We start from the raw sequence: 144,179 nt of genomic DNA, 5'->3' as shown, positions 1-144,179 counted from the left end.
TTCACAAACAGCTCTGATACTTTCCTTCTTAGAGCTGTTAGCACTTTCAGAGTCCAGGACCATCACCTCTTCTTCCTCCAACGTTGTCTTCCTGTTCTCAGGAGCAGAGTCTAATGACGCCTCTGTTTCCGAGAAATGGATGTCAGGTCAGTGTCTTCCTCCTGTTTCCTCTTTCTGTTTGTTCTTGGAGAGTTCAGGCTCAGGTTCCTCGTCCTGATGTGGCTGTTGAAGGAGTCCGTGATGATGATCAGGTCTGGAGACTCTTCACAAACAGCTCTAATACTTTCCTTCTTAGAGCTGTTAGCACTTTCAAAGTCCAGGACCATCACCTCTTCTTCCTCCAACGTTGTCTTCCTGTTCTCAGGAGCAGAGTCTAATGACGCCTCTGTTTCCGAGAAATGGATGTCAGGTCAGTGTCTTCCTCCTGTTTCCTCTTTCTGTTTGTTCTTGGAGAGTTCAGGCTCAGGTTCCTCGTCCTGATGTGGCTGTTGAAGGAGTCCGTGATGATGATCAGGTCTGGAGACTCTTCACAAACAGCTCTGATACTTTCCTTCTTAGAGCTGTTAGCACTTTCAGAGTCCAGGACCATCACCTCTTCTTCCTCCAACGTTGTCTTCCTGTTCTCAGGAGCAGAGTCTAATGACGCCTCTGTTTCCGAGAAATGGATGTCAGGTCAGTGTCTTCCTCCTGTTTCCTCTTTCTGTTTGTTCTTGGAGAGTTCAGGCTCAGGTTCCTCGTCCTGATGTGGCTGTTGAAGGAGTCCGTGATGATGATCAGGTCTGGAGACTCTTCACAAACAGCTCTAATACTTTCCTTCTTAGAGCTGTTAGCACTTTCAAAGTCCAGGACCATCACCTCTTCTTCCTCCAACGTTGTCTTCCTGTTCTCAGGAGCAGAGTCTAATGACGCCTCTGTTTCCGAGAAATGGATGTCAGGTCAGTGTCTTCCTCCTGTTTCCTCTTTCTGTTTGTTCTTGGAGAGTTCAGGCTCAGGTTCCTCGTCCTGATGTGGCTGTTGAAGGAGTCCGTGATGATGATCAGGTCTGGAGACTCTTCACAAACAGCTCTGATACTTTCCTTCTTAGAGCTGTTAGCACTTTCAGAGTCCAGGACCATCACCTCTTCTTCCTCCAACGTTGTCTTCCTGTTCTCAGGAGCAGAGTCTAATGACGCCTCTGTTTCCGAGAAATGGATGTCAGGTCAGTGTCTTCCTCCTGTTTCCTCTTTCTTTTTGTTCTTGGAGAGTTCAGGCTCAGGTTCCTCATTCTGATGTGGCTGTTGAAGGAGTCCGTGATGATGATCAGGTCTGGAGACTCTTCACAAACAGCTCTAATACTTTCCTTCTTAGAGCTGTTAGCGCTTTCAGAGTCCAGGACGATCACCTCTTCTTCCACCAACGTTGTTTCCTCCTGTTTCCTCTTTCTTTTTGTTCTTGGAGAGTTCAGGCTCAGGTTCCTCGTTCTGATGTGGCTGTTGAAGGAGTCCGTGATGATGATCAGGTCTGGAGACTCTTCACAAACAGCTCTAATACTTTCCTTCTTAGAGCTGTTAGCGCTTTCAGAGTCCAGGACGATCACCTCTTCTTCCACCAACGTTGTCTTCCTGTTCTCAGGAGCAGAGTCCAGGTCATCTTCCTTTCTCTGCCTTTTCTTGTTTTCAGAGTCCAGGATGATTACTTCCACATCCTCCCACTTCCTCTTCCTGTTAGTGCTGAGAGGAATGATGACTTTCTCTTCATCCCTCTGTGCATCCCTCTCATCTTCGTTCCTCTTCCTCTTTGCAGTGCATGAGATGACCTCCTCCTGCTTTCTCTTTCTAGCAGAATTCAGGTTGATCACCTTGTCTTCCTCCGTCTTTCTGTTTGCACTGACAGTCTCTAGGGTGGTCACATCTGAAGACTCTTCACTGACCGATTTTTGCGCTGAGCTGTAAGTGAGACAAATGTGGTTCATTTAAAATGATATTTCAAATAGTTTTTAGATGCAGTGTGTTTCAGTTCAATCACTGTTGCATGTAATTTTTATATAAACTGCTCTGGTAGTAGCTCAATTCAACATATTTTAAGGTGAGAATGGGTATTGCAAACCATTAGTGAGTTTACTTTTGGCTCTTGACCCATCTGCACTGGAAAAACTATCCATATGAGTTTATACTACTTTTAATCAAAAGTAGAAGGGTACCAGAGATGGCAGGGGGCCCCAGGACTTGTCTGGTCTGAGGGTCAGGTTATAAAAAACATGATTGAAAACTGGGTATAGAAAATTAAAACTTGAAAATTTGTACTTGTACACTTACAAATAAATACTTGAACAATTTCTTAATTTTTAAACCCAATGCTATGATTATTTTCTATTCTATTTCCTTAAAACTACTGATGAACTGGGGCAGACTGAGAGAGATGTGGAAGTCATACCACACACAGTCACAAGGTCACAGACAGGGTGGTGATGTGTATTGCCTAAGGACACAAAGACACGAGCTGTACTTACTTGGCAACATGAACGGAAACGTCACTTCGCTTCTGTTTTTTCCGAGGAGAATCTTCCTCCTGTCTCGTCCTCTTTAGGCCACGTCTTTGTGCCTGTACGCCCTCAGGAGTCTGAGGGGATGAGGAGGTGTTGGAGGAGGTGGGCAGCTGCTCTTCCTGGTAAAGATCCAGGGCCTTAAGCTGGATCTTTTTAGACTGCAAACTGCAGGACAGTTAAAATTAAAGTATGTATTAGTAGCAGCAGTAGTATAGACAATAATAATATAGAAAATATATATTACAGGTAAGAAGTATTATTGTTTTAGTGGTTCTCAATGAATGATGATGATTTTTTCAGAATTACCAAAGTCCACATGACACTACAGCCTAAATAACTCTGAAAATTATATTATATTGTATTAAAAAAGTGTTGTGGTATCTTTTTTTTTTTAGCTTTTACTTAACTCAGCTTTTCACTTTAACTCATGTATTTGTATATGATACTTCTACTTGAGTACATTTTTGCCCCAATATCTATACTATTACTTGACAAAATTCAGTACTCTATCCATCGCTTGTAATAAATAATGTGTAGAAGAAATAGTACATAACATACATAACAGGTAGTAATGCTAGAAGTTAAAGCAGCTCATTGGTCAAATACTTACCCATATTCACGATGGTTTTGGGCCAGGTGGGTCAGAGTAATAAAGGGGTGATGAAGGACCTCTTCTGGACTGATCCGAGTTTTTGGATCTAAGTCTAGCATACGTTTAATGAGGTCTACGAAGACAACTCGATCGGCATCCTCTGCTTTATCAGGCTCTCTCGTGAGTATGCAAGGATCCCTCTGAGGAGACAATAATATATTTAGTATACATGCTGAGTATTGAGTATTAAAAGGAGTTGGAATACACAAAAAAATAAATCATATTAATGTTAAGATACATATTTATGTGTGTGTGTGTATATATATATATATATATATATATATATATATATATATATATATATATATATATATATATATATATATATATATATAGCCATCCATTTTTATTCATATGTTTATGCTGATATGAATTCAACTTATGAGCAATATCATAACTTCCAATTATTTGAAACTAACAGTCAATGATAAAGTAGTAGTGACAGTAAAACAGTAAACATTAAAGTAGCATAATACACAGCAGTTAAAGGTGCACTTTGTAACATTTCTGCCAGCATTAAACATATCGGTATTCATGGATACCAGCAGGTGATGCTACCAGACCTAGTTAAAGGCCAAAAGTTTTTGCAATACTGGGGAAAATTCCAAAAAAGTGGTAGACACCCAGTCAGAAAAGTTACATAGTGCATCTTTAAGGGCTGTTTGCAAACTCAGAAAGGTCTAGTATTAAATAGGATTTCCTCTTACCCAGTAGATGTCTTCCAGCGAAGGAACAATGCATAAAATTTGTCTCTTCTTCTTTTTACCCTAAGAAGACAAAATAGTAGGTTAGAAAGTGTATATGTTTTGAATTGTGCCTTAAACATTTCATAATACATTTTGTTTGTATGTTCTAAGATATCCAAAAATGCTCCAAGTATAAAAAAGAAATAGATCTTTATCCACAGCTGGAAAGGCAAAAACATCTCATTTGCTTTGCTTGTGAAATATAGTCTATTCATTTTTGACATAGCATTTTCTGTCTGACACTATGACCTGTGGGGCAGTATCACAGAGGTACAAAGGACAGTGTGAATGTGGATCTTACCGTGTATATCCAGTCACATCCTTCAGGACATACAAAGTAATTGTATGTGTAAAGGCCCGTATCCAGGACATGTTTAGGAGGAAGTCCTAGAGTCTGGACAATCACTTGCATCTGTGGAAACAACACAGGACAATCAGTTAGAAAAGTCTTTAAGGTGTCTCTATGGAGATATTTCACAGTATGGAATTAAACTTGTCTATTTCCATGTAGACAATGAGACAAGTTAGATCTGTAGAGTGGCAAGCCTGGTCACAGTAAGTGTTTTTGAAGGTATTTTTGAGCAATAAAACAACTTTAATTCAATAAATGCTAGATTCCAGGCAAGCAAAAACATCTCCATGGAGACAACCAGAAAAGTTGCATAAATATATAAAGTAGTAGTAGTAGTAGTAGTAGTAGTAGTAGTAGTAGTAGTAGTAGTTGTAGTAGTGCAAGTAGAAGTAACATAATTAGTAGTAGTAGTAGTAATAGTAATAGTGCAAAGGTGTTGAAGGCAGTAACACTCACTAAATCATCATCGTTGTGGGCCCTAAAGAGAAGTCTGCCGAGAAACATCTCAACCACGGTACAGCCCAGAGACCACATATCTGTGGTCTCATTGAAAAACGATCCGACTACAATCTCTGGAGCTCTGAGCACAAAAACAACATCAACAAATTATACTTTTGTTATGATTTTGTCCAGGCTTTGTTCAGATTGAATCCCACTTTTCTGAATGCATTCCTGAATGCATTTTATGATTTGGTACAACTTTTTGAGTAATACTTGATGTAATCTTACTTATCACAGCACAAAAACCTGTCTGTTTTTGTACTGTGCTCCCTGAAATAAATTTGAACTAGTAAAAACTACTGAAATTAGGATTTATGTTCACAATTCAAGTAATTTAAATTAAGTTTTTGCTGTCTACTTGCTGACTTTCACTATTCTATGTCTGATTCTGTGTCCCTGTCCCTTTGGTCACATACCTGTAGTAGACGGTCTGCAGCTTTTGACCTTGTCTAGCGTCTCTCACTGAACAGGCCAGGCCGAAGTCTATCAGTTTGATTTTCAGAGGCTGTCCCACGTGGTCGATCATCATGACATTTTCAGGCTTCAGGTCGCCGTGTATGACCCCTTCACTCTTTAGGAACAACAATGCTTCTGCCATCTGTAAGCAGTCAAATCACATGTGGTGTTAAACATGAGGATACTGAAAGATTTTAGTCAGATTGTGAGGGACTTCGTAATTCCCATGCCTAATTGATATAAATATTTTGAAATCTATGTCATGGCCCAATCAACTGTAATAAAGTTCACCAAATAACATTTCACTTTTGTAAAAAAAATAATGCTCAAAATATTACATAATGCCTTTTTTCTGAGCCCATATAAGATCTGTATTCAGTTTTGGGGTTTTTTCAACGCTATTTTTCTATGTCTAAAATCTATCTGTGCCTATCCATAGTAGCACCAATATATCGTCCATTCATGTAAATATAGCATATTAAGTGGTATAAAGTAAAATTGCTAATCTAAAGAACACATTATTAGTAAGTCCAGTGCTCTTACCTGAGTGAGAATGGGCCTTATCTTTTTGAGTGGCAAACTTTCAAGTGGAGACTTGTCTAGATATTCCAACAGACTTATGTCCAGCTTCTCGAACTCATGGCAGTAATGGTCTCCATACTTAAAAGAGTCTATCCACTGGACAATGTGGTGGGATCCAGAGCCTCTCTCCGTCAGTTTGCGCAGGATTATGGCCTGTAGAGGGAACACAAGGACAGATACAACTTTAGAAATCAGGTCAATTAAATTACTATTTTTTATTATTATAATTTATCTTATTCTATTATTGATACAACTAATGAAATAACAATTTTGTAATTCATTTTTTTGCACATGTATCTTACCTCCTTTTGTCCATAATCATTGTGGCGCTTGTTTTTGAGCACTTTGAGCGCCACCGTCTGGCTGCTGTTGTTTTTGCTGCAGAGGGTGACCACTCCAAAGCCGCCTTCTCCCAAGATCTCCTGCACCTGATAGGACGAGGTGCTGGAGGTGATGGAGGCTCCAACTTCTATACAGTAGGAGCTCATCCTCACAAGACGTTTGAGACGGCTAAAGCAAGAAAGGTAGTAGCTGATGGACAAGGCCGGCAAATTCAGACACCTAGAATCATGAGAGCTTGCATTAGATTGTATTCAGTATTATTTTACACAGCAAATCACTTCTACTCCTGGTCTAGTCCTGGTTTAGCCGTGCTTTGGTTTTGGTTTAGTCCTGGTCTAGTCCATGTCTAGTCATGTTTTAGTTTATGTTTAGTCCTGGTTTAGTCCTGGGCATGTACTGGTTCAGTTCTAATCTAGTCCTGGTTTAGTCATGGTTTAGTCTTGGTTCAGTCCTGGTTTAGCCCTGAATTAGTCCTGAACTAGTCCTGATCATAAAATCTTAAATAAACAGTTAAAATTTTTTTGGACTATGTTGATCCAGGATAATTTTGGAAAATTTTTACTTCACAATATGGTCTCACCTGGTCTCACTGGTTAAGAGGATGCTACTGAGAAGATTTGGACAAGTTTGGAACCAAACGTTAAGCAAGGAAACCAACAATTTCATAAACAAGCGTGGAGCTGTGTATTGCGATGCGCACTCGATGGCTGACTTGTGTGAAATGAGAAAGTTGACCGCGAGAACTTCCCTCTACAACTTTGCACGTGTCATAACGTCGCCATGGGGACGGCCGTGATGCCAGAATGATGCATCGATCGCCTAATTCCGGAATTAAGTAGAATGTTTCTGGTGTTAAATAATGGGAAAAACTAATAATAACTTTCTACAATTAAAAATCCAAAACAAAAATAAAATACAAAGGCATTACTTCCATACATTTGTTTTTTGTCAGTTTACCAATTTTAAGACAACTGCTCATTTTTACGCCAGCTTTTATTTTGTTTCGGCTTCCTGTTATATGTGACATTTTGAGGGATTTTAACTATTCAAAAGAAGTTGGGATTCACTTTAAGACAGAGCTGTTCAAACTTATTTTATCAAGAGATATACATATACATATAAAGCTTGGGATGAAACGTCTAAAATGGTTGTTATGATGGAAACCCCCGCCATGTTTCTCACAGTGTTCCAGAGATATGCTAGCTAAAACAGTGCTAAAAAGTAAATGAAAGCGCAGAACAAAGTGATAAAGTGCTGGGTCACTACATTTATTTCATTATAGTGTCAGAATGCTCTAAATTAATGCTTACTTTAGTAATTAGCAGCTTCAATCCCCACTGGTTTCAGACATGAGATACGACAATACCATCCCGATCTCTATTGGAAACTTAAATGAAGCGGAGGGCCGATAGGGGGTCCTGATTGTCAATACAGAGTAGAATTCATGTGGGTGCATTTAACACAGCTTAGACTGAGCCACCTGACCTTTAATTAGATGGAGAACCTCAAATGAGACACTCTAAAATGTGTGATATTAGAGCAACTAGGAAGCCTAAGGGCCAAGAAAAATTGGTCTGAGGGCCATAGTTTGGACATGTCTGCTTTAAAGAACACATATGATGCTTTTTGTGGTCTGTATTCCCTTTTAAACATACTTTGGTCACCTAGGGATAAGTATTTTTTTCTAACTTCAAATAGTCTCTGCATTTGGAATATACACTTTATAAACTACACTTCTGTTTTCAGTGAGGTATTCAGGCTTTGGCGCTCCCTCTGTTGTAAGAAATATTTAGCAGCATTTAAAAAGTAAACAGTTGAAGTCCTTACCCTCTGTAAATGCTGTGTTAATAGATCCATGCCTTTATTATGAAGACAATTTGATGGAAAAATGAGTCTGGTGATGGTTTATGGGCTTAAATACTCTGTAGAAGAAGTCTGGAGTTTTACCTATGATGCAACTAAATGAACTAAACATGAACAGAACAGTTTTGAAAGCTCAGTGAAGATGACTTTGGATTCATGAATTCATAAAACAAACATAAATGAAACAAAAATATAACTTCAGGTATGTTTTGATGAGGGAACAACAATGTAACATGTTTAAAAGCTCAAAAACTTTTTTTTTTATATACCAGTATTTGTTCTTTAAGATGTTCTTGTGCATGATTGCATATATTTACTGTTTGCCTTATGTATTACTATTGCATTCTAGCATTGTTTTGTCAATCACATATCAAACAGCCTGTGCCACCATACTGTAGGCCTGTCTGGTTGCAAATATAAACACCTAAACTGTTAAATATCACAAATATTCCAGTCTACAAATTGAGCCATGGTCCTTACAAACTAACACACGTAACTGAATAAATGCAAAATAGTTTATTAATAAAATATAAGTTTAAGCAATTGCAACTGCATGTCCCTGGAGAGAAGCAGGGGACAACAGGGAAGTCACTTAAAGACCAAAAATAAAATGATATGATCTAAATATTATTTGTTAACTTTTTACATTTAGTTAGTGTTTGATGACGTTGGAGTCCGTTGTCAGACTGGTATGATGTATTAAACACAGGAGTGATTCACTGGTGTGCTGCAGGGTTTCTTTAATTTCCCAGAGGCCCCTGCAAAACAAATGGAATGCATTTCACTTATTCATTTGTTGTGAAGGGCTTTTAGGAGCACTGCCAAGTCTGTCCAAGCAACACTGAAGTTTAAGGAAGAGTGCATGAAATTATTCTTTAATTTTTAAAATGACTGTTTATTATTAAAGGATAAATAAGGATAAATAAGGTAATAAGGTATACAGTTAAAACTGTAGGATAAAGGTAAAAGAGGAATAAGGATAAAACTGTGGGACAAATGTGTTGATATGGGCAGTTGAGTATGACAGAGGTAAAGAAACAAGTGCTGTGAATGATCTTTTAAAAGCCATTTGTTAATGACCTACTGTAGTGGTTTGTTTGTCCTCACACTTCCCCTGTCCCATCCTGCTCTAGCTTCAAAGGAAATGAACGGAGTTGGTCACTCAATTCACTTATGGCTCTGCTGGTGTGAGCACGCTGCAAGCACGTCTGCAACACACTGTCGTATAAAAAAGTAACTTTAGGGTTTAGTCCAACTTTACTCATTGATAATAACCACAGCAAAGACTTAGATTTATATACTCTAAACATAATTGTGTTTAAAATAACTTAATTGAGGTTAAATTGTTAAATTAATTAAAGTGAAACTTTAGTGTCAGTTTCTGGAGGGAGTGTGTCACCTGCATGATTCCATGGAAATATAAAGTTAAAGCCGTACTTCAGAAAATTCTCCATAAATATAGGTAGGTTTGTGCCATAATGTGGACTATAATAGCCTAAGGAACAACATTTTGATGGAAGTAAGCCAAGGAGGAGGCAACGAGAATCAGGTTTGTGGAGATGCATTTTCACTCACACCTTATAATTTTACTTTTTACTGTATTGTAAGCTAAATATTTTTAATTGAGTATATTTTTAGCCAAGTAACGTTATTCTTTAGTACACATGTTCAGTATACTCTCCACTCCTGATATTTAAATAACACTTCAGTTCAGTGTGGTGGTGAGTGGGTCATGTGGACCCACTGTGCTCTGCTGGCATCAGGAAAATGGCTGACCCGAGTCACTGTGGCTGTTAAAAATACTCTTCCACCCTTTAGCTTATCACAGTGGAGCCCCACAATCTGCTCCTGTGCAGGGCTCGTGAGCACAGGAAGCACTCCAGCGGCCCCCGGACACAACCAGTCCCACCCCATGAAAACCACTACTTACTACTGTAAGTATAGGCCAACATAAAGCTTGTTAAATAAAAACTGTTGATTTGATTTTTAACCACCTGTAAAACAGAAAGTCAAGTCACAACAAGAAAATGACTAGTCACTGTCCACCTCTGAATGTGAGAAAGCAAATGGTGGAATGAGCCACTTAATTGGATCTAATAATATTTTTTTGCATCTAAACTGTGTATATGGTGTTTGAGTAATAAACTACTGTAATATCTACTGTTATTAGACATTTTTGGGTAAATTTGTACAAAACCTGTTAGATGATTCACACTTTTCCTTACAACTTCAGACCATGCCCTCCTCCCCCCCTTACTCTCTCCTTTAGTCCTCCAGACCCCTCCCTCCTTCCCTTCATTCTCCTCTTTAGTCCTCCAGACTAAAGAGAGAGTGCGAAGAGAGGAGGGGTGGCCTCCTCTCTTCGCACTCTCCCCTTTAGTCCTCCAGGCACAGTCCAGATTACCAGCTCTGTCTGAAATGTAGTTGTGTGCAGAGTTTGGGTGTTTTAGTCCCTCTAAGACTTTCCAGAAAGGTAGTACCAGAGAATACAAGGTCACTCAATCCGCTGTTAAACACAGACAGATTCCAGTACATTTCTGGATATTAAACAACAGCATAGAACTTGCATTATATAGTCCCTCTCTGATAGCTCTCACCATCTGTAGTGCTATAGCCTAATTTGGAAGATTTCACGCTCCATGGTGACAAGTGTCTGGAGCAGATGCACATTTCCACTGCATTACTCCAACAGCAGGTCCGCTCCTCTTCCTTGGAGGCCAGTGGGGGGCAGCAAAGGGGGTGTTCAAGGAGGAAGTCCCTGTAATAGAGAGTCAACATTTCAGCAGTGTAGTCCAGATCTAAGTCAGAGGGTAGTTTGGATTTTGGGGAGTATTCAAATAATTCCACTTCACTCATCGTTTTACTGTAGTCTTTTCATTCTTTTATAACTTAAACTTATTCTCTGTAATTATACAAACGAGATGGGTGAAGGGATATTGACTGCAAAACACAGAGGAGCACTTCCCGGCAGAACCAAAGGTGAAGTTCCTTAATGAACCAAAACAAACATGGTGACACTGCTGGATGTACTTCAATCTATTTTAACAGAAATACAGACTATGCTGATCTTGAAAAATGTGCAGAGGGAAGCGTGTTATGCATTTGTGGATGGAGATTATGACTTACTCACTTTTCTCTCAACTGGACTCTTTCTCTCTCGCTCAGTTTAAGTTTGATTTCTTATAGTTGTGACGCTTTGCCCAATCAGCATAAAGTATTCATCTGAATGCTCCTAATCATTTTCTGACCGAGTGGCCCAAGATTCAGAACTTGAATCAAGAGTGTTGTACATATCAGTCTGGCTTTTGTCATGTTAGCAGCTTTTGTTGTGCTGTTAGGAGTACCTAGCAGGAGGATTCTTTGAGATCCTAGTCCAAAGATCTGGAGAAGGTTCCCCAGGTGCTCCACTGCACCTAGGGACGAGCTGTAGACACACATTCCGTCTTCATTTTCACGAACAGCAAACATTAACTTCTCATCCTCTGTTGGATCAGTGATGTATTAACGCAGCTTAAATAAGACTAAAAACAACAGCTGCAAACTGAAATGCAAGTTGAAGGTCATTTGAGTAATGATGTGATTTAGTGTACTGAAGGTTTGTGGGCTTTAAAAACACAGAGGAGAGTTTCTGGAGTAACACCCAATGACATCCCAAGATGAAATAAAATATTTTGAGCAATATGGAACGACATGTTTTGTTTTTTTGTTTGTTTGTTGTTGTTTTGTTTTTTTTATAAGGCAATCTAAACATAATTACTTCATTATAGATTTTAAAGTCCAAAACATTGATTCAGCACAACCTTCAAATAACATATGCAGTGTGGTGTTGTGCTTTGAAGCAGTTAGTCTCAAACCTCTCAAATAAACATGATGCATCAATATATTGTCAGTGTTGAGTTTGTGCTCCTCCAGGCTGCAGTCTGCCTGCTCCAGACACAGACACAACCGTCTCTATCAATCATTTAGAGCAAACTGTCAGGGAAGAAAAGAAAACGCAACAATGTGTGGAGTTCCATTGTATTTGTTCTGATAAGTGTGTATTTGTTATTTACAAAAACTGACTAAATCAAACCTATTTCTTTAATATGGCTTGGTCACATCAACAAAGGCTCATTTAGAATTGAAAGTAGAATGGGAATGTAACTCGTAGGAAGGTACTGGGTGTAGTTTGTGCTCCTACAATTACACTGAGTTATCAATCAATGTGGCCTTCATGTGCTATAGGAAAAAAATCAAATTTTTTTCTGCCCCAAACTTATAAAATCCCAACTAGTTTTGTGGTTGCAGCAAATGGAATAGGGTGGACACACACTTTATCTTGACAAATATGCATAAATATGATTAAATGTGCATTAATACTATGAATATAAGTACACATTGACAGTACCTAATAACAATACACTTGTAATGCGCTTTACAGTCATGTTGAAGCCTCTAAAAGCGCTACACTGCAGTCATTATTCATTCACTCCACACTTGGTGGTGGTAAACTATTGTAGGCACAATTGCCCTGTGGTAGATTGATGGAAGCGAGGCCTGTGGCATCAGCCCCTTCTACAACCTCACAGGAATCGATTCTTCACATTTACTTTCTATTGAAAAACTGTCACCTCTCTTTTTGTAACTGCTGCTGTCAGGATTGTCATTTTGCTCTTAAAATGATTGTTTTAACCCGCTCTACATGATCCTAGTGTTATTATTTTGCAAGTTTGTCTATAAATAAAGATATGTAGATTAATAACAGACCAGTCAAATTCTTTCCCAGAGGTTGATTTCCACTAGCGTTAGCAACAGGTTTGTTTGACAGCATTGCTATGCACCCACCTCCTGCCAAACCAACGGTGTGGACAGAAGGGGGTGTGACCTTTAACAACCTCACTCCTTATTGGTTCTTTGGTTGCTTTAATACTATAACTGCTAGTCTTGATTGGTTTAATTTGGCTGGAGTCGAATGCTACGAGTGACGTCACACGACCTCAGTCCACTTCTGAAATATCCTTCCCAAATAATGAGAAGAAACATTAACTTGTTGCAACCCTATGTTATGTAATACAATGAAATTCAATGTGAAAGTATATTATATATATTCTAGGTATTCAGAACATGGTACTCTGATTGGATCATGCACTCAATACTTTACATGATACATTTAATAGTTTACAATATTCAGTATTCTGTAACTTAATACATTTTCATAGTATTCTTCCTACCCCTGCCTACAATTTAAAACAAAATTAAACATCTTTCATCTAATAGATTCAACAAGAGAGGTTGTATTAGAGTCTCTCTAACCCCCCAAAGGAAACAGTATATCACCCTCCGTAGCCTACTGCACTTTTTCCCAATCACTCAAGATGAATGAGCTGCATCCAAGTGTGATCCATGAGGTGTAACTTACTCTATTACAAATGTGGGTGGGTCTATTACTCCTGTTGCAAATTCCCACTCTTCACCAGTTCCTGAAAGCAGCATTCAGCAGCATTTCCAATAGTCCACTCACAGATTCTACTGGTTCATAGCTGTTCCACATGGACAGTTAGACAAACGGTATGTAGCAGAAACATACACCTTAATTGTAATGCACAGAGTGCTACAGTGGTAACAAATAAGGTAATAATGAAAGGAGTTAAAGGCTATTATGGAGCTCACTTCATCAAGTAATCAATCCCATGTAAAATTCATCACATTCCCTAATGGCCCTGAATCCAGTTTCTATTTAATTCCTTCTGATTTCATGGAGGCTCCTACAAGTGCTTTTTTCAGAATCTCCCAGAAGCCTGTGTTTAGCAGCTTTTTTGCCGTAGACTGAGGAGCTCCAACGATGTTGGAACTCATTTACTCATTTCACACAGGACCGCAAACCTTGAGTGCTATGCAGGACGCAACAAGGTATGGATCAGATCGTGTGCCTTCTGTTGAGGGCACTATTGCGGGCCTCAGCCCAGAAGTGCTATGGCCTTTCATCCCCCAGCCAGAGCCTCATCTGGACGAGCTTCTGATGGCCAAGCACAGATCAGTCAACCCTCTCTTCAGGCCTCTTTTTGTTCACTGAGAAGAAAAGCTCCCAGAAACGACTAGGTTTGCCAGGGACATAAGGAGGTCAAAACAGTCAAAACTAACTCTCAACAGCAGTTTTTCTCTAAGACAATCTCAACGTTGTTCAAGGGTTACAACATTCAGTTCAGCCATTGCTCCCCAAAGTTCAATGGGGTGAAAATCACCTTTGTTTCTGACCTAGTGAGGTAAATGGTCTTCGGGCAAGAGACAGAAGTTCAAAGCAGTTAAAGGAGTTCTATTCAATTTATTTTCTTATTCCAAGAAAAGACTGCCGTTTTGGTCCTATCCTCAATCTCAGGTACTAAATTGTTAGCTCAGTATGCTACATTTTCAGATGCTACATAGTACAGATGTTCTTCAGTCTGTCTTAGAAGGGTATTGGTTCACAAGTGACAACTTTAAGGACGCTCACTTCCACATAATCGTGGCACGACCCCACAGACAGGTCTTTTGCTTTGCCTTTGAAGGCTGTGCATACCAGTTCAAGGTTCTCCTCTTTGGTCTCTTCCTTGCCCCTCAGATATTTACCAGATGTGTGCACTTGCACCGCTGCAAGCCAAAGGACTACGAATTCTACCGTACTTGGGCAACTGGCTTGAGTGTGCTCGAATTGAGAGAATCAAGATCAAGCACTCAGAGGCACTTCCATTCTACAGGACCATGTATCACAATTAGGATTTGTAGAGAACTAAGGTTCTATAAATTTCAAACGACCGCCAGAGTTTCCTTTCACTCTGAGTTACTGCGAGTTCATTTTGTGCGACATTATTAAGGAATACACTTGATACTAAATACCAGCTCCAATACCACCTAAGAAAACTTTTTCTTTTCAACATTAAATAGTAGCATTTTCTTTTTTATTACCATGTGGTGTTATATCTGTGTAATTCCTTCATCATCCAAGTATATGTAATCTTATATTAGTTCTCAAAATCATTCTAAAGCTGTTCAGAAAAGGTTCATTTCTGTCCTGTTCATGTGTTTTAGTATGAATACTTGTTGAAATTAGTCTGTTTTTGATATTAGTTTTAGAATCGATTAGCATCTGATTTGCAATACTTTTGATGACTCTAGATTGTAGTACCTTATTTAAAAGTTCAAGTACATACAGTTAATTTTATTCACTTTGACCTAAGTTCTAAGGACACAGCTATTGTCCAATGTGCCTCATAAACCTAATCATTTGACAGCCGTCTATACTAAACTGATTCTGGTCAATGCTGCACTATTACATCATCGGAGTGTACGCTGGCCTCTGTTTGGTCATGTGACTGTCCTGTCTACTGAGTCATGTGACCGCGGGTGAGCTATCAACCCCCCCACCTCTTCGCCCCTCTCTCTCCCCTCTCTTCCCTCCCCCCTCAGGCAGAGGTCAGGGCGAGGGTGCACTTCATTCGTCTCCGAGCGCCGCACTGACAGTCCCAGCCTTGGGCACTGCTCCTCCAATGCACCACCATCATTCTGAGACCGCAAGAGACTTTAGAGCAGGGGACAGGAAGGGGAAAGCTGATGTGATGGTTTTAATGACACACTATTTATTTAAATGTATTATTAATATAGTCAGGCTGATTGGAAAAAATATACCAATCATTTGATTAGAAACCTTAGGGGTTTTGACAAGGAACAGTGCAGACTGCAGTGCATTTATTTCCAACACCAAAAGAATATTTACAAAAATAATAGCACAATTTCAAATCAACATGGCAGTAACAGCCTATGCACACAGCACCCTCCTTTGAGCAGACTGAGGTTGGCTCCTTTTATAGAGCCCCTTGCTTAATTGGATGTTCCTACACTGCAGCACAGGTAAGTTTCAGCAAATAATCCAATAATATTGTTAAAAATTATCTTTAGCAAAACAGCGTTAATCTTTATTCAGTCAAATCTGTTATTAAAATACAGCTCTATATTCATTTATCAGTGTTAACTGTAGAAAACAAAGTAGATACAAAAAGCTAAAATGTTTTGACACCCCTCCTCCTTCGCACAAAATTGTCTGTCCCGGAATCGTCTTAAGGTGCTCCGGCTCCCGGGGGACTCATTTGGCCAAAACACCTAAGATGGCAGACAACATGAGTAAGTAGAAATTCAATCAATTCAATTGCAATCATATAGCCAATATACTTACTCATGTCTTTTGTTACAGTTCAACTTTAGCTGCACAACCATTTCATTCCATCAATAAACATTTTAAACTTTGAGTATTGTCATTTTTACCTGTTAGCTTTAAGTTTAGGCCTATGTAATGGACTAGCTACATTACACATGTATTTGAGCAAAATTTGTGTTGCCTCAGTACAGATATATTGTATAAGCAGCTCTTGAGGTCAGCATTAGTGTGTGCTGTCTGCGTTTAATTAGAAAGTGTTTTGTTATAAGTTGGCCTGTGAAGTCAAAACTCGGCTCTGACCTCTGAAAGTTGTGAAAAGCACTTATAAACTCATCATGGTGAATAATTAATATGCTCAGAATGGATAGTGTGTCAGGGATAACGTTGGACCATTGCAAACTGTTGAGCTTTTGTTTATGTTTTGGTACTGTCACACCTGCAGGGGCTGGGCTGTATTATGTTAGAGGAGGATTTTGGAATTGGTTAAATAGCTAATTATATTGCTTTAAATATAGTTTGATTATACTTCTGATTGATTTAATGAATGTTAATTAGTTGTTTTGATGTATAATTTTTGGGGTATTGAACACCCACTGGTCCTCCTTCCTTCCCTGGTGGCTTTGGTGCTCCAAATTCAAACTCCTGCCTAAAGGAGAAACTGAAGAAGTCAGTTTGGATTGAGGCTGCACTAGTTCATTTTTGTTTGTTTCTTGAGTTATTTTAGTTAAGACTTGGGCATTTTGGAATTTTTTTTTTCAACTTCTTAAATCAGAGTTAATAATGTTGTTTCCTCATCACAAACATACCTGGAGTTGTGTTTCATTCACACATTTAACACACAAACCCTGCGTATTTGGTCTGAGTCCTTCTTTCAAATTGAAAACACTCAGTTCCACCTTCTGATGTCATGGAGAAATATACAGACTAATACTAAAGCATAACTCAAATATATGTGAATGAAACAAAACACAACTCCAGGTACGTTTTTGATGAAATAATATTATAACATGACTTAAAGCTCACAAGTATCCATTTTGCATAATACATGACCTTTAATAACACAATACTTATCAAATGGACCACAAAATGTATTATTAATGTCAGTCTGATTGGAAAAACATATCCCTATATAATGATGAAAACAGTCTTTTGAACTATAAAACGAGCATATTTCATTATAAATAGGCTATTTTTACCCCTCGCATCCTCAGCACAGATCATGTAATCCCTCTCAGGTAATGACGATACAATAGTTCTGTTTGATACTTCATCATCGTGTCTCATTAGGAGTCTGTCTCTGTGCGCTCGTTTGTTGCTACAGTAGACTGGATCACTGTTCACGTCTTTTGGCAGATGCAGCGTTCATTTGAATTCTATATTGCTGCGGGGTGTCTCTCCCTCTGTTTCTCTCTCTCTCTCCTGTCTCTTTCTCGCTTCATCATTTCATTTTGAATATCATTTCCTTTTCTCACAATCAGTCATTCTTGCCTGCCCTCTTTCTCTTTGTTCTATCCATCCTTTCTCTCTTTCTCTTTCTGTCTTGTTTGTCACCCCTCCACCCTCGCTATTATTACTCCATTACCCCACTTTTGTATCTCTCATCTACCTTTCTTACTCTTCTTTCTTCCACAATCATCCCCCCCCCCCCCCTTCTTTCTCTCTCATCTCCTTTTCTAACTTTTCTTTCTGTACCTCCTCTTTTCCTCTTTCTCGCTGCAGGCCTTCTTTCCCTTTAGCCTCTCTTTTCCTCCTTTTCTCTCTCTCACCCTTTCCCTTGTTTGTCATGTCTCCTCTTTCTCTCTCTCTCTCTTTTTGTCTCTCACCCTTCCTCTCAGTCCCAGAATCATTCATCCCTCCTCTCCCCCCCTTTCTCTTCTCACTCTCATTCTATCTCTCTGTCTCTTTCTCTCTATCTCCCTTTCTCTCCTCTTTCTCTTCATTTTGTCTATCCTCTCTCTCAGTATCTTCCTTGTTTGGCATCTCTTCACGCTCTTTCTCACTAACCTATCATTAACCCCACTCTCTCCCTTTTCTCTCTCCATTTCTTCAGACTCTCCTGTCTTTGACTTCACAATCATTCATCCATCCTCACTCCCTCTTTGTCACTCCCGCTCTCTTCTCTTTCATCTCTCATCCTTCTTCTTAGTCAGTCCTACAATCATTTATCCATTCCCTTCCCCTTCCCTTTCTCTCTCACACATTTTTCTTCTCTCCATCCTCTCTCGCTCCAGGCTCACAATCCTTCTTGCTCTTTTTTTCCCACTCTCTCATCTCCAATGTTCATCCTTCACTTCCCTCTCTTTCTCTTTATCATTCAGTTAACAATGATTCAGGCCAAATGTCCCATCTCTCACTCTCCCTCTCTCACTTCTCTCTCTGTCTCTCCAGGCTCACAGTCATTCTGCTCTCTCCCCCGAATCCTTTCCTCTCTATCATTTCCTTTTCTCACAACCAGTCATTATCCCCCTTTCTCTCCTCTTTTTGTTTCTGTTACTTACATTCTTTATCTCCATCTTTATCCCTTTTTTGTTTCTCATCCCTCCACGCTGTTTACTGCTAACCCTCTTCTTTCTTATAGACCCGCAATCATTCATCCCTACTCTTCCTCTCTACCATTTCTTTTCTCGCATCTCACAATCAGTCTTTCTCTTTCCCATTCTCTGCTACTTTTTTCTCTGTTATGTCATTCATTGGCCTTCTCTCTTTCCATTGTTTGTCATCCCTCTTGTTCCCTTTCTCAGGCTCACAACCATTTTGTCTTATCTCTTTCTCTTTTTCTCTCTCATCCTTCCTCTTAGTCTGTCCCTTTCTCTTTTGGACACATGCAGCTTGTAGATGAATGTGTTTGTAATTACATTTTGTAAATTGTCAGCTGCTCATCTCATCGTCCCATGGTGATAGGGTGCACTCACATTTTTACACATTGGCTCACAGAACCTCTCACGCTCAAATGGCCCAAAATAGCAATTTTTAGATACAACAAAATAATCTTCATATGGTGAGCAAATACACATACTCATTTATGTCTCAGTTATCTTGGCTACAATAGTATAAAAAGTCGTTTAAAGGACCTTGTTTACCTTGTATTGGGGACACAGATATGAGGTAAACGTGGTTAAATCAAATACAACTTTTTTGATGGAAATTTATTCTTACAAAATTACAAAAACATTAGACATGATGACAAACTTGTTTATGTTATAATTTAGTTCCCAAGATGTAACCTGATTCGTGCCAGACTGATATGTGCAGCAACAGTCAGAATTGAGTTCCACACATGTATTAATCTGGAAGGGCTCTTTGGACTCAGCTCCCTCTTCACTACAACAGTCCAGTGCAGCGACGGCATCATTGCACACAGATCTGCCTGTCGATCCATCCTTCCCTCACTAGTGAACAAGACTCCGAGACACTTCAACTGCTGCAGGGCCACACATGGTGAGTGTAGGAACACATATACTTTTTTGAGGCGCTTATGCATTTTAATCCAACTGCTTTGGCAACAGGAAATAAAGTGCTGCATTCCTAAATAAGGATATGAGACCGCTCTACGGCAGGGGTCACCAACCTTTTTGAAGCTGAGAGCTACTTCATGGGTACTGAGGCGTACGAAGGGCTACCAGTTTGATACGCTCTTCTGACATAATACATTTGCTCAGTTTGCCTTTAGTTATACATTATTAATAATGATTAATGATAATCATCTATTTGAAGACACTGATCACATTAATGATTTTTCACAATAATTATCAATGACAGCAAGGTGGGGAACAGATATCAATATTCAGCATTTTAACTTTATTAATCTTAGTAAATGTTAAATTAACAGATGACACTTACATCACTACATCTCATAGGAAAAGTGTCCCATTTTCAACAGTCACTGACAAACTTTTTTCACAAAACAAACTATGTTGGACTATGTTTCAAAAACGTATCAATTATGTAACGTTAAAAAAAAAAAAAAAAAAAAAAAAAAAAAATTACATATTTTAAAATAAATCTCGGTTGCTTTTTGTGACTTTTTAGCTGGTCTCATGAAAGACTGTTACTTACCCAAAGCTGCCTTCAGCTCGGGGCTTTTTCTGCCCGTACTGCGCGTCCCCGTGGAGGTACTGCGCGTCCCCGTGGGGGTACTGTGCGTCCCCGTGGGTTGTTGGCCTGGAGGTTGTGAGGCGCAGTGTATTGTCCCTCCACATTGTGCCGCTTTGCCGTCGCAGATGAGACACACGCAGGTTTCTTTTACAGTCGTAAAATTCGTTGTGAAAGTGGTACATTTTTTCTCCTTCCACGTTTTTGGGGTAAGAAACTTCACAGCGCTCGCGAGCGGAGCACTGGTTTTGTCACGCGCACAATATTGACCTTTGAACTGAGTAAGTCAGAGTTTACCTTAACTTATCCAAACTTCACGTATAATTACCATATTTTTTAAGGTATTGTCATTTTTAAAGCTGTATAAATGCAAGGGTGATTAAAAAAAAAAAACAGAATAAAATTAAATTTAAGATTCAGCTCATTAGTGTGTTATGCAATTTTTAGAACCGGCCTGCGGGTTGTTGCAGTCCTTGGGGGCGACATGGTGCCCTGTGCACTGTGCTGGTGACCCCTGCTCTACAGGAAGTCAGCCATAGTTGATGGAACCCACTAATGACAAAACTGCACCCCACTGTACTTTTGACATCTCCAACAGAAAACACTTCAAACTTTGCCAAACTTTTAGAAATTTTTCACAAAAATTGTTGGATTTTTATGGACCCACTGAAAACTAATAAGAAATAGAAAAATTTGAAAGCTTATTCTGGGCTAATGAGCCATGTGGTAACTAATGACCACGAGACCTATAATTTTATTTCAAATATTTTAAATTAAATCTTATTAAATGTGTTTTTGGACTGAAAACGACAGTGTTAAGGACATTTGTTACCACATAGGTGGTTGAAGCCTCCATTATGTCTTTAAAATATTTGAATTTTATGAAAAATGTATGGAAAGTTTTCTATAGGAACCAGAGCGGACTTCAAAGTGGGCAAGACTTTTGAGATCATTATGTTACTGCCCCATTTATGTTCCTACTCCCCACAGTTACACCTCAGCCCCTAAATACACTAAAATGAAACTTACTAAAGATAGCAATTGTAAGAAGTTGCAGTGTGAACAGAACAGAGTGGGGTCACAAAGTCTCATCTAATAGAAATGCCACGCTCCAGTTTGTATTGATCCAGTAACATTTGAAAAGAGCACTCTTCAGGACAAACACACATTTTACTCTCAATCAGGGCAGGTGGATGCTGTCTTTTTTTGTGCTCCAGTGGGTGACCTAAAAATTATATATAGAAGAGTTATACTTTTCAATCAAGACGTTTTTGGTGATTCACAAGGAGGACACTTTGCTTTGGCTAAGGTGATAATAACAGCGTTCTTTCATCATTAATTTACTTTTTGAGTTGTCTTTCAATTGCTTTATTCATGTTTGAGTAATCCTGTAAATAAAGTCACTCCCCCTTCAGAGCACTATCACATTACAATCAGTGTGCATGAAACCACTATACATCACATTATGTTTGTCAAGTTTTATGTATGCTTTTGTATATTTATGGAGAATTGCCACGTGGAAGCAAGGGTGACATAAGCTGAGCATTGAATAGTGCCTGGGAGAGATCTCTAAATTACTCAAACATGCATGGATGACATCTAAAACCTCTTCAGGCATGCTTTCTTGAGGGAACAACATTATAACACAGTAGAAAACTAATACCCCCTCTTTAAAGTCAAAGTAAAGGTCACATTTACAACAACCAATCATGCCAAAAGTGCTTCACACAAGAGCGACATAGAAATCAATTAAAATGCAATGCAATGCCCCAGTACAAACTATTAAAATATAAACAACAAGAGCAACATTTATTACAGAAAGTGCATCTCTGCTTGTAGCTTTTGAACGCCAGTGCAAAAGAGCGTCTTTAATTGACATTTAAAAATGTTAAGAGACTGGATCTAATGTTTAATGTTTATTGCATAACTTTGGACCAGCCACAGAAAATGCTCAGCCCTCACGAGTTTTCACATGAATTCTTGGACCTCGTCTCTCTAGTTGGAGCGTAAAGGGGTATTGTCCTGCATTCGTTGCTGGAGTGTACAGAAAATCACTGTTTTCACCCCTTATTCCAGCCCACTGCTCTGTTCTTACTTGAGATTATTGGAAAAAATTTGCATACGGGGTTAGAAAATGTCACAGGGATTTTTCAACAATAAACAAGCACCAAAATGAAAATCTGCTGGTACTATGAAGAGGCAGGCCGTTCAATTCAGCTGTTTTGAAGAAGTAAATGAAGCCAATTTGATTTTTAAGCGGTTTTAGATCAATGTAATAATAATACAATAGACTTACACAGTGTTTTTTTTGGACACTCAAAGACGCTTTACAAATAAGAAAACAGGAATGCCAGATTGAACAGGTAAGTTTTTAGTAGTGCTGCAATGAGTCCCACAAGGTTCAGTGCTTTGTCCCGATGAGGAGAGCGAGGAGGCTGGTGTCGGCTGATCTGAGACGGCGCGTGGCACAGTGCTGAGGGAGGAGGTCGGTGAGATCGGGAGGGGCCAGGTTATGGAGGGACTCATAGGTGATGAAGAGGAGCTTGTATTGGATGTAGAATCGTACAAGGAGCTAGTGGAGTTGTTTGAGGACAGGGGTGATCTCTGGAGTGGGTATGAGCTACACACTATGAGCTCCTATGTTTTCTGTGTTTGGATCTGGTTTGAGACGCAATAGATGGCATGGGGACCTGACTGATATCCCTCTGTATGAAAAATATAGAGAGATATGTGCTCCCTCAATGGTAGTCAAGACCATCTCAGGGTTGGGGAAGTCTTCCATCATGAGTTCAACTGAGTACAGGTCCATGCTGCTGCAGACTGACAGAAAATCTTACAGTTGCTGCAGTTACAACATGCTCTGTATTACCATGATCCTATTTAATATGAAGTGTCTGCAGGGAATCAGAATATGTTTTTTTTACCGTTGTTAGTGGACATACAGTAATTGATAAAGTAGGAACTTGCCTCAGTGTTATGGTGCAACAAAAAACAAAGAATAATAACAGTATTTTATTATAGTATTAAAATAACGGTAAGCATTAAAACTAAGACAAACAAAAATAGAAAACAGACTTTGAATATATAGAAAATATACAACATGGGCAGAATAACAGTGATGAGACATTATGTTTTAACTGTTAAACATAATTTAAAAAGCACACAGGATTGTGCTGCTCAGTGCTTTAGTGTTTTAGAGCTCATTTGTCAAGATTCAAGATTAACTTGCCATGAGTGGGAGATTTGTCTTGGTCTTTCCATGCTGCCATCAGCGCTGTGTAATATATAAAAATACAGTCCATAAATACAGAATACATTAAAAACAGAAGTTAATTACAATTCAACAATCCTGGGAAAATTCAAGCTACATATTTTGTGACAGCTCAGGGGGAGAGCACTTACTGCACAAGATTCATCAAACCAACGTGAAATAAGCTAAATATAACTTCAGGTATGATTTTGATGTTAGACCATGGTTAAAAATTTTAAAAAGTCAATATTGCATAACATGTGCCCATTACAACCATAGGACAGGCAGGATGATGGTCTGTGGAGATGTGTTGGTTTGTCCAGTGTCTGAGTGGCTCCTCCACCAGGACGGACCATTTATCACTCAGGACTCCCTTCACAGTTGATCGGCTCCACTTGTACGAAAGTAACCTTAAGATCACTTCAGGCTTGGCTTCTCCACTATTTCTGTAATCATGACTCACCACATCAGTATTGGTGCATTCATGCGACCCTTTGGAGTCCAGACTGATTCTGTCTGACAAAACGCCTTTGTGGAGTCCTCATCAGTGGGAACAGTTTTGTGTGAGAGATTTTGACAGCCCTTGACAGGGTATTTGTAATCATCTATGATTGATGATGACAGCTCTTAGAATTTTAGATTTTGACATGAAGAAAACTTGTACCTGTAAGAAAACACAGTTCTTCTGCAGATAAGATGTGACAAGCTCAACAAGCTTTGTGTTGCTTCATTTCCCACATGAAGCACAAATTTTAACATTGATATTATTCTGCAAAAAATAAATAAATAAACACTCCATCTAGTAGAGTAGAATCCTAACCATGTCATTTGCTCAAAATTTGGCAAAAGTTTCTCTTGCTCCAGAACTATGGATCAAATACAGACAATATGGCACCTTCACCTTTTTTTCACCTAAACATGCTAAAATGTCCCTGCATGTCAAACAAATTGGTCTTATACAACTGAATGAAAAAAAATCCCCCAGAAAACTTTCCACTGTCTAGAAATTGAACTCCAGGTACAGAAAAAGCTCTAAGAACTGTGTCATGCCATGCTCTGTGCTGCAGTGGTGTACATACTGTGACAGTTTGGGTGGGTGATCAGGGGGCTGTAAGTCATCACTGTCTCCTTGGTACTCCCCAAGGCACGCTGCACCATCACACAAAGCAACATCAGCCCTCTGCAGCTCACCTAAGTACTCTCTGCCCAGCCCCACTGTGGAGAAAAAAACAGGAAGTTAATTGAGAAAGACGTCAAATAATAAATTGTTAAAAAAAACAAAAAAAACTTAGGCAATTAAAAAAAAGACTTAGAGGTCCACTGCTAAACTCAATGGAGAATGTACTGCCTTACCTGGAATATTCCACAGTATGGCATTGAAGTTATCTTACTGCAATGTATGATTTTAAAAATGAACAATTAAAACAGTCATAAATGCAACATAGACAACTTTAATGATATACACAATCCAGATTTATTCATATAGCACCTTTAAAACATGGATTGTGGTGATAAGGAACACAGAGCACCCAACTGAAGTACTGTAAAGGAAATCCCATGTAAGCATTGTTTAGCACATACATTGTACACACAGCAGCGTTTGTTAATACCATGTGTGTACATTTTATATGCTGCACTGGGGCCTAACCTTAGTAAGTTTCCACTTTAACTCTTTAACATAATCCTTTTGATATAATTCCAATATTTGTTAGTTTCACTTCCTGGCATTTATCAAAGAATGTTTGGTTTCATTGACTCAATTATCTGTGCACTCTTTTCTATAATCTCCTCCTCACTGAATGTCAGACAAACACTGACCAGACTATGGCACAGTTCGACTGTCTCCTGCCATTCAATGGAAAGCACGACACGTCTCTTGCGGCGCACAGACACCAAACAGCCATCTTTTACTGTGTTCCTTAATAGAATCTCTAAAATGAAAACCATGTAATGCGCTCGTTTTGCAGCCTTGTAACCTTGCAATTTGTCCATTCAGTCCACAGGCACTTGATCAAACCAGACTACCTCCAGTTATCCACGACGTGAGTAGAAGTAGCACTAAGCACTTTATGATGCAAGCTCTGTAAGCACTTCTACTCCAACTGTGTTTATTTAAAATACTAATTTTTTCTATTATTATTTTAGTTGTTGGCGTTAACCCAAAGAAGAGAAGTACAAACATTTGGAACTCAACCTTCAACAAAAGTTTTGTTAGACTAATTGATTATATCCAACTCATATGGGTCTATACTAATGAAGTGTGTGTTTTAAAGTAACTTGACATGGTTTTATATCTGTCATTTAGTTTCATTTCGTTAATAAATGTGCCTCTTAACATTCAAATAGCCCTGGACATTTTATCTACATTTACCAAAGAGCCCATTGCCTATTAAATATTTTAGTGCTGCAATTAAACAAATGAGCTTAGTTAAATAAATGAGCTAAACTTATCTCTAGCCTCAGTCAAGTTTATTCTGGCACCTGCATGTACTAAATACTAAATTCAAATTTCATTTAAACAGCTAACATATTTGTTTGGTACTTTTTGTTTTATTATTTCATTATAGTTATAAAATAGCATGGTCAGGTTACTTTAAGAACTTTAAGACAGACACACAAGGACTGTAGTTGTTCATTTCAGGAGTGCAACAACAGTAAAACACTTTATAATTACATGCAGACAATACACAGCTGACTAGTTTTGACCTCAAGAGCCGCTTTTACAATATACATAAACAAGTCACACAGTCTTTAGAGTTCACCTTGACTCTGTGGTCACGTGCTCCAAAAGATCCATTTAGGATTAACAGTATGCATAAAATCCTATCGTGGTTCCTGGTGGGTAGAAGGCTTTTGAAGAATCCATTTTTCTTTTTCATAACATTTGTAATAACAAGAAGCCTAAAGTATTGCATTCTAAAATTGTTTCACTAGCAAGGATCACAACCTCAAACTCAGATGCAGAAATAAATATATTGCAACAAAGTGAAGTAAAATAAAAGCAAATTATGGGGTTGAATGGCCATTTTGGGGCTTGTTATGGGGACCACAGGCTCCCAGGCCTCGTAACCTACGTCTGAAAGATAAAATAGAGCAGATTAGAAAAGGGTTGGAAGGAGGGGCACAGACACACAAACAGCTAAGTGTGTGACCCATAGACTGTATATATAAATGGACATAGATAACCTTCTTGCTGCCATGTTGCAAATAGGAAATGAGTATGGGTACGCTTCCTTCTCCATCTACTCTAGCTCCAATTCGCTCCTCTCTCTGTAAATGCTGTTAAATGTTCATATTAATCTACGCTACATGATCTTGGTGCTTTTATTTGAGTGTTTTGTCTGTGAATCGAGACATGAACATTAATAACAGACCATTTAGGCACCTTCTTTCCCTGGGGTCGCTCCCACTAGCATTAGCAACAGGTTTGATTGACAGCGTTGCTAAGTGCCCGCCCCTGCTAAACAAACAGTGTGAACGAGGAGGGACTTTACCTTCAACAGCCCTGCCCCATTTTAGCTCCTTGGTTGCCATGATACTCTCTGTTGGAATTCCAAATATGGATCTAGGCTCCAAATTCCCCCGTATACCTGCTCCAGCCTCGATGAGCTTCATTTGACTGGAGCCGAAAGCAGTGGGTGACGACACACTCACTTAATCCACTTCTTTATACAGTCTATGGGTCCTGCACCCAAACAAACTTATCTTCATTTCTGTCAGTGATAGACATGATCGCTCCACTAGACAGAAAACAATGAATGACATGATTGTTTATGACCAGAACCTGTGCAATGCAGAGAACAGTGTTGTACAGGGCTGTGCATTGAATAGGTTACTCTCTGCTGTTAAAACTCACAATATCAGAGGTTTTAAAATTTGTCTTAAGAAAGATCTAAGGCTTTATCCTTGCTCATAGGACTTTTTGTCTTTTAAAGTTCTTATTTCTGTTTTGTACTTTTTTATAATTTGATAGTATATTTAAGTTATAGATCCCAGGAAAACAACAATGGGATCTATACAAATGAATAAACAAACACCAGTACACAAATATTTGCACTGACACAAAACACATTTTGCTCAAATACATGCGTCCAATGTGCCTGAAGGTTTTTTTTCTTATTTTTTTTATTTAAATCACTAAATCACTTAATGGGTCCACTCCAGTGCCTCAGTCTCTAAACCAGTACACTGAGTAAGCAAGAACAACTGCACCCCTGAGAGTGAGTAGTCTAACTGAAGAGGCTGTAAACTGTATGGGGGATATTGTATGTGATAAAGTAACAGCTGCCAGCATCAGTCCATTTAGCTGAGTGTTTTCCCCCTGGGGTGGACGCCCACACCTCCCCTCCTCCTCCCGCCCTGGTTTATTATTGATCCATATTTCTGATGATTTAGCGTCTTGTGAGGTCCACTGTTCTATCAGCAAAAATATTACTAAAGGTGAACTATGTAACTTTTCCAGTGGAGGATCAGTCACTTTCAGTGACCATTTTCTCCAATGTTTTTGCTTTTCTTAAAATGCTCCACTGTATGGCATTAAAATTTCACATTAAAATATCATGATCAGCTTTTTCTTATCATCTTATCATAAAGACACTACCTGATTTTTACTGTCTTAAAAACATGAAAAAAGAGGTAGTAATTTTAAATGGTTTGCAGTGGTCCGAATTCTTTCCTTAACTTATGCATTTTGAGTATCCTACTTATTCACCAGGATGAGTTTATAAGGACTTTTCACAAGATGAATGCTAAAAACATGCTTTCTGATTCTGATCAGACAAAATGCTTTATAATTAAATGCATACAGAACACAGTGGTCTTAGTTCTACCTCAAGAGCTGTACAGTCACTTTAATTATCAAATGCCATTCAGAAGTGGAGTTTTCAGCTCAGTCCTATAATCATTCATTCATATTTCATTTCATTCACAGCTTTAGTATATTAATATGTGCCACTGGCTCTGTGCATGTCAGGGACATTCATCTGTCTCTATTAGAATGTGAGAGAACAGCTCAATACCCTGCACTCGGCCGGTTCATTTCCTCTCAGCTCCTCGCACTAATATTAATGTCCCTGTGACGTGACAAAGGATTTTCACACTGTCACAAGTGCTCAGAAACACGTGCATACTGATACTGGCCAATGCAGCTTCTAAATATGATCAACATTTATAAGAGACTGACAAAGGTCTTAAAATTGTGAAAAACAGAACAAGTTGATTTTAAAGTTTGCAGTGGTTAAAAGTGTGTCCTCACTTACTTTTGCACTGTGAACATCCTACTCCTGTACCTCGTGAAAATCGGAGGATAGGAATGCTTTATAATTAGATGCAGACTGTACACAGCAGACACATTTTGCTCAGATACATGGGGAAAAAAATTTACTGGGCTAATATGTCTGCTCCTAGATTAAATCTGAATTGTATTAAAGGTATACTATGCAACTTTTCTGGGAAAGTGTGTGCTTAGTATGGCATTAAATAAAATTTACATGTGAGTGTTTACCTCAAAAAACATGTATTCTTATTGAAAGCAAGGTCCCTTCTTCATAGATCTGATCTGTAACTTGACCTGGTGGCACTACCTGCTTGTGTCCAAGGAGATATTATATATTACTATATTATATTATATTACTAATGTATTTTTTAAATTGATATATGCTTAAAATAAATACATGATTCTTTCTTCATGAACCCTCATTTTCTCTACTCAATGAATTTTCAATGAATTACTTTACCTAAAATGTATTTACTTAATCATTTATTAATTAAAAAATAATGTCTACATTTTAGAAAGAACTGAGACAGACGTTATTCCATTGTCTACAATAGCTTTTATTCTGTGCATGGTGCTTTGTACACGATGTGATGCAAACAGAAGATGCAACCTGAAAATAGTTTATGATAAAACAAAGACATAATTCATAACCATAACTCATAGAAACAGTAGGATTTTACAGAAGAGACACAACATAACCTACATGTGTCATTAACCGGAGAGCAGAGAGGACGGAGGGACAGAGGGGATCGGCCGAGGGGGACAGAGTGGACTGGACAGTGAAACAGAGTGGATTGGCTTAAGGGACACAGTGGACTGTCCTGAGGGGACAGAGTGACTGGCCAAAGGGACAGAGTGGACCAGCTAAGGGGGCAAAGTGGACTGAATGGACCGGCCTGGCCTTAAGGGACAGAGTGGACTGACCGGAGGGGACAGAGTGACCAGCCAATGGGGCAGAGTAGATCGGCTCAATGACAGAATGAATCGACCAAGGGGAGAGGGTGGACTGGAACAGAGTGGACTGGTTTGAGGGGATCAAGTGACTGGACAATGGGACAGAGTGAACCGGGCGAGGGGACAGAGTGGACTGAGACAGAGTGAACCAACTAAGGGGATGGAGTGGACTGGGACAGAGTGAACCAGGAGACAGAATGGGCCGGCACAGGAGAAAGAGTGGATTGGTTGAGGGGACAGAGTGGACTGGCCTGTGGCTTGGGGGGGACCGAGTGACTGGCCAGTGGGACAGAGTGGACTGGGATAGAGCTGATCAGCCGAAGGGACAGTGTGTGCTGACACCAAAGACCAGGCTAAACAACTGACAACATTATGCACTAGATCGTTACATTCATTTTACATTCATTTACTGACATCTTAATTTGAGGTGCAAGAGGCATTGATGGCTTGGCGTCATTCATAATATTCAAATTTGAAGAAATATAAAGTTTACTTATAAAAAATGATTGGAAAGAATGGGTTTGTGGTCCACTGCTCAAAAAATTCAAACAAACACATGAATCAATTATACAATTAGTGAAACAACTATTTATACTATTTGAAGTTTCGATTATGAATATTTATCAAAAAGGACAAAGAAATATAACTTACTCTTTAGTAGTCTGCAAATTTAGACAGCACTTAAATTAGCCAGTTTAATTTTATTTTTAACATAAACCGTTTCGGCACTTGGAAATAGGGTGACCACCTAACCCCCTTGTTGTTGTTCTACACAGTCATTTTGACCCTTGTCCCACAACCCACTTTTTCTTTGATTCCATATGAATGAGTATAAAAAGTTTGATTTACAAAGAAAATTTAAGACTTTTTGGAGGTACTGACATTCAGGGTTGTACTATGTTGGTACCTATTAGAGATACGCAGGTTAAGCTTTTTTTCATCCCGCAGGTCCCACATTTCTGATTATGTATGACCCACCTGAGCCCGCCCCGCACATTAGAATCTATTTACGTACAACCAGTCCTGACCCACGCCCGCAATCATTAAATACACCGTAAAAATTAATGAATGCTGCTTTATTTTAGCGAAAACATGCTTGGAAACAGACATAATGCGAGTGAATCTGTCAATATGATGAACCAGCTGCAGTTTTCTTTCAAAACAAAATAATACCTCATCCATCTCCAAATCGCTTTTTGGTTCCAGTTACTGTGACAAATGGTTGTAACTGGTTAATGTGCATCAGGTTATAGGTTAATTATGCCAGTTAGGTGCTTATGTAAAATTTATTATCAAACATAATCAAATATAGGCCAGTGTTGATGGATAATTAGTTTATTTTAAATGACCTGCTCCAACCCGCCCTGCAATAAATAGATTTTTTTCCAGTCCGCCCAAACTCAGAAATCAACCGGCGCGTCTCTAGTACCTATTGCTTTTCCAATCATGTTCTGAAATGTCATTCTTATATTAGTTTGTCAGTTCAAATGGCATATTTTTGTGTTCAGCCCTAGTTGCAATTGATAAAAACTGAAAATCTTTAGCCATTACTGAACGTATTATCTATAAGTTGGAATTTCCAAACATTCAACAACTTTTCAATCTTTTTCCACAATTTGTAGTAGTCACCCTACTTGAAAATCTGTTTTTAAAGAGGCGCTATTATACTTCTATGATGTATTAACTGATAACACTCGTATTTAGATCTATCACGTTGCCTTTTGGTGTTTTTTAAATTGTATATTCACCGAAACAAGTCACTCCTCTTCAGAGCACGATCACATTGCAATCTGCGTGTATACTGTTAATGAAACTACTGCACATGACATCGGGTTTGTGAAGTTGTAGTGTATTGTTTTGTATCCTGCTTTTGTATATTTATGGAAAATTGCTGTGTGTGACCATGGGATTGCTAGATTGCTCATACATGCATGGATGATATTAATTTTGCAAAATACCCTCTCTTTTAAGTGTTTATTTAAATCTTTTGAGCAGTGCAATTACCTTTTCAACCTAATCATAATACATTTTCAACCAATAAACTTCTTCGGCTCAATACACACTGTCCGCCAGTAAAAACATTAAAAGAGAGAGAGAGAACTGGGCATGCTCTGTACACCTCAGTCGGGATCGCTTTTCATAAAAAGTCATGAGTCTACACACAAGATGCACAACAGAACGCAAAGTTGGAATAAATAAATAAATAAGTAGCACTACGACAAAAATAACATGGGAGAATCACTCGGTAATACATAATCGTAAATACGGTGAGATAAGAAGAGCGCCCCCTGGTTCGATAAAATTCTTTTGTACACATACATTGAAAAAATACTTTTCACATTGAGAGGGAGAAAAATAAAAGACTTACTGTACAAGAAATGGGCTTGGAGAGGGACCTCAAGAAATAGCACCCACCACCCCGTCAAAAAACTGCTCAGTGTATTTTTTTTTCTTTTTTGCGACAACCAATCGTGACCGTACGAAAAGTTTGTAGAAAAATAAAGTTGCCATAGTAATATCAAGATTAAAAGACCAAATGTCGGTGTAAATGTAGCTAAAATCTCCACGCAAAACGGGAGGATTTCAACAAATGAAAACGCTACTCTCATTTTCACCTTAAAAAAGTTTGGAATTGGTCGTCAGTCCAGCAGTTGGCAGCAGGTGGAGCCTCTGGATATTGTGGGTGGAGCTTCCAGAGATGTGAGTGGAGATTCCGGAGATGTAGGTGAAGCCTCATGTGGATTGTAGGAGGGCATTGGCAAGTCTTGCAGAGTTAGGGGTCAGGTGTTGCTTAGTCCATACCGGCAGGATCCAGTTGAGTCCAGAGCTGGTCCCTCAGGGGTGGGACTGGTGGTGGTGGGGGTCAGGTGGTGAGATAGGTGGTGGGAGAGGGCAGCTGGAACCACACGAAGTTCATTTCAGGAGAATGAAAGAAGAGAAAGAGAAAAAACTAAAATTAGCAATGTACAAAAAGTACAATTATTATGTGTAACATGGTAACTTTGGTGAATACTGTGGTATGTATGTGAGGGGTGGATGATATAAAAAATATGAAAAACTTGATATTATGTTTGGATTCAGAAATGTGATCAGATGCCTGTAAAATCTTCTTGTCTTTTTGTTTGAAAAGTGAACACATAAAAGTGAATTGATTGCAAAATGATTTATTCTTATGGCCTTTATTCCGTTTTAAACATGCTTTGGGTTTACTTAGGATAAGTATTTAAAATTTTAAATATTGTCTGCATTTGAAAAACACAATTTATGAACTACATTTCCATTTCTAATGAGGTATTTAGGTATTAGAACGTCCTCTGTTGTCAGCAATGAGAATGAACAAAAGCAAATGAAGCCATTAGACAACGTGACTGCTATGGTAATTGAACTGAGCAGACTGAAGTATGGAGATGATTTTTGAAACTTTATGGACTTAAACTGCACAGGAGAAATTAGAATTTTTACCTATGATGCAACAATCCAGAAAAAAAGCAAACAGAGCATTTCTGAGCGCTCAGAGAAGATGACTTTGGTATGTTTTTGTGAGGAGACAACAAGAGCTCAAAAAAGGTCATTTTGTGCTTTTCATTTAAATGTGTACTGTGTTATGTTTTTGGTGGAGGGTCCTCCACTTGATTGTTTCTATTGTGATGTTATTACTTTGCCTGGAATGTTCCACATTATGGAATTGAACAAATCTATCTCAGTGAAAAAAGCTGTAGCTAAAGTTACAGGTCAGGTCTGTAAAGAGGAGACCCTGCTCACAGTAAGAACATCTTTGCATGTTTTACAAGGTATTTTAGCAACAAAAACATCTGTAATTTAAGGAATGCCTGATAAACCCCTTTTATTGCAATAGTGTAGAACATTCAAGACAAAACAGTAACACCCCCACAGAGACAAGCAGAAGACGATAAAATAACAATAAAAGTTACATAATGCACCTTTAGAGATTTGAGAATATAGTCCAGCTCCCCATAGTCAGGCAGTCAGACCCATCTCAAAGCTTTCACCTTGATGTGAGATTTTGACAGATTTAGAAATGTTCTATTGTAGTTTAGAATTGAAGCCTTCACACCACATTTTTCATAAGGCCCATATAAAGTCCCTAACAGCCCTGCAGAAAGCTACTTCCACAAACACAATCACATTAAGAGTATCATTAGTCATGGACATATTCACTGCTGCAACTCCCAGGCTGAACATATGGCTCTGCTGCTGACTCCAGCTACTCTATACTCAGAGCTGTCAAGTCCACACAAGGCAGGCAAAGTTTAACTGCAGTTACTTTCCTTAGAAGGTTTCAATAATCCTCCACATCTTCTGATCATGCTCTTTGTGTATTTAAAACCATTACATTTCACTTAACTGTGAAGCTATTATTTAAAGTGCCTATGAGAGGGTTCTGTGTTTATCTCCTTTAAGTTTAATGCCCATAACATTTGGTGAGATGGTACCTGTAGTAAATGTTTATCACAGTTAGTCAAGTGGCAGTTTGGGAAGAAAAGCTGCTAAAAAGTTGAAAATTACAGGAAATAGCACGGACTTCTTAAAAGCAATACATCTATTTATATCATCAATACACACAATGACATTTATTTATTGACCTTTATTTAACCAGCAAAGTGCCGCTGAGATGAACAATTTCTTTTTCAGGGGTGTCCCAAAGGAGAGCCTATTGTACATGTTCCATCCACAATGCAGTGACAATTGACGCACTAGGAACAAGTGCAAAATCAAGGAGTCATATATTTTTATTTGTCAAATAATAACTATTGTTATTATTATATTTGGCTAATTATCTTGTAAAATTATAAACTTCAACTTCAAAATTGTCCACAAAAATTTTAAACTAAGGGGATCTTTAAATAGCTTTGAATTTCACATTTTATAAAACAATTTCATTATTCTGATATTATTCACATCAATGAGCTGTAAACACACTCATTACATTTTGGCTTTGTCAGTGTCATAAACGCATGTTGTATGTTTTCAGTTATTTCGGGGGTTTAGTAACTGTTGAATTAAGTTTTATTCCCTAAAGACATGCCAAAAGTTCACTCATATAACAATAAGTAAAAAGAGTGCTTTTAGTTAAAGCCCCACTTTGTCACATTTGAAAATGCTCACAGTGAGAATGTATGTACTTCACTGTATTTTTTGTAATATGTAAAATAATGTTAAAAAAAAAAAAAATAATCGTTAATACATGCTTTTATTTTAATAACTGGCTGAAATGAAAAGACATATTATGCTTTTGTTACATAGTTATAATCTATGATCTTGGACATTTGAAATAGAATATTGGTGTAAAACAGCTTAATAAAAAAACAAGTCTGCTGACTTCCATGTTGGAAAACTACGGTGCCCAGTGGGAGGTGTAAACATAAACGTCATCACAACTGACAGCACGTCCTATGGACAGCTGCACATTATGCTGGCGAGTAGCACATTTTTTTTCATATGCTGCAAAATGGCTACGCGATGTTACCAAATCTTATTCTGACCAGGGAAGATATTTAGCCATCCCACGTAAACCTACCCATTATCAAATATGTGTTGAAAATCACTAGTTGACATAAATACTATTTCTAACCACCGTGACAATATGCAGAGCTGGATATAGAAGCTCAAACACGGTCCACAAACATGGCGTGTACTGCAGTGGAGTGGTGCTGAGTGCATGCTGTTTACATACCAGGCTGTCAGCCCCGGAGCAGCCCCAGACCTGATCTCCACGCCGGACATAAACAGGCAGATTAAAGCCACATGGCACAAGAGTTTGGAGAGCCCATATGGAGAGAAGGTAAGCAGTACAGTGCGTTCCCTCTGCCCCCCTCCATCACCACAATGCTTCTCAGTATCTATGTAAATATAACTAATCTAAACATTCTGGGGGCACTGTAATTTGATTTGTCTTGAAGTGTTGAAAGTTTTATTATTATGGCTATTATTAAAGGGCCTCTATATTGTAAAACTTTAGGCATGTTTATTTGATTTGGGGTTGCATATATTTCAGTAATCCTCACTCTCCAGAGCTCAAAACTCTTGCTTATGAGTGGTCTAAGTCAAGACTAATCCATGAAGCTCCTCTGCGTTTGTAAAGTCCATACATCTTCACCAAACATCTTTTTTTCAGCGCTCAAATTGTCTATTTAATATGATTATCTATTCCACTGCATGCAGACACCATTTAGACCCTACCTACCCGCAGTAATTCTACTCAGACCTGCCCAAACCTGTGGGACATGAGCAGCTAAAGTCTATCAGTCCAATGAGGTTCAAATGGTCTGTTAATTTATTTCAATAGATTATTTTTTCACACCAAGGTTTAGGTTGTTTTTATGCCTGACAGTTTCGACTGCTCAAATGTGGTCTTCCTCAGAGTGGTCATGTGATGTTGCTGTGACGTGTCCAGTCAGCTGATTCAAACAGGTTTTCTCTGGAAGCAGGACAACAGCGACATCTACAGTCCGACTTCTTCAGGACAGTATCCCAGGTGTGTGAGAGTAAAAAAGCCCCTTCATCCCAGTTTAATGTCCTGTGGGCACGTTTACGTATTTTGTGACTGTCTCCTTAATACAGCGATGATGTTTGTTGTCTTCTGTCCCTATGATGTTTGCTGTCCCAGTCCATAATGTGGTCTTCTCTTTTAGAATGGTCAGAAATGGCTATTGTAAGAAGAAGTCGGACTGCAGATGGTGATGTTCTCCTGTCTCCTCCAATAGGAAGAAAGCACCAAAACCTGTTTAAATCAGCTGACGAGAAATGTCACGTGTCACAGTTATTCCTCACTGCTAGAGAGCAGTCGAAAAATAATCTATTAAAACAGCTAAGGTCTATTTTTTTCAATGTGCATAAACTATTATTATTAATACAAGAAATATCAAGAATAAGATGTCCAATAAAGATTAAAATTCAAATCTCACCCAAAGGATTTAAAATGTTTGTCCCCATTTGAGGTGCATTAATTGATGACGTATTAGAGAGGTATTATTTTGACAAACTGTAATTGCATTGCTACTGTAGGTTTTTTTCCGTGTTCCTACAGTACAGATGTATTTATTATATAGTGCTATAAATACAGTGGCTGCCCTAACACACACGTCCCCTAATGGAAGTTATCAGACGTTTCTGGATGTCTGTCTCATATTTAAAATTCTAAATTGCTTTGCCCCTTCACCCTCAATGGTTTTTATACGTAAAAAATTACATTGGAATAAGCACCAGAGCATTAACTAGAGGAGACAGCAATGTACGAAGGCGCAGGGGTAAGTTTAGCCAAATGATGGTGTCTATCAGAGGCACAAAATTATGCAATATGCTGCCAAAGCACATCAGAAACTGTGACAACTTTTCAACCTTCAAAAACGTTCTTAAAAATTGGTTGAAAACGAGCCAGTCATTCACTCATTCATGATCTTATGCTTTTTTTGTAAGGCTCTTTTAACTTCAGACTGCTGTTTTTTTCTTCTGTATGCTCTGTACTTTCTTTATAATGTTATGGATGTGTTCTGTGTCTGTGTCTATAAGACTTAATGTTTAATGTCTTTTTTTTTTTTTTTTACCAGCTCAAGGGCAACGGATGAAATGTAGCTATGGTGCTAACTCCGACACATTTATGTTGAAGCTGCTTGCTGACACACTCATTAATATGTATTGTCCTAATTCAAATGAAAAATAAATAAGGGGTGGGCTGGGAACACTTTGCCGGCTAAAAACAAGCCTAGTTCCCATTGTTGTCAATGGAAATATGTTGGGTTTGATGTAGAAATAGTGTAGTGAAAGTGAAAGCCCTCCCCTCCTCCTCACCTTCCCAGGCCCACACTTCACTCCGGGGTGATCTCCGTCTCCTGGTGCACAACCACTTTAGTCACGGACATGTCAGGGTGCTGCTCTTTAGCCTCTTTGATGGCTTGAGCCAGAGCCTGTGGAAGAATCCAATAATTAAAACATAAATCGCAAATCTAATCACAAATGCAATGCTTGTCAGAAAGATTGCAATTAGATTAGGGCTGCAAGATTAATCACGATCAAATCAAAATTGCAATTTGAATGGATGCAAATAGCAAATCACAATTCTTGTGAAGCACCATAAAAAACAACAAACAACAAAATTTCCTGTCTTATTCTGCATAAAAACTGTTAACTCTGTAGTTTAGATCTGTACAAAAATGTTCTGAAATGTGACTCTTGTATTGGTTTATCGGTTCCTATTTCATTATTTTTGTCAATTCTTCTGGGCACGTTTAAAATGTGAATGTTTAACAGAGGATACGCTGGAGGCGTCTCTTGGCTGGCATGGGAACGCCTTGGGGCCAGTCGGAAAAGCTGGAGGATGTGTCTGGGGTGAGGGAAGTTTGAAAGCCCCTGCTTAGACTGCTGCCCCTGCGACCTGGTCCCAGATAAGCAGACGAAAATGGATGGATGGCCGTGGAACAGAATCAGATTATTAAAACACAAATCATAAATTTAATTGCATGCTTGTCAGAAAAATCACAATGAGATTTTCTTCCCATATCGCTCAGCCCTACCAAGTACAGCCTAAACCAGCCGCGATGGATGGATCTCATTTGACAATGCTGCTTTAGCTGATATACGAGCACCATTCACCGGGAGGGAAATTACATGAATAAAACTGAACACACACATTCAGGGTGGCAACATAAAACATAAGCCCGCCCTGCTTCTATTTCTGTACTAGGTCATATTTGAGGTAGGGCTCGGCAATAAGTGCAATTTTAAATGAGATTCAGTCCTGTATAATGGTCAGTGATCAGCTTGAATGCAGAGATCTACACCCAATCCTCTGTCAGTAAAAACATGTGGTTTGGAGCAGACGGAAGACTTAGATTGTGACATCACATTGCCATGCTTTATAGGATACAATCTTAGACAAACAAATGCTAAAATGCTGTCCTCCTTCATCAAAACAAATTCCTCATTTTCATTTCCAACATGTTGTAACATTAACTTGTTTTTCACACACAATTTTAGTTTTTTCAGTGTTTAAATGTAAAAGGTGTACCATGCGCTGTTTTGTTTGTCTAAGGTGGTCATTAGAGGTACACCATCTGTAAAGTGAGCGATTCTTATGTGTTAAATGGCACTGATTAAAAGTTTGTACTGCTTAAATTTGTGAAATCAATATTGAAAGTCATTTTTTAATTTTGATTTAAAAAGAAAAAAACTAACAAACTGAAAACAGAGATCAATTAAAAGATTTTTTTTGTTTGCCATATCAGCCAGCGTTAATTTAGAGCAGGGGTGTCAAACTTAATTTCACCAAGGGCCACATCAGGAAAATGGTTGCACTGAAATTTGCATAGATGTAAAAAATATGACATGTGTAACTGCGTATCTCCTGATAAACTGACATTTTAAGACAGTCATACGTTTTAATTTACCTTGTCACGGGCCACATAAAATGACGTGGTGGGCCGCATTTGGCCCCCAGGCCTTGAGTTTGACACATGTGATTTAGAGGCACTAAATAGTTGATTAGTAATGCTTTATGCCCAAGGTCAAGGTGCACTGTGTAACTATCCTGGTTTTCCTGGCAGCACATTACAGGCGTTCTTTTTTAAAACACCCAGAAAACAAGCATTCTTATAGTAAATGGGGTTGCCTCTCCACAGATCTGACCTGTGTAACATTCCTGGCCGAGCAATAACATCTCCATGGAGACAAGCAGATGGTGTACTCTCCACAAAAGATTTAGAAGAGGCTAAACTGTGGCGTCCCCAAAAGGTTTTGTGGGACTAAACGTAATCTGCTAAAAGGCCCTGAGCGTGAATGATGCAGCCAGACACCCAATCACCATCACGTCCTTTCCCTCCTCACCTTGTCATGGTCAATCTCTGTGTCTCCGGTGATGACGATTCTTTTCTCGATGCGTGTCTCGGAAATGCCCCCTTTCACTGTCTGTGAAAAACAGCAACAATACACAACATCAACATTTGTCAAATTTAGGATCAAGCGTTGGACATAAATGAGACGTGACAAAAGAGCAGACCAGATGTTCATTGTTCACTGGATGGATAGAATTAGGAAGCCTGGTCTGTAATGTTTCATCGTAATGGAGTGATAAATTCAAGGAGAGAAGTGCAGTTGCCATCTCATTGAGTACAAGCTAGTTCACTGTTTAACAACCTGTAATTGCTGGGTTTCAGATGCCAACGCAATATACTATAAGCCAGTATTTTTTAAAAAGCCTGTACCCAATTTCTTTCCATGTACTTGAGCAAAATTCATCTTGCCCCAGTACAGACATATTGCATAAGCAGCTCTTAAGGGACTGTCCGCATCTCTAGAAAGTGTTTAATTGTACGATAATCAGGAAGTACGTGGTTAGCCTGCTCTGGTCTCTGAAGGTTGTGAAAAGCACTTCCAAACTCACGATCTCTGTGAATAATAAGAATACTCAGAATGCATAAAGTAACTGAGGAATAACTTTGGACAACTGCAAACTGTTTAACATAAACTATTTCTCTTTTTCATGTTTTCAAGATGGATATAGCACCTCGGGGCAGCTACAATTAATATAGTTAAAATGTAGATTTTTATTGTAATACAGTGAGTTGAGTAATAGAAATTAAAAGGTTCAACATTTGTGCATTTACCTTTTGGATATTTCATGACAAAGTTCAGTGTAAAAACTGGCTTTTGACCTCTGAGATTGTGACATAGTAACGTGGATGGCAGTGGCTCAGTTTTTGCTCATCAACCCCAAAAATCAGTGGTGCAAACCCAGCCCCAACTAGTGTATACTGTTGTGTATTTGTGTAGTTGTGTATTATGAAATCTTTTAAAATGAATTATATTTTTGCCATTACCTAGCTTGCAAAGACTACACAATTCCAATTCTTTACAAAGACATATAATCTGGAACTGAGTGTTATCTCCCTGAGCTCCAATGACTGTGATTGACAGGCAGATTATCAAACATGGCATTTTATGAGTAAATAGAAAAAAATAATAACACACAGTGCGGACATCTGCAGAATCAGTGTGTGAAGAACTAAATTCTGTTCAATTGAGGGAAGCTGTTATATTTTATTCTGAATAATCCAAGAATATTTAAGAGGACATTCGATAGGACATGTATTCCGCAACTGAGACATGTCCAACAATTACGGCCATGTTTACATGCACTCCAATAATCTGATCATTATCTGATTTCTGTTGTCACAGTTGGTCAAGTGATGTGATAAATTTTGATGTGGATGTAAACAGATCTCCAGTTATCAGATTTGATTGGCCACATAGGAAAAGTCAAAAGTTTGGACACACTTTTTAATTTATACTTTTTCTTTATTTCCGTTTTGTTTAGATTCTCACTGAAGGCATCAAAATTATGAATGTGGAATATAGCAAACAAAAATAAAGTCAAAATACGTCAAAACTTAGATTAGATTAAAAGAAATTAAAAATAGCCACCCTTTGCTTTGATCACTGGTTTGCTCTTTTGATATTTCTTGACTCTGACGAGGCACAGCTGTGAAGTGAAAATTATTTCAGGAGACTTCATCATGAAGCTCAAAAGAGAAGTGGCTACTTTGAGGATTTGAATATAAAAGAAATAAAAATACTAAAATACTAAATAAAAAAAAATACTTGAGTTATTTCACTTTTTTCTTTGCTACATAATTCTATATATAATTGATGTCTTCACCGTGTATCTACCATGTAGAAAGTAGCAAACATAAAGACAAAAACACTGAATGAGGGGTGTGTCCAAACTTTTGACTGGTAGAGTAAATGTAGCCTATGTATCTCTAATTGGATCAGCAAAAAACTTTTCAAGATGAAAAGCAACATTTGGAAATGCTGTATGCCTATACTGCACTTTTGAACATAATTACATGCCATATAATTGATCATGACCACTGCTTGTTTGACATTTTCCAGTCTTCTGCAACAATAAAAAGTTCCACAAGAGGAACAATCATTTGGATTCTTCTGTTGCCATAGTGATGCAGACAGTAGGCCTAACTGTCCCAAGGTCTTCTCCTAAGTATAATTTATCTGACTTAATCACGGCTGAGTGAGTTTGAATGAACAATGTCCTTATAATTATTCCCCTCTAGTTAAATGTGCAGAGGAAATTAGGTCCGAAAAGCAGCTCCAATTCTTTTCTAACTTTGGTTTCTGGAATGAAGTGTCTCTTAGTTACTTTTAAACCCTAAATGTGTCCACTGTTCAGTTAAGACGCATACAGAGGGACACATATTATTCATTCTTGTGCTTTAATTCCCCTTGAAACATCCTTTTGTTCACCTTGGGTCACCTTCACATTTTCTAACTAATTATGTCTGCATTTGGAAAATACTTTATAAACTTCACCATGTTCGCCATTAAGTATTTAGATAATGGAGCTCCCTCTGCTGTCAGCCATGGGAATTAACCTTATCCCCTATGCATGCTATGCTAACAGAGCCATGTGTTCGTTGTCAACACAATTTGACCACAGAATGAGTCCGGTGATGGTTTATGGACTCAAAACCTATGCAGAAGAAGTCTGGATTTCTACTTGTGACATAACAATCCGGGCAAAATTAGAATGAACCATTTTTGAGTGCTCAGAGGAAGCAACTTTGGTTTAATAGATTGATGAAACAAGTGTGAATGAAACAGAATAGAACTCCAGGCATGTTTTTGATGATGAGACAAGAATATAACATTTTGCATGTGTCCTTTAATGCTTACAGCAGCAGTAAACACTTTTTGGGAGTGTTTGTGTAATCCCTCAGCCCTCCAGGTATGATTCATAGTATAAGAAAAAATCAATTCTGTCAACTGGGAAAAAGTTTTAGAGTGAAGACGTTTCGCTGCTCATCCAAGCGGTTTCTTATATTCCAGTTGAAAGAAGAAAGAATAGAATTTTTCTTTTGCTACTTTTTGGGAATGTTTCTGTCCATTCATGACAACTGTGTAACCAAACACTGAAGTTTTCTGTTGAACAATCGAAATAGATACATGAAAAGACTTTATGTAAGAAAACAGTGCAGGTAATTACTGTTACTGAAACCAGTTCAAAACATCACAATTTTAAATCGGTTGTGATAATAAACCCATATTACCACAGAATTCGTACCACTACATTATGCCATAACAGAGTAAAATATTCAAATTCAAGCATTTATTTATATGTCAGTGATAAACACAGCCCTCTCCTTGATTAGAGCGAGCAGTGCTGAATATAGTTTATGTCCCTCCTCTCCAGTGGGACCCTGCCCTCCTCTCACTGGCTAATGTATGTATCGATCAACTGACAGAGGGAGGAGGGAGGGGGCAGTTAGAGGACAGACCGCCCTGATCTACTCTGACGAGAGCGGGCTAAGACCTCAGTCATCTGGGTTTTAAGATATTTTAACTGACCTTAAAGCTATGTTCTTGGCCATTAATGGGGATTGAGCCAACCTAGCTGCCCCCAAGCTTATGATTGGCAGGACAGACACATTGTTTCAGCTTGAGAGCAAACTTGAGATGCAGACACTCAGAGTAATGTCAGGGTACAATGTATATAGGAGTGGACTGAGTGAGTGTGACCCATAGCGTTTTGCTCGAGCCAACTGAAACCATACAAGGCTAACAGTTAAAGTGGTTAATTTGCAATAAAGTCAACTTACCTTCGTGATCTGGGTGGTGGTGGTGGTACTGATGGTCTCTGATGTGATGGTCTGAGCGCTCAGTAGAACTCCAGTGTCTTTCTCAGGCATGTTGTCCCCCGGCTAAAAGATTTGAAACAAGACATGTCAATTCATTAATTATCAGTAATATTTAATAACAAAAAGTCCCCAAATAGTCTGAGAATCAAACCTGCAACCCTCTAACTGTGAGGTAGAGATGCTAACACTATGCCACTATGCAATGAGAAAAGGCACATTAATAGCAGTATTAGCCAAACCACATCACAAAAAAATGACAGATTATTGATTTTGCCCATGCGGTTCGTTATCTTTTCAAATTGCATGTCATCTGATTAGTGGCATCATTTTCTAGATGTTACTATATTACGCAGCTTTTATGTAGCAAAGAACAAGTACAAGAAACCAAAACCAAAAGTGAGAGATGAAAATAATATCCAATTTTGAGTTTCAAGTGAGTCTTGCTGCTCGGAGAGTGTCCTGTCAGCACAATGTAAAACAGCAAGGGATGGGCTAGATAGCGTCTGAATTGGCACATGAACTCTCACTCACTCTCCCTCAGTATTGATGCAGGGATCACATCTATTAAACCTTCACAAGATTAATTTAGGCAGTAATTACTTACACCAGACACTGTACTTGGCTGGGAATCGTTTCAATATGCAAAACTTGTCTTAGAAAATTTAAAGCACTGTCATGATAATAAGGAATATACTTTTTAGGCTCCAAGTCCATACAGATTAATCCAGGGCAATATTGGATTCCTCAAACATGCTTGAATCCATCAAAGTCCAACTATGAAATAATATTGAGGTAACACCACAGCGACATGGTTAAAAGCTAAACCTAAATGTTAATTTAGTCTTCTTTTAACTTTCCTAACTTGGTCCTGGTTTTGGCTGCAAGTGAGTCCTGGAGATGGCTTGCAGCTAGCAGTCAAAACATGTCAACAAGGTAAATACATCTCCTAACTTATTGTCTTTAAAGAAGGGGTATTTTCAACCAGTATTACTGGTATTATTATTGGGGTATTACTTGCTAACATGTAACATCAAGATGTTACTTTTTATTGTTTTGAAAATGCTGTATTCACTAAATACAATGTATTAACATGCTTTATAAGTTTCACTTTCTTTTTTGACGCTCTGTGTCTGCCCTCTATTTGCACTCTCCCTTCAGAGTGCTATCAGAACTCAATCAGCGTGCATCCCGTTAATGAAATTACTGCACATTGCATCAGGTAGATGCAATGTTGACTTGTGGGCTTAGCATTGGACAGAATCTTACAGCTAGTGGTAAGAGACCCGGGAATTGTGTTTGGTTAAAAGCTCATAAAGTTTGTCTTGTACAGCCAGGATTAAACCAAGACTAAAGCAGGATTAGAACTGCACTAACTCAGGACTAGCCCATGTTTGATCCCACCTGAGCGGATTCGTAGGTGATGGTCTTGGTCTCCGTGTGGACCAGGGGCATCTCCTTGTAGGCCACAGTTCCTCTCAGAGAGTTGGTGACGTCGGAGATGGTGATTGTCTGGGTCTTCAGCACTGGAGACTGAAACAACAGAGACACACAAAGCAGAAATGTTAGCAAAGCAGTCATCTTAGTAATGCATCCATGTTAGCAAAGCAGCCATGTCTAAACGATGGGAAGGTAAACCGGGACTAAACCAATGCCAAACTAGGTCTAAACCAGAAGTGAGTAAACCAGGACTAAACTAGGACTAAACTGTATCTAAATCAGAGCTGAACTAGGGTTCAACTAATACTAATTCAGGGGTAAAATAGGACTAACCTAATTTAGACCAGGACTAGACCGGGACTAGACCAGGACCACGCCAGAACTGAATTAGGAAACCCAGAAACCAGAAACCAGTCTGGGACTGTAGGATTACCAAAACCATGATTATAACTGGTCCAAACAAGGACAAAAAATGGTTTAGATCTGGGTATAATACAGGTCTAAACTAGCAATAAATCAAGAATAAAGCATGACTGAACTAAAAATGAACAAAAATACAAACCAGAACTAAATCAGGTCTGTGAGAGATATAAACTATCAATCTAAACTACACCCAAACTAACGCTAAGACAGGACTAAACCAGAACTAATCTTGGTGTACCCGACTTCCCACTGGTTGAGAACCACAGACTGCATAGACCATTGCTGTCACCATTTGTTTATGATATTATATTTTATTATGTGCATATTTTACGACAGAGAAAGAGCCTGTTTTAATGATGCTCTCGGTTCACATGCAATTAGTCAAGTGCGTGTTTGAGATCGATCAGAGTGAAGCGGGTGATATAGGGAAAGCTAATGTGAGATTCAGAATTAGACAGCACAAAGTCAGATTTACAGCCAAGACACAGGAGCCATAAAGCAGCATGGATAAAAACATAACTTCAAATCAATATGAACCGACAAACCATACACTATCTGTTATTAATATGCAGCAGTAATCACTACATGCTCTGTTGCTGTCAGCCAATCACAGCCAGCCACCTTTGCCTCTCAGCCAATCACCAATATAAAGATGCATTATGTAACTTTTCTGATGGTGGGTTCGGCCATAGATATTCACAGACACAACTTCTGTATTCTTGCCTGTTTACTCGATTACTTGGTGCTGATGTTACTTCAATTCGAAAACTCATTCACATACAAAGGAATGGTGAAGCCAATCCCCAAGTTTATTTCATATTTATGTCACTTATCTTCTCTCCTCACCATTAACATGTAGGTTTAGTGTCACTATATGTTTACCAGATGCACACAAGCTCAACAAATTCAACTGAAATCAGTTAGATTTCAGTTGAATTATCATCTAAAATTAAAACAAGCACAAGTTTCACACACTCTACAATTACTTTAAACAAGGCTTGTCTCCATGAAGATGTTATTGCATTGCCTCAGGTGTTTCACACTATGCCATTAAACGTATTTATCTTGCACAGGTGTTTTCACTGCTAAAAAATAATTGCCACCTACTTGTTTCCATGGAGATAATATTCTGCCATACTGAGTATTTTGCCATATTTCAGACAAAGCAATAACAGCTCCAGCAGAAAAGTGACATAGTGCAAATTAAATATTAAAACCAAAAACATTGGATGAAATGCAGGTCGTCACAAAACATTCTCTTAATTCAACAATATAAGCTGCCATGCTAATGTGTAGCCATCTCATTTTTAATACAGCTCTATGCTCAAACACAGACACATGCCATCTTCTTTTCCCCACCCGCTCCTCCTATTGGTCATCCTCTGTCATGCTCTGAATGACAACCAAATTTAATCCATCACTGTGAAGTGTGACCATTCAGAAGAAACAGCACAATGAAGTAACTTCTATTGGCAATATAAAACAACCGAACATTCAACCACTCCCTGTAGAATGAGTAAAATTGCATGCGTCACCAAAACATGCCAGGAGATTATCATATCACATTAAAACACAAATCAAATAACATGAAAATTTATTCAAGAGTTCATATCGCACTGAATATTTTTTTTGTAAATCAGCTTGATAGAGAAAAACACACTGAATCAAATTGATCAATAAACGTGCACCTTGTCATCATAGAATACAGACTGGCATGCATAAAGTTATGCAGCTATTTTGTTATCACACTTTGAAACTTCTTTTCAGAAGGCAATGAAGAAAATTATGTAAAACGTAAAGAGCCTACACAGAGAAATGCGTTAAGTGAATTTATGAGTGCAGCGCAGTGCATTAGGCTAAGTGTGCTTTCAATGCTTTCAAATGGAGTCGAATAAATCAACAACAAATGAAAATGCTATAAGGTCCCATATACTGGCTTTAAGGAGGACATAGTCAGCTAAAAATAATGACAGTAAAAAAATGTAAAAAATACTTTTCTGCTGAAAGGTCTGCTTCTTTCTAGCCTCCATGGAAGACTAGGTTGTCAATCAATAATGAAACCAGTATTGATACTAAAAAAGTCAAACTCACAGGACAGAAACTAACTTTTCCTGAATAGTTTTAGAAATATCTTGAGCTGTATCAGAACAAGTATAAGACACATACACTGTATATATATAAATGAACATAGCTAACTGGCTGCCACGTTTCAAATAGGAAGTGAGCGTGGGCGAGCTTCCGGCTCCATCAACTCTGGCTCCAATTCACTTCTATTGAAAACTGTCCCCTCTCCGTAACTGCTGCTGTCAGGCTCATTATTTTGATCTTAAAACGTTTATGTTAATCTGCTCTACATGATCCTAACTGCTAGTCTCGATGAGCTTCATTTGATTGTAGCCGAACGCTATGGGTGGAGTCACACTCCCTTGGTCCACTTCTTTATACAGTCTATGATAAGACCACATGGACTAGTACATGCCCATGGACCATATAGGACCTACCTGGTAAAGTACTATTATTTAATGTTGAAAACTGCATTCTATTGTCTAAATATAGAGTGATTTTTAGTATCATTGTGGTATTGGTATTGAGTGTCAAGTCTACACCTTAGTATTAAAAGTGTTAATATTGTGACAACACTATTGCTTAGAATGTTCTACAGCATTTCAATGTAAATTGATGAAGTGGCTAAGTTACAAGTAAGATCTGTGAAGTGGTGATCCCACCCACAGCACGAATGCACATTGTTCAAGGTATGTTGTTTAGCAAGAAAAATATTGGATGTATGCAAGGGAGATAAGTTACTTTGAAACATTCCAGACAAAACATCTCCATGGAGACAAGCAAGCAGACCCTCCAGAAAAGTTACAAAGTGCACCTTTAGGTAATTATCTTCTTGTTCAGAGAGAAACCATTTCTAGAATCAAATGACACTGTATAGCCTAAGTATGTAAGGTTACTCAACCTTACATAAATGAGACAAAGCACAGGGTACATTTTTGACAACGGAACAACATAAGATGAATTGAAGCTAAAATGTTGACAAAAATAGCTCTCAGAGAAAAAAGCAACATTAGCATATAGCTAATCTGCAGTCACAATAGAAAAGGAACACAAAATAAATAAAATCTTTTTATTTAAAGAGGGGGTATTACATTTCTATGGGGTATTAATTGTTTAAAACATATTTCAATCACCATGTTACTTTTTATTGTTCTGAAAATGTTATATTTGCCAAACACAACCTTAAATTTAGGTTTTTAGTTTTGCCTTTTAAGTTTCCCCTTCCCTTGCTCCTCATGTTAAGTCACTCTCAGTTCAAAGTGCTATCATATTACAATCAGTGTGGATGTGGCTAATGAAACTAGTGCATTTCGCATCAGGTTCTCCCCCTTCTAAAGGGGTCTGAAATGCTTGGAACCTGGGACTGGGGCTCACGGAGGGTGGTGCCCCCGTGCAGTCATTGGAGGGAGGACCAGCAGAAACTCCAGCCACGGCTAATATATATATATATATATATATATATATACTACATACAGATTTTTTTGCATTTATTTCATTTATTTGTGTCTCTACACTGTGTTTTGACCCTTCTTTATTTAATGCATTGGGGTTTGCTGGTGCTAGTTGCATTATACACTGCAAATGTATTTTTTTTTTATCTTGATGGGAGTGGCGTGCATCGATAAACAGGAAACAGCAGGCTAGGTCAGTTTTGAGAGGCATATAAACTCAATATATAAGCTGCCCTCATTGGAAATGATGGTGGATATTACATCATTAAATCAGAGTCTAATGAGAAACTATTATTTTACGTTTATATCTGTGTTTGCCGTCTTAATGATGATCATTCTGAGAATCTGAGAAATGTCACGCTACTGGTGTAATGCTGGTCCTCCATTGACTGCGTAGATGCGTATCTAGTCTCAACTCTCACAAGCTCATCTGTATTGATGTTCCTGTAGCACCGGTGGTTTTATAGATGTCCTGTGCCTTGTGGCAGTGCAGGTCTATGTTACACCTTTGGGTGTGTCTTGCTAGACCTGTGTCACACGCAAAAGCGACCTGGGTTGTTTATAATCAAAACGCTCCCTGGCTGGTTGTGCCCCCCACCCCAACTGTTCCATCCCAAGCAAACCCTGCCAGTGAAAATGAGGCTGTAGTGTTTTGTATCTGGCTTTTGTATATTTATGAAAAATGGCCGTGCTGGAGCATGGGTGGGCTTGTGCGCTGAATCTTGTACAAGAAGTGTGGCCTCGTACTGCTAACCATAAGAAGGGCTTGAACAGGGCCTGGGAGAGATCGCTAGATGGATGACATATAAAACCTCTTCAGGTATGTTTTGGATGAGGGATTAATGTTATGACATGGTAGAAAGCTCTATTTTGAATAATACCCCCTTTTTAACTGTGACACTTGGTTAGTCATGATTATTACATACATTCACCAATATGACCCATTTTCAAAGGACCTTTTTGGAAAATATAAAAGTCTGTTGTCTATTGGATGAAATATTTGACTGATAGTACAAACCTGCAGATGAGCCATAACTCATATTCAGCAGTACACCAGGCTGTGCTTTTAGTTTAAATTTAGCCTGTTCTCTCACAGTGGGCACCATATGGCAGCGGACACTGGTTGTTGCCAAACTAAAAGACACTACATCCGTGAAGCTCTGCCAAGACAGAAGCACCAAGCCTGGGGAGCCTGTGCAGGGACCACATGGCTTCACAACTCTGCTTTAAAGTGTGAAACAGATTTTTACAGATACGGTTTGAATTTCAGATGAGTGCTCTGGGATTGGTCACGTCACTATGGCAGGGCTAAGTTTAGGTTTGTGGTTGTTTTTTAATCTCTTTATGGTAGGCAAATATCAGTGATCCTGGATGGTTTATACACCACAAGTCCCCATCCTATTCCCACCAGAAAGCTACTACTAAACAAAAAAAGGAGCCTTAGACCGCTCATTGGGTGCATTTAGTTGCACATTAACATTATACTAAAAGAAAAAAATGTGTTAATATACGGTAAAGAGCAGGCAGCAAAATTTGCCTGTACAAAGCCATATATTTACGGGAAGCGTGCAGTGAATGAAAGAACTGCTTACCATTAACAGGTGTACAGTATCTTACCACAAAATTCCCCTTTTTCGGGCAGTATTTATTTAACCTAATGTCTCAGACCAGTATCATCAAATTGAAAATTGCTTCTGGATGGGAGTCAATAAAGTCGTGATGAATCCAGATGATCACCTCTGAAACATTCTTTACAAATTATGGTGTATTCCTACAGCTTTTGGAGACGAAGGAGGAAGTAATTACTAAACATGCTGGCAAAAGTGATGCTCTGTGTCCACTCCAAATATTTCACTGCCCTCTAATTGCCAGCAGAGGGCGTCAGACACCTCATCCAATTTGTTAAATGTAAAAGCCAGGTTTTAAAACAGAGCTCATTTGGCATGTCAAATATCAATACAATGTTCCCAAAAGCCTTTCAAACTTCAGAATATATACACCCCTTAAATGATTCAGGTTTTTGTGGCAGGTATTTTACAACACAAGTGTTATACATGCAAAACACTCTATCTGTAATGATATACTCATTCTCACTAGTGACCACAGTACATGACAGAGGAGGGTACAAAGTGGCAGTTCTGAGGATGCCTTTCTGGATCCTACTCTCCATTGGATTTCATTGATTGTCTGCATTTAGTTGGTCCAAATGTAACCAGATTATGACATATTAGAATAGCACGGGAAAAATGATACATCCCGACTACAAAGAAAGGAAAGTGAAATAAAACTAGTGTTCTGCTGCTACATATTTGTATTGTTACTGTGTGTATCTAAAAGTGTATCACATGTCCTTAATCCATTCTGTGAAATAGCCTTGTATCATCCTAGGTCATTCTATGGACTAAATGTCACTGGTGCTTGAATCATCTAAATTCCTTCTCTGAAAAGGGCTAACAGACATGGAGCTAACCAATAACAGGAGGAAAGTAACAATGCACTTCATACAATGCCTGAGAGCAGATACATGGATAAGGTTAGTTGTGTCTCCAGATACCTGAAGAAACAGCCACACAGTGACAGTTGCTATGGTCGTTCAGCAGTGAAAATCGACCTGGCAATAGACAGAAGTCTTGCATCAGACTAAAGCTGGATTCACACTGCAAGATTTTTCTTCTCATGGCAAGACACAACAGGTGAAAAGAGAAAAAATCTCAAATTTATAGATATTAATTTGAAACTTCTGTACTTTCATATAGAAATACACAATTGTATCTATAAAACTTGCCAAAATTGCAATTAATTAATTAAAAGTAGAGACCCACGCTTAAATTTTTTTTCATTTTAGTTAGTATTAAATACCAAAAAATGTACAGCAGGGATTTGAGTAAACCAGATCGTAGTAAAAATGGGTGTATAGATATTTTTGGAGTTAAAATTTTACTTAATATGTCTTAAAATTGGATAGCAACAAATTTGGCTTTATATTCTATCAAAATCTTTGTACATAAACTATTGTTTTTGAAGTTTTATACACTACATGTAGAAAATGAAGTTTTCTGCATGTAGGTGCTACTTTAATAGGTGATCTTTGGGAGAAAAATGCATTTTGAGAAAACAACCTTTGATGTGCCATTGTTTTGCCTGTAGTGTCTCACCTTAAAAAGATTTTCGGAGGTTTAATTTCGAATTGGGTCAACATTATGCATTAGTTCAATTGTAACTCTGGGCGCTGTGTGATGAAGTGATGTTTCTGCTGAGAGAGATAAATCGTAAACACAGCAAGAGGAGGGCTTATTTTGCTGCTGAGATTTCATAATATCAGTCACTACGTTTACATGCACAGAGAAATCCCACTGCACTTCTTTGTCCCAAAATGTTGCATTAGTACTAATTGTTTGCTATAATTAACAAAAACAGTTCCAACTCTGGGAGCTTTTGCTTTCACATCTAATATTTTCCTGGCTGTTTTTATGGTTTCTTACACTGTGCAGTTGAATACCTCTCCTAAAGGGTGCCTAATGTAATTGGACTGCACCGTTACACGCAGCAAGTATCAGCTTCTGCGTTACTGGGATCTGAGAGATTACAACCAAAACACCTCAATAGTTTTCATGTTTATATGCATTTGAAAATTTGGTTTGAACTGGACTGGGTCAGTTATAAGGTTTTCATGACTATGTAAACATAGTAATCTTTAAATTGAATCTTTATCCTTGTCTAACTGAGAGCCTATTGCTTTCTTATAAAAGACCATAATCGTGCAGTGGACACCTGGCTTAAAGAATCAAGTTCAGAACACTTTAAAAGACCTACATATACAATAGAGCCATTTTGGTCAGTGTCACATTGGTACTTAGTCTGGAGCAGGTTTTCAAAACAGAAGAGGTTTCCCAGATTAGTTAGCATCACCTCTAGATGCAGAAGCAGTGATGTAGCATTAAGGCTCATTTATGCTCTATGTCCCAAACACTTTCTACGTTGATCTGTCCATCATTTGGTAAAGTGTCCTGGGATCCAGAATGCACACTTCATGCACACATCAATCATGTAAGAAGATGTAACAAATCTGATTGCACAATCATGTTTACTTCTGGCTTGAGATGCGATGGAGGGCGTGGTGACCAGACTGATATACCTCTGTATAAAAATACAGAAAGATATCAGTCTGGACTTGCCAGAAAACAAATAAAGCCTATATTGCCTAATTGTCTTGACTCTTAGTACCTCCATGTTTGTTTATCTTCTGTTTCTTTCATTTTGGTCCATTGTCCCACAAACACTGAGCGCCCCCTGATGGTTATGTAACAGAACATATATCTGACACATACACACAAACATACATAAAAAACTGAGCATAAATGAGCCTTTAAACTGCATGTCGAGCAGTACATTTCCACAGTGAAGGGCCCTCACTCCTGACAGCACTGTGCTTCGGGCTGGTACACTGCCACACTCTGGTCCAGCTCTTGTGAGTAAACAGTGCGGCACCTGGAGGACATCCGAAGAACCGCTTTAAACAAATGCGAACCAGAGTACAGTGAGTGCCAGGACCAACAGCCCCGACAGGAAGAAGGACATCCGGGACTGCTGTATGCGGGCGGCGTGTACCAGGACCGCCCCTTCCTCTGGGACGCTGATCGCCACGCCCCCTACGTCCTCCTCTTCCTCCTCCTCCTCAGTGTCATCCTCGTCCACCCACTCAAAGTCACTGTAGCCTCCCTGGTCCCGCAGCAGCAGAGGGGGGTGGGTGCCGGGCGGTCGGGCTCCAGGGACCGGGGACATGCTCCAGGCTCTTACCTTGTGTCCGAGCTGAGAGCGCCTCCCCCTCTGTGCGCCCCCGCCACCGCAGCAGCACAACGGACACAACAGCAGGGTGGTCAGAGGACAGGCCAGAGACAAAGGGGGAATGAAGCATGGGGGAGAGGGGTGGGGGGCTGGTATGATCGAATAACAAAATAAATGAAAATGCTATCAAAGGTAAAAGATGAGTTCTGAGAATTTTATCAACTACTGCACAAAGTGGGTTGCACGCATACACAAGTTTGAATATACCATACTAAAACAAGGGGAAACCAGGAAAATTACAATTACAATTAACCAATGATCACCGAATCCGTTCAAATAAATTGTCTCTCTCTTGTGCCTCAAAAACTATATTCATGCTGTAAGTGGGCTTCATCCATATCTCTGGCCTGTAACTTGGCATGGTGGTGTCACAACCTCGTTTCCATGGAGAATTGGATATGGATAAGTTTAACGCTAACTTTGGCAGTAAGATGTATTGTTGCAACATGTGCACATTAACAAGATCACGAGAATCCATCTGGCCTACCTCCCGCTGTTGTGACTGCCTAAGCCACCAGTGGTTCAGACCGATTACAGAGCAAGACTTTGTGCATTTGTGTCTTTGATTTCTCAGCTTGCTCGGCTGTTGTGACGCTTCAACCGATCAGATTCAGATATTTGTCATGACATTCTGCCTTTTTCTGAGGGCTTTTTCAGAGTGCGACACCTATCAATCTGTGGTGAGCCAAATAAATAGTTTAATGTCACACTGTGGTACATTCTAGGCAAAGCAAGAACATCACCCTGGAGGAAAGCAGGTGGGCAACCCTCCACCTGAAAAGTCACAAAGTTTAAGTTCAGAACTACATTGTATTTTGTTTCTGACAATTGCCCCGCCAAAGTTGATTTCCATGACTGTAAGGAGAGCAAATAGGTAGATTTACTCTGATTTAATGGCTTAACAGTATAGCCTTGAAACTTAGGTCAAAATCCTGAGTTCTGCATAAGATGAAGTTTAACATTTCAAGGTCTCATTAGCAAGTATTTCCATTTCTCTCTCCTTGAGCAGATCGAGCAGTTATAGTCTAATTGGTTGCATCGCCCGGACCAGGCACTCCTCAGCTTTTAGCCCACTTGGCCATAATTGTGATGTAATGCAAAGCTCAGCCCAGCAGTGCGGACCTGGGGCTGTTATTAAACTTAATGTGGACCGGCCACTTGTGGGAAGACTAGGACAGTGAGGTGCTCAGGCTGCCTGATTAATAGGCTCTGTTTCACAATAGGAACTGGCAGGGCCCCGGGTTTGGTAGAGGAAAGACAAACGAGTGCAAGGCAGACAGAGGAGAGAGGAGCAAGAGAGGAGATAAAGCAAAGGCAACTGGAGACACTCGCAGTGGGATTATGCACTGCTCTCTGATGAGGTTAGCTGTATAGTGCTTAATGTGTTTAGGGAGTTTTGAATAGGGCATATCAAAATTGAAATCCAAATGGTGATAGCAAGTCACAAAAGCTACAATTCTTTAAAGTGAAACTAAACACTAAATCTACTTTTCTGTGCTACTAAACTGTGTATGTGGTGTTTGAATAGCATTGTCTAATGTCCTTAGTCCTTAGCTGTGCGTTATCTATATCTAATTATAAAACATTTGATAAAATTAGCTCTAGTGTCATTTCAATGAACAATTCAACACAACATTGTCTAAACTTTGAATAAGCAACAGTTGTCCAAATGGCAGAGGTTGAGTCTCATGATAGCAACACTTTGGGATAAGAGGGTGTTGACTGTGTAAGGGCAGCCCTGCTTTGAAGTCTGAAAGAGCTGTTCTAAAGCTGTGCACATCCTCCTTAAATTCAAATACATGAACACTTTGTGGAAAATAGAGACGCAAGAGGTAAAATTACTTACCTCGTTTTGAGAACAAGCAAAAAAATACTTTAAGCTTTAAGAAAGACAATACCAGTTATTCTTAAGAAAACTGCTCCTTTCAGAGATGTAGGGTTTGGTCTAGTCCATCACGGCCTGGTACAGCCTCTGCTCTGCCCAACACAGTAGTTCTCTTACGATCAATGCACACTCATGTCTTTGTATGCCCTTCCATGCTGTTGTCTCTGCTACAGTGTAGTTTAGCATCTTTCGGTCTTCAGTAACACATATTGTACATGCTGTTTTTACATGTTAGGTTGACCATTCAATAGATAAGCTTGAAGCTCGCAGAAGACCAAGGGCCTCAATTATCAATCCAGGGGCTAAACTGCTAATATAAACTGAACAGCATGTGCAGTTTGTGGGCGTGTTGGATGTGATTTACTATTGAGAAGCGCATGTAATATGTTTGCTGCAAAACTGATGTAAATGAGAATATTCAGCGAGTGCAAAAGTTTGTGTGTCTCTGCTCCTGTAGGCCATTGAACTGTGGAAGTACACTGCAAATTAGCGTGCGGCTAGAGGAGCGCACTGCAGGTTAATCAGCGATGATGAGTCTGGAAAAACTCTTATTTGCTTTGGACGTAAATGCGGGATGAACGTGTGCGCCTGTCACATCAGAGTGGTGCAGGCACAAGGACTCCTCATTCAGGGTCCCTGTGTGCAGTGACTGGACCCTGTTGTTTCCTCTTTAGGACATGGGATGATGTCCAGTTTGATGGACAGGGCCTGTGGAATGTTCTGGATCAGTGGAAGACTTGTCGGAGTCAGGGTCAAAATGTCGCAGGTAAAGAGTGTATATTTTATTGTCACTGCATTTAAAGGGCCATATCACACTGTTTTCTGTCTATGTTGTTTCCTCAACAGAAACACATGTGGAGTTTTGCTTTGTTTCATTCACACATGTTTAACACACAAACCTTGTATATTTAGGCTGAGTTATTTTCTAAAATGGAAAACCCTCTCTTCCACCGTGTGATGTCATGTCGTAATACAGGAAGTGCTCCACTGTGTTTGTAAACTCCACACACCTTCACTAGAATCATTTGAATCATTTCAGCTCTGGAATTGCTAATCTCTGCTGAACTAAAGCTAAAGGGTAGCTATTAACTTGAAAACTACTGGTTCATGACATCACAAGGCAGACCAGAGCATTTTGAGCTTGAGATATTGAGATGTAGACAGACAAATAATAAAGGATTACTCAAACATGTGTAAATGAAACAAAACACAACTCTGGGTATGTTTTGAGGAGTATTATAACATGGCTTAAAGCTCACAAGAGTACATTTTGTGTAATATCGGACTTTTAAAATCACAAATTACAGCATCCATCCGGTGTAAAAAGTATGCACCTGTCTCTCCTACTCTACTATATTATCACACGGTTTTATCTCTCATAGTTGTGATAAATCTTGCAGCACCCACAACTTGAACTGAAGCTCCTCCACCTCAAATTTTTTCGTTTTTCATTTTCATTCACTCTATGGAGCAATACAAACATGTTCTGAACTACATAGGATTCGACTAGTTTATCAGTTCAGATTTCAGTCTTCTCTCAAATGTTAACACTACTGGGCGTGTTTAAAATCTGCACAGCAAACTGAATCTTGATTTTATCTTTATAAATTTCCTTTCTAATCTCACTCCCCAATATTTGTCAGAAAAACTGCAATTAGATATCTTTTCCAAAATCATTCTGCTCTTATGTTTTGGCATTCAATGCACTCTGTAATGAGATTCTGAGTGCTGAACCGGGCCAACTCTGCAGATGTGAGGATATTGCAAACGGGACAATTTTTGGCATTCTAAAATAAATCTAGCTGAGGAAGTGTGAATCTTTAGATTTTTGGTGACGCAATTGAAGAGTTTTATCTTGTGTGTTCTCATAATTCGACACATTCAGCAATATTATGAAATTATGAAGATACTGCCCCGGGCGTTGAGTTGGAAAGTGCTGCAATGGCCAAAATGGGAGGCTGTTAGAGTGAAAATGATTGTCTTCAGCTGTTGGGGCAGATGGACAAGCTAACACTGTCTGGAGGCCAAGGCCAGTGTGGAGGTGGCGGTCAAGATGGACAAACAGGTGGAGGAGAGTAAAATTAGTAGCATAGAAAATTTAATGTAGCATAGAAGCTACATTAAATGTTCAACATAATTCAGTTCGGCATGGTTTAGAACAGCAGCCAGACGTCTACAATCTCTAAAGATATTCAATTCCTACTAAGTTATGCAATTTATTTAAAGAAATATATAACAAATCTATTTTCACTCAAGATTCAGTTCACAGTGCGTATTTTAAAGACGTCCAGAAATATTAACATAACTGATGAACTAATACAAGAAACTCATACATTTCAAAACATCTTTCAAAGGTTGTTTTCACACTGCCTCTAGTTAAGTTGACATAAAAGAGCATTTGTTCTCAGAGAAGTGTGCTTGGGCTGATGTGAATCCAACGGTCACACTCTAGTCTGCAGTAGACGGCCGGTCCGAGAGTGCTTGAAACAGGAAGTCTTGGAGTGGCTAAACCTGCACTCTGGAGTGGGGAGATGAAAAACTGCAGATGGAAACTAGCTGTTTAGCTATAATCTGGTGCAGTACATCTCTGTTTTATGAGCATAATGTCTCTGTACATTGTCCCTTCAAATAAAAACTAACTAAAAAAATAAAAAAGTGTGGCTGACCTCGGGCCAAACTACGGCGTCCGCCGTGACAGTAACAGTGCTTGGAATTGGGCAAAAAAGAGCATGTATGAATGGCCACTGGAGCTGCTGTTTGACATGTTTGTCTGACGAGGCAATGTGGATCAACTTGTGACAGTCTCCTCCTGCCTCTGTCTGAGCAGGTGAGCCTGGGTCTGTCTGTGTGTTGTTGAAAAAGCTTTTTCATCTTCGCCAACAGCATGCACAGTCCTCACAATGTATTTAGCCACAGGTGAAAGTAAAGACCACTGTGTATAGGGGAATTGAGCATGTGCTGACATATTCATACGGCTCTGTCTGCTTGAAGCATGTCATAGAAATAAGTCTGGCGATCAGCTGATGGACTCTCAAGTGTTTGGGGTGTAAGATGCGCAGTGTATGTGAACAAGGCCGACCTAAAAGTAAACAAACCAAATCTTGAGCACACTGGGGTCGGTCCACAGACCATACTAACATGTGTGAAAATCACTTAAATTGCAGGGTTAGTAAACTTACACACAATAACACCCCATGGAGGAATACATTTTCTTGTCTTCATAACACTTTCCATACATGACTGCAAACTTTATGGTGCTAATCACATCCTTTCAAATAGTTTGCTCCTCCTAGTCACCGTGATGGATTTGAAAACATTTGGCTTGAACAATGAAAATGGAACTTTCTAACAAACACATTTTGGCCTGCTCAGCTGCAGCGGGGCCGATCTACAGCAGAGCAGCTGGTGTTAGAATCAGCTCTCTCAAAGTGATGCCATTCACAGTTACAGAAAGGGGCAGAGAGGAACTGGCACATTTGCCCATGTTGAGGTGGCAATGCCTCTGAGAAACCAGTAACTCTGAATACCCAAATATGGGTTAATCAGTTACTAAAGTACTAATCAGTTTGACAATCAATAACAACGATCTGTTTTGGAGATGACAAAAGGTATGCATTAATACTCCACACTATATTGGTTGACCGATACATCAGTTGGCTGATATTTGGAGTATTTAGCATTTCAGCTATCGGCCTTAAATCTTGAGCATAGGCTGATATTTGGTTTTGGTCAATCTGCTGCCTACAAAATACACACAAAGCTTTATTTTAACACTTTAATACGGAGAGATAGCTGCACAAAACATAACCCCACAGCTCTCTTATAAGTTTGTGGTTAAAAAAGGGCTTGGGGGGAGTTTGCTGTATTACATAATTTGGGGAAAATAATCAAAATCGACCCTACATATCAGCGCAAAAATATTGACAGAACTTATCACTCATCATTTGTTCTCTACTCTAAACAATCAGCATCAGCTTCGGCTGTGAAAAAAAATGTTTTGATTGATTTCTATTCCATACATTGTAGTTTTTCCAGATTTTACAAAAGGCTTGATTTTGTGTATTATTCATTCACTTCATGCCTGGTGTTGATAATTTTTATTGTAGCCTGGGGCAGACAGAAGCAAGGCCACCCATCTGCGCTATCAGCCCCTCCAACCAAAACAAATCCCTCAGCCATACACCACATTCAGGTGGGGAAAGTGTCTTGCCTAAGGACACAATGACAGTATGTACTGGTCGTTCAAACATCCAACCTCTGGGGTGGTGGATGAGTGTGCTTACAGCTGAGCCACTGTTGCACTAATAAAAAAGTATGCTTCACACATGGAATCGCTAAGATTACCAAAGTTACAATTGTCAACAGAAGCCATAGTTCAAACTAGAAAATGACGAATGAGGGGAGAAATAAAGGACAGGAAGATGAGAGGCATGATGACATATGAACACGGGAAGAGTTGGAGGTTCAGGTCCCAACACATTGCTCATTGTCTGTTATCCTTCTTGTAATCAAAATCATGCAGGTTTGAAAAGTCCAGAGGAGGCCATGCAGCGGTGGGCAAAGGACAAAGCTGCAGTGGCCAATCACGAGCTGGGTTAGTCTGGGTCAGAGAGTACCTGGACGACGCTAAGGAGACATATTATGCTAATTATACTACATAAGGTTTTTATAAAGCTATAATCTTACCTGCATTTTATATCTGAAAGTGTTCCTTCACTGGAGTCATATTTATTTTGTCCAATCATCCTTCTTTACAAAGCATCAGTCTGTTAGTGTCATGTTGAGCAGAGCCATGCATTATATGTCCCCTTTATAATCTCATGATATAAACATTAGTGAGCAGTTAGTATCAAGCACATAAGACTAGCTGAATTTTATGTTTTATGTCACCTCAATCACTCAGCTGTAAGTCCCGCCCACTGATGACCACTTGCCTCTCTCTTTAGATGATTGAGGTATTGGACAATTACTGTTGAATAGGTAATAAAATAAAATGCCATTGACCTTTTGATAGAAGCACCACAGAGAGTTCAGGGCCCCAGCCACAGGGTAAGAGTGTGTTGCCATGGAGATTATAAACAAATGCATAAAATCAATATCCATATGGTCCCCCAAAGAAATACAGCAAGTCCCAAAGCTGTGACTGCAGATTCTCTCATGCTCAAGCAATGCACCAGCAACAAGCCAACAGCGCCATCAAGTGGACAAACAAAAGAAATGCAAAACACTGCCATAGACCTCATTATATATCATAACATATAAATGTATGATTGTAATAGGCAAATGGATATCTTGTGTTACTATTTAAAATGAATACATTTGAACTTAGAGCTTAAGTGAATTCATAACAACTATATATGACAATAATTATGGCCAAACATACAACAGCATCAAAACCAAGATTGTTTTGTATTTGAATTCTACAGTTTTGAAATTATAATTTACAATATAATTCATGAAACCCGGAGTCCATATTAATTAAGGTGCACATTGTAACTTTACTGGTGGAGGATTTGCTGCCTGTTTGTCACCACAGCGATGTTTCACAGTATAGTATTAAACTTATCACTCTCCAAAGCTGTAGAGACCATGTTTTTCAAGGTATTTGTAGAGCAATTAAAACATCCGTAATTGAATGAATGTTAGGTAAGTTTAATATCATACTGTGGAACGCTCCAGGGAAAGCAATCATATCTCAATAGTGGCGGCCACCCCTTGAGAAAGGTTACATAGTGCACCTTTAAATTATGAGCTCTTTAGAATGTTATGCCATTAAGTAAATGGGAGGTAAAATGCAGTTCAACTTGCATTTTGTCAGTGAGCAGCCTGGTTAGCACAGCAGCAGCAGCAGCAGAGCACTCCTTCTAATTAGCAGTGTGGTGCTTGGGCGCTGTCCCATTTCGGTGGAAGCGTGTTTGGATACTTAGGCTTTTGAGTGCAATGGTGTTTGGATGTTTGAGTGTTTGGATGTAGGGCTGGGCAATATTATGACAAAAATTTAATCAACACTTTTTCTACCCAATGTGGAACGTGCAATATATCAACTCTCAGAACTAAAATATAAAAATATAATAAGTCTATATGAATTGTGACACAATCAAAATCGTAATCTGGCTTGTGAAATACATTTTTTGGCATATTGCCCATCCCTAGTTTTACGGTTGGATGCTGTGCTGTTTGGGTGCTTGAATATTTTGGTGCTAGGGTGCTTTGGTGTTTGGGTACTTGGGTGTTTAAATGTTTGTGTGCTAGGGTGTTTTGGATCTTTTGGTGCTTGTGTAGATTTTTTCAGTTTGTGCACTCACAGCGGGTGGCAGCTGTCCATTGATCCTTGCCGTCCTGAAGGGGGAGTTGGTGGACAGGCGCTTGTCCCACTCACTGGGCCTAGGCTCAGGCACGGACTCCATGAAACTCCTCTTGAGCTCGCTGATGCTGCTGTGGTGACGCATGATCTCCGTCTGCGTCTTGTCCACGTCCTGCAGACAAAGCTACATTAGATACTACAACAACATAAGACCAGCGCTAACGGGGGAATAGTAAGAGAAAGCTAGAGCTAAGAAAATGGAGGAGGGGCAAAAGTACAAAAAGAAGGAGTGTGGAAAAGGTGTTAAAACAAAGCAAAATGTCATCTCATTATTGTTAATACAGATAAGGACAAGGGTTCCCAAAGAGTAGAAATGGGAAGATCAAAATAGACATGCCGAGACATGTTGTTTTGAAAATATGGAAAATATTTAATAATATTAAATATTAATTTAATATTGAATATTATTCATATTGAATATTTAATTAATTCAATTTATTTTATTTTTTTTGTAATAGTACATTTTCGATTATAATTTTAATTTCAGTTGCTGATGATGCTGCTGATATTGATGGTATTGATACCACAAAAGCAGATACTGCTCAAACGTTAACTTTGCCCCCCATAATTTTCTGTGTTTTTAATGCACCACAACAGAGTAGGGAATCATTATAGACTCAAATACAGGCTGACAGGCCAGATGAGAGATGGTTTCCTTGGCCGTTATTTTAACGCACTTGCCCTCCACACACATACCCACACCCACACACACCCCCACACACATACACACACACACACACATACATACACAGGGGAAGGGGGAAGAGGGAGAGAAACTGAATGTTAAAACTAGTTTTAACTTCATAACTAATAACTATACTTACTCACTCACTCATTTTACCTGCTCAATTATAAAACATTAGCTCATTGTAGCTCCTTTCTCTTGGATTGACATAATACCTGAATATTATTATTGGGATACAAAAAAAAAAAGATTGATATTAATTTTTTTTCAGTATCATCCCCCCTAGCTAAAAGGCATTGAGTTATAATATAACTACACTCTTAATAATAAAACAACTATAAATAAAACCACTTTTTTTCATAAAATGATACTAACTTGATCATGTAAGATTTTGCCTGTGGTTTACTTACTTAAATGTAAGAAAAAAATGTATTACATTCTTTTTTTATCCGTCAGTGTTTTCACGTGAAAATAAATTAAATATGGGAAATAGATTAAGAAAATATAACATAAAATATTGAATATAATTAGTTTTTTTAATGTACTAATAGGTATTACTCCCCCTTTGTGTCCTTAAGTGAAAAAGGCATTTTGAGAAAATGGCCTTTAAAGTCATTGAACTGTGGATAAAAGTTGCTTTAGTGAAAGAGTTAGACATCTATATTGTTGTTCCCAGGTGAAAATTCAAAAGTTCAAAGACCAAACTGACTTTATAAATATAACATTTAGCGAAAAATAATAATTGTCATGAGAATGTGCAGGAGAGGGTTGACTAGCACATCTACACAATTCCAAAGGACTCTCAAAGAAATAGGTCCAGAATAAGGGAGAGGACATCAGTAAGAGCCAGGTGTGCAAGGCATGACTGGAGGAGGGGGTTATATCAGAGATTATTTTTTGTAATGTAGTGCACTACCACACAGTGCACTATGCAACCTTTTTGGCAGAGAGTCTGCCACCTGATTGTTTATATTGTGATGGTATTACTTTGCCTGAAGTGCTCACAGTATGGCATTAAACATATCTACTTCCATGGAGACAGCAGGCCAAGTTACAGGTCAGGTCTGTGGAGAGGAGACCTCCCTCATAGTAAAAATGTATGTTTTACAAGGTACTATTTTGAGCAAGAAAAAACAAATGTCTGATTAACCCCTTTTAATGCCAGACTGTGGCGCACTCAAGACAAAACAGCAACATCTTGGTGGAGACGAGCAGGAAATGAAGCCAGCACAATAAAAAAGTTACATAATGCACCTTTAAGTGGTGACAACATTTCTAATGTTTTTTGTTTGTTTTTTTAGAAAAAAAAAGCTGGTATTTTCACAGTTTTAGCATCAAATAACACAAAATCTGTATTAATACTAGGCTTGTTAAAAGTATCGCAAATTGGACACTAACTGATACAAGAACTAGTATCAAAACTAGATACTCATTTGAACAAGATTTAGTCCAGAGTGCTGCAGCACCTTCACCAGTACCACCCCACTGCACCACGTGCCATCTGAGCTCCTCTCATATTTTTTACTATACAGAATACTTGCAACCACCAGACCAGAGCTGCACCACGTGCAGTCTGAGCCAGGGTAAGTCCACATATACCAGTATACACCAATGGACCACCACCAGAACAACTGAGGGATTACACAGATGTAAGGCCACATGTTAATATAAAAGAAAGTACTACAAAATAATGTTAAAAATCACATTCTAAATAAAGGGTGTTTTTATTATCATCATTGTATTGGAATCAGTATTGATTATCAAGTCTATTCCTTAGTATCGAAATTGAGTTTGAAATTTTTGTATCATGACAACACTAATTAGTGCCCTCTTCCAGTCATGTGTTTGAATAAAAAATGGGTAGAACAAATAGTGGAGCTACTTGCATGAGTGTCAGACAGGAAGATAGTGCATGCCAGGCCTTTAGGATTCAGCTTTGAAAACAAAAAAAATCACAAAACAAAAAAAGAGAAGAGAGAGAAGTTATGACGACGGCGGAGAGAGCTCTGTCGTGGTACCAACCTCTAGCATCAGATTGCTATGTCTGATATAAATAGTCTCGCCCTCCAGTTTCTTAGCCCGTTTCTGTGGGGGAAGGACAGTAGTTAGAACAATAAAAGAGATCAGAGCAACACAGAAAGGGCTGGAATCCAAAGGGTGCAACAAGTGCGTTGATCTAATTAGTGTTAAAATGCATCCAAACTACTTAAAGGCCAAGTACATGATTTTTTCACATGTATCTGAGCAAAACTTGTCTTGCCCATGTACAGATGTATTGTGTAAGCAGCTCTTCAGGTCAAAACAAGTCAGGTACTGCATCTAATTATAAAGGGTTTAATTGTCCCAAGAATCAGGATGTGTCCTGTTAGCATGCTAGTTAATGTTAGCATTACCATGACAACAAAATTCTGCACTGGTGAAAAGTGCTTTTAAAACATTCTGAGCATCCAGAATAATTAGGACGATCAGAATGCATAAGGTAACATTGCAACGAGGAATAACTTTGGGCCATTGCAAACTGTTTAAAATGATGATAAGTGCATTAAAATATAAACATGCAATTTACTGCAGTCAATATAGATATATCAGTTTTTGTTACTGATCCACCAATCACTAAGTGCGATTCTGCCTCTCCTGTATACCTAGCAGAACTTGACTTGTGCCCTTTGGATTCACAGCTTTTGCTGTGATCTTGTTGGTTACAGTGCGTGCACAGCCGTGATGGAAGACTCAGGCAGCACGAGGGGTGTTATGTATTCTGATGAGTGAGACCCCTACAGCGTCCACAAGGTGACCTCTTCTGTGCCATCAAATCATGAAATCAAATGCAATTGTTATATTATAATGACCGTCCAGGCTTTCATTTAAACTTAAATGTTTAAAACAGAATCAGTTTCCAAATGTTTTGTCATTACAATATACAATATAATGAACTTTTGCATTACAGTTTACAGCCATAAACATGGAAACCCATAAAACACATGCTGAGCAGTCCAGTGTGCACAGTGAACACAACATATTAACAAACGCACACATTCATTTGGTCACCCTCTCTAATAATACTGATCACATAACATATCTTTAAAGGTACGTCATGCAGCTCTGGTAGAGGGTTTGGCATTTGTCTCCATGGAGAGGTTATTGCTTTGCCAGGAAGGTTTCAGAGTGCAGCATTAAGTCTTAAACTAAAAGTCAATTTCAATTAAAAAATGTTTTTTTCAAAGGGCATGCTTTTTGTTTGCCAAAACAATATCTCCATGGAGACTAGCGAGTGACAGATCCCCCACCAGAAAAGTTACACAGTGCACCTTTATAGATTATATCTGCTAATTTAATAAATATATTAAATGTAAATCCTGCCCTGTCACTGAGAGTGACCAAATATCTGTATTAAAAAAACAGATGCCAGTGAAGCAGACATCTTATTGCAGGTGCAGTCTGACAGTATGACAGAGTTCGTGAAGACGAGCTGACCTTCCTCACTCTCATGATGTCCTTGGACTTGTCCTGAGGGGAGTGCTGCCCCGACACACACACACAACATACACACTCATTACCACCTGCTATTGACCCGAAGCACAGTGCTCTCTGCTGATACTAAAACAGAAACCCTTGACGGAGGTTTTTTTTTTTTTTTGTATTTTGATTTTGACACCATGACTTGTTTAAAATGTATTTAAACAACAAGAGCAAATGTTCATGTTTATCAAGAGTGCCATTATTATTCCATTATTGCCATTGCCGACAAACAAATATAGTCCTTCTATAGAAGTTCCAAAAAAAATTGTCTAAAATTTGGGTATATTTTAGTGGTCAATCAAGCAAATCATCTTTCAAAATTTATAACGGTAAGGAGTCTATGGGTAAAAAAGTGGCTGTTCTCTTTAACTTAACATTATTCATTTCAGTGGACATGCAGTACAATTTATGCACAATTTAGCGTGACATAAGAATGCACATGCAACTTATTTACTTATTATTTGATATCTTTGCTTTGTGTTATCTAGTATACTGTCCCAGCCATCATGCAGGAGTGTCCAGCAGGGGGAGACAAACCTGTTTCCTGTCCCGCTCTCCGGGGGCTGCGGTCAGAGAAGGGGAGTGCCTCCTCTCTCTCCTGGATATTGACTGACCACAACACAGCACAGTCAGCACAAACCACTCTGGTATTACTTTGCAGTGACAACACGGTGTTTAAATACAAAATGGATTTAAACAGCACATTGTCAGAAGCTATGTTTAATTTCACTGAGTTTATTCTTAGAAATGGGAAACAAAAAGGATCGTGTTTGACCATAATCATCAAGTTAGCTGAAGTCAGACATAATTCTCACTGACTTTGAACAAGTATTAATCAGTAAAATAGTTCATATTTCAAGTTTAAATTTGATCGAATGAATATCAAAAATGAGATCTGTCTACTATAGCAACTTGCGTGAGGGCGCCGCAGCTTGCACAATTTGAAAAATGGTACCAAATCGGGTAAGGCCCAAACCGGGCAATGAAAGGCTAACTAAAAAAACTGATGGCTAATGCTAGCTAGTCTGTGATGGCAATTTAATTTGAGAGGGACTTGTTTAAGAGCACATCATCAGCTCATCCTATTGTAGTTCCAGCCAAGTAAGTTTTTTAATGACAGATTGAGTTAAAACAAAGCTCGGATAAAAGTCTGACTTGAGTAGCAGAGCTTCAGACAGAGCAGTGCCTCTAGTTAGCTTCACCTCTCTGGGAATGTTGATGACATCAGCTACAAAGTAACAATACTGCTGTTATTTTTATGAACCTTTAGATGGCTATAATTGGATTTCTAAAAGCTGACAGTTGCACTAAAATAGATAAAAACTTCTATAAAAAACTTCAAAAAGACTACAATCGATGGAGACATTTCTAGGTTAGCATTGAACCCAAGTCCATAAATAGCACCGTGGCAGTACAGTAGGGCTGTAATAGACTATACAAATTCTTCATCTCGCTGCATGTCTTCTCTTCTCTACTGTGAAAGAGTTTATAATCCAAATAAAATGATCAGTCGCTTGATAAAAACTTTGGCTAACTAAGATGAAATTGACCAATTAATTGACAACACAACTAAAGGCTTACATTTTGTGTTCACAATAATATGAAGGATTTGCATCAAAACACATCTACCAAATAAAAAACAATAAAAGTTAAATAAGTAAATAGATGAACAAAAAATCACCTCACAGTTACAGCAATTGTTATACAGTTGTCCCTCATTATATCACGGTTCACCTTTTGCTGTTTTTTTTGTTTTTTTTTGCAATTTTGCATGCTTTTTTACAGAGTATGAACGTGCATTGTGTTCTGCCTCCTGATTGGCTGAGGGACTGCAGACCATTGTCAGTCAGTCTCCTCTGTGCCGTGTCTCCTGTACAGTACAGAATGTGTTTAGCCAAATTTACATAAATGTTTGATCGCAGTGTGACTCTGAAGTGCTGTATGCAAGTTGCAAGTTTTCTCCTCGACAAAAACCACAATGTCGTTGAAACATTCTGCACCGACAAATTTCACAAATGCTTTGGACTAATGTATTTCTTTGCAGGGAGTGTTTCTCTGCCTCTGTGAATACCTCTGGAGCAGAGGCACGTGAACAACAAATTTAAAGCGATCATCGAGGAAGGGGGATAAAATCTACGAAGGTTTAAACTTTGAGAGTGTTTAAACAAGAGAGAAATGTGAGAAAATGTTAATGCCTGTCTGAGAAAAATGTATAAAGTGTATGGTGAGGAGTTTTACAGCCTTAAAACATATATAATAATTGTAAAAAATAAAGCTGACTACTTGGCGGATTTCGCCTATTACAGGTTATTTTTAGAATGTAACCCCAGCGATAAACGAGGAACTTTTTTTTGTTTTGCTTGTTTTTGTTATTGTTATTTTTGTATGTTAAATATCATTAGAGCAAAACTAATATTATATACAACAAAGTATACATACAATTCATATTATTGTATAGTATTTTTTAACTACTCTGTAAATCTCCTTTTGTAAGAGAATGACATAAAAACCCTCCGGCACCCTCCCCACTGTACCCACACTTCTATATCCACCCCTCCCTCCCCACCCTGCTGCACCTACCCCCCTGTTTCTACCCTCCCCATCCCGCTGTACCCACCTTGAGCTCCGGGGTGAAGTCGAGCCTGGGACTATGGCTCTTGGGGGAGTCTGTTTGCCGACTGTCCGCCCTGATCTCGTGCTTCCTGTCTGCAGAGCGCCGGCTTTTGGGGGTGGAACTGTCGTGTTGGTCGCTAAGGTGACGGAGGGCGGGCAGGAGTGGGGAGGGCGTGGCTTCACCGGGTGAGATGGGTGACATCACAGGGGCGCTGACAGGGCGGGATGACTTGTTGTCTGGAGTGGACGCCATGGCTGACAACACAAACAACAATAAAATATTGAACACCTCCAGGACTGTTTCCAGCTTTGACAGAGCTTAGACTGGACACACCCGCTGGATGTGTTTTGTCACCTTACAGGTGTGCCACAAAGGGTTGTGGAGCCCTGAGGAGCTTCAGAAGAGCATGTGCAAGAGCACAAGTTGAAATCATTTTTTCTCCACCACAAGTGTAATTAAAGTGGAACTAAACACAAAATAAACTTTTTTTTTTTTTTTTTTTTTTTTTACAATTAACTGTACTAACTGTACATGGTGTTTTAATAGCATTGTTTCTTCTTTATAGTCAATTTGAATGCAAACTACATTAATTTGCAACTCTCTGGTCAAAAACTGTGTGTGCTGCCTCTAGTAGCCACTGCAATTTCAAGCACTACATGGCATCACACAGGACTACCCTGATTACAAAAATACAAAGTGTGGATACCTGTTAGACCAATCACACTGCTCCTCCCTCTCACACTCCTCTTTAGTCCTCCAGGCAATGCCCAGTTCAGCAGCTCTATTTGCAATGTGATTGTGGAATTTAGGTTTTTAATCTCACTTTAAGGACTTTAAAAGCAAGTTAATAAAAGTTTTCTTCTGTCAGTATTTTTATTGACCGAGAATCAATGTTAACAGGCTACTGAGTCCAGTTAATAATCTACAATGCTTATACAACACCATCCATTATAAGTATTCTGGTGAAAAAAAAGTTGGTGGTATTCACTGTTTCTTTCAAAAAAGTATTTACATGGGATGTGGAGCTACTGTCATTCACTACAACAGAAGTGTAAGTACTTTGGAGAGCAGCACAGCACAGTGCCGCAGAGCTACTTGTAGTGGAATCAGCCTGTACTGCAAAATGTGTGGCCCCTGTTTGCTAAAATGCTGTGAGACCGGATCACTTTGATGATTCACAAACCCTATTTTCTGTTTGAATGCAACTACAGCAAAAAGCATTTAATATATAGAGTGTTTTATGATCAGCAGACACACATACCCCCATCCAAGCTACGTGAATTCCTCTTGCTGTTGGTCCTCTGGAAGGCAGGGGCGGGTCGGTCGATCAGGGAGCTGGCCTGTCGGGTCTGGGCCTGGGTGCGCCCGCTGTACCGGAACTTAGAGCCCAGAGCCAGGAACTTTCTGGGGGTAGTGGCCATCTCTGTGGAGGTCAGCCTGTACACACACATACACAACAATGCTTAGGGTGTCATAAATGCACATGCAAAAATTAGTTTGAGCTTTCTACCATGTTATAACATATTCCCTCTTCAAAAACATGTCTGGAGAGGTTTTCAATGCCATCCATGCATGTTTGATTATTTTAGCAATCTCTCCTGGGCTGTTCAAACCCTCCTTTTGGTTAGCTGTAAGATTCTGTGTAATGCTCAGTCCACAAGCCGACATCATCCATACTTCCACATGACAATTCTCCATAAATATACAAAAGCATGATACAAAACTGTATGTAAGAACTTGTCAAACGTGATGTGTAGTAGTTTCATTAGCAGGATTGTGTTGTGATAGCAATACAATCAGGGGGACTGGGGAGGAGAAGGAGGGGAGACTCAGAGTGTCAAAAACCAAAAGTGAAACCTATAAATATTAATATGTTGTTTTCAGTGAATATAGCATAAAAAAGCGTAACACTACTAAGTTGAGGTGCAAAATGTTTCTGTTTAGAGGTACATCACAAATAAAAAAAAATATTTTATAATTAATAGAAAAGGTGTACTGTGTGACTTTTTTGGGGTAGATTATTGTAATTTTAACACACCCTGCTTGTTCTGCAGAGCACTTTGAATCACTCTGAGCACAAATTATGCTTAAAAGAAAGAGAGGGGAAAAGTAAGTAAAGCAAAACCTGTGAATATACAAGAATTCCATATGTGCAAATATACATTATAAGTTATGCAATGTGTATGCTTGTATGTGTAACGATGTTATGAAGCTTGATTGACCTGAAGAAGGTATGGTGCTCCACACACACTTTCCACAGCTTCTTGGCGGCTTTGTAGTTGGGCAGTTTGAATCCAATGGCACTTTCGTATAGCTCCACCTACAGGACACAGCTGTTATAGAAGGCTTCTCTACAAAGTATAGGATTACATTGGATAAGAAATACAGGTGGACTAAACTTATTTTTGTGTGGTTGGCATAACATCTGAAAATGTGACGATATATAATTTTTGGGTTCGAATTATTGTGAGAAGAAACATCAAAATGTTATTCACAGTTATTGACACCAGGACCAAACAACAGTGAAATTCTTCATTTTCTTTCACTCACACTGTCTATAAGATCACCATCCCAGTTTGTGACGGGCTTTATCAAATCAATCTTTCTGAAGTAAAGATCATAAACAGCCAGATAAAAACAGTTTACATTTACATTTACTTTTTTATTTAACTGTATTGAGTATTGATTTAACTGAAATTAAATTTTTTGACAATTTTTTATTTCTTCCAATAATTGGATAAATCTGAAGCGAATGTGTTTGAATGTGTTTCACATATCTGCATATCTACATATACCTATACCATATTTTCCGGACTATAAGTCGCACTTTTTTCATAGTTTGGCCAGTTAGTTTATACTCAGATGCAACTTATATGTGAAATTATTAAAATATATAATTTCACATCTTCGTTATTGTCACATTGGCAACTGTGCGAGGGCACTCTAGACTTGTGTACCAGTATGACAGCCATCTACTTTGGCACTTCATCTACTTCCAGAGCAGGCAGAGTTGTTCAGAAGCTACACGAAGGATGAGGAATTCAATGGATTTAGTGATCTGGAGTGAGAGTAAACTTGTGAGCTTGTTTTTTATGTTTTAGTTATCTGATTAACTGTTAATATCTTATGTTAACATACCAGTCACTTATTCAGTTCACTGTCTATGCTTCATGTATGTGTTTACATATTTTCATATTTCTTTATGTGTTATGTAACAGTTGATTATACATGTTACAGTTCACTTGTTTGCCCACTAGATGGTGCTGTTTGTAATACCTTTAAGAAAATTTACTTGACTCGTTTTCTTTTATACATTTCATATTTAATTTCCCCTTATTTATTTCCTCTTCATTTATAAGACCATAAAGTTCATAATCTTTCATTTGGAACAATATTATAAATGTTTAGTTTATCATAAGTCTAGTTTAAGGTAATGAAAACTACTTCCTGTTTTCCGATGCTAAGTATTACCCGAGACAATTGAGAAGTAAATTATAAAGTTTTTTATGTGTTATATTTTGTGTTTGCTAGTTCTACGGTGTGAATTGTGATGAAGATGTAAGACCACAGTAAATATGAGTGAAAAAAAACTCTCGTGTCTCTTGTGTTTGTGGACAACCCGGCGTGTTACGTTAGCGTAGATGAGTAGTCTGATAAACTGTTAATATCTTACGTAAACATCACAAGACAGTTTGTTCTCTATGTGCTATGATAGCATGCTGTACTGCTATTCCGCCTGTTGTTGTCTGTTTTATTGTTATTATTATAACTTGCCTTTAAAGATAAAATGTCTGTTCTTCATCTCGGATTTTGTAAAATAAATTTCCCCCAAAATGCAATTTATAGTCCAGTGCAACTTCTATATATTTTTTTCTTCATTATTATGCTTTTTTCGCTGGTGCAACTTATACCCCGGAGCGACGTATAGTCCAGAAAATCCTGTGTGTGTAGAAATTAAAAATATAAAAATATAATTCCAAGTGCCTGTACCTCAGAGGGTCTGACTTTGATGAAGAAGCTGCTCCTCTTGTAGGACACCTTGAGCACTTTGGGCCAGGGGAAGCGGTTGATCCTCAGCTTGTCTTTGTAGACCATGAGGCCTGAGGAGCAGACGCCCAGCATGATGTCGACCCCATCCAGGTCCTACACAACATACATGACAGCACGTTTCACTACAGACTCTGCTGTTAGCTATGTGACAATGACCTATATATAGATTTATATATCCAAACACAATAACTTATTTTGTCTCAGGGTATGATACCAGCCTCTTTTGGGGAAATCTGAGGAGTGTGTGGTGAAGTTGTGTTGGCTGCTTTCACACCACACACAGTGCTCCAGAGTGCGACACGAGTCACTCTGAGACTCCCTATTTACACCACTGAGACCACATAAAACCACACAGGTCCAAGTGCACCACTCTCAAATTAAAAGCACATGGACCTTTTTAAACTGTAGATTAAGAGAAATTATCTGTAATTTATATAAATATATTATTAGTATATGCTGTATACTATTTATACAAGTATGTGTCTGGTATCCAATGTGCACTTTCACACATGCTCCAGCAGGAGGCAGTGTTGCACAATCCACATCTGTCTAATTCCTTTCACTGCAGATTGACCTGTTTTGGTGGGGTCACATGCTTTTCCTGGTTTAAGCCGTGGGACATGAGTGACAGCAGGAGTGACGCACAGTATTATCAAAGAGCAGCCCCTACACAGCTGCTACCAGGCCTGATCTGATATACAACTAGATAAGGACTCAGATATGTGAAAAAATATGTATATACTCAAATAACTTTGTTTGAGGCAGAATGAATTTGGAAAAATATCACATTGTGTTTTTTTTCAGCCAAGCATTGTGATTAGATTAGCAATTTATGTTTTAATAATATACATAATAAACATTTTAATAAACATGTCCAGGAGGATTGACAAACAGACAACTGACAAAGTGACAAACTAATACAAGAATCACATTTCAGAATGTATTTGTGCAGATCTAAACTACAGGGTTAACAGTTTTTTTACAGAATAAGAAAGGAGATTTTGTTGTTTGTCAAGGAAATGATTGCAGCCTTTCGTTTTGATTGCAATTAATCTTGCTGCCTTAAATTAGTTAAATATTGTAGATGCCATGGCAGCTGATACTGCCATAATATGTTTGGTTACATACTGCCCTGTTCTATACAGCTCAACAGTGGGTCTTGACTCTCTGCCCTGGAAGTAAAATTCTCAAAGAATTTTCTCCATTAATACTATGCCTGAGATATGAGATTCCAGACATAGTGCTTTGCCTGGAATGTCTCAATATGGCATAAACCTGTCTATCAATATGGGGATGGCACCACGGCACCATGAACTGGACCTAGTTACAAGTCTGATCTGTGGAGAAGCAAACACGCCGACAGTAAGAATGTACATTTTTCAAGGTAATTTCACTGTGTATATATATGCAAAACCGGGAAGTTTAATGCCATATTGTGGAATAACATCTCCAAGGAGACAAGCAGGTAATCAGAAAAGATGTGTATTCTGGTCTCACCTTGGCCTGGTGCAGGTCCACTCCGTACATGGACAACTTCTTGGCATTCTCCAGGAACATCAGGTCTGCCTGGGCTGGGGTCATCGCCCTGTAACAAACACACACATTATTACAGTGATAACCCAGAGGAAGACAAACATATTCATAGATTTGTCTCAACATAAAGGACTCAAAACTGCACAGAACCCTTATATGAATGTCTCATTTGGGGTGCCAGTTTCAATGCTGAAATCGAGTTGGTTTGAACCAATCATTTATCAGTGCTAGTGCAGCCTTCATATACACTTTCCATATACTGAGAATAAGAAAAATGTGTATGTGTCCTCCATCTGCAGGTTAAGGCAGTGGCAACCCAAGTTCAGTTGTGTTTGTAACACGTTTCTTCAATTGTACGAGCAGAGGCTACAAACCTTTAAGCCAATTATTGCATAGCTGTAACATTATTCTGTGTGTCCTCTAAACAAGTCCATCCTTTAACCACCACCTGCCTGTGTGACTAATGAGCCAACCCAAAATACTCCTGTTACCCTCCCTGCTCTGAAGCCCTACCCTCCACCTGTATTTGACCCAGTCAGCTCTACGTTTGACAGACTTTGCTTTAAATTTGCCCACTTTGTCACACATTTGCCCAGCGCTTGACCTGTATGTGCGGTGTAACTCCATCATCTTCTCTTCCAGCTCGGGTGTCTGTCCCTGGGCGATCTTTAGGCTCTTGGCATAGTCTGGCAGGTGCACCTCGGGGTCGTACTCGCCCAGCTCTGACTGCAGGGCGTACGAGCCCAGCAGAGCTAGGGTGACGAAGGAGCAGGGTAGACGGCCAGCCAGGATGTCCTTACGCAGCTGGAGGCACAGGTAGTACCTAAGGCACAACATAAGATAGGACTCATACATGTTAAATGGGATGCGTTATGTAAAATCAACTTTAATGAGTTATTAATCAGTTTATTGCTGTGTTTCAGATGGCATCACAACATTTTATCGGCCAATATTAATTCATGCAGATGAATCCTTCAGTGCTTTCAGCACCGCCCTCTGGTAGTAGAGATGAACTAGAACCACTGCTGGCTATAGTGAAATGCTTCTTCTCATAGGTTCAGATGAGGTTTAAAAATTGTACTAAAGGCCTCTAGTTGAACACCTTTGCATTTGAGGGCAGATACTTGAAACACATTGAGGCATTGCGAATGCTGCCAAAAGTACTCTGGTGTTTGACTCCTGGGGTGTGAACGCTCAAAAGTGCTAAGTCAACTGATTAAAAGCACCACGGACTAAGACTCGCCTAAACACACATCTAAATAGACTTTGCATGTAAGTACCTTTGACGCAGAAAGTTTGTCTGACCTGAATGCGGTTTACAATGAACAAAATGTTTAATTGTGATTTACATTGTAATAGTTTAATACTAAATACTGACAAAAGCACAATGTGTCTTGAAGTAGAAAAACTCCACTCACTCTTAAAATGAACCTCCTATTTTCTCAGTCTCTCCATTTAAACCATTGATGATCATGGCTTCGTTCAGACCACTGAATAAATATGTTTAATCTCTTTGTTGTTATGGTGCAGTCCTAACTTGTAAAATTCAAATAATGATTTAGAGGGTCGTGTAAACCAGGGCTCAGCAGGTTTACTGGGAGCAGACCCATATTTGTCCCAATCAAAAGGAGAAAGATCTTCCTCCCATAATTCCACAGTCGGTACAATTAGGGATGCACTGATCCAATACTGATATCAGATATCGGCACTGATACTGAAAAATTTGCTGGATCAGATATCGGCTTCCAAATATCAGTTCAGCCGATATCCTGGTTGGACATATAAATCGGACTATTTACTGGTCGTAGTCGGTCAAGAAAGTCTCATAATGTTTGAACTTTTATTTACAAGTTGTTCTATTGTTGTTGAGAGATAAATAACAGCTGAATAATGCATTTGGACCAGTTTTGTCTTATCTTATTTTATATTTGTTAAAAGGAATTAAATGCAATTTTTGGAGTTTGCACTAGTATCACTTGATGTGTGCATCAAAGTCAGTATTGTCAATTAGGATGACCAAAATTACTTCTATTTAATAAATTCCAGAATAATGAGAGAAAGATTTTTTTAGACAGGTTTTCAGTCTTTTAGTCACTGAGGTGATTGAAGCTATATTTGTTGCAGTTCCACACACACAGATAATAGAATAATTTTGATTGGTAAGGTGACCATAGTGACAGAGGAGCTGAGAGAAGAGATGTCCTCAGATAGTATGAAGTACATTTCAGTAGTGCATTTGTTGCCTAATGATGTTCTCTGATAGTAAAAGTACATTTTGGTTGTACATAAGTTACCTGGATATGTCTTCTGATAGTGTATGCAAAATTTGACATGTATTTATGGTACTCTGTCCTTTGATATAAGTACATTTAGTTAGTACATTTGTTCTCTGGCAAAGTCATCTGATAATACAAGTACATTTTAATAGTACACCTGTTACCTGGTGGCGTTTGCTGATAGTGAAAGTACATTTTGGTAGTAAATGTAGTACCTGGTGATGTCCTCTGACAGTATATTTTAATAATACTTGTAGTACCTTGAGATCCACAAATTGATTTGTGCATAAAACAGTAGACCTTGTTTATTGCACATTAATTTCAATCTAACAAGTCAGTTTGGAATATTATTGTGTGGGCTTTTGTATCAGAACTTTTTACGTTATATTCGAGAAAAAAATTACATCATAGTTCATACTGTTTACTAAATGTGGAAACATGATTTAAAGCATTTCATTTTGACATGTTCCAAAAATACTTCAGTGACCCACATAGACAGAATATATGTCATGTACTACACCACACTAGCATGAATATTTGATACAGAGACTGTATGAGCCTTGCGAGTGGGCTGTGTATGAACCAGATGAATGGCTTATACTATGGGCGAAAAGTGTATCATAGACATGTGTAATGTGTAAGTATAAAATATAATAATATATAATAAAGTATATTTTAATAGTAATTGTGTTATCTGGTATTCTTTTATTTGCTTTTAAATGGTCTGGCACTCAGACTCTGGCCTGACCTGCATGCACCTCACACCCCCTCTTGTGCACTCAGGTCAGCAGATCAGGCTCCATGTCTCCATGTCCCCAAGACCAGGAGAAAACACCGAGGTGATGGTGCACTTGCAGTCACTGCTCCAAGGCAGTGGAATCAGCTCCCGCTGCACATTAGGCTGTCCGACTCACTCCCTTTTTTTAAGTCCCTCTGTAAGTCTCACTTCTTTTGTTGGTTGACTTTTTACCATTTGTCACTGTTTGTTATGTGTTTTGTTTAATTCGTGTACAGCACTTTGGTTGACTGTGTTACTTTTAAACTGCTCTAGAAATAAAGTTTAATTGAGTTGGTAATGCCCTATGATAGTAAAGGCAAATGTTGGTAGTACATATAGTATCTGGTGATGTCCTCTGACAGTAAAAGCATTTATTAAAAGTACTTGTTGTATCCAGTGATTGTCTCTGGTAGGATAAGTAGTGTAGTGGCTGGTGATATCCTCTGACAGTATAAATACATGTTAATAGTACTTCTACTACCTGGTGATATCCTCTGACAGCTGGGCGGGGTCGGGGGGATAGAACTTGACATTGAAGGTGAAGTTGTAGTTGGCTCCTCGCACCTGCCTCCGGATCTCCTTGGTCATGTCCATCCACGTCTGAAGAGGACAACTCAAGTATTTAGTGCAAAATAACTGTATATTATAGACACAATATACTGTTTTAATAGGGGCAAATATATAGTTGTACTGTGCAATTGAGTTTTGTTTTTTAGGATTGAGGGGGAGAGTGAAGGGGGAGGAGAGGCGGGGTCTAGAGGACTAAAGAAGAGGGGGTGGGGGTCTCACCTTGAGAGTGGGCGTGTCCCAGATGGCCAGGCCATAGTAGTCCTTCTCCAGCAGGTTCAGGTGGTCACACACTTTGTCAAACAGGTCCTGACCTTTCGCATGTTTCTTTACCCGCAGACAGACCACAAGACAACATTAAAAAACATAAATTATGACATTTGTAGACCATGCAGGCAAATGGTGGTTGTTTATAAGTTAGTTACATTTGGCAACAAGTAATAACAGTCAACATCTGACTTCCAGCTCACCAATGTCTGCAGGATAAAGAAATAGATTTTTTAGCACTGATGAAAGTGAGAAATTTCAAATGTTGTCAAATCAAAATATTAAATGCCTAATGCAAATGCTTGTAAACTTGTAAGTGGCGTTTATTAATTTCCTTATCATTTTTAATCTATTTGAAAGCATTTCCAAAAATATGATTGCAAACCTAGTCACAATCATAATGTTGGTCACAAATTGTAATCAGATGTTTGACAGCCTCTGTGTTCCAACATTAGCTCATCATATTAGCTACACACAGCAAAGTGATAAGAGCCTGATGGAGCAGTGAGTCAGACAGGCGGAGAGGAGGAGAAAGAGAAGAGAAGAGAGGAAGAGAGAGGGAGCATGAGAGGATGGAAGTTTGGAGGAGAAGAAAAGGCGAAGGAAAAGAGAGAGCAGGTGGACAGAAGGAGAGAAGGAGGGCGTAGAAGACAGGAGACGGGGAGAGAGGAGAATGCGAGAGGCGAGAGAAAAGGAAGAAGAGAAAGAGAGAACGAGGGCGAGAGAGAGAGGGAGGAGGGGAGGATGATGATGAGATGAGAGAGTTGCAGAGAACCAGTCTGTTTGTAATGAGTCACTACAGAAGGGGGGAGAGAGGAGATGAACAAGGAGGAGGAGTAGGCGGAGGAGAAGAAGAGGAGAAAGGAAGAGGAGAAGGAGAGAGGGAGGAGTTGAAAAGAGAGGAGGAGAGTACCAGCTGTAGAGAACCAGTGAGTGATGCCGTGGTCACACTTTTCTCTGGGCTAAAGAAGGATCACTACTCAGCCTGTTTGTAATGAGTCACTACAGCACAGTCCATGTGTGTGAGACCCTTGCAGCAATCATTTTGAGGGTTGGAAATAGCTCTTTCAGAAGGAACCACTACATTCTTTGAGTGTGTCATGTTTATTTAAGCCAATGTGCACATTTTGGGACAATTGTATTTTGTATTTGAGTGGGTTTTATATTCCTTGGCCACTGTTGAATGATACCTTTTTCTGGATCAAGCCTGGACATTTGTTGACATTTGTTGTTTTAACTGTCACAATAGTTTAAGAGGAAGACACACACATCCAGAATACATCCATCAAAAAGTTCAACTATAAAACAAGAAAAAGGTCTGCACAGCTCCCATTTCTTATTTATTATTGTGTACATTTCAGGCATCAGCTCTTCATCAGACCTGGTGGGTCTGTCACAATAACTAATTTTGAAGCATGATATATTGCTATAAAGAAATATTGCAATAAAAACAATAATACTGAAACTACTTTATGCCACTGACACAAAAGGCATCAGCTACAACAAATAAATAACATACTGAGCAAACTAATTAGCCCCCGAAGTGACTTATCCAACCCTTTATATCTCAAATCTCTTACTTTTACTACATAAAAATGGCAAAAATCTCCCTGCTATTACTATACTAAAGAAAATGTACACATGATAAATATTGAGCCCCATAAATATATTGTTCCAACTTTCATCTATTGAACAATAAGTTGATATAGTAATCATCGTGACAGTCCTAAATGGGAGCTAATATATAGCTGTGTGGACGTTTTTCTTGCGTTCCAGGTCTAATTATAAAACTGCATGTGACCCATCACCCTCCATATGTGAGCCTGGATCTGCTGCATGTGTTGAGTGACAGAACAGTTCTCAGTCTGATCAGGTCCGTGTGTAGGCTGACATATGACTGACACATGACTGACAGCTCAATACTGCTGCTGGGCTCAGCTCCTCTGTAGGATCACATTACACTATATGACCAGTATGTACTTTCTGTCACTGTAAATCAGCTGTCAATTAAAGCCATTCATTGCTATGACTGAATTATTCAAAAGTGCATTTTATTTCCTCTAAATCCGAATGGCCTGAACTGAACTGCTACTGTATTTGTCATCAATTTGACATCAATTTGACTCACTCATTTGAGTCACCGAAAAGAGTAAAATAGCCAAAAACGTACTCAAAGGCCCTGTACCCATTTTCCCCATGTTTTTGAGCAAAAATGTTCCCCAATATATGGGGAAAGATCAAAATATGGCAGCTGTGCACCGTCTTCATCTAATTATAAAACGTTTTATTGTCTGGTAATCAGGAAGTGCGCAATAGCTTTACGATCACAGCAAAACCCCCCTCTGGTCTCGAAGAGTTGGGAAAAGCCGTTTAAAATGAATTAGTTATGTTTTTCATGTTTTTAAGACAGTAGAATCTGGTCTAGCGCCTTCAATTAAGAGTACTTTCACATAAATATTACTACATTATTATGAAACTGTGTGAATTAAACAACTTCTCCAGATGTGTTTTTACAATTTGACATGTCCTTTGTTTAAATGGTTCAGACTATGTTTGTAGTCGGCTAAAGAAATTCTTGGCCTGCTGATTGATTAGTCGACCAGAAAGTAGGCGTGGCAAAAGCTCGAAACTTATGTATCTCTGTGTATCTGATCTAAACTGCACTCACATGCGAAAACTACAGGACAAAAGTACTAGGAAATAATGTAGTTATATAAAGATAGATTAAATTAATGAATATTTTGGGTATCTAAGTAATTAATCTGCCTCTTTGCATGTAAAAATAAAAAAATACCATCACATCTTCAGCCAACTCTTTCACTCACTTCTCCTTTCTGCTGTGGTCCCAGATAAATTCTCATAATCTAAATAAAAGGATTAACTGACTAATACAAATTTTGGTCAACTAAGACACCATCGACCAATTAACTAAACAACTAAAGGCCAACAACTCTAGTTCTGACCTCCAGCTCGAGCTCGTAGGTGGTGTCGTCCAGTAGAGTGACGGTGATCTCCATGTTCCTGGGTCTGCGTGGGGCTTTGGGAGCTTTGGTGTCCTCCTCCGGGCTCTTCTCCTCGCCCTCCTTCTGCGCTTCCTCGTCTGGAGCGGCCACGTCCTCTTTCTTCTCGTCGTCTCCTTCCTTCGTCTCCTTGGTCTCCTCCGCAGCGGCCTTGGGTCCCTCCTCCCCCTCCGGCTCTTTCTCCTTTTCCTCTGCCTTGTCCTCGCCCTCCTTCTGCTCCTCTCCGTCTTTCTTCTCCACCAGATCAGCCTAAAAAGCAAAGAGAGTTCAATTTAACAAATAGAACTAAAAATGTTTTAAAATGACATAAATCTAAAGAATGCACATGCAAGAGCATGCAACTGCTATATAATTCTGTTGACAAAAAGTTAGGCCATAACATGTAACCTATTTTACATATTAAAAAAAACTACAGAATAGACTAGAGAGCATTTCCATCCATGGGTTTCAGAATGTTGAATAATCAGGACCATTGACATAGGAATAATGTTAAACTAAATATTATTTCTTTGAATGGGGAAATGCCCTCAAAATGTAGCATTTAAAAACAAGCTAAAACCGTTAAATTGACAGAAGACAGTCAAGAGACTTTTTGCTAAATTTAATGTTGTTATTATTGTCATTACAACCATTTGTGTTACAAAAATATGTGTATCTCTTTTGTAATAAAATGATACCTTTATACTTTGGATTTGATATCTCAGTCAAACCTGCAACGCTCACAGATCTTTCATCCAGGTTTGAAATCCATCAAATATTTAAAATTAGACAGACAGTGCAGCAGATTTGATGCTGATACTAAAACAACATTTGAAATGACTAAAGTCAATTATTTAACAGGACTGGAAATCTTGATAACTCACAAACACCTTTATCCACAGTGACCTATCTAAAAATATAAGCTATACATGAAACAAGTTTAGGTCTTAGAATTGTATTATTGTGAAATGTACTTATTTTTTATGATTTTACATGATGATGTACAGATTAGACATATGACACGTGATTTCATACATGTTGTTATTAAAGCTCCATGTAGGAGCTGTTACCTGCTGTCTTAGTACTGTATCCATAAGTATTATGTTAATGTTATGTTAATCCTGTGCTCATTTTGTCTGAGAAATGCTAAAAGCTGATATATAGGTCGGGCTGTGACAGCTTTTGTGTAAATTAACTACTCAGAAGTAGTACCATGTAAACTTAAAGAGACATTATGTAACAGGTCCACTCAGACTCCAGTGGACCTGGCCCTCCAGCCGGTCCCTGGGGGCCACACTGACAGTACCTCTGCCTCGGCACTGCTCACCGAGTGCTGGTCAGCGGCCGCCTCTCCCTCGGCCCTCAGCTCGGGCTCCGGGTCAGCAATGGGTGCCTTGGCCTCCTCATGGTCCTTGTCGTCCTTGTCGGGTGGGGTGTCCTCGCACTGGGAGCGCCTCTTGAGGAAGGAGGAGAAGAGCCTGGAGAGCCCACGTCCTGCTGAGTGCCTGTTGCGGGCCCGGAGGAGGTGTTCGTGGTCTGGGGAGGGCGGGTGCTCCTCCTGCCCCCCCTCCTCCTGCTGCTGTCGGGGCTTCTTCTGCTGGCTCTCCGCCTCGTCTGTCGTCATGGCGACCGCTGCAGGATACATGCGGAGAGGTTAAAAATAGTGCTTCTACATTTAGACGCATCAGGCTTGGATCATAGGGGTTTTGGACTATTTTAGACTGTGTGTTTTTCCTTATTTTCTACAAAGCACATACTGTTTGATCATCATCACAACATTACTGACAATATCTTAGAATTGTGTCAAAATATAAATTATAGAATTGTAATTTTGACAAAAGAAGGAAATTATTACAATGCATTTCTGTTATTTCTACATCCTTGTTTCTATATTGCAGTGAGCCTCCTCACAATATTGTAGTAAAACAGGTTCATACTGTGAGACCATATTCCATGAAATCATTAAGATTATCTCATCACTTGAGCAGAATGTGATGTAATCCGTGTTTTTCCTCACCATATCAAAAGCCCCGTATTCATAGTAACTTTTACTGGGATATTGGGGATTGTGTCTCTAAAAATGGCAATAAGTCTTTAGTGAAGTTGTATTGCAAAGAATGTAATTATTAACACCAATTTCTTCAAGCAATTGGTGTTGTCAAAAGTACTGAAAATCAGAAACTAATAGATACTTAAAATAGTACTGAAACTAATAGATACTCTTTTTAACAAGTATCAATGCTTTAAAAAAATACATACACAGGGAAAAAACATGACCTATGTGAACAAGGATAGGATGATCATAGGATAAAATATTTTTAACTATTATTTTGTGTTGAAAATGATTGAGTATCGAGTACTGAGCATATTTCTTAGTATCAAAATTGAGCATCCTGGATTCCTCCTAAGGGAGGTGTTCCAGGCATGTCCCACCCGGAAGAGGCCACGGGGAAGACCCAGGACACGCTGGAGGGACTATGTCTTGGAAGAAAATGGATGGATGGACGAAACTGAGTTTGAAATTTTAGTATTGTGACAACACTACAATTTATAGAGTTCCCTCTGCTTTTTTCATTTCTAATGGACAGTTATCTTCTCTGTGTTAGGGTGAGGTTTGGATTTTGGATCCTGAGTTAATCAGGATTATTATTATTATCTATGTCATAACTGATATCATACTATCTTTACTTGAAAAAAAAATATATATATAATTATATAAATTTAAAAAAAAAATAAGACATTCTATTGCACAGTCACATAAAAAGGCAAAAAAAAAGAAAAAAGAAAAGAAAATCAGACACCAGGACCTAATATAGTGTTGTCACAAAACAAAAATTTCAACATAGACTTGATACCCAATACTGACACCATAACGGTAATAATAATAATAATAATAATAATAATAATAATAATAATAATAATAAAAACACGCATATATTAAATTTGAGTATTTTTTTCTATATTACCATGTGACTTTGTATCTGTGCAGTCCCTTGTATCTGTCATCCACGTAGGTTCCACAGTGGTCCATGTACTAATCTATGTGGTCTTATACTGATACAGCTCAAGAGATAATTCCAGTTATAAGTTATTCAGGAAAGGTTCATTTCCGTCCTGTGACTGTGACTTTTTTAGTATCAATAATTGCTCAAACGAGCGTCCAGTTTTAGTATGGATTAGTATCTGATTTTCGTTACTTTTGACAACCCTAATCTGTACAGGAGCAAGGGAAGAATCTTGTACAGTGCCTTTAAGTCCCTGGATGTGGTGAGTGGATAAGCTCATGTCCCTGTCTTCACACCTCAGTCCCAGAGCAGATAGTGAACATGTGAGAGCTGTCAGATCACATTCACGTCTCATTCAAATCACAATGACTCTATGTAGACCATCCATCAACACTTCAGCAGCTGCCGAGTGAACAGCTAAGGCCTGAGTCAGCACTCTGAGTCAGTATTATGAACCGAAAACTCAGGCATATGTTTAAGAAAGACAAGACAAGTTAGACTTAGTCAGAGATTAAGTCAGATCTGTGGAGAGGCAACCCCGCTCACAGTAAAAAAGCATATCCCTTAAACTGTACCTAATTTTTACTATCTTATAAAATGAAAAACACAACTAGTTCATTTTAAACAGTTTGCAGAGGTTTGAGCTTTGCCAAAAAAAACAACTAGCATGCTAACAGAACATGTAGGCCTGTCATAACAAATTTTGAAATGCAATATATTGCTGAAGTAAATATAGATAATAAAGGATAATATTGAAACCAAAAAATAAAACAGAATTATCCCCCCAAAACTATACTATATGCCCCCCCAAAAAAGGATAATAAAAAATAATTATAAAAAAGTTACACAGTGCACCTTTAATAAAAATAAAGCTGAGGAGCTTTTAGTCAAGTCAATTTCAAAACATTAGAATAAATTGACAATAATCAAACAAGCAATAGGTGAGATAAGTAACCAAACAAAAACATAAAGTAGGGCTGTGTAATTAATCAAAGTGAAATTACAATAACGATTATTACATCTGGAGATCACACAAATTGAGTAATCGAGTTGTATTGGTTCATTAATTACAGCAATAATCCTTAACGGCACAGTTTTTCATGCAGGTCGTGGAAAAGCAGGATCAGAGTGTGTCTCACCTTGTCATTGTGGCTTTTCAAAGGGGTTTAAGTGTGCCACAGTGCAAATATAGCTGTCATTTTAAGTAAGCCTGGGTGATTTGGTGATAAAAATCTAATTGTGGTCTCATCCCTGTATCGATCTGCTATTTTGGCAATGACAGATGGATATAACCAATCTCAGTGAAGAGCAGTGGAAGAATGTAACAAAGTAAAAGTAGTAAAGTACTGTACTTCACATTTTTGAACCGGACTGAAAAGTGAAAGTATTTTTTATTATTGTTTGAGATGTACTGAAAAGGCTGAGGGGTTTATTTTTAACAGGTTCATAATATGAGCATGCAAAAAAAAGTACAGATAAAAACAGACAGAAAAAACAACTGATTGAATTATTTCTGTTGAACAAAATTCAATGCAGATCTTTATCTAACTATATTTACTACTATGTTTGAAGCTTTAATAGTCTGTGTATAATATGTGTATAATCTGTGTGAAATACTTGTTTGTTTTTCAACTCTTTCAGTACATTTTTGAATGGGTACTTTAATACTTTTACTTAAGTTGATTTTTTCATGTGATGCTTTTACTTGAGTATTTTTTTACTCTGGTATCTGTACCAAAATTTAGTGTTTACTTCTTCCACCACTGGTGAAGAGTCTTTCAGAAAAAGAGTCTTTCAGAAACAGAGATACATTTAGTTGCCTCTTACAAACAAAGAAAACATTAATCACAATCTGCCTTTAAGAAAATTGTTATGAATTGTTTTGCATGTCACTGCCTCTCCCTAAGTGAATAATCGTTTGAATAATCATGATTTCAATTATCACCAAAATAATTGTGATTATATTTTCTATGATGGAACAGCCCTAACATGACGTTGACACAGAAGGGCCTGCTCTCATAATGATATCATCTCATTAAAGGCCTTGTCTTCATCTGCCAGTGCTAAAAGGGGTGACTAAAAGCTCTCTAATGTGCCTGTCCATTTCTACTGCGGTGTATTTATAGAAGCTGAGACAGATTACATTCTATTTTTACTGACATTAAAATGAATAAAAAGAACTTCTCTGTGGTGCCGGGATTTTAATTTTGAACTACTCAGTGTGTTATATGCGTGCACCACAAATTGAATAAAATATGTGATGCTAGAATATGAAAGTGCAGATTCCTCCAGTGGCAACTTAATAATTCAATATCTCACAAAGACAATCATATTTCTTTGTCAAACAAACATTTAAGTTGATAATACACAAATACAAGTTCTTTAAGGTGCTTTTTGTAAATAGTAAATGGGCACATGTTTATATAGCACTCACCCATTCACACACCAGTGTACGGAGACACCGGGGGCAAGGTGGGTTGAGTGTCTTGTCCAAGGACATCTATGGTAGTTGGGATCACACCGCCAACCTGTGGCTCAGTGGATCTGACTGCTCAACCAATGATGTTTATGTTGAAAGCAGGATTCAAACCACCAATGGGATCAGGGGACAAATGCTTTGCAAACTGAGCTACGGTCGTCGTTGTAGTTTTTCTGTTGCAGGGGCCCCACCTGCTTGTTTCCAAGGAGATTGTTTTCCCTTTGCCTTATCCAACATCACAGGGACAAGCAAATAACGCTAACGTGCCATGTTACAGGCCAGATCTATGGAAAGGCAACAGTACAAATGCACAGTTTTCAAGGCAATAAAAACACCTGTAATTGGATAATGGCACAGACTGAACCTTTAATACTAAGTTGATACCTATACAGCTGTTAGCTAGCCAGCAACATGTAGGGTGACTTTCCAAACTGTTCTCCAAAATGCTAACAAACAATACCTCAGCTCCGAGCAGATTGTGGAAAAGGCTCCAGCGTGGTGCTCTGACCCCTGCAGAGCGAGCCAGCCACTGTCAACTCTGTGTTAGCACCATGCTAGCAGACAGTAGTGCTATCAGTGTATAGTTCCTGGTTATATAGTGTAGTGCACAGGAGCAGACGTGCTGACACGGCACAGGTATGGTGTGGAGAGGAGGGGCCCTCAAACAGACCCCAAGCTGTCTGTAATGAGCAGGTTTGTGAGAGAGGGACAGAGAGAGGGAGAAAGAGAGACTGAGAGGGGTGGTGTGAGTAGAGGTGAGGGGGAGTGAGAGCGAGGGAAAATAGAGAGAGGAGACAAGGAGGAGAATGGGATAGAGAGGGAGCAGAGGGGAGGGAGGATGAGAGAGAGTGAGTGGGATGGAGGGAGAGAGAGAGACAGGGAATGGAGAGAAAGCAGCAGATGGTGGGGTTTGCACACACCTGCTACAGAGAGCCCAAAGAACTAAACTATTAACCCACCAAGGTCTACACTTCTGTTAGCTTTTACTGTATATGAGTAATCAATATTTGCTGATTCCTAAAAAAGATTATTTTTGTTCACATATATGTAGGGATGTTAAAAAAGTACCCATACAATACTGATAAGTTGTTTATGCCTAGGTGCCGGTAGAGCACCAGAAAGTTACTCTCTCCTATGTCATCTAGAGACAAATGAAACCTGGTCATACGTCAAGTTGGGATGGCTTATGTCAACATAATCCACATTTGTGATGGCACGTCAGACTGATCCTTCTATTACTCTACACGAGTTACAAAACAATCTTTATTCATTCACCATGTTCAGTATCTGCTGATAGATGTAAGGGGGATGAGCCTTGCTACTTTGGATCTTGGGTCTATGCCTGGACTACAACAGGAGCAGATACAGGGTGGCCTGACTGCACTCTGACCTCTCAATGTACCTCTAACCTCACTTTTGGGTTGCGTGACTTTGGATGGTAGTGCAGAATCGTGTGGAGCATTACACAGAGTTAAACCCTTTAGGACACGGTCCGCTGAGAGGAGCAGGAGGAGCCTAAAATAATTCTAATCAGTTTTGTGATTACATGAGTTCACCACAGTGCATTTAGGCAAACTCAGGTTCATCAAGTTCACTGCTTCATTCTATTTTTAAGTCCCCTAAGGAGAATATGAGAAATATTGTTCCACATTTAGTGTAGGGGTGTTTTTAACATCCATTATTAAGTATTGGTATTAAATATTTATCTGCGCTTAATAGTTTAAATTGTTTTGTTGTTGTTTTTATTTGGGCACTTCACCTTCCACACAAGCCTCAATGCTGCTGTGATTGAACGCCTGCTGCTGGGTAAATTTGAACCTTACAGTGGGAGTATATTAACATGGATTCTTGTGAGTTTGTGAAATCACAAATATGGTGAGAGTCCATCTTGCTATGCAAGGTTAGGATGTCTGTGCTTTCCTCTCAACAGGATTTAATGGACAGCAGTGGATATTTCCGTTGCTGTTGTGATGCTTCAACCCATCAGCCCACCACCCAGTAGCACGACGTTTTCAGCAAAAAAAGTCCAATGACTTCCAGTAAACTGAGTCGCTGATTTCTGCCATTTTGATACATCACTGCAAACGTTACATCACAACAAAGTGCTGTTCTCCACATTTGATTTTTAATCAATGCTATTTCATATAAAAATAGTCCTCCTAAGTCTTCCATCTGCTCCAAAACACATGCTTTTACTGACAGAGGATGGGCTGTAGGCCTCTCCATTCAAACGCCCTAACCTGATCACTGACCGTTTGAAATGATAATTCTTGACTGAAGGTATATTTGTGCTGCTGTGAGAGAGGAGAAGAGACAGAGCAGAGGACTGGAGCTTAAGCAGAGCAGATTGGAGTCTAATCGTACGGGCAGGATTACAGCTGTGCACCGCTGGAGGCCCCACCCACACCATGGATGCACCCAGCAACGCGACGCAGAGGGAGCGGAGTCTAGAGTCACGAATAACAGTCTGTTTGATGCAATAGAAAACACAACTTTTCCACACTTTTAGACATTCTCAGATAAGATTTTTTTTTGTTAAAGCAGACTTTGGCATAGTGTTATGTAGCACACAGCATTAACAATCTACATTTATGTACAAATTTCAGATGTTGTGTCTCTTTCTTTAGCTGATTAAAACCATTAATTAAAGAATACTAGAACTACTGGTGCAAGAAATTGAATGAATGAGGGATTACACCATTTTGTAACCAAATAATATTACAAATATTTGGGAAAAGTACTGCTCAAGAATAAATGTAACAATCACTGTCTATAAATTCTCTTAGAAATAGCTCTTAGAAATTCATTGTGGTGAATAATTAGGATGCTTAGAATGCATAAGAAAGTAAGAAATAACTTTGGGACCTTTAAAAAGAACTACTTCTGTTTTTCATGTAAAAAAAAAATAAAAAATAAAAAAATCAGTGCCTTTAAGCATCTCTGTACTAAAAGAGCTGGAGGATACATGTTCTGGTCAGTATAGTGACGACTTATAACTGTAAATGTTGAAAGCTCAGAGTCCTGAGGGGTCATTAGCAATAGCACTCTTTAGCTCAGAGTGTATTACTCACACTGACACCATGTAATTATCCCATTACAACACACGTCACTAATGGACTGAGGTGATGGGGCCAACAGAGAGGAGCCAGAGCATCTAAAGGAGCTCTGACTGCAGGTCCTCATGTCAAACTGTCAAACATCTACTCTCTCCTGTTCTTTCACAATCTCATGAAAACATTAGGCAGTCAACTAAGTAAGAGTAACAGGACATAATATCTGATTTATATTTTGAAGTTAATGTAATTGGAAGCACAAAAGTTTAAACAATGAATACAAACTGTTGTTTTTGAAGGACAGACACACAATGAAAAAAAACAAAATAATATCTGAGGGAGCGGTGCAAGAAACAGTAAAATACAGCTTCAGAAACATGTCAGTGTAGTCAAAGTAAACTTCCAAATCCGGCAAGAACTACACTTGAGACTGTGGGCGTGACCAGAGAAAACCTTTCTCTTTGTGAAATTCCTTTGGCCAAAGGAGTTCAGAAAATGGTACACAATTGTATTTTTTGTTATTTTAACTCTGATGCCATTGCTTCAAGGGACATATACAGACGTTAAGTTTGTCTATGGTCCAGATACTCTGTATTTTTTATACAGAGGAATATCTGTCTGGTCACTACTACTTTCATTCTGAGAAATCACACTTTACTTTACAAAAATGTGAGTTTGGTCACCAGTGAATTCACCAAGTACAGATGGACGTGATCGACAGGTGGATAAGACAATCAGGGACACGCATGGTCTGTCTGTATCAAAAAAAGTATAGCTGTTTACAAGAAAAAAAGAAAGGACAAAAATATCAGAGACCTGAAAAACTGAAACAGGAGGCAAAGCACTAAACTGTTAATCTGAGGTGAGAGAAATTACATTTTGTTCTAAAGGATGGGTTACAAATGAACTCCTTCGTTTCACAAGTGTCACTGAAATAAACAAATCTGATTGGACGGCCATGTTTGAGCCTGGCTCAAGGCACGATGGATGTTGTGATCGGACTGATATCTCTCTGTATAAAAAATACCAGTATCAGGCAGGACTTGTCAGACGGGTTTGGGGCTTTGGGATTGAGAAGTGGAACTTGAATCTAGTCTCCACTCTATTTTTTATTAATTTTTGACAAAGATATCAGTATATACCTGTAGAGTGATTTAATTTGGTAACCGACAAAGAATTAGATCAAGTTTAGTTCTAAATTAAAGCAGAACTCACATGGCCTTTGTGAGTGTTTGGCTTTGACTAGAAGTAGATTTTTATTGCACCACTCAGTTGTGTAATCAGTATAATCAATTATCTAAATTTATTAATTATTTCATAATTAACGAAACAAAGCTCTGAAGGTTCGGAAATTCTTGTACCATATCACTGACCCATATTTGGAAATAACATCACTATTGATCAAAGCCAATTGTGGTTTATGAATATTTATTGATTTATTAAGTTAAAAAGACAATATTCAAATATGAAATATGCAAATGAGTTATGTGTTGAGTCTAAATTGATTAAGCCAATCTGTGATATGTGCATACAACTGGGCAGAGCAGAGATGTTAAGTCAGTGGTCCAGAGGTTTGGTTTGGAGCTCTGATGTCTTCAGGAAGTCAGGTCTGAAAAATGAGACGGACTGAGACAGACGGTGGCCACGCGATCTAAACAACAGCTCAGGACTCAGTCAGTGTCAGGCTAAAAAAACAATGTATCCTCTGTTTAAAGAGGAGGAGAAGACACCTTTCTAGTATTCATGAGGTCTGAACTGCAGCAAAAGTCACAGAATAAAACTACATCCAACTGAATAAAAAAGGCTGTTGACTACAAAAATGCAAATATTCAAATTTGGAAAAATGTGAAAACTTTACTTTTGGTCAGATCAGCGATAGTCATTTGGATAAAAACACATCAAAAAGAAGAGAGAACTGGGAGTTTTAATTCCTCAGACACTGTCTCTTTGAGATGTTCTTTGTCCTAAGTCTAAGCTGATAAGAGGACATGCTTTGTCTCTCTGTGCTCTATTGTAAGGTCCAAGTTGAACTCCTTGAGTTTGGTCAGAAGATGGCCATTGTATTTCCTGTTGAAACCACATACTTAAGTTTGAGTGGGATTTTTTGAAGATGAGGAGAGTTCTGTAAGTTTCCATTCATTTCTTGGCTGAGGAGCGTTTACTCTCATGGCATTTGTCCTTTAACTGTGAAGTCTTTCCAGGATGTGTCTTTCTGTAGCCTGACAGTTAAACATTTCCTACTTAGGTCCATTATCAGGGCAACAGAGTTTCATAGGTCAAGTTAGGGATACTATGTTTCTACCTGTATATGATGCATATTTAAGTGTAAAGTACAGTGTGAGTATATGCCCAAGACAAATTTCCCCTATGTAGGACAATGAGGTATGCTTTTGTCACTTGTAGGAATTATTGGTGGGAATCACAATTTTTACTCAAGTAAAAGTACAGTTACATTGTACAATTATTCAAGGAGTAAACATATGGTGTTCTATACAAAGAAAGTCTGGACTCTTGTCTCAACTAGAAAGGTTAAGTAGAGGTGAGAAAAGTGACTCAAAAGTTCAATAAACAATGAATTTATTAAAAAAAATAATAATAACAAAAACAATTGTAGATACAATCTCAACTGCAAGTTTGATTTTTCTTTAAAGCAAATTTTTCATAAATGCTGAATGTGTCAAAGGAACAATAAGAGGATAAGCAAGAAAACAGAGAGAGGAGAAATAGAGGAAGGAGAACTAAAAAAAGAAGAGAAAGAGGAAAGAAACAGGAAGAAGGGAGAGGAGGATAACAGGAGAGAAGAGAGAGGAGAGAGGAGACTGGAGAGAGGGAGACAGGAGAAAGGGAAAGATATGAGAAAAGAAACTGTAGAAGAAGGAGAAATAAGTATGATAGAGAGAATAGAAGAACTAAGAGAAGAGAGAGGGAGGACAGAAGAGAGAAAGACGTTAAGCAGTAGCACGAGACTATGTTTGTTCTGCTCATATTGAGAACACCATTCACACTTCTCTTACTCCTCTAACACTCTCTCACTCAATCACTCACTCCAAAGCCTGTCAACTCCACCAGCCCTGAGTCAAACAATGAGAACAGAGACTCATCATCACTTCTGAAGAGGAGCCAAATACAAACTCTCCAGTACTCAAGCCCAAATTACAATGTTGCACCACTATTGGCCAATCCACCATCTTGTACTCCACAGTCCAGACCAGGATCCAGGCTGAAGGTGTGGTCCATTTCTACTGACAGGTTGGAGACCCTGCACACCTGTGATAGTTGTCCAAATTGTGGAGCTCTAACACAACACAGCGCACAACAGCTGCCAGAGATAGGATCAAACTTGAGCATTTGGATATAAGAGATACAGCAAAAATTCAGTTTACAAAGTTCAAAATCACTATTCAGTTTCCACAGCATAAGACTTTAATATTGAAGAGATTGAGAATACAAACATATAAAATGCTGCTTAACCAACACATTTGCACATTTGTTTATTTAATTTTTTTATGAATGCCATTTTTTTTCTTCATTAAAGAGGAAGTATTTTTTCTATTGCTACTGTTGCTAACTAATAACACATTTAGATTAACACGTTACCTTTTATTGCTTTAAAAATGCGATATTCACTGAAAACAACGTATTGACCCGTTTCATAAGTTTCATTTTCGTTTTTCACTAAGTCACTCCTCCATTCAGAGTTATTGATGTGGGAAAGTTATAACATAGTAGAAAGCACCAAAAAGCATAATACCCTCTCTATTTGACAATGTAGATGTAATTTCCATGTAATTACTGCTCTGTTTAAATCCTAAAATCTCTTCTCTCTCTCGAGGCATGTTTTGGAGTCTGTGTATAGACCTGTTAACTAATTGATGACAATTTCTTCAAAAATCTATTCCAGCCTAATTGACACTTGGGCTTATTTATTGTTTGCAAGGACCGTTAAGGTTCTTTAAGGTTCACTTTACTGATCCATGTAGGGAAGTTTGTACTCTGCATTTGACCCATCCCACAATGCCGCTGGGACAATCTGTCAGGAGCAATGCAGAAACCCATCTCCAGACCTTGAGCTAGTCTTGGTCAGGACCACCTTAGATAGAGGACTTTACCTATGTTGCATCTTTTGGGTTAATGGGAGAAAGTGGACCAGTCTTTTGGGTTAATTGTGGAAAGTGGATCCACGCAAACTCTGCACATTGTAACTTTATCTTGCAGTTAAACCTCCCCTCATATATCCATGCATTATTGTTGAGATGAACTGTGATTGGCAAAAGTTCCAACAAAAGTCTAAAGTCTAAAATAAATGTCTTATTACACATGCTTCAATGTCTCATGTGAGTTGTGCAAGAAACAAATCATTTCATATTGTCAACATAAAGTTTACTAACAGTGGGAAGAGTAACCAACACTTTTACTCAATAGGAGTACAAGTAGCTGGATGGTGTAGCCCACTTAGAAATTTCTTCAGAATCTTGCAAAATAAATGTAAAAACTTATATAAAAATGTGGGCATAACATTATAATTTCACCAAATAGTCCAAATATGTTTATATTTTGTATTGTCACATATGACCAGCATAGACTATTTTTAGAGCTATAACACTATTTTGTATTTATTTTATTTTAGTCTAGTCTAGTCAAAAAACAACTATGATTCAGTACTCATAAACTCTGCACAGGACATGAACTCCGTGTCCTCAGAAGGCACCAGAACAAAACGCTTGCTGGACTGTTTTTGATAGCCATGAAATAAAACCATTATATGCGCTTATAATTTCTCAGACCTATAATTTTTCCTGCTATTACACCACCTTTCTTTCATACCAGATACATAACAGCCAGTTACTACTAAAGCAGCAGCCGTAGCCAAGAAAACACCACGACAAATGTGGAGCGCACCTGCGGTTAAGTAACATCCAGCAGCGCCCTGTCCGAGCCGAGCTAACGCCTCTGAGCTAAACCAGCGCTGGCACAGAAATTACGCGACCATTACGCACAAGAGCGCACGAGTATGAGCAAATATGACGAGAAAAAAACCTAGTAATAACGGAGATATGAACGCATTGTCTTTGTAAACCGCGTACTACGGGATAAATCTGGATAATATGTGTGTTTACAATGGGCATCACTCGTACGCTCAGCATCCCTCCGCGTAATGACATCCCTGTGCGCTACACCGACTCATTTATTTAGTTTTTTTACACCAGATTCGCGGTTAAATTCAAGTTTTTTTCCGGAATTGAATACACATCGTACGCAAAATAAACAGGGATGTAGATGCACCTGTCCGCTAGCTGCAAATGGCGCTCAATGAGGAAAAATGTCAACAAATACCCGAGCGCTCCGGGAGGATGCTAGGTGCAGGCACTCACCACTGTGTCCGTGTCCGCGCAGGAGGACTCAAAATCGGCTGTGGACGCAGAGAACCGCCGCACCGATATTCCTCTGGAGCCTCAGATAAACAAAGTGCTCATTCATCAGCGTTATCCAGAGCAGGCAGCGGCTTTAACAATGTGTTTAGAGGCAGCAGCGAGCGCAGGGCAGGCTCACTACACCCGCGGATTGGTCTGTCAGGCGACGCTCCTGCTGTCAAGACCAATGAAAGCAAGACCTCTGCTAACGGTACCAATAAAAATAAATAAATAAATAAATAAAAATGAGTACTTTCAAGTCTATTTTGGGTCGATCCTTGGAATTAGCATATGGCCCATGACCCATTTTAAAACTTAAAGCAGACCTATTATGCAATACCAACTTTTCAGAGCTTTAAACATGTTATAGATGTTTCCTCTTCTCATTTACTTTTTTTATTTTTATTTTTGAGTGCTTTGTGCATGTTTGATTGATCTTTAATCACTTATTTTCAAGAAGCATTTTGCCGATCAACCCCCGTTTTCACCACCACCGGCGTACGCCCACTGTTCTGTATTTACTTTGTTCTCCAATTTTATTTTCCTAATTGTTGATACATGCAGTGTTGGGCAAGTTACTCTAAAAGTGCAATACATTAAATATTACTAGTTACAGTAAAATTACAACAGAACTGTCCCAAAAATGTAACTGTGTTAAACTACCTGCCTGTAAAAAGAGGAGAAGCCTGCACGAAGCACATGGTCTGGGGAGAGAAGTGGGGAGAGAAGGAACTGAAATGTGGTTAAATGTACTCTACAACGGCACAAACCTGCTCACAGAGGGAACAGGCCACTTGGAGAAGCCCCGGTACTGCTCTGGTGAAATGTTTGTGTGAACAGCACGGCGCATAAAAAATGTGAAGTAACTCACGTTACTGAGATTGAAATGAGTAATAATTAAATAAATAATGATTAAAGACTGACAAAATCAGTTTTCCATGTGTCTGGGTGGGTTTTTTCTGGGCACACAAGAAAATATGGGTGAACTGATACAACAGTGTATCAGGAACAGGCCCCGATCCAGAAACAAATAACAGTTCAGCAGTTATCCTGAGAAGTTTAATGTCACACTGGTGGACGGACCCTCCACTAAGTTACATAGTGCACCTGTAAATTGATGTAATAAAACTATTTACAAGCTGCTGTCGGCCCATAAAGTCTTATAATGTTTGAATTTTTTATTTTACTGGAATGAACAGTCTTTTGGATCTATGTAGTTATTGTGTTTTCAGAAAAGCAATGCTATTTTCAGCCGCCACACGGGTATTGGTTTAAATATCGTGTCAAGAATTAATCTTGTCCCATGTTTTGAGCAAAATTTGTCCTGCCCCAGTACAGATTTATTGTATAAGCAGCTCTTGAGGTCTACTCTGTGCTTTCTACATTAGAAAGCATTATATTGCCACATAATCAAGAAGTGTATGGTTAAACATTGTAGTTGTTTTTAGCTTTACTGTGACAGCAAAACTCTGGCCTCTGAAAGTTGGGAAAAGCGCTTATAAATTCAACGCAGTAAACAATTAGCATGTTTAGAAAGATGCGAAAGGTCAGTGAGGAATACCTTTGGACCACTGCAAACAGTTTAAAATGACCTAGCTCAGTTTTTCACATTTTAATGATGTACAGGGCCTTTAAAAAATTATAAATAAAAAGTATGTGCAGGATATTATTTCGCATCTATAATCCCACTATCATTGTCCCTGCATCTGTCATTGCGCCTGTAAGACCACGCTGAGGGATTAGATGCTCCTTCCGCCTGCCTTTAACCCCCTCTCTTCCCCTGTTTGGGAGGGGGAGGGCCGTATATAACAAGCTCAGTGTGTTTGTGGGATCAGCCAATGGGAGTCCTGATGAGTTACGCCTCGACCAATCACAGCTCAGAAATCTGCTGCTGGTGCTCAAGCTCCTCAATCAGTAACCAAGGATACAGCAGCAGCAGCCTCCCACCAGATCTGGACCAAACCAGGACTAGACCGGGACCAGACCTAGGACTAGACCAGGATTAGACCAGGACTAGACCAGGACCAGGAAGATCTATATCTGAAATTCAGTAGATTTTTTTGGGAAATGATTAGAATGTTGTCCCCACGTAGTACCTTCTAGATCCTTCTCTGCGCAGTCAATAATATTTATGTGTGTACAGAAAGCCAGATAGGACAAAAGATAAAACTGAAAAAAAATTAATATCAGTTGGGTTTTTTTAAGCAGTAAATTATTTGCAAGGAATGCTCTAAAATGTGCCAGCGATTTTCATAGATTTTCTTTTTTTGCTTTTTTATTATTATAGATTATGAACATCTGTGTACAGTACCATTGCACTGCTAATCAGCTCTCACCCCAAAGCACCATATAGTGACCCACATCTTTCTTTTTACAAAATACAAAATGTTTAATAAATATCCTATAACCCATTATCCCGCATGGCCATTTTTCATAAATATACATGATGCAAAACAATACACTACAACTTGTCGGACCTGACGCACTGCGCAGTAGTTTCATTAGAAAGTTGCACGCTGGTTTTGTTGTGATCACATTCTGAAGGGGGTGGGACTTAGCAAAGAGAGCAAGAGCAGGGGGACTAATTCTGAGCATCAAAAACAAAACTGAAACTTATTAAACATGGTAATACGTTGCAAATGTAACATTTTAAAACAAAACAACAAACGGTAACATGGTGATCTAAATATGTTATGTGTTAATTAATAACCCGAGTGTAACGCCCTCTCATTAAAATACATTTTTGGACCTGGCTATGGATTTCAAAAGTTAACAGCAGCAAGCCAATCAGCTCAAAAAAATCCATACTGGACCTTCCCTACCCTTGATAAATATTGACCCTGAAAATGATCGTTCCATCTGCCATGTAATTCTCATTCTCAGCCCTGTTTCGCGGTTTCCAAAACCAAATCCACTAACAAGCAGAACTAAGCTGTCTGCTTGCTTTGTACAGTGATAACCCAAACACACAGTACACAAAGAAGGCCCCTTCCCCTTTCACCTGCCCCTCCCCCTTGTCGGCGTGGAGATGAGCAGGTGCTGGGACAGGCGGTCTGTCTCTGTGTGCAGGTCCCCAGAGACAGGGAGCACCCTAACCAAACACCAGCACCCATGGGAGAACACAATGGCCCATGCTGAATATCTATGTTTTACAAGAGGAGTTCTTGGTGTCATCTGGTGGTTACATTTTGCGTGCCTTTTGCTTTGTCACTTTCCTTCTTACAGTAAAGTATTAGACATTAGACATTGTGTTGCATATCTGTTGTGTGTCCCAAGTCTTTCTTATAGGTCCCTTGCCGATTTTCTATGTATTTGAGCAAAAAGTCTTTTCCCCAGTACAGATATATTGTATAAGCAGCTCTTGAGGGTGCATTCTGCATTTAATTATAAAGCATTTTGTTGTTCAATAATCAGGAAGTGCACGTTAGTATGCTAGCTTTTGTTAGCTTTATTGCTCTGGCATATAAACTAATTATGCTGAAATGCATAAGGTAAGTGAGGAATAACTTTGGAACACTGCAAGCGATGAATGAACTTATTGCGTTTTCCACATTATTAAGATTCCTTTGAAAGTAAAACATTATGTAAACAGACTATATAGAGACAGGGGTGGTCAAAATACTGTTTTCACCTACGCCCTATCTCCACCTACTTGTAGAGTTAAAAAATATCACAGAGCTATTTCATCAACTTATACACATTTTTTTTTTTCTTAAACAATGGAATCATTTTGCACTTAGATGGCCACTTTCAAGTGTGATAGTGGACAGTTGTGGACAGATGTAGGGGGCGCTCTTTGACATAATGAGTCACTGTAAACAAAGCCCTCCACCAACACTCCTCCCCCTTTCAATCTTTTGTGGTGAGACACTTTAATTTTCTGACCCCGGCCTGTGTCTTATTAGCTGGGTCTAATAATGCATCAATAACCCCCCACCACCTGGACCAATCACAGCTAACGATATCACGAGGAGAGAGAAATGGTGGGGGGAAAGAGAGGGAGAGAGTGAGAGGAGAGGGAAAGAGAGAGGAGAGGTGGGCAGAGATGGGGGAAGAGAGGGGGGAAGAGAGGAGGAATAGTGAAAAGAAATGAGGAGGGGAGAGAGAGGGAGAGGAAAGGGGAGAGAGAAGGATGGAGGGAGAGAGAGGAGAGCGTGAGAGGAGGAGAAAGAGGAGAGAGGGGGAAGATAGTGAGGCGGAGAGAGTAAGAAATTAAAGGAGGTAGAGATGGGGACAGATGGCGGTGTCAGTATGTCGTAAGTGACATAATTTGGAACACATGACTTAACAAGCTCAGCTAAACTAAGGGAGCTTCTGGGGACTTCCCTCTTTACAAAACTTACATTTAAGTTATTATTATTATTAATCAAGTAAATATCAAGAGGAAAAAATACATTCTATTTAATTTGATTTGGTTTAGGTGGCATCTTTTCTGAATTGTTAGGTACAAAATAATAGGTACAAGATATAGCAGAAGTGGTAAGCAGCTACATAACACATTTGCGTCAGTATGGTCTTATTTCAATTTTGTTTAAAGGACATAAATACTCTTCAGTCTCTGTATTGGCATCAGTTGATATCGGATAGTGGCAGGTACATAAAGCTATATATAGTGTCAGAAAAAGCTGGATCGGTGCATCCCTATTAGTGTTGTCACGATACAGAAATGTCAAACTTGACTTTGAAGATTCGATACTCAACACTGATTCCGATACCACAATGATGATACGAAACTCTTTATTTAGACAATAGAATGTCATTTTCCACATCATAGTACTTTATTTTATATTACCATGTGGCTTCATATCTGTGTAATCCCTCAGTGGTCCACGTATGCTCCGTAGTGGTCCATGGGTGTATACTAGTCTATGTGGTTTTATACTTGTACATACTTATACAAGATCTAAAGCTATTCAGGAAAGGGTCATTTCTGTCCTGTGAATGTGACTTTTTGGTATCAGTACCTGCTCAAATGAGTTTTGATATGAGTTTTAGTATCGATTAGTATCTGAATTTCAATACTTTGGAGAAGCCTAAAAACTACTACTATAACTGCAGTTGTTATACTTTGTTTCTGTGTTAAATATTGTAAAGTGTACTTTGCAAATTGCCAGTACATATGGCTGTGCACAGTGGTGGTAAACAAACTGCACCGTGAGGACAAAGACATGTCCAGATAATCCTGACCACCTGTCCACTGTCCACTTGTCCACACGCTGTACTCTCACGACCCCTGCTGGACAAACACATGTACTACAACCCCAACACTAAATCCACTGATACACCTGCTCTTCATCAAAGCTTTATAGGAACAAATTATATCACAATCATGGGCTCTGGCCGTTTATTTACTTTATTTATTTTTATTTTTTGGTCTAGAGATGGAATAATAGCATATTTTCACAAACAAATAGAGTGTAGAGCCACTTGCTGCAAGCCTATCAGACAATGTACAAATTATGCATCACTTCATTTGAGCTCAGTTCAAAAAAAGCCTTGCCACAATCAGCAATAATATAAAATTGTATAAAATGAATCACATATGGTGAGACCAAAATTCTGAACCAAACTACACAATTTATTTGTTATTAAGTCAAAATTTCTCACGTCTCGACCCACGCCTAATTGTTATTCTTGAAACCACTCTGTAATCAAATCATAGGACACCACCTCAACGTTACATCATTAAAGAGGGAATATTGCACTTCTATGGGTTATTGATTGCTAACACATAACATATTTAGATTTCCTTTTATACCTGTCTTTTATTGTTTTGAAAAAGCAATATTCACTGAAAATAACTTGATTAATTTGTTACTATATGATTTGCAGGGGCATGGGTGATATAGGCTTTGGACAGAATTGTACTGCCAACTGTAAGGAGGGTTTGAATAGTGCCCAGGAGAGATCACAAGATTACTCAAACATGACATCTAAAACCACTTCAAGAGTGTTTTTGATGGGGAACAATGTTATAACATGGTAGGAACCTCAGGAGTAAACAGGACTCAAGCCAAAGTCAGAGCATCTTTCACTCACCGTGTTCAGATGAGAGAGGACATCCAGGTCAGAGGTCAGAGAGGACGGGACGTCCAGACAGAGGAAGACAAGATACATGATTCAGTGAGGATTACAGTCACATTTATTCAATTCATCTATTTATGGTCACATTTTTATCCAGCGCTTTTCCACCTTCAAGGCACTTAAAGCACTTTACATCAAGGAACCACTCACCCATTCACACACACACTCAACAATGTACGCAGACATGAGAGGTAAAGTGGACTAAGTGTTTAGCCCAAGAACAAAACAACTGCATTTACCTGTGTGAGCTGGAACTGACAACTTGACCAATGATTTTTTGTTTATTTTGAGAGCGAGATTCAAACCGCCAACCTACCAACTACTATTGTTTGGTTTTTTTTGTTTCGTTTTTTTGATCAGTGAAGTCCAACCCACAGAATCACGGCCAACTCTCCACTAGGATTCCCCAAAAGGGGCCCAAACTACATTACGTGGATTATATTAAAAATGTGGCATGTTACATTGTTTTTTATCATATACTTGATAAAAGTGCTCCATAACATGTTTATTGAGCATACAGTATGTTCTCTATATTTTGTACACTACCAGTCAAAACTTAGAACAGACTTATTCATGTTTTGTCTTTATTTTCATGACTATTTATATTAAAATTTCTCATTGAATGCAAGAAAACAATGAATGGACTCATATGGAATGTATCAGAATGTATCAGAAATCGATTTATAATCAGATTTTGGTCCACATGTGCACTTAGCAATAAATGGCAATATTTATTTATTTATTTATTTTTTCTGATTCTGTGACCATTATTTTCATTCAAAATCACTCAAATAGTCGTAAGTATTAATGGGTCTAAGTATGCAGTAAAGCACAGACTTAAGAAAAAAATAACCTTATTTTAAGCCCGTGTTTCCCAATAGGAGTGCGCCCTCTACTGATCACTACCTGTTACTACAAGCATTACTCAGCTCCACACTCTGAGCAGGTCCAATGCAGTTGTTTTTTGTTTTTGTTTTTTTGTTTTTGTTTTTTTCTGCCTGGTAATTAATGTAAATGCATTTAAACTATAGCCTAGTAGCCTAATAAAAACACTTAAAAAATTAATTATGACTGCAACAAGAGTAAAGGCTTGCAGATAACCATAATTGCAATGTATATCTCTACAAGCAACACTAAGCAATATCGGGCCTATATCACTTTATTTACTTATTTATTTTTTCAAATGACAAGAGATAATTAAACCAGATAAAACTGTCCAACATAACCAGTAAGATTATGTCGTCCCGCTTTTCATTGATACAAACCCAACTTTTTCTACGTTAAAACTGACTGATCACTTAATCATTCATTTTTAATTTTTTTTATTTTATGAAACATGTTTGTACTTACCCCTAAATCCCGCCTCAGAGGGGAAGCATGGCGCGCTGCATCCCCCGCGTTAAAGGCTCCAAAAGCGGCCAGTCCTCAGTGACAGCCCGGGCCAAGCAGCGCAGTCCACCGGGAACAAGAGCCGCTCAAAAATGAATGAGGAACAGATTATTGGATGGATAAACTTGAGGTGAGCCATGATTCCTGGTGTGGTGGTGGCTAAAAGCTAACGGAGAATAACCATGGAAGTCCGGTATCCATGCGCAAAACTGCGTCCTATCCTGTCCCGGAACAGTGCAGCATTTTGGGACAGCTGCAAACTCCAGTGTGTCTAAACGCTGTGGACTGAATGGAACAGTGCAGCTTCCCCTATTTAAAATCAAATCAGCAAAAAGATGTGATAAACCCTTAGATTGTATTTATACTGCGCAGGATAACTCAAATATTTTTTACTTTGGTTGTTATTGTAGAATATATATTTTTAAGTAACTGAGATTTCAATTTTAAGTTTCATGAACTTTATCTATGCTATCTATGTCCCCAGATAAGCAAAGGTAAACATCATCAAATCAAATTACTGACAGACAATTTGTAATTTATTCTTAGTTACAAAAGCATTGGACATAATGGTCAAGTTGTCATGGAATGTTACAATTTGGTGTTTTGGTTTTCAAAAGAAGTATCCTATAAGAAATCAGAATGAGCATCACGCATTTCTCATTTGTGTTGCCAGTTTCAATGCTGAAATGCAGTTGGTTTAAACCTAAAAGGACTGATCTGATTCGTCACTATCAGCGCCTACAGTCAATGTTGTCATGTCAATTAAATGAGCAGAAATAACCAAGTATAGTTGTTTCTACTCATTTAATTGGCATGACTACAGATACGCCTCGCTGCTGTAACAACTTTTAATTTGAACAATTTTTCTAACATAAATTACAAACCTAACATAACTGTTTTCTTAAATAATAGGAGAAATGAAGCACTGACACAACATCCTGGTCCATCCATAGAACAATTTATTCTCTGCAGTTATTTGGATAATATTCATTTAAACCCAGGATTATAGAGAGGCAGTAAATACAGCAAAGTCTGCATTCAAAAGTACAGAATGTGGAAAAAGCAAATACCCAAATATTTGTAATACCCATGTGGACATCATGGATGCTGTGCACTGCTACAGCCACGGCAAAAGGCACTTAGGAAAATGCTTGGAAAACAGGCAGTCTTTTTATAAGAACACATATTATGCATTACTGTGGCTTTACTTTCCTTTTAAAATGCTTTTGGTCACCTTGGAATAAGTATTTCACATTTTCTAATTTAAAGTAATATCTGCATGTGAAAAACACAATTTGTAGACTACAGCTCTGTTTTTAATGAGTGATTTGGGCATTAGAGCTGTCAGCATTGGGAATGAATGATCAGAAAATAAATTAGGTCCTTATCTGCTGTGAAAGCTATGCTAATGAGGCTCAACAGTCCCGCCCACTTCGACGTCTGCTCTGGGTCCAGAAGTAAATTTCCTAATCCAAAATTTAAAAATTAAGAGCTCAAAGACATCGTGGATACTGTCAGCTGTGGTCACTAATATCCATAACAGGTTCAAAAATGAATGGGAAATTTCCCTCCAGAACTAGCGGATGTGCAGTCACTTTGGAGCACCATAGAGCCATGTGCTCTTTGTGAACACAACTTGACCACAGAATGAGTCCACTGGGCTTAAAACCTGCACAGGATTTGGGTTTTTTTGGGGTTTTTTACCTGTGACACAACAATCCAGGTAAAATACGAACAGTATATTTGAGTGTTCAGAAAAGACGATTTTGGATTAATGGACTGATGAAACAAATGTGAATTAAGTAAAATACAATTCCAGGTAGGTTTTTGATGAGGGGACAACAATATAACATGGTTAAAAGGTCAAAAAAGTCAAATGTGCATAATATGTGTCCTTTAAGTTAAGAAGACAAACAAATTTACCACTAAAGACTAAACTGACATGTTCTCAGGCTCTCATCTACACCAGTCCAAATACGTCCAGTTCTTTAGATTAGGTCCATAACTCCTGAGGTACTCCTGAGGTACTCCTGAGTGTGGGGGAAGGTCTCTCCCTAGGTACTCCTTAGGGGGTAGGGGGTCTTTCCATTGGTACTCCTTAGGGGGTGGGGGTCACCATAGCACGGGGAAGTCTATCTTACTGAAGCCAGGCTCTCGCCTCTGCTCCCAGTACGAGTTGTTGCTAACCCACGTGTCATTCCTGCTCTTCCTGTCAAAATAGAACAGGTATTTCGGTTTTAGAATTGATTTATTTGTCAAAATGAACATATAAAGCTTAAGTGAACTATATATACTCTGCACTCTTACAGTTTTAAAAAGGGTTCTACAGTCACAACTGTGCAGAGTAGGACAGGGTCCAGAGGACCTACCTACCTCAAATTAAAAATAGCTTTTACAGATAACAATTGTAATGTTGATACATTTTTAATAACAAAAACATTGGACATGAAGGATATCTTGTTTATTATGTTAAACCTAAAAAGGGGTCTGCTTGATGGGTACAGTCACTACCTAAACCTCAGCACCCACAGCCAAACATCAATCAGTGCTAGTCCAGCCTCTGCAGCTCAGTGAGTGAATTCTGGAGGTTTTGAGCTTTCACATGAGCCCTGTCCATATACTGAGAATGAGAAACACTTGTGTGTGTCCTATATCTGTAGTTTAAAGCACTGGCAATACAGGTTCAGTTGTATTTGTAGTAACTAAAAAGAAACCGTAAGAACACAGGCTACATACCGTTCTTTTAAGTAGGAAAAAAGATGTTGTTATAATAAAAGAATGTATGTGCATGTGTGTAAATAGTGCAGTCGTACTTGAAGAATCGTGGCTGGTGCTTCATATTGTTGTCTTGGAGCACTTTCCTCCTTTCCCTCTGCAGCTGCTCTATCCTCTGCTTTTGCTCCTCAGCACCTTCTGTGTTCCCCTCCTCCAGCAGCCTGCACACACCCCACAGTCATTCTTCAACTCAAACCAAAATGCTCTAAATAGATTTTGAAACCCATGAATGAATGCAGACATGCATTTTTCAGGAGATTATGATTGATATTTAGCATTTTTGGTGAAGACAAAATCTAAATGTTGTAGTTTTAATGGACAAACAAGATAAATAAAAATGTTGACTCCACAATAGTATTTCATTTGATCTACAGACATATCATACTATGCCACAAATTATACTTCGAGGAGCTCAACCAGTTTACAATTTTGAGGCTAGAAAAATACATTTTCTAGCCTCAAAATTGTAAACTGCATTTTTTCTGTCCTTTTTAAGAGAGAATATTACACCTCTATGGGGTATTAATAGTCAAGACATATTTAGATCACCATGTTACCTTTTATTGTTTTGAAAGTGCTAGAGGCGCCAAAAACAGCACATTAATATGTTTTAAAAGTTTCAGTTTTAATTTTTGATGCTCCCCCTCCACTTACTCCCTGTGCTATGACAACACAAGCAATGTGAATGAAACTACTGCTCTTATACATTTATGAAAAACTGCTGTGCAGGAGCATGGGTTACATAGCCTTGTGGGTCTTGTACAGACTTGTACTGCTAAGGAGGGTTTAAATAGGGCCCAAGAGAGATCATAAGACTGCTCAATCTTGCATCGATTACTAGGCCCGGCGACAGAAATTTGGGGGCCCGGGGCAAGAAATCTCACATGTTTCCCCATTAATATACATTAATAGGAAAAGTGTTCAATTCTGGGCCCAGTCGTAGGGACCTGGGACAACAGACCCCTTTGTCCTCCCCTGGCAAGTCCCTTATCAATGACATAAAACCTCTTTGGGCATTTTTTTGATGAGGGAACATCAATCTCCAAAAAGAAAATTTTGTATAATACCCCCGTTTAAAGAAAAGCAAACTACCTGACATTTCACCCTGGGGGTGTTTTGAATGCATCTCTATGGTGGAATGCTTAGCTGTTACTATGGTGACACAATGCACACATTAGCAAACATTGTCAAAAAGGTTTTAATTTAGCCTGAATGACTCAAGAAAAAATACAAAATTGATTTAATCAACACATTTTCAGGAGCCTGTGATCAATACGAGTTCATGGTTCTCTTCACAGTATTTGATATTCAAGAAGCTGATGCTAACTAGCTTGTGACTGTAATTTAATGTGTGAGAGACTTGTTTAACAGCACAAATCATTTCACCTGTTGTAGTTTCAACTAAGTCAACTATGATCAGATTGTGTTATTAAAAAAAGCTCAGATTAAAGTCTAACAGAGCTTCAGATAAAGCAGAGCCTACAGATAGCTTCACACCCCCAGGGAATGTTTACGACATCAGCTGCAAAGGATCAATGCATAGTTTTCATGATTACAGGTGTATTTCAGCCTGTTGCTCCACAGTCCATATGGTCTGTGCCCTGGTCTGCTTACCTCTGGTCCGGCCTGAAGCGCGTGTCAGTAGGGGGCAGCAGAGGTTTGAGAGCGGGGTCCAGCTCGTTTAGCTCCACAGCGAATTGAGTGAAGCCGTAGTACTGCTCATGCTCCTCGGGCATTGGGTCTGCAAGGTCACATGACTGCGTTAATATTACGCAAAAGTAATTCACTTAAAGGGCCTATATGGGACTATTTTTGTAGACCTATGTTATAATGTATCCTCATCATAAACATACCTAGAGTTGTGTTTTGTTTCAAACATGTGTGAATGAAACAAAACACAACTCCAGGTATGATTTTGACAACAATATAATGTAAAAATTCCAGGTAAAGCTCACAAGCATAATTTTTTTTGTAATATAGCACCTTTAACATCTTGCAAGAAGAATTCAATTAACGCAACTATCTGTATAAAATGTAATTATATATGCAATTAAAATATACCAAAAATATTGTTGACGTTGAAATTAAAGTGAGTATGGTCAGACAAACGAAAACAGAGTTAAAAGGCACTGTACCTGATTTTTAAAGTCTTAAAAACATGAAAAAACAGAACTAGTTCATTTGAAATTGTTTCCTGTGATCCAGTCTGAGGTTCTAATTATTCAGTGCAATGAGTTTTATTTAAGTTTATTATTGGGCAATAAAACGCTTTATAATTAGATGCAGACAATGCAGACTTATTTTGAGCTCAAGAGCTGCTTATACTATATATATGTACTGGGGCAAGACACATTTTGCTCAAATACATGGGGGAAAAAATCAGATACAGTTCCTATTAATATATTTATATATTGATATAATTGTATTTACAATATTTCTAAACTTGTGACTAGTTTCTTCTACTTTTTTGTGAAGTTTACAATTTTACTTCCTGATTTGGCATGGACAGTAGATGTGACATATGTAGAGGTAATGCCATAACTGTTACCTAGCAACCATACTGTAAATAAGATGCAAAATTGGTGAAATTGCACCATAGTTATACACAGATGACAACACCTGTATTTTGTTGTTTGACTGTTTAATCTGCTAAACCCTGCTGTAAAATGTTTTTGTGTACCTTTAAACATTTCTGTGCGTGTGTGTGCGCGTGTGTTAGAGTAGACTCACTGGCTCTCCACAGGCAGGTGGCAGAGGGAGGACTGCCCTGATACAGAGCCTCGTTCCACTTCCCAAAGATAGTGGTGACCACAGCCCCAGTGGAGTCTGTGACCACCGCCTCCACCTCGTTCACTATGGAGCTCCACGACCGAGCCTACAACACAACACAGTACTGATTTATTTCAAGAGATTCTTTCATAAAGTACATCCAGGGCAGACTCCTATTATGACCAGAAGATGGTGCCATTTGTCCTTATACTCAGCTGTACAGTATAGTACAGTAGTGGAGTACAGTGGAGGCTCCTGACCTTGACAAAGGTGACTTTGCACTGGCACTCATTGCTGTTATTGTTTCTGATGGTCATTTCTCCGTAGTGCTCGATCCAACGCTGGCCGCTCAGAATGTTGTGGATACATGAGGTCACCTTGTTCCACTCATAGTGGTCTCCAAACCTGCTCGCAGAGCACATGTATGTTATGTCCCTGTGCAGCAGAACACAGCAGGTATAGATCCACACCACTTACTCTGGTAAGGTCACATGAGTGGTTCCCATGGGAACAATCTCCATCGACTTGCCCCAGAATTTATTTTTCCACCGCATATCTGAGGCAGACAAAAGATCCAGGTTAAGCCTGCCGTAATGACTGTGTGTGTGTAGTAAAAACTATGTGCTGTATCTGCAGTAGCACAGGAGGTGAGCCTCATGTATGTGGAGGCTTTACTCCAGTACAGAGCACACGACATAAGCAGAGCACATAGTCCAAAATGTTCATTTTGTCTACATTTAAACATTACCAATTTAAAGAGCACATAGAACAGAGGCACATGTTGGCTCTTGCCCTCACCTTGCCAAAAGGTGAAGTTTCTTGAATCTGTGTGGCAAGCAGACACAGGAGGGTGGTGACTCACCTGAAATCAAAAACAGTTCTATGAAAGCTCAGAGCACAGGTGCCATTATAATGTTTACTATGAAAATGAAGGAGGACACAGAAACATGCACAGTTCACATAATAGTTGAGTGCAGCCATGTGTTAGAAGTACCTGCTCAGCTATGAACCTGAAGCCTTTGTCAGGCCGGTCACACTCATAGGTCTCTCCTAGCACAGGGTTAAAGGGCTTACTGCCTGCTCTGTGGTACGTGCACGCGTATGCAGAGATGGCAAACGCAGCCACATACACCTGTCAACACAAAACATAAGTCAGCTTAAACACACACAGCAGACTGCTGCCATTTTAGTTTTATAAACATTATGGAGTACTGTAAGCTTCATTATAAAACAGTGAAATGGGGGGATAGGTAAAGACTAGTGATGCGGTTAAGTTTTTTTTCAACCTGCAAGTCTCGTAATGTTGGCATTGGTTGTGGGGTCCGGTTGTGTGACTCACCATGCACTACTAGGGGTCGTGGGTGTGGTTGTGGGTCTGATTGTGGGTCCGATTATATGACTCACCATGCGCTGGTAGGGGTCGTGGGTCTGGTTGGCCGTGTCCAGCAGCTCACAGTACTCCAGCTCTTCAGTCAGCCTCTGTAGGGTGTTGAGAGGCTCGTTGAGCTGCACAGGCATAGCCACCTTAGACAGGTCCTTCCCAATGTTGTTCCGGAGGATGTTCCACACGGACACACTGCTGCTCGGGCAGGGGGAGGGAAGTGTGGAACGCCGCCGAACCAGGGCCCCACTGGACACTGAGAAAACAAATATGCAGGTTTACTGTACAGCAGTGTTCATTTTGTCAAGAAATTTGTATTTACTTTTAGTCATAGTATTTGACTAAAATTATTAAAGAAGGGGTATCATGCAAAATTGACATTCTCTCAATAAATACATGTCTGAGGAGGTTTTATATGTCATCCATGCATGTTGGAGTAACCTAGGAATCTCTCACCAGCCATTTTTCACCCAGGGAACAATGCCAAAAACTCACAGAAATGTGCCCAAAAGTTGCACTTCCCTAATTTCTGGCACTCTAACATCACAAATGGACATGATACTGCCCCCTAGGGAATTTGTATGGAACAATAAAATTTTACTTTGTTGTAGACATACAAAATTTGGTACATATATTTGTGACATGGTCTCAATCAAAAAAAGTCAATGAAAGCCACACCCCATCTCCCATGGGGAGGCCAAATATCTGCTCTGGCCAAAGTGATGTCCCAATGTAGCCAAACCAAATTTGGTGCGCAGATACAACAAGGCAATAGGAATTCTGCCACATTTTCATGTATTAAACTTTTAAAACAAGCACAACCTAAAATGTGGGCAAAGTTTCAAAAAGGCCCATTAATGCCCTCAATTGGGTGAAAGAGAAGCACATAAAAATGATAGTAGACATAATAATGCAACCCAACAAATGCATTGAGTGCGAGCGACAAGACATCACTGGGTAAACTGTTCCCACTATACTTTTACCAATCAAACCAGCCTAGAAAATAAAGGATAAAATGGGATGAAATGGGACAAAATGGGACTTCTGCAAATACTCTGGGTGGCAGTGGGCGACGGATGATCATGGCCACTTATGGCTAGATTTCTTTTTAATTTTAGTCTAGTTTTAGTCTACGAAAATCTCACGTTGACCATAGTTTTAGTCAACCAAAAAATATATTTTGTATGCGATTGCTTGGTCTGGTTTGGGGCTCTGGGATGGAAAAGTAGAACTTGGATTTTACATTTTGGGACCATATGAACTGGAACATTGTAGAATGTTCAGTTAGGCTGATGTTAAACTGAGATTTTAAGATGCCAACTTCAACCAAGTACTCTGACAGTACAGAGTGACTAATGTATATACTATTGTTGTTTTTTGTCACCAACATGTAATCTGTAACATTTGTGAAGCTATTGTTTCTTATTCCAATTCTTTCTTATCCAAAATGTTGAAGATGTTTACATGAAAGTGGTTTGGCAGTACAGATCTTGGCAGAGGATGATGATGATGTTGTGATGAGGTCATGTTTGTCAGGGACTGGCTCCTTTTAGAATGCAATGTTGGTACGTCGTTAATTTCTTCGGCTCTGACACAGTTATTCGGTCTCTGCATGTGTGTGTATGTGTGTGTGACTGTGTGTGCACGTTAGGGCTGTAATCGGCTAAAGAAATTCTTGATCGACTGCCGATCAATTAGTCAACTAAAAAGGGGGTGTGGCAAAAGCTCTCAAAACTATGTATCTTACCCAAACTGCACTTGCAAGACTACACCTGCACAGGAGTTCAAGCTAAAACAACTATTTATGCAGAAGTACTAAAGTACTAAGAATGTACGTACAGTGTATTTATATGACTTTAATCTGCCTATTTATAAATAAATATGAAAAATACCATATCTTCAGCTAACTCACTCACTTCACCTTTCTACTATTGTTTCGGATAAATCCTTATAATCTAAATAAAATGATTAGTTGATAACACACATTTTGGTCGACCGACTAAACGACTGAACGCCTACAAACCTTGTGTGCGTGTGTGGGTGTGTGGTTAGGAGTCAGACTGACCAGAGTTGTGCCTGTGGGTGGTGCCGTCGCATGTATCCATGGAGACGGTATCGCTGACATCACTGATGTAGGAGTCATCATCATCCGACACCTGCTGACAAACAGAAAATGTCACGCACTCACTGTACATAGTATAGGACAGAGCAGAGGGACACCAACTGCACTACTGATGGTACTGATGACTAAAACAGTTCAATTGAGGCTAAAAATAACTGTTAAGGTTAAAACTACCACTCAATGACATCCCAAGGTAGAATATAGCACCTTGAAGTTGGAGATGTAGACAGCTTGATAATGCAGAGTTACTCAAAAAATGGCAGTTGCCATGTTTTTGAGGCCAATAGGTGCTCTCATACCTGTTAGCATACTGGCTATCACTATTGTTTTTGCTTCCTTGCTGTCCATCCTCAGACATAATCAAAACAAGGAAAAACAATGGTGATAGCCAGTATGCTAACTGGAATGAGAGACCTGAACAATTATGCGAAATATGACTGAGGCACAGTGCACACTTAGTGTAGTTCAATAGACCTAGCCAACAAACAGAAACTGTAAACAGATAAGTGTGTTAATTTCAGTGTAGTTAGCTCCTCCCTTCAGACAAATATAAGGCAGTGTCCACCAGCAATCTGACTAGAACTGAAGAAGCCACTTGGATGAGCAGCAAAACATCTTTGCTCTATAACTTTTTGTCCAGTTAGCAGCTATGCTATGGATCATACCAGGATGATTGAGGGATAACACATCAGGACATCTAGAACTTTGTTTATACAATGCCTTAAATACAAGAAAAATAAACAGTTGAAAATCACATTCTATTGTTTAAAAAAATTTTTTTTTTATTATCATCGTGGTATCGGAATCAGTTGAATATGAGTATTATAACAACACTTGTGTGCACAGTTACACAGTTATTTCATACAGAAAAACCCTATGTCTCTGACCTCGTTTTCTGAAGAGGAGGAGGACAGTAGATATTCCTGGGCGTCGAAGAATTCGGAGATGGACTCTGGGATGGAGGCTCTGCTCTCGTTGGAGGTCTGGTGCACCAGTGAATGGGGGCTCACAGCACACTCCTACAGCAGACGGTACACATCAAAACATGGATATTTTTATGTTTACTGAGATTAGCTTTGGTCTGAATTGTTAGCGTAAATAAGAAAAGCTAATGTGCAAACTACAGGGCTCCAGGCCGACGATTTGAGTTGGCCATACCAAAACCTGACACTTATTTAAGGCACCGAAATATATTGTCCTTAAATTTTTTCAAATAACTTGGTTAGTTACTTTTTCAATTCATACTCTATACTACACACTTATTAAAGAAAAAAAAAGGAAATAATAATTCTATAATGACTAGCATTATCTCGTAAAAGTTGTTTATTTGATCAAATAACATTAAGAATTTACATTTTCTTTAAGTTAAAACAGAATGAGTTAGAAGCCTATATGTTTAATTAAATTAAATTACATATTGGCTTCAGAAAGAGAAGGGATGTGATGAGGATCACAATTTTAGGTGCATGTGTGCCCAAACTGGTCGCACTCTGGAGCCCTGCAACAAAAAGCTATAGTTTGTTGGAGCCTAGAGCCAGAGCTTCTTCATTGCAAAGATAACCTAATCTATAGAGTAGCTTTATTTTGTTTTGTTTTTATTTTCAATGATAATATATAATTACTGCACTACAAATTAGGGATGGGGATTTGACTGATCAGCCTTTGTCAGGCTCTGCGTGAGTGACAGACAGATTTAACCAATGCAAAGTGTGAACTCAGAGAACATATTTATATCACTTTTTTGGCATATCAAGGACCCCTGGTTTATATAAATGTAAAATTAACCACCATTAGAGCAAAATCCACTTACAGACGCGTAGGCCGCCTTAAGCCCTATGACCTGCGGTGGGGACGGGGCCTGCAGGTTGATGGTGTTCCTCAGATGCTCCCTCTCAGACAACAGCGTGGTGTAGGCAGACTTCAGGTTGGAGTAGACTACAGAAGATACAAGACCGCGGTTGTCATGGAAACTGTCTAATAGACCAGCACCCTTTTACAGGAACAAGTGGTATTTCATCATTTTGAGGCAGAAAATATGTCTCTTTTGAGTTTACACAATTATTTCGGATGACTGATAATTGTATTGTGACAGTAGTAGATGGACATTGCAGCTGGTTATAACGTGTTACTAATACCCCAGGAGTTTCTGCAGTATTTTTATTTTGACTTTGAAAATCGGATTCTAATTGACACCAAAACATTCACAGGACAGAAATGAACCTTTTCTTAATAGCTTTAAAATGATCTTGAACTGTATCAGAACAAGTATAAGACCACAAAGACAAGTATACAACCATCATTGTGGTATCACAATCAGTATTGAGTACCGAGTCTATTCCTTAGTATCAAAATAGAAATTTTAGTATTCTGACAACATTTGGCTGTACAATATACTGATATACTTTAGATTACCATACTACCTTTTACTGTTCTGAAAATGCTATATTTGCCGAAAACAATGAATTAACATGTTTTATAACTTTCACTCTAATTTTTAACACTGAGTCTTCCCCATGTTAAGTCACTCATCCTTCAGAGCACTATCAGCATGCATCCCGCTAATGAAACTACATCACATCGTATCAGGTTTTTCAAGTTGCTGTTTACAGTTTTGTATCATGCTTTTGTGTATTTATGGAGAACTGTTGTGTGGGAGCATGGGTGACATAGGCTGTGGGCTGAACATTGCACAGAATCTTACAGCTAACCATAAGGGGGGTTTGAATAGGGCCCAGGAGAGATCGCTAAAATATTCAAATAATCCTGGATGACATCTAAAACCTTTTCAGACATTTTTTTGATGAGGGAAACAATGTTATACCATAGTAGAAAGCTAAAAAAATATATCCAATGGAACATGAAAAAAAATATCTTGCTGCTTTTCAACTCACTGTTGTTGGCCAGCCTGCAGAAGTCCTCCTGCAGCAGGGACACTGGAGTGGGGGAGTCGGGGGATTCAGGGCCGGGCTCCTGGGCTGGCGTCTCACTTGAGGACAGGTTTGGATTGGATGCATGGAGCCGTGGAGAGTTGGAAGAGATACAGCTGGGAACCTGGGAGGAGCCAAATAAGATTTCAATGACATGTAAAGATTAATTTACAGTTTGTGTCATTTTTTGTTTCATGTGGATAGTATTGTTGTTACGATATAAAAATTTCAAACTCCATTTCTATACTAATGAATAGACTCAATACTGATTCCGATACCACAATGATAATAAAAACACACTCTTTATTTAGACAATCAAATGTGATTTTCAACATTACATAATACTTTCTTTTATATTACCATGTGGAATAATTTTGTCTGTGTAATACTTCAGTGGTCCAGGTAGGTTCCATAGTGGTCCATGGGCATATATTAGTCTGTGTGTCTTATACTTGCTCTGATACAGCTCAAGATCATTCTAAAGCTATTCACGAAAGGTTAATTTCTGTCCTCTGAATGTGACTCTTATAGCATTGATACCTCCTCAAATGAGTATCTACTTTCTATACTAGTTTTAGCATCAATTAGTATATGATTTTCAATACTTTTTGACAACCTTAGTGGATAGCCCCAGTAATAACGGACATATTAACGATAAACGAGGTCAACAAATCTGCAATCTGACAGTTCAACACCTGACCTGAGCTCCAGCTTAAACTATAGGGGTTCTACAATGTTGTGATGTCATCCAAACCCAGCCCATTAACACATAAGTTAAACATTCACTCACTGATACTCACCTGTAGTGTGGCTTTAGCTTCTTTGCCGTTGTTTTTAGAGAGCCATCTTCTGGGTCTTTTCTCTTTCTTGGGAATGTCATATGAAGGAACATGCTGCCCCAAAAACACAAATATTTATGACTTATCTAAATATATTTTCTGTAAAAGAAGTACATAGGGAAAAAAGTGTTGCCTCAAAATGTGTGATGCAGTCTATTTTTGAGTAAGCATAAATCCTATATGGCTGTCTTTATATAGCTCTGCACGCATAGCAACATTCAAACACACATTTACAGGACACAACATCAGTATTGTCATATGAGAGCTGGGACTGAACCTATGGGACCAACCTATGAGTTACATTGCTATAGTTTTTAATATGTGGACATGTTTCATAGTTTATGTTGAATCGGACTACACTAGTTAGGTCGACATAAAAGGAAGTCTGCTCTGAGAGCGGTGCACTTGGACCAGTATGAACTCTGCATTCTCGACTACAATAAACGGCTACTCTGAGATCATCTGTTTGTTCTCGGATCATCCGCTCACACTCTAGAGTGGGGTAGTAGTGTGGGGAACACGGCCGACCTCGAGCCGACCTATGCAGCCCGCGGTGACAGTAAAAGTGCTTCTGTATAAAAAATACAGAGATGTCAATGTGGAATCGCCAGGAATGGTATTTTACAATTTTAACCTCCTGTAATGCAGTGTTGTAGTGTAATGTTCTGGTGTAGTCCTACTTGTGGTGTAGTGATGTAGTGTAGTCCTACCTGTAGTGCAGTGATGGCTGGAGCCGAGTAAGTTCGGTGCATGACCTCCATGCTCTTCAAGAGTAGGTTCAGCTCTAGTAGGTAGGACTCCGCCTCCTCCAGTTCTGATGGACAGAGGAAACATGGAGATAAACAATTAGACATTCAATGCTTAATCTTAAATTTACAATTTCTGTTACAGGATTTGGATTTGATGGAGCCGAACAAAGCAAGAGAGTCGGAGTAATCATCATTAAGAGTCCTATATTACACAAAACAGATTATTGTGAGTTTTCAGCCATGTTATAATGTTAATTCCTCAAAAACCTACCCAAGTTGTGTTTTGTTTTATTGACATGTTTGTGTAATCCTTTATTATTAGTCTGTCTACATCTCACAAGCTCAAAAATGCTCTGTTCCACCTTGTGATGCCATGCACTGGTAGTTTTCAAGTTAACAGCTACTTTTTACCTTTTGTTCAGTAGACAGAGAGGCTGAAATTATCCACATGATTCTGTGAAGGTGTATGAAATTTAAAAATACAATACACATCCTGTATTACCACATTAAATCTTAAGGTGGAGTGTTTTCTGTTTGAGAGAAGAAATTAAACAAAACGCCGGGTATGTTTATGATGATCGTAATAATCAATCGTAATAATTTACGACAGCTACATGGTTAAGTTGGTTAAGATTAGTGTTGGGTTAGAGTTTTAAATTGATGATTGAGAATTAAAACCGACTGGATGTGGAGCTAGTGGAGCTCCACTCATGGTGCTCCCCATCGGCTGCAGCCAGACACTTCTTGAATGAAGCAAAGAGATTTTCTTTCTTGTCCCTTATTCTTCACTGTCCACCAATCACAACATTCACATACATGCACAATCTATCCCCTTTTTCTTTTGAGGTCTGCACCATCTCCACCACATCCACAGAAATATCACCCTCCTCTGCTGTTTCTTGTCATCCCATCCCTAATATCAAAATATTAATCAGTAATTCAACTATTCAACCTTTTTTTATTTTTTTATTTGATTAACAATACATTTACATATTGTCTGTCTCATCTTCGATTCCCTGGGGTCTGCCTTAAGATTTTAGTATATTAAAAGTAAATTTACAGGTTTACACCATGGAAAATCTTAGGAAACATAAAAAGTTAGTAAGAGTGAATGTAGTTTTCTGACCTTTGCAGCACTTGTCCATGTCCTCAGTGGAGTGGAGCCATGAGCTGACTTTGGCCTGGTGAAGGGAGGCTTGCTTGGTCAGAGTAGCCGGCTATAAAACACAAAAAAGGTGTATTATTATGTGTTTTTCAGGTACTCACAATTGAGCTGTAGATTGTCATTTTACATTTTTTATACAATAAACCAAAATATTGATCTAAAACGGCTTTATAATAGAAATGGGATCACTGACTTCCTGTTAAAAACTGCAAAACTGATAGACCCCACCTTACAAAGCGTTTTTATAAGAAGTGCACTGTAGGCATGTTAGTTGTTGTTAGCTTTACTATGATGATAACCTGAAAGTGAAAAATCATTCATAAATAACTAGGATGCACAAGGTAAGTGAGGAATAACTTTGGACGACTGCAAACTGTTTAAAAGTAACTAGTTATGTGTTTCAATTTTTTTAGATGGTAAAAATCAGGTACAGTGCCTTCAAATTTTTCAAATAATTGCTAACTAAGTATAGGGATGTGGGGCAGGGATAGGTGAAAATGGACAATAAAATGGACAATTACTCAAACATGCATTAATCTATTGAAATAAAACTTTAGGTAAGCCAATGAACATACAGTGATTGGTTTTATCTTCTCAAACCTACATACGACTCAAGCTACAAACTTACCCGTCTGATGGAGTCATTGAGGGAGGGGGAGGAGGCTGCGGGGTGATGGAACAGGTGTCTCTCTGGATTCGTAGCAATCTCGTTCTGCCTAAACACTCGATGGTTACGCAGCTTGGACACCCACTCCTCAAACAGCTCAGGGGACTTCACCTAAACATCACAGCATTACAGTAAATCACCACTCTCTCAATGTGTTTTGTGGGTAGTAGTAAGCAAACCTAAATGTCAAATGCATAATGCTTTCTTTAGAAGGATATTTGGAAGTAAAAAGAATCCGATGATAGGCGCTGCGTGGGTATATGTAACATTCTAATTTGCCAGCTCCAGAAAGTTACTTACTGTACTTTTAATTTATGTAAACTTTGATACATTCATCAATGAGTAAAACTAAGACAGTTGGACTTACTGGAAGCCGTGTATCAAAGATCTTTGGGATGAGCCCTAAACTCTCTCACACCTGGGACAGAGCCATACAAAAGAGGCTTTGGGTCTTTTTTGGTTATATCAGTAAAACGTCACCACTCACCGCTACATCAAGTGAGAGTTCCAGTCACAAACACAAGCCCTCATGAAGCTACCTGGTTGGTGGCAAAACTATGGCTTAAGTAAGTGGCCTTGGGTCAAGTAAGTGCAGATGATTTTGTTTAACTCTTTGATATACTGTACCTTAAAGCATTTGATTCCATGTACATTAATGCATGTCAGTTGTTTGCTGGCTGTGCTGTTACCTTGAGGTGGTAGATGTTGTCCTCTGTGTCCAGATCGATGCACATGGCTTTCTTTTTGATGGACATAACAGACAGACCCACATCTATGGAGCCATGGAGCTTCCCCTTCTTTATCTGTATAATCAACAGCAACAACAACACTTTGCTTTGTGGCCAATGTGTGTAAGACAAGGGGCGCTCAAAAGTGGGTACTCACATCTCCCTCACGTTTGGCGTACTTCATGATGCCCTTCTCGAGCATAAAGTATCTCTAAAAGAAAAGGTAATAGGTTAGGTTCATACGACAGCACAACATTGGAGAATCTCTATAGTTGAAAACTAAGGACAGGTTAGATTTCTATGGTACAATTTACCGTTTAAAGGGCCAATGTAATGCTATTTTCTGATCCATGTTATAATGTTGTTTCCGCATTAAAAAAATATCCAAAGCTGTGTTTTGTTTCAGATTGGAGATGTAGACAGATTAATGATAAAGGATTACTCAAACATGTGTGAATGGCTTATGGTTCATATCTCTGTAATTACTGTGTCTATAAACACAAAGCAACCAAACTTTTTTTTCACATTAGCTTTAGAAAGTGATACCATAGTTAAACTTCAAAGGCAAGTTTGTGGCCCCAATGCCTGACAAATAATGGTAAGTTTAATGTTTGCGGATTTATATTTTTTTCTATATTTATATTTTGGATATTCAATTTCAAAAACTGAATTCCATTATGCCACTGACACAATAACCCTAAATCAGGATAATCCCTCAAAAACTTTTCTAAATGTACATTATTGTTAGTTACTTTAAGTAAATGGCAAAATGAAACACTTTAGTACTTTGTTTGTATCTATAATGGGTCATAGAAGTTATTTATTCAACCCTCTACAGCGCATACAAAGTACCCAAGGTAAATACTGACCGACAAAAAATGATTGTTCCTTCCGTGATTTATTGAAGAATAAGTGGATATAGTAATAATCATGACGGGCCTACTCCTCACTCCCACAGTTAAACCAAAACACCAGATCTTGGGGGTCCAAGCCCGTGTCATTGCTCCCCTCCACCCTCTGAGTTTCTGATGTGAAATTGGAGAGAGTTTCAGACTCACTACAGCCTTTCAGAAAACTATTAAATACTCACTTGTTTCACATCATATACAATTTACATTTTTAGTTTATTTTGCTGCAGTAGTGTATTTTTCTTGCCTATGTAAAAAATATTTGAGTTTCTATATGAGTGCTATATAAAACGTAAGAATTATTATTAGATAAAATCAGATACAATTTTTAAAGTTTGACAGCAACTATACTTTTAAAATATGATTAATCATGATTAATTTCATTACATGCTGATTTTAATGTTGTAATTTGAACTTTGAAAGGTTTTGGGTTTTTTTTTAGATGTTCATGGAAATGATTTTATTTAATTATACCACAAATCTAAATTAATTATTTTAAACTCTAACTTTCTATGATTTAAGTCTAGAAATTGCATTTAATAATGAATTTGTGTGATCACATGTTCCAGGTTAATGTATATGAACAAACAGGTTAAGTGGGGTTAAAGTCCCTTCATTTCCACTTGCGGGTGACTCTCATTGTGACAAACACAAGCTGTTAGATTTGGTGTGGCCCGTCAATTTTTTTCTGATTAATCGCATGCGTCAATGCGTAAAGGTTGACAGCGCCCTAATTATTATTAATTTCAATTTCAATGGCAACCCATGTGACAGTGTTAATAACTCCAGTATCCCTGAGAGTTTCAATGTTAGGGATGGGTTAAAAAAGGTGAGGAATGAGTTTGGACCTTTCCTGGTTTGGTAACTGTAAAAATTAGGTCAGCTCCTTTAAATTTGAAATATCATGGCTTTAATTGGCTTTGAAACATGCTTTTGGTCACCTTTTCTAACTTAAAAAAAAGTCTACATATGGAAAACATGTTTTAATATCTGAGCGCTCAGATGACCTTATACACAGGATTAATGACACAAGCTGCTGGTATGACATTATCATCATGATCACCGCACGAGTCCGTACATCCTTTGGTCAATCATCATTTCAGTTCGCTGCACCCAACGACTGGAACAATCTACAAAAAACTCTAAAACTTAGTATTATGATACCAACAGCTTCATTCATCAACTCAATAAAATCTATAGTACGTGACCAATGTACTTGTTTTTAACTGTTTTTAAACTCTGTTCACCTATGTGTATATATGTAAATAGTGGAAAATAGGAACTGTCTTAGTGTTCTTAGTGTTGTTGTTTTGCCTTGTATTTGCCTGTATGGATGTTATTCTGTTGTATGTGGAAATTTTTGCCTCTTGGCCAGGTCGTCGTTGAAAATGAGAATTGGTTCTCAACCGACCTACCTGGTAAAATAAAGGTTAAATAAATAAAAAAAAAATAAATGACTTTGATGAGGGGACAACAATATAGTTAAAAGCTTCAAAAAGTCAATTTTGCATAATGTGTTCTTCAAATTGTAATTTAAATCTTGGACACTACTTTTTGTATATATTTATTTATGAGTATTTTTGTACCAATATGACTCCAATGTAACCGTCCAACTTCCCCAGCCCCCCACTCCAGGGCTGTGCAGACCCACCTTGTGCCACCCTTTCATGGGCCACTTCCTCTTCTTGAGCAGGAAGCCTTGTTGTCTGTCAGGCTCCTGAATACTGGAAGGCGCCCCCCGGAGGCCCTCCACAATCTCCCAGCTGTCCTGTACACACAATGCCATGAATACAGGATGAGCCAACATGTCCACACAAGTCACTATGACAACTGCAAAAATAGAAACTACTGACATACAGGCTGCACTGGGGAAGTATGGGTGAAAAACTGAAAAAATTACGTTCTGAGATTTGTTTTATTTTTAAAGGTGCACTATGTAACGTTAGCCTGTGATCCAGAACACACACTTCTTCAACACTTTGCAAAGATGAGAGTCTGGTCAGCGGTGAATGTCCCAGAGTTCAGATGGGCATGATTGACAGATGGATTAAGCCAATTAACAGTGGATGACCCCTGTACTCAGGACTCCCATAAAAATTAGATGCAATCTCAATGTTTTTTTATTGATAAATTAAACAAATAAATAAATAATTGCACGATCACGTTTGTTTGGGCTCAAGATGCAACAGAGGGCATGGGGACCAGGCTGGTATCTCTCTATATTTTATATACAGAGGGATACATTTCCTGGGCAATAACCTTGTGTTCATGGAGATGTTACTGCTTTGCCAAGAATGTTTTATTCATGGCAGTAAAGCTATCTATCTCTATGGAGACAAGCGACCCCACCAGGCCAAGCTATGGGTCAGATCTGTGGAGAGTGCTGTCTGTCTTGTTTCTCGCGTTGCACGTGTCTATATTGCCTTTTTTGTTTTGTTTTTTATATTTATATTCACGTATTTATTTATTTTTTGTTAATCATCTATACCAGTATCCTGTAAATTATGCAATCCATATAAATAAAGACCAAAAACAGACAGTAAGAACCCATGATATGACATTAGGTATTTTTGAGTAATAAAAACATCTATAATAAAATTTATTCTAGATAAGTTTAATGCCCTGCTGTGGCACTTTTCAAGCAAAGCAATAACATCTTTACAGAGACTAACTAACAGGTGATGGCCCTCCAACCTGAAAAAGTGACATAGTGCATCTTTAAATACAAGACTCCACATTTTATACATGCCCAGGAGCATTAACTTAACTATGAACTGCCAAAGAATCCCACGCCTTTCTGAACATGTTTGTTGATGTCTAAACTACAGGATTAGCAGCTTTTATAATAAGTCGTAGTGTAATTGAGACTGTAATATTGTGTTCTCTTCCAAGAAAGAAAGGGTAATTATGCTAACATCCACAAAACAGCACCAAAGAGACTGAGTAGCTAAGAGAAGTGACAGACACTGACTGAACAGTCTGGTGAGCAGTTAGTAGAGAGCAGCTACATATGCACCACTTCACACTTTTATAAGAGCACAGAGCCGTGAGCCTGCACAGGACCTGCGAAGCTGTCTTCTTTTCACACTGAATGTTTTTTGTGTGTTTTCATAGCGATTTAATTTGGGCTTCATTTTTTGGACAGTCAATTTCAAGTAGCTTGTTGCATTTTTCATAGGCTACTGAGCAGTGGCTGTGTAATCCCTCATTTGTCCAGGTCTGATCCATAGTAAAAGCCAAAGTTAAATCTGTCAAAACGTTTTAGGAGTGAAGACGTTTCGCTGCTCATCCAAGCCGCTTCTTCAGTTCTGGTCAGATTGCTGTTGGACAAAGCTTCTCCCTTCAGATAGATATAAGGCAAACTACAAAGAGCATAATCATTCAGCCTTAATGGACCTACTGGCTAGCTCTAATGTTCTCTTTGTTTCTTTTGTTTGCTTTGGGTCTGAGGATGGAGTTATAAATTATATACCGGTAGTTATAAAACTGCTTCTTTAACTCCCCTCTAAATGGTTTGAGAGGGAAGTTAAAGAAGCATTTTTTGTGAGGAAAGACAACCCTTCCTTGATGTCTGAGACCCCCATTCCTGTTCATCTATCCCCCATCTATAACGGCAATACTGCAAAAAGCAGATAGTCAATCCACACATCTGACACAGTACTATAAACTATACCTGGTTACTATCATGTTTGGAGGAGCCGCTACTGTCACTGAGTGTGGGAGATGGTGATGTCATCATTCAGCACCAGCGTGTAGTTCTGTCAGCAGCACAGATGAGAGGGGAGCATCACTCTGAGCTGGGGTGCACCTGCAGAGAAGCGAAAAGACCAATGTAAAAGATATATATATACAGCACTATAATTAAGAATATATAACAGTTGGTAATGACATTAGCCAATATCAGTACTTTCGCGATATACTGTGAGGCAATATAAGGCCAGAAAGCTTTGGAGTGTCTGTACTTTGTGCTGATTTTGCCTTCTTGAATTTGCACATAAATAAGGGTGTGAATGTTATGTATAGGTCATTGCATTATGCGCCGAGAGCTAGTTAGTACACACACAAACACGGTCTTTATGGTCTAAAAAGGTCGTCAAAGGGAGTTTTCAGATCCTCCAATCTTCCACAGAGCAGACCTGAAACAGTCCCACATGTATTTTCTCCTGTAACTGAAACTTTTATGGCCTTTTGTGAAGACTCCACCGGTAAACAATAAACATTATATAACTCCAAGTGCTGAATTGTACAGTATACAGTATCAGCAAACCTAGTCTTGACCCCAGTACAGATATATTGTATAAGCAGCTCTTAAAGTCACAATAAGTCAGTTGTGTACGGTCTGCATCTAATTATAAAATGTTATACATCTAAGAATCAGGAAGTGTGCACTTCGCGTTCTAGATGTTGCTGGTAATACTGTCACAACAACAAAAATAAATAATAAACGCGTACAGAAAGAATACTTTTTTCTTTTAATAACTAGACTGGATGTCAAGTGAGTCATGGGAGAGCACAATAAAAAGTTACAAGACAATAAAACAACTGACACAAAAGAAATATTATTTAGCGGAGTGTATGAACATTGGAATTCTGTTTTGCCATTCTAGCTGATGATTATTACAGAAATAGGTGCCAAAAATCAGGCATCATTCAATTACAAGACATAATTCCCACAAAATTATGCAGACATGTGGAAAATTCTCGGGAGATTTTTTTCCCATGCATGTATCTTTGGATTGGAACTGCTGATAAATAACACCTCTTCTATTTATAAAAGGCAGTGCAGGAATGACAACAAAAATAAAATAAACTAAAAACTGAGACCAAAATTGGGAACTTAATCGCACACTCTATTTGAAATAATGTTAAAAATCTGGTCTTGTCTTATTCTTGTGGACACAATCTCTTCCCTTCCCTAGTGATCAGATGTCCTGAAAAACGTGAGACAGCCCTGAAATTTAACCCCTCCTCCCAAATCCGGTCCAAGTTGTCCCAAAAATATTATCAGTCTAGCATCACCTCTATTATTGTGTATGTAGGCCTGTCATGATAACAAGTATGTGTAATTTTCAAGTGTGATTTGCTGAAGTCAATGTAGATATTAAACAATAATACTGAAACCAAACCATAAAGCAGAATTATTCACAAAAACATACTCTACAATATTGTTGAGCTGTATAAATGAATAGTAGAATGCAGCACTTAAGTAATTACTTACTTTTAGTTCTTATTTCAACCTTCTACAGCTCAAATCTTATCATATTGCTGAAACAATAACCAAAAATGTCCCATTACTACAAAGAAAAAGTCCCCACAATAAATACTGACCCCCAAAAACGATTTTTCCATTTATAATATAATGAACTTTAAGACAACATAGTAAATATTATGACAGGCCTGCTTCTATGGGAGTGAACGTACCATACACACAGCGACGCTCAACCACACACAACCTTAGTTGTCTACTACAACAACTAACAACAACTACTACTACTACAGCTTCTGATATCTAAAAAAAAATCTGATAAAGCCCTGCATAAAGTGAGCGTGCAAATGTCCCCAGTTTGGGAACCCCTGCCATACTGCGCACAACTTCCTGTCTGCGGTGCCTGGGGAATAGGGAGTGCTGTGTTCTCACCCTTATGTAACATTCAACAATGACCAGCCCCACCCTGCAGCTACTCCCCAGTCAACAGTTTATAAGAACATACCTGAGCAAACTATGAAGGACGCTGATGCTGTTTGTAAATAATGAACAGTAAGGCTGGATAATTGGTCAAATTCAACTTAAATTTTAGATTATAATTTAGAGTAGAGTTCAACCAATGTGTTTTTTGTCATGGCTGACGCTGTTATTAATTAGTTGGAATCCTGATCAACTGATGGCCATTGAGGTCTGATGACATTTTTGGGCTGATTTTGATTAATTTCCCCAAATAATGTAATTTAAATGTGTGTCAAACTCATCCCAAAACCTGTTTTACTACAAACTAGACAAAAGAGCCGTGTAGTCACATTTTATGCTGTGTTCAAATAAAGCTTTATGCATGTTCCTTAAGCAGCGGGTCAGCTCAAACAAAATATCGGTTTCTGCAGGAGATTTAAGACCAGTAGCCGATATGCTAAAAATAGAGAACAATTTGGTCTTCTCGGAATAGACTCTTACACTTAAAGGCCCTGTACCTGATTTTATCCCATGTATTTGAGCAAAATTTGTCTTGCTCTTGTATACTGATTGTATTAGCAGCTCTTAAGGTCAAAATAAGCTCCCTGTGTACTGTCTGTATTTAATTATAACGCTTTTTAATGTCTGATAATCAGGAAATGTGCCATTAGCATGTTAGTTGTTGTCAGCTTTTCTGTGAAGATAAAACTGTGCTCTGGTCTCTGAGAATGCATAAGGTGAGTGAGAAATAAATATGGACGACTGTTTGTTGCCTGTAATGTTCCACAGTATGGCATTAAATTATTTCAGTTACAGTGTTTTTACTGGTAACAAAACACATCAGAATTTCAGCATATATGCCTTCTTACTATGAACAGGATCGCCTCTTCAAAGATCAGATCCGTGACATGACCATTTATTCATGGAGGTGAAAAGTTTAATACTATAGTGTAGTACATTCCAGGTAAAGCAAAAACATCTCCATAGAGACAAGCAGGTGACGGACCCTCCTCTAAAAACTTACACAGTGAGCCTTTAAATACAGCCCTATGACAAGTTGTAATAGTTTGAAAAAAATCAGTCCTACTTCTGCACTGTTGAAAAAGAACATGTCACAAATGATCAGAGTATCCAAAAATTGTACTCAAGTAAGAGTAACGTTACTTCAAAATTAAGTTACTCAAGTAGAAGTAAAAAGTAGCGATCAGAGAAATTACTCAAGTAATGGTCCGAGAAATTACTCAAGTAAGAGTAAAAACATATGTATGAAAAGTACTACTCAAATAACTACTTGAGTAACTTAAATAGTATCTGTTGGGGACATCTGTTTTATTTATTTGAAGTTAATGTAAAACACAAAAATGAGACACACAAAAACAAATCATTTCATATTGTCAGCATAAAGCTTTTGTCACTTTTATTCTTAGTCACACTGGGAAGAGTAACTAAAATTTTAGTCAAGAGTACTGTTACCTCAATTAAAAAAACATTACTTAAGTAGGAGTAAAGTTATGCTCTTAGAAAGGTACTCTGAAAAGTACAATTTCCTTAAAACATAAGTGAGTACTTCCCATCTCTACAAATCACCCTGGATTTATCTGGGCTAAAGGCATTGAAATGTGTAAATTTTCAGTTGAAACTAAAGAGAGGAACCTTTTTTGAAAATGGTTTGGTGGTTACAGACGTTGTTTGTTATGGTTCCCAAAAGCAGAGCTCGGAGGCGGTGCCATGCCCAGAGCGTGAGTCATCATCAGCGGGGAAAAAATGCGCTGTGCTCCTGTACCCACCACACAGACTGTTAGCATAGCAACACAGGCTCCACTAACCCAAAACAAGCTTTAATCAGGCCATGAGAAAGACGAGAGTGGGGGAGGGAGCAGCTAAGGGAAAGTTAGATTATTGGTTTTACAAGACTGTATTTTCAGTTTTAGTTAAAAGCAGACAAGGCATACACATATGGGCCCACAGCTTTAGGGCTCACCAAACATTAACATGCAGCCATATCTGAAGTTTTTTTTTTCAACTTAATTCCACTCCACAACTTTTTTGGACAAAACTAATTGTGGTTTTAATTAGATTTATAATATACGTTTAAAGGAATCATGTGTAAGATTTGTGTTTTGTTGTTTTGGTTCTCAAGACGATTATCCAATCAGAAAGCAGAGTGAGTCTTTGTAAACAATTCCAGGAGTATTAATATTTACATTAATTTACATTAACATTTGAGGGAAGACTGAAATATGAACAGATAAAAGAATTCCATGCATTTCACAAGATGTAATATGATTTTATTTATTTATTTATTTTTAATCAAGATTCTGATTGGTGACATGGTCCATTATGCTGCTATATTAATCAAACCACACCACAAAATCTGCAAACTATATCATTTAACCAACGATATAGGACAATAGAATGATGTCATGTGAAACACAGCCATAGCACAAGCTATATTTAGATAAAAATGCATTCAGAAAATGGTCATAATCCTTTTTTTTTTCATAAGAATAATGGTTGTTTTTCATTATATATTGTTGTAGGATCCAGGAGCTACAGAAGCTAGATGAGCTCTTCTTACACTAATATGTAAATTTCCTGTGGTAAAAAATACTAAGGACGCACTTATACAACACTGGTATTGGATATGTGTTCCAATATTGAAAATTGTGGTGGATCGGATATCGGCTTTCAAGATATTGGTGTAGCCATCTATAAACTGGTGTAAGATGATTTACTATTCAATGTTGGCCCAAAATGTCTGAAAATATTTAACGTGTTCACAAAGTTGTTATGTAGTTACTTTAAATGATAAATAACAGTTACAAAACACATTTGGATTATTTTTGACCGCACGCTGTTTGTGAAATAAATTATATTATATACTATATTATATATAGTTCCTAGTATCGATTGATATCGGGCATTGGCAGATACTATAGTATTAACATTGGTATTGGAAAAGAAAAAGCTGGTGCATCCCTAAAAAATACAGTAGTAGAAGATTTGTGTTATACTAGGGATGGAGATGTGAGACACAGCTGGTGCATGTGGTGGAAACTTTTCATGAGACCAGCCACATTTCCACATTCAATAAGATCTGAGAAAACAATTTCAAAACTTTGGAAATCCAGAGGGAAAAAAGCATCTGCAGCTCTTGATTATTTCAGTTCAGACTTGTTGGTTTAAACAACAGGAATCTTGATGTTAAAGGTCCTATATACAGAAAATTGACTCTTGTGAGCTTTAATCCAAATTAACATGTTATTACCTCCTCAAAAACATACCTGGAGTTGTGTTTTGTTTTATTCATACGTTTAAGTAATCCTTCATTATCGGTCTGTCTATATCTCCAAAGCTTAAAATCCTCTGTTCCACCTTGTGATGTCAGGAAGGGGTAGTTTTCAGGTTAACAACTACCTTTTTCCTTTTGTTCAGTAGAGATTTGTTTTTTTTCTCTTCTACAATAACATTTGAGCTGTAGAGGTTTGAACAAATTATTCATTTATGAATACAAGCAAAACCACTACTAACTACTTAATTGCAGCTCAGTTTTTTAAACAATATTGTACATGTAAAATAGTTTTTGGGGCATAATCCCTGATTTCAATATGATCACTTATCATCTATTTTCTTGAGCAACATATCGTACTTCATAATGCTTTATCGTGACAGGTGTACTCAGGGGATTTCATCTTGAAGCTCACTGAGAAAAGGCCAAAGGTTTGCAGCACTGTCAACAAAGCAGAGGGTGGCTACTTTAAGGAAACAGAATTTAATGCATTTCAAAAACATTTCAAGTTTTCTTTGCTACGTATTGTCCATGTAAATAGATAGTATTTAGAAAATCTTGGATATCAGTTTCCAGAATGCTTGCTCCCCGCACACCCCCTTGGGCGCACCATCACAACACAATCTACATGGACTTCATTAATGAAACTATTGCACATCACATCAGGTTTGAGAAGTTGTAGTGCATTTTTTGTATTATGCTTTTGTATCATTATGGAAAATTGTTGTGTGGAAGCACGGGTGAAGGCTTGCGGTCTGAGTATTGGATAGAATCATACTGCTAACCGGGGGAGGGTTTGAATAGGGCCTGGGAGAGATCGCTAGATTACGCAAACTTACATGGATGAAAACTCTGATTTTGCATAATACCTCCTCTTTAAGAAAACGTGGATCCTCTGTCCAAGATTTTCTACAAACAGCCTATGATCGCCATGTTACTATGAGTGCCATATGAACAGCGTACAAACCCCCTAAGCCACATGTGTCAAACTCAAGGCCCGGGGGCCAAATGCGGCCCGCCACATCATTTTATATGGCCCGTGAGAAGATAAATTAAAAGGCATGACTGCCATTTTAAAATAAGTCTATACTGCTTTAATGTTTGCACTGACAATAAACTAATGAGATTTTCCCAGCAAGTGGAACTGAGAAATATTTGCAAATAATCATCACAAAATGTTCATGAAGAGGAAAATTGTTGGCATGGAAGGAAGTTGGGAGGAAGAAAGGTGAAGGTGAATACAGGTTTGTGCTTTGAGGAGAAAAAATCTATGTTTTTTGTGTTTTGAGGCGCGGTCGGTACAATCTACATCGACATTTTGACACCAAAGACGGAGCTAAGTATGGAAAAGTGAATCTGCAAGAAAAACAACAAATTGTCCAATAATTAAAAGGCTGTAAAAGGCTGTATTTGAAGCACAGCTGAAGGTCTGTGAGCAGGTGTGTCCCGACCAGATACACACTTTTAAAAATTTCAGTTTATCACAGAAACCGTCATTTAACAAGTTAACAAGTAATTACATTTATTTTACATGACATTCAGCTACATTTTGTGACATTTACACTGCCGCACAATCACATCTGGCCCTTGATGGCGGCCATTTTGCAGATGTGGCCCTCGGTGAAAATGAGTTTGACACCCCTGCCCTAAGCGTTTGAGGTCTTATGTAAAACAGACTATTTTGTTACACCCAAGAATCTAACTTTCCATGACACACAGCTAAACCCTTTACATAATGGACTTCATTTGTCAGCTCAGTAGCACTCACTAAATTAAACTGCTGCCTTCTACCCCGACAAAGTGCACCGAGCTAAGTCCCTCCTCCCTAAACGCCTCACTGAGAAGCCTACTTACCTGCACTAAGTGATTACTGCTAGACTGGACACCTGCAAGGCTCCTCCTTCACCGTAACACTAGAAGGCCTCCTATAGCTGCTCTCACCGCTTGTTGCATAATCACAAGTCAATCATTAATGACACAACACCTTGTAAATGATCTGCAAAGGAGGAAAGAGATGCTCCATACAGCAGGCTCATGGGGCTAAAACTGAGGATAGGTTCATAGCGGATAATAAGGCAGGGCAATATATTAATATTTTTAAAATATCACTATTATTTTAAACCAAAAAGCAGAGAGCCCCCCGCGTCCCCTCATAATATGGCGGTGACCACAACAAGCATGGACAGCGAGAACAACGCAAACGAAGAGCATGTTGGAAAAAGCATCTCACCCTGTGCCAAAACAAATAACTCTTGAAGATGCTTTAACATGCAGTGTTCCCTACAACAGAAAAAGTGATAGGTGGTGCAGCATAACAGAATCTGTCATACTGGTGTGTAGACTGTCAAAACATATCATCTGTAATCATATAATTTAATGATGATTACGTTAATATAGAATTACTATAGTTTTGTGATGATTTGAAGTACAGTTAGGTTTTTTTTTTAGATTTTTACTGCTTTGTATATGTTGCAGGACATGGAATGCAAGAATCTACCATCTCTATCAGCTGATTAGAGTCAACCACAACTACAAGAAAGGGCTCTAGCCAAAGTCCTGTCTGCTGACAAGAAAACAAGACATTTTGTTCTCTCCTGGCAAGATATGAAGGAGGCCATCCAAAGAGCACTGAAACCTCTGCAGAACTTCACAAATGCTTTGTCAGGCGAGGACTATGTGACACTCTCATATGTAAGACATGTCCTCCACCTCTTTTACAACAGGCTCTTCAGTCCGCACAAGAGAGTGGTATTACAGAAACTGTGTGGCCCATTGCTAAAGACAAACTCTTCAGCCAACTTTTTTACCCTAGATGCAACCCCCATGGCCTCTTCATTCACACTATTGAGGCCGTTGAGAAGGAGAATGTATGCGTGATGCAGTTCCACTAAAGGCAGGAACATGAGGTTGCCTGTCCTGCACTGAGCAAAGAAGTGCCTCTGTGCACCTGCCACTAGCAGTCCTACTGAAAGGATGTTCAGCTGCAGTGGAGATGGAGTTATTTGTCAGAGGGCTGCACTTAAGCCTGACACATTATTATTCGTTGCTCAAAATATTAAAATGTGGAGCACAGCACAGCTGCACATTATTTTTTTTGTTTTCTATTATTGTTTGTTTGCTACAACTACAAGATTTGATGCACAGTAAAGTTAAACCTTTAAATGTTTAAAAGCAGTATTTTTGGATGAAAACTACCTACTTGGTTATAATGGCAAGATGTGTTATTTCCTCTCTTTAGTTTTCGGTTTATACATTTATAATTATTTATTATTGTTTCTTTTAATTATACAGGGGAAAGTTTAATGGGCTGCAAAAACAGTTTATTTTTGAATGAAATAGACCTACCTACATTGTTAAAAGAGGAAGATGTTTTATTTGCTCTGTCTTTAGTTTATTCAATGTACTACATCTTGTATTATGTAATGTACTTACATAAAAATTGGCAAGTGACGTTTGGCAAAATACCTGCCCTAGTGGATGGATGGCTCACAATGGCTTTATCGGATACGTGAACGTGTCTGGTGGGGGGAGTATCAAAACACACTGTGATACGTCACTAATCTGTGCTTGAGTAGCACTTGAAGTAAATGAGTCTAATTGGCGCTGATCCTGATGACCTTTACAATGGCTCCTCTGAGGTTGGCTTCAGGCTTCGGCACACAAGAGGATGTAATGAAGCATATCGAGTGACATGACACTAACCCAGTGAATGGTCTTTCATTCAGTGGAAAATGCTTCAAATCAGCAGATCAGCCGACAGTTTCATAGTTAAATCTATGGCTACAAGATTTATTGCAACTGAATCAAAATTGCAATTTCAATGGTGTCAGGTAGCAAATCGTAACTATGTTAAATAACATACCGTAATCTTTTGTCTCATACTGTTTAAAACTGGTTAAACCTGTAGTTTACAGACTACCAACAATGAATGGCATGCTTGTATTTCCAATGCTCCTAGGTGTGCTAAAGATGTGAACTTTAAATAGTGAACTGATGTGACGTGAACTTTAGAAGGAATAGAATAAACTTTAAATAGAATACTATTATTAAAATGTAAATATCACATCTATTGCTGTTGCAGTGCCATTTATAAAAATAACAATCCTAATAGATTAATAATGGGGTAAACAACCGTGTAAAATATAACACTGCTTGTCTGTAATAGTTAAGGTTTCAGAACATACAATCCACCAGCAATCTCCCAGATCAAAAGACATGTTTCACTGCACATTATGAATGTGGTCAGATGACCAACCTGTCATCAAGGAGAGGAAGGGAAAAAAAGACTGAAACGTCTCTGGAAACTAATCAGAAATAGGAAACAGGAAACATTTTCCTGGTATTTAATAATAAACTCTCATACTAAGATCCTTATTTTGCATTTTGTTCATTGTAAACTGCCACAGTGATCCTAAACAAAACGCAACACCAACATGTAACGTTTCTGAAACCTGTTGGCTGTTGCAGTACGAAGCAGTGGGCAGAGATCGGGATAGGTGAAAACAGGAATTTTCTGAGCACAGCTTTACTAGGAATTACTCAATATATAACTTTGAGTTATCAAATGAGAAGAGAGAACAATTATAACATGACTCAGAAAGTCTGAAATTGTTTATATAATATCTCTACTTTAAGAGTGTTTCTCTTTCACATTTAGCATCTCAAAGTTGTATATGGAGTGATTCAGGCATGTTTGAGCAATCTTTAATCAGTTGTTTCTCCAATTTTACTTTCTTAATCGGTGGTAAGCGTAGGAATTGGCAGCATTGTGTAGTCATTTTGGTACACATAAAAAAAGATCTGCGGCTTCCTAACGAAATGTGCAGATATCCATCACAAGTGTCGACAACACCACTGCTCTTGTTGTGATGCTGTTTACGGTGATGTCAGCTTCCTTTGGACACTGCAGTTTTCTAAAGCAGAAGTCACTCAATCAATTTAGATGAATATTGCGATTTAAAATGTGCAAATTATAACTTAATGATCCACAGGTGTCACAGATGATAGAAACAAGCACAATGTCTACTTAAAAAAATGCTAAACCTGTAGTTTAAACCTTTACAAACATTCTGAAAAAACATGTGATTCTTTTATTAAAGATATTTCAGTCCCAAATACTAATGCTAATTGTAATCACAATGTGTAATCACAGAAAAATCACAATTAGATATTCATAATTGTTCAGCCCCACTGTCTACTACCACCACTGACCACTGGCTCTCCACACACCAACTAACTAAAAGAGAGCTAAAAGGTCCTGCATCTGTGCTTCCTGCCCTGGTTAAGCTTCTGGATGTGCTGGAGCTAAAGCTGTGCATGATCCGCATCCAAAGGAGATTTACATAGACACGCATCTGGCAGATTACCCCTTCATAACACCCGAAAGTCACTGAGCATGCACTGGGGACATATGGTGAGCGGTGAGGGGCCAGACGAACCTCTGACCTGTCTGAAGAAGGGCAGTTGCAGCCACTTGTTATTTGAAAGTTAACAGTAGTATGATCTGTGATAGTATATGGAATAGTTTCACTAGAGATTATTCCTATTGTGATGGACAATCCTCACATATGGGCATGTTTTGGGCTGGTTGTGCACATATGCTTTAAACATGCATAAAAATAGGACTACAGCTAATGTAGTCCTGACCAAATCTAGAGACATCTGTCCCTCATCATGGTTTATGCTCCTTGGACCTGGTTTGCAGATCTTGATGACCTCTCTGATCCAGCACTGGTATTTGTTTCTTTCAGCAACTAACGAAGTCCAAGAAGCATAAATCGTGACAAGGGAACATACACCTTATCACACACATGGGACGCAGTCCTGGAGAAGGCGTCAGACAGTACGTGGCTAAGCTTCCCCTACTGGCAAAAAGATATAAAGCAGCCTACAAGACATGCCACTACACCATCATGTGACGTTTCTGAGGAAGGCAACAGGAAATATCTGAAACATGTAAAGCACGTAAACAAACTCTCCTCTCTCACACAAAGAATCACCATTTCTAAGTTTAAAACTGATAACAGAATGAACCTTCACCTATGATTGTAATGTATGTTTTAGCACATAATTTCTGTTACAACAGACATAACATTGTCTCAATATTATTATTGGCATACTCCAAAGAAATATTGTTAGAATTTTTGGCAATATCACCTGCTCCTAGCATGTGTGCAAGTCATGTCAGAACCATTAAGACTGCCATGAAAGTTAAGGGAAAAAGCTGTGTACTGCCAAAGCAAAGCAGGTAATATTCAAGATATGTATTTTTGTAAATACTGCCATGGCTAACTACATCCTGCTGAAAATAAAAGAGTTGGCCTGAACGATTGGGGAAAATATAGATTGTGTTTCCTATTAGATTTGCAATTTATGTGTTTATAATAATATTCTGTTCAACATTTTAAACACATCCAGCGGTATTGACAAAAAAATAATAATATCTGAAATGACAAACTAATTCAAGAATCATATTTCTAAACATGTTTGTACAGATCTAAACTACAGGTTTAGCAGTTTTTATGCAGAATAAGACCTAGTTGTTTGTAGATTATGATACTTAAAAATAGCAGCCTTCGCAATTTGCCAGTTGCATCCATTAAAATTACGATTTCTATTTGATTGTGATTAATCTTGCAGCCCTTCTATATCCTGTTTAAAATCATTTCCTATACAGTTAATATCCTGCCATAATCTGAGTACATCATCCCTCAGTTTTCTGCTTCCACGCTACACACATCTTTTCCCTGGAAGTCTAGCCCTCTGCACGCACACACTAGATCCCACCACAACCAAGCTCCCAACTTTTCCTCAATGTGTCACTCAGCTGCTCACCATCCGGAAACCCACCCTCCTTCACTCCAGACCGACCGTTAAAACTTTCGAATCTACGCTCCAAGACAAGGGACACTTTGTGAAGCTTCAAGACTACATGTTGCCATGGACACCAAAGGCAGAAAATATGCTTCTTTGTTCATTATGAAAAAACGGGCAGGATATTTATAGGACTTGTGCAGAAAGACGCACAATTGGGTTGGTCGTGGTGCGCGGAAAGTAGGCTGCTACTGCTTGGAGACAGAGAAGTAGAGCACAAGGAGACAACCTGAAGAAACAAAAATAACATCACAACATTAGCTTACAGTATTAGCATTAGCCAACAGGTTATAAGTGGGAGTTGCAGGAAGGGTGACGTAGCCATAACCCAGTAGCCTAGTGAGTCACTTATGTTACATGTTGTTTGTTACTGTGGAAATATAAGAGATTGACTTGTGGGTAATCCTTCTGTTCCTCAACATCAAAGCAGTGTCAGCACCAAGCTTGAGGGAGCACTTAATGTCTTGCTTAAGGGCAGCTGGTTAATAAATTGCAGCACATTAAGAGGTGTGGCTAGCTGATAATATAGAACCATGCTGCGTCATTGGGGGCTTTATCACATGATCTTTGCTCACGGTAATGGGCAAGAAGAATACAATAGCAAAAGTTTTAAAAGCATTACCAAAGGTTTCTTAGGCATATTTTTTCTATAATTAATCAATGAACCAGGCTAGGGGTGGCAATACTGATGAAGATGAGCATGGGGTTCTCCTTAAAATAATAATGAGATTTTTTGCAATGCTATGGATCAGAAATGTGCTAAAGTGTGCCAATAAATGTCTTGGTTGAATGGACAAAAAAATGCAGAAATATCAGCTAAACTTTGTAAGATTACAAAGCTGCACTGCAATTTTTATTATAGATTTTTTTTTTCTTTTATTTGTATCTATAGAGGCTCCTTTTTAATCTCTGCCATTCAGACAATTTCTTTCATCTTTAGTCACCTTGAACATCTGGAAAAGAACTTAACAAGACTGAAAATTAATATTATTATTAAATCAATGTGCATGTATGGAGCTCAACAGTGAAGTAAATTTTCCATTAATTTTTCCCAAAGACTTTTCGAAAAAATCAGATTTTAAGAGCATATTGTGGAGGCTAACCAGTTACACGCTAACTAATACCTATAAAGCGTTTTTTTTTAGTTCCAAAGAGCACATTTAAAGTGCAAGATTCAGCAAAATGTTTTAAAAACATGGCAGTCTGACAAGTTTCAGAAACAGATTTTAAATAAAATTACATGTCTGGTCATTAGTTACCACATAACTGAGTAAGCTTTCAAACTTTTATTTATTTATTTGGAAAGTCCATATGAAAAATGAATGAGAAATTTACTTCAACAACCACGGCTGAGCTCCATAGTATACAGTAGCTTATGGTGGCCTAGGATGGGCATGTACATATCTAACACATTTCATTCTTCATACTGTCCACCTCACATGATCTAGAAGTACCTAAACAATAAAAACAGGAACAGACGCATGTTTATGAGCTAACCTTTAAAATATACTGTAAAACTTTACAAGGAGTCAGTGCCATTTCCCGAGCCATAATGACAAGCCTTGGACTCATGTCACTTTATAAGGACACATGATGGTGACAGGGAGCCATCAACCAACCTGTGACACCAGTGCACCTCGACAATAAAATGCAGTTACCTGTCAATCACATTATTATATTAACATGTAGGGTTCGATACTAAAACTAGTATCGAAAATAGATGGTCAACAAGTAGCCATACTGAAAAAATCCTATAAACATGACAAAAAAGGGAAATTGAGTTTGAAATTATAGTATCATCACAAGCCTAACTGAACTTTAAATAGTACTTCTTTAATGTTATATGCAAATTCTGATACAGCTCAAACTCAAAACAAGGTCAAACTTGTCCTATTTATGAAATTTTCTTCACCAAAGATACCTGTTCAAATTTCTTTCTACCACTGACAACTATAATACCTTTTTCTGAATGCATTAGGCAGCACCGGGGAAAAAACTGGATTTGATCACCTTCTTATTTCCACGGAGATGTTACTGGTTTGCACAGTAATGGCATAAAACTTGTCTAGAATTTACTCACTTACAGGTGTTTACTGCTGAAAAATATATGGGAAAATGTGCAATTTTACAGTCAGCAGGGTCGCCTCTCCACGAGTTTGACCTGGAACTTGACCTAAAAGTTTTTTCCTTGTAGTGTTGTCACGATACTAAAAATGAATGAACTCCATACTCAATACCGATTCACAATGATAATAAAAACACACTGTAGTTGTCCATGGGCATATAGTACTCTATATGGTCTTAAAGTTGTTCTGAAACTGTTCAAAATCACTCTAAAGATGTTCAGAAAGGGTTCATTTATGTACTGTGAATGTGGCTTTTAAGTACTGATACTTGTTCAAATGAGTATCTAGTTTCAATACCACTTTTAATAGCGATTAGCATCTGATTATCAATACTTCTGACAACCCTAATTTATTTATCGTCTACCCTTCAGGCCAGAATTGCACCTGCCTTCTCCCTAACAGTGGACAGCATTAGTCCCCAGTGGAGCAGAAAATGAGCCTGTCAGAGTGACCGTGCAGCCTCTCTCTACTCACACTCCAGACACTCCACTGCAGAGAGCGTGACAAGAGATCGGGTTTAATAGCACTTTATACTCCACACAATACATGACAAGACAGACACCATGCAACAGGGAGTCATCAGCTATTCAGATAGTACTTACACAACCAATTACTACTTTTACTAAAGGTTTTATGCCAGCTGGATTTTTTTTGGCTTTTACAATGTTGTGATGTTACCCGGGAGAGGAAATGATCAAGTTTAAATCTGTCAACTGAACAAATCGTTGTCCAGTTGAAAACGATTTGTTCAGTTGACAGATTTTAACTTCATCTTTTGCTATAGATCAGGCCTGGATGACTGAGGGATTACCCAGGAGAGTAAAAAAAAAATACTATTGTTGCAATTTGTGTTTTGGAGCTACGAAATTACAGAACCAATATTGGCTTTAGAGCTAAAGTTGACCATTAAAATTGTACATTGATGAATAAATATACAATATACTATAATTTGACTCCAGCAGCACTCACAAGATACAAACACAGGAGTTGATTCATAACAGCTATTTTCCATCTTTTTTTTTTAAGTTCCTTGCAAGTCTAGACTGATATCTCTGTATTTTTTTATACAGAGGGATATCAGTCTGGTCACCATTCCCTGTGTTGTCAGGCTCAAACACAGCTGTCAAATCAGATTTGTTTATTTCACTGACACATGTAAAAGGCCAATTGGTCATCTATATTTACAAAAAAATCACATATCTCTCACCTCAGATTAGTGAGTTTAAGTTGAGTTTGAGTTTAATGCTTCATTCATTGATTCTACAGAAATATGCAATGTTTTCAGTCCCCTTTGACATATTTGTCAATTATTTTTTCTTTTGATATGGACGGACAATGACTGCCCCCAATTGGCTAATCCACCGGTCAATCATGCCCATCTGAAAACAGGGAGATTCACCAGTGATTAGACTCACATCTTTGTAAAGTATTGGAGCAATCTGTATTCTGGATTCCAAGTAAACAAAAAAGTACTAGTAAACTGTGCATTTGATCACACAAGAAGCTAAATATATAGAGAGTTGACGTGTTATCATAATGTAATGCACAGTTGCACACATTGGCCAGTAAGTTCAACTCACAAAACAATATGTTCCAAAACTTCACCAGCAGTGAATAGATTGTAAGTAAAAAACACGACACCAGTGCAATCTGACACTATGAGAAAGTTCTCTAGAAACAGTGATATAAAGAAGGCCAAAGACAGTGGATATTGGACCAGGACTAAACCAGTACTTGAACAGGAAAGCAAGTGTACCTCAGAACTAAACTGGGTTCAAGCTGGGATCAATAAAAGGACAGAATGCAGTACAATCATTTGTAAACCCGAAACAAGGACTACCCCGGGGCAATGCAAAGGACTAGACTAAACCAGAGCTAAAAGATAAACCACAAAATTACAAAAAGAACTTTATGTAGCCGTTTCTTCTTATTCACATTCTTATTTTCTTATGCTCAAAAATCCCTACTAAGCAATGCCACACAGACAGTGAAATGTAATACCATTCTGTGCAACATTCCAGGCAAGTGCCCAAGCAGGTGGTGGACCCATATCAGGAAAGTTACACAGTACAGCTTTAAAATCTAGAGAGGTTAAGAATGATTGAATAAATGAATAATAAAAGAAGTAAGTAAGTAAGTAAGTAAAATGACAAAATAATGACATAATAAAATAAAATAAATCAACATAACATAAGGTCTTCCAAACAAGATCACCTTCTTTACAGCTAAAATCACATCCTTAAATAATTAAACCCAAGCCCAAGGCAACTACAAAGTTAAGTAATCCTTATTTAAAACAGGTTAGCAGGCTATAATTGACGAGAACAACTTAAAGACCTGTGTTGTGCAATTTGCAATTTTGTGATCTATGCTATAATGTTGTTTCCTTATCAGAAACATACCTGGAGTTTTGTTTTGTTTCACTCACTCGACACATAACCCTGCATAGATAAGAGTTCTTCTCTCAAACACAAATACAGGAAGTACACAGACACCTTCAGTAGAATCATTTGGATAATTACAGCCTTGGAATTACCTGTGTGCTTAGGGGCTTTACACTAGATCAATACAAAACGTCATTCAAATATTGCCTTTTTGTCTGTTTCAGGTAAAGTTTGTACAGCCAATGCAGATGTGGGAAATCCAGGGTGGGTTTGACAATTCTTTGATATAAGGTGAGTTAAAAAAAAATGTTTGCATGCTATATTTAAGTCAATCTTACAATCCTCTCGCCACTAAATGTGAAGATTGTGACTTTAAATGTGTCCTGTTTTCCTCAAAGGCGTGACTATATTGCCTGGCTGTCTGTGTACTCCAGGTATGATCCATAAAAAAAAGAAAAATTCAGTTATGTCAGCTGTAAACACTATGTAATGTTGGTTGGGACAGTCTTTAACAAGTGTCCATTCCTCCATAACCTCTGTCCTGTCTGTCTGTACTCCGCTCCCTCCAAAGCTATTTAAAGTTGTCAGCAAAAAATTCCCAACTTCCATAGCTGTACACGTACTCCTAAACCCGCCATCAACTCCCAGCAACCGTCTTAAAATAAGCAAAATACAGAAAGTAAAAGATCCGCCATTAAAAGCGACACGAGGAAACCCATTAACTATTCTATCGAAAACGAAATTTGACTAGATAGGAGAACGAGGAGCGACGTGCTGTCAACTATGCCGGTTTATTCAAAGTTTAACAACAAATGCAGCGACAGAAACTGAAAAACATGAAGTAAACTAAATTGCGAAATAAATATTAAAGGGATAAAAGCTTACGTTTTGTAGAACCAGCTAAAACATCCTATTTTCTTGACAGATAGAAACCGACAACACTACCTGCTCAGAGGATCGCCGTGGCTTGGGTGAAGGGGGCGGGGATTTTCCAAACGAGAGCCAATCGGAATGCAGGAATGCGAGAAAGGGAAGTGACGGGCGTGAGTGTTAGCCAATGAGGTGTAAGAAAGAAGGAACAGGCGGGACCCCGGGTTGGGCTGACACGTTTTTGAAAGAACCAGGTAATGACGTAGACGTGGTTGCACAAAAGTGACAGAAGAGAATCAGACGTGACTTTACAGGATATTAAATGTTCAGTGAGTGCAAATAAGAGCGGACTGGACATAATAGATTTCAAAGTGCGTGTGTTCAAATAAAGTCTTGCATTGCACGGTTTTTGTGAGATACATAGTGTTACTGTAGGGCAGGATAAATGAGTCAACATCACAAGACTACATGTTTCCTTTATGCATACTCTGTTTACAGTATTCCCATTGTGTGTTAGGCTGTTTCGTGTCAGGAGAACAGAGAGGTGCTGTGTTTTAATAGGTCATAGCATAAAACAATATAGAATGTGGCTTATTTATTTTGTTTAACACTGACACTTTATTCTTATTGCATGACACTTTATTCTTATTGCACAAATTTTATTCTTATTTAAATGACTTTTTATTCTTATTCTTAAATTCTATCCCGTGGTTGTGGCATCTTGTAACTAAGAGAATTTCCCTTCGGGGATCAATAAAAGTGATTCTGATTCTGATTCTGATTCTGATTATAGATAATGCACTATTGGTCAGGGTTGTCAAAAGTCGTGAAAATCAGATATTAATCGATACTGAAATTAGAATCGAAACTAGATACTCATTTGAGTCGGTATCGATACTAAAAAGTCATATTCATAGGACAGAAATGAGCCTTTCCTGAACAGCTGTAGAATGAGCTTGAGTTGCATCAGAACAAGTATAAGACACATAGACTAGTATACACCCATGGACCACCATGGAACCTACCTGGAGGACTGAGGGATTACACAGAAATAAGGCCACATAGTAATATAAGAAAGTACTACGATTGAATGTTGAAAATGCCATTCTATTGTCTAAATATCGGACTCTGTGGTATCGGAATCGGTAGCCTATTTAAATCAAGTTTGACATTTTGGTATCGTGACAGCACTACTATTTAAATGAGGCTACCTTTAATGAACAAATTTTAAAATTAGGAGACGATTTGCTTAAAGGTTTGGTGTTTGAACTGTTCAGTTTCTTTTTAGAGACAATCGTTACCTTATTGACAAGTGTCACAGTGTGAAGGCTGTACCCAGAAGATAACGTTAGGCCAATGTCTAGGCCATTGACAGTCTGTGATCTAGGCTTATTGTTTTTTAAAGGCTCTATACTGTGCAATTTTTTTAATCTATGTTATAATGTTGTTTCTTAATCACAAACATACCCAGCGTTGTGTTTTGTTTCATTTACTGATGTTTAACACACAAATCGTGAATATTTAGGCTGCGTTCTTCTCTCAAATGGAAAATACTCTGTTCCACCTTGCAATGGCATTGAGTGGTGATACAGGAAGTGTGTTTTTAAACTCCATACACCTTCACAAGAATCATTTGATTCATTTTGATCCCTGGAATTGCCCAATTGTGAAGCTACAGCTATTGTTTTAGACTCATCATTGAAACTACTTCACTCCTCGGTGCACCAGCAAATAATGTAGACTTTCTGTGGAAGTCTTCTCAAATTAAGAAAAGATAAATAGAAATGTATACTAAGTATTATTATTTAAAATATATATATATATTTAGTATACATTTCTATGTATTTCTATTTTTGTGTTTTTGTTTCATTCAAGCATGTTTAACTAAACTATAAACCAGCATACATTATGTGGTGGTAATCCAAGGACTCCTGTGTTTTTACCCCTTCACCAAACATCAGTGGTCTGTTCGCGTCCCCCTGACTGTCTAACACACTGTCTACTTCATACCTTACATAGTTTTGCTCCACAAAACAAATGTTCTCTTTTGCATGAGGCCATCCGATCGCCTGCAGCTCGTTCCTATGGTAACAGTGTGTGTGTGTGTGTGTGTGTGTGTGTGTGTGTGTGTGTGTGTGTGTGTGTGTGTGGGTGTGTGTGTGTGGGTGTGGGTGTGGTGGGGGTGGGGGGGTGTGTGTGTGTGTGTGAGAGAGAGAGAGAGAGAGAGAGAGGGAGAGGGAGAGAGAGAGGAGCAGGGTGTGGCTGTGCATAGGATCATTGAATGTGCATGCGACAGGTTTTCAGTGCATGCAACAGGTTTCCATGATTTTCTAATTATGACTTGGTTGGAATAGTGGTAAATATTTATCATAGTTTTACATCAGTTAAGTGGCATTTGGGAAGAAAAAAATGAAATACAGAAAGTAGTGGTTTTAAAATGGAACACCGTGTTGTCCACATAAAAAAATCCAGCCAAAATTCAGGGACAATTTAAAGTTCGGGGTTCCAACTTGTTTGGGTTCATGTACTTTTATCTCAGAAGTCTGGATTTTGATGTTACCATCAATAAAATCACTGTCTGACCATTAACAACATTTAAAAGAGCCAAGACTTGTTGAAATTAGCCTTGTCTAACTAAACGTTATTTTTGGGGGTTTCTTGTGCAGATCTGTTGCTTTTATGATATGGATAACTGACAGTTAACCCCTAAATGTTAAAACTTTTATTCAAAGAGCTGAAATGTGATACATATATTGACTGATTTTTGTTCATCTGCACAGAGCAGGTAATATCAAGTGTGAAATGTTTTGGCATGAGTTACCCAGTTGTTTTTCCAACTTGTGCAAGGGTTCATGTGCATTTTTCAACTCAGAAAAACATTTTCCCGAGTGCCTGAGCCACATGAGCGCAGCATTAGACAGGCTTTGGCACTCGTTGCTTGGTAACAAATATGGGATTGTCTATGCCATATCTGGCATCTTTTAAAATGACAAACTTTACCAAAATTGTCAATCTAGGAAAAACTAGGTAAAATCTTTAGCTTAATCTAAAATATAATTATGTCAATTCATTGTTAAATTTTTAGCGGTGGGAAGTCTAACCTGTCAGATGCACTTTAATGTTTTAATACCCAATTTCAATCACTGTATAAAAGATATTGTGTTACATTTCAATTAAACCACAGAGACTATATATAGAGATTATATGTCATCTCCCAGTGTATAAAGCACACCCAATACCTGTAAAACACCACAACAGTACACACTATTATGCACAATGTTTTACTTTGGATATCATACATGAGGTGAATGCGCTGACACAGTAACTCACTTGTTACTGTT

At 38.5% G+C, this 144,179-nt stretch overlaps 2 protein-coding genes across 2 annotated transcripts; both read right to left on the bottom strand.

Moving 5' to 3' along the window:
* Positions 1-31,721: 31,721 nt before the first annotated feature.
* epb41a (erythrocyte membrane protein band 4.1a) lies at positions 31,722-95,187 on the bottom strand. The gene is made up of 20 exons (XM_055225505.1): positions 95,090-95,187; positions 82,508-82,812; positions 81,145-81,450; positions 78,137-78,241; positions 77,829-77,947; positions 74,898-75,116; positions 74,258-74,345; positions 72,701-72,853; positions 70,933-71,030; positions 69,972-70,147; positions 68,714-68,964; positions 66,634-66,705; positions 66,052-66,096; positions 64,600-64,662; positions 61,834-62,004; positions 44,825-44,953; positions 43,385-43,486; positions 39,597-39,677; positions 37,566-37,681; positions 31,722-32,652 (listed from the first exon to the last, which is right to left on the bottom strand). Exons 2-19 carry the CDS (start codon positions 82,802-82,804, stop codon positions 37,583-37,585), a joined length of 2,574 nt encoding a protein of 857 aa, XP_055081480.1. The 5' UTR covers positions 82,805-82,812; positions 95,090-95,187; the 3' UTR covers positions 31,722-32,652; positions 37,566-37,582.
* Positions 95,188-103,537: 8,350 nt separating this feature from the next.
* LOC117378539 (oxysterol-binding protein-related protein 3-like) lies at positions 103,538-140,941 on the bottom strand. The gene is made up of 22 exons (XM_033975152.2): positions 140,854-140,941; positions 123,305-123,439; positions 121,283-121,399; positions 118,881-118,934; positions 118,685-118,798; positions 117,957-118,106; positions 117,290-117,380; positions 116,125-116,228; positions 115,376-115,468; positions 114,540-114,699; positions 113,459-113,583; positions 112,536-112,667; positions 111,592-111,682; positions 109,550-109,782; positions 109,140-109,277; positions 108,944-109,007; positions 108,623-108,701; positions 108,406-108,550; positions 108,107-108,251; positions 106,991-107,117; positions 105,415-105,537; positions 103,538-104,810 (listed from the first exon to the last, which is right to left on the bottom strand). Exons 2-22 carry the CDS (start codon positions 123,368-123,370, stop codon positions 104,714-104,716), a joined length of 2,448 nt encoding a protein of 815 aa, XP_033831043.1. The 5' UTR covers positions 123,371-123,439; positions 140,854-140,941; the 3' UTR covers positions 103,538-104,713.
* Positions 140,942-144,179: the final 3,238 nt, after the last annotated feature.

The sequence above is a fragment of the Periophthalmus magnuspinnatus genome, chromosome 11 (assembly GCF_009829125.3).
Source record: "Periophthalmus magnuspinnatus isolate fPerMag1 chromosome 11, fPerMag1.2.pri, whole genome shotgun sequence".
Taxonomy (NCBI): Eukaryota; Metazoa; Chordata; class Actinopteri; order Gobiiformes; family Gobiidae; genus Periophthalmus; species Periophthalmus magnuspinnatus.
The sequence above is the reverse complement of the archived record's forward strand: the minus strand, read 5'-3'. Positions and strand labels throughout refer to the sequence as shown.

What these genes read in the sequence shown, in the direction of transcription:
- epb41a (XM_055225505.1), bottom strand. Translation starts at nt 82,804, where the DNA reads ATGACGACAGACGAGGCGGAGAGCCAGCAGAAGAAGCCCCGACAGCAG. An exon ending in ACATCATGAGAGTGAGGAAG is followed by an intron (nt 64,663 to 66,051) that starts GTCAGCTCGTCT and finishes CTTCCCCCACAG; the next exon opens with AAACGGGCTAAGAAACTGGA. An exon ending in ATAGCAATCTGATGCTAGAG is followed by an intron (nt 62,005 to 64,599) that starts GTTGGTACCACG and finishes CTTTGTCTGCAG; the next exon opens with GACGTGGACAAGACGCAGAC.
- LOC117378539 (XM_033975152.2), bottom strand. Translation starts at nt 123,370, where the DNA reads ATGATGACATCACCATCTCCCACACTCAGTGACAGTAGCGGCTCCTCC. An exon ending in CCAAACATGATAGTAACCAG is followed by an intron (nt 121,400 to 123,304) that starts GTATAGTTTATA and finishes TTGTGTGTACAG; the next exon opens with GACAGCTGGGAGATTGTGGA. An exon ending in TCAATGACTCCATCAGACGG is followed by an intron (nt 117,381 to 117,956) that starts GTAAGTTTGTAG and finishes TGTGTTTTATAG; the next exon opens with CCGGCTACTCTGACCAAGCA.